The sequence below is a fragment of the Staurois parvus genome, unplaced genomic scaffold (genome assembly GCF_062004578.1).
Source record: "Staurois parvus isolate SC_StPar_1 unplaced genomic scaffold, SC_StPar_1.0 ptg001495l, whole genome shotgun sequence".
Taxonomy (NCBI): Eukaryota; Metazoa; Chordata; class Amphibia; order Anura; family Ranidae; genus Staurois; species Staurois parvus.
Genome location: NW_028319291.1, coordinates 516,970 through 631,380, shown reverse-complemented (window position 1 = coordinate 631,380; position 114,411 = coordinate 516,970). Strand labels below are relative to the sequence as shown.

Below are 114,411 nucleotides of genomic sequence, written 5' to 3'. Positions count from 1 at the left end.
TTCCAGGTACTTGAAAAGGTGTTACAAGTCTTAAGTTTCGAAAGCAACCAAAGCCAAGATAAAACCATATCCAAAGCAGAATAGCCCTGTCCCCTGCAGAGAAGGAACTTTGTCCTGTGTAAAGTAGGGGGTCTATGTAGTGTGACCTAAAGCTTAGACATCAAAGCTTGGGTTCCTTGCCGATTGGAGAACTCTAGTTCTGACTCAGTAAGAAACATGTCAGACCTCTGCAGAGTGGCCACTGCTTCCACAGTAAAATGCACACTACCCCTCGAACTGCTTAATACCTTTGCTCATCAGTAGTTAGAGCAGTCTTGTGACTCCTATCAGTTTCCAGCTGAGCACTGATTAAAGCTTGGAGTTTTCATTCTGCAATAGAATACAGGACACTCTGAACAGTACTGACGACATGCATTCAGCCATGAAAAACCTCTAGCAACACAAAACTGAGCATGCCCAGTGCAACTCCACACAATAGGAGTTATCAGGACAATAGGGGCACTGGAAGGGGAGGATCAGAGAAGTCAGGATCAAACAGTTTTCATAATGCAGAGGATTAACCCCTTAGGTTCCACAGTGAGTATAACCAGCATGCTTTACTGCATCTACAGACAGATTTTACTGGTGTGGGTTTAGTAACATGTGAATGCCTTTATACATTATAAAATAGGTGCTCTGTTGTACCTGCATTTTCAGGTTCCAAAGCTACAAATTTTCTCCATGTCTAGAGGAATGAGAATGGGCTGCCTAATGTAACATCAATATCTACTGTGCATAGGTGTGACTAGAGCATGACAGACCAAACAAAGGATGTTGGCCATTGGACAATTCCAATTTAATGATGGACAGATTAGAATTTTAAAAAAAGTGTGCCTTCTATGACCTTCACAAGTCCTAGGGACAATAGAAAATATCTGATGGTTATGGGTCAAGATATAAAATGGTTAATCAGGATAGCTTTCCTGAAGCATGATGGATGTATAAATCACAGGAGATGTGAGCAAGATGGATTACTCAAGAACGGAAGGTTTGGATTCAAAAGGTTGTTACATTTCCTTTAGTAACTAATCTAGATTAATTTATCCTCAAACCAGCCAACCCCAACCCTGTTACCTTGCTGATAAAAGCCAATAGCACTACACTTGTAAGCACAGGGTCATGCAACTACAGTTTTCTTTGTTGAAAAACCCCAGGTGTAAGACAAGTAAACCTAAAAAAAACTTCCCATTTTGGATAGGGCAGCCTTTCAAGTTTGAGAAACCAAAGATACAACTTTCCAGATATTGGGGAATCTATACTAATCACGGGATCTACAGCACATTAGCATTGAGCCTGGGTTCACCTATATGCAGTGCGGTACATTGCATGCGATTAGCACAGGAACCACACTGCATTCTTGTACAAATCATACATTTTGATTGGCTCAAAAATCGCCCTGCAGCAAAAAGTTGCAGGACCTTTTGAGTCCACACTAGAATCGTATTGCATGGGTATTCACACCTATGCGATCTGATTCTGCAAACTGATTTCGGGGCATTGTGAACCTAATATACACACCAGCAGCGGTTCACATGAAAGGGGTGAGATTCTGATGCGGTGCAGAATTCGCTGCAAATTCTGCACCGCATCAGTGTGCACCTAAGCCAAGTGTTATTGTTCATGGAAACCACCCTACATAGATGGTCAGTGGAGCCAGGAAGTTGGTGGCAATTGGGTAAAAGACCCCCCCTCCCATACATTTGGTAGAGGGAGTCCCTTACTCTGGTGGTCAGTGGAAAAATGCTCCTTACATCGATTATGGTGGAAATACTACTCCCTATAATGATAGCCAAGAGATTGCTTGGGTCAGTAGTTACCCATCTGAAAATCAAATTGCTCAAGTAACTCCCTGCAACACCTGGAGGAGCCCTGGTTAAGAAAGGCTGTGATGGGGGGGTCAAATCCTGCCAGTTTTACACCATCTGTGTCCCATTCAAGAGATTTCCCTTTACATCCTGTCCTATAGACAACAGGAAGAGCGTATTCTCCAGAGTGAGAAACAGTCATCACTGGAGCAGATCTGCTGAACTGGAAGGTTTCCCCCACTCTGACAGAAACACAATTTAACCTTTTCCCTCACTTTTGGGAACAATGGCATTGGTCACCAGGTTAGATTGATGAAACTGAAGCTACCCATATATTTTTTGTAAGAGGTGGACTTAGCCTTTAACCCCTTCAATAATGGGCACTTATATCCCCCTTCCTGCCCAGGCCAATTTTTTAGTGTTGTCGCACTTTGAATGACAATTGCATGGTCATGCAACACTGTATCCATATGATATGGAAAAAAATTTTTTCCCCCTCACAGAGCTTTTGGTGGTATTTAATCACCGAGTTTTTTTGTTAACAAAAAAACGAAAACTTCAAAAAGGCACTTTTTTTACGTCAAAATGTACTCTGCTACATTTCTCATGAAAAGTGAATGTGTATTTTCCAATTGATTCTATTGGAGCGGAGTTCCACCCATTTTTAAAAGTGGCTTTCATCTACATGCCCACCTGCAGTGTATTCCTTAATGGATATTAATATATAGTATTTTTATGTCTGAATACCTTATTTTTATCTGTGTATGCAGCACTTCCAGTCTGGCCGCCTAGGCGATGATGTCATAAGGTGCTTCACATGGAGTTCTGGGATATCAGTGTTCTCTATCCCAGGAGTCAAACAAATTTACAAAAAAAAAAAAAAAACCAGCATAATTTCCCAGACCGCATCTGACTTCTGGGTCTTCTGATTGACAAGTTGTCATAACTGTGTGGGAACTTCTACCAATGCCACCATTGCTATGGCAACCTTCAAACAAACAGCGCCGCCGTTACTGCCCAGGCAAAAGATCGGGAGGTGCATGCTGGGTAGCCAGCTGCACCGAATCTCAGAAGTGAACAGGAGCAGGCTTCAGATGCCCACATCTAATATGGCCCCTGCCTGCTGACAAGATTGTGTGATCGATTTACAGATGCAAGAATAACAGGTATGAATACAGTTATAACAAAAGCCAATTATTTCAGTACAAGTAATCATGGAGCTCTGCTTTAAGTTCTCTTTTTAACCAATAACTTTTCAGCACACTGACCAAAGCAATACAATGTTACCATAGGAACGTTGAACTACTCTGGGCAAGTGATCAGGATTGTTTTTTTTTTTAAACACATTGTGATTGCTAATACCAATGTACGTCATTGATATTTGCAATCATTGTTACTGAATGAAACAGATTCAGTCTTGTTGCGATTAGCTGTGATTGGACAAAGCTGATCACATGAGATGGGCTGTGATTGGCCCTGTCTGCATCATGTGACTGCCTTGACCAGTCACAGCTAACAATGGATGGCATGACAGGAAGCCATCCATTGTATAATCAACATGTGATCTGCTGTGATTGGTCACATGACACTGGGAACAGGCCAGTGTTGTGATAGGTCATCAGTTGTATCCTGTGGACAGAAGGGGAAAAAAAAAAAAAATAATAATTTGTTCAGACTAGAGCCAAAGTATCAAAGCCAATATAACTGTCAGGCAATTTTTTAACCCCCCCCCCCTTTTTTAAGCCAGCACTGGAAGATATCCCATAGCTCATACAAGTTAGTTTAAAACCCATAGAAGCATGCAACTGTTAGACTCCATGCACACAGTGTTTTAACGCTGATAACAGGGGTGGACTAACCATTTGGGCACTCCAAGGGCCCAGGGTCAGTAGGGGGCCCCACGAGATGCCCCTAGGCTTTTTTGGGTGTGGGTGAGAACACAGGGGCCCCATGATCCACTATTGTCCATGGGCCCCCCCATGAGTTGTCAGTCCACCTACATCCAAAAGTGCTGATTTGCCACATTTTACACAGAGTATGGGGACACATAGGATACCATTACTGGCTGTAGAAAACAAAAAGCCAAAAACAGCTGCTGTAAAAACATCCCATGTGCATGGGGACTAAAAAAAACAGAACTACAAATATCTGCAGCAAAAAAAAAGTTCCATCATGAGATCAGCAGTCTACCCATACATACCACAGCTACCAGCTCAGCAACTACTAAGAGGTGAAGGATCCTGTAGGAAGCTGGTCAGATGATATATATACCCAATGATTACTTCCCCTTGTATCATGTCTATAGCTTACACCTGATTCTGGTTTCTGTTAAAGCTACACGGTGGATCTGGTTAAAGCTACACTGCAGAATTTTAGCAGCTCAACCGTTATACTAAAATGCCTTGTAAGTAATAATGAAAAGCGGCAACTGATTGCCGAACAAATAGAATAAATGGCTCCCAATGGGGTAAGCCAAACACATAAAGATTTGTGTGTAACTTGTGAGCCACTATTAAAGTTCTCTCTGGATCGCTGACATAAATCACATACTCAAACTGTGTGTATAGAAAATATAAATACCACCTATATGTCGCGCTCCCAATATACAACAAAAATAAAATATATATCATATGGTAATAACTGCAAAATATATCCAAAAACAAAACAAATGATAATATGCCACCTTTTGAATTCTAATCATAAAAAATGTGAATCTCATAATAGTCCCAAAAAAATATAAATAAAATAAATCAAAACAAAAACGTCCCGTTGATCAAATAATAAGGAGATACCCAACATCTATTCCATGCTGCAGCAAACTATAGCAGGTTCCATTTATGTGAACAAAAAGCGCATTAAGCCTATCTGTTAGGTTTGCAAGGAGGTGAGCGTACAACTTTACTATTATGAGGATTTACAAAAAGTCACTATTGTTACTTTTGGATCACGCAATCATTTCAATTTTTGGACTATTATTTATTTATTTATTTAATATTTATTATTTGATCAACGGGACGTTTTTGTTTTGTTTTATTATTTATTTATTTTTTTTGGGACTATTATGAGATTAAACTTTTTTATGATTATAATTCAAAAGGTGGCATAATATCATTTGTTTTGTTTTTGGATATATTTTGCAGTTATTACCATATGATATATATTGTATTTTTGTTGTATATTGGGAGCGCGACATATAGGTGGTATTAATAAGCCAATCACGACCCTAAACTCAGGCAATCTCTATGCTACTGAGGATCGCTAAGGCCTCTCTTACAAATGTGGTGCCTTCTCAAGAGCAATTCGCATTGGATTTCTCATCAGAAGGCATTTGACAGTTGATGAAGAGGCGTTGTATCTAAGGCTGCCACCTCATCCCTTTAAAACCTGAACACATATTAATTGCACAGATTCAGAAGCAAATTTAATGCATATAAGGCACTAGGTGTGTTTACTTAACACCTTAATCAGCCCCAGAATCTGTGTCCTTAATATGTGTTCGGTTTTAATCCCTGGTTCCCATATCTGCAGCCATGCGGGCTGCGTTTTGCGCGGACATGAGAGCCCACAGCATTCCTGTGCAAATCACATGCGATTTGTGTGCGGTACGATGGAAGCTATATATTATGTATGGCTCAAATCGCACCGCTCCCGCACCAGAAAGGTGCAGGACCCTTTTTTTGGTCCGCAATAGAATCGGATCGAATAGGTATTCACACCTATGCCATCCGATTCTGCACATCGCACCGCATTTTGTGGACTGATTTCGGGGTGTTGTTAACATACATCGCATGAACGGGTTGCGATTCTGATGCGGTGCGGAATTCTCACAGAAAACGCTGCAAATTTCTGCACCGCATCAGTGTGAACCGGGGCTTAATGTACATTGTGTTCATGCAAGTGAAAACGCCTTTTACTCTGTATTACTGCAATGCCTAAGGCTAGGTTCACACTAATGCGGTGCGGTACATCACGTGTGATTCGCACAAGAACCACACCACATTCCTGTGCAAATCACATGCGAATTCTACGCGGTGCGATTTGAGCCATACATTATGTATGGCTCAAATCGCACCCCATCCGTACCAAAAAGGTGCAGTACCCTTTTTTGGGTCCGCACTAGAATCGGATCACTTAGGTATTCATACCCATGCGATCCGATTCTGCACATCGCACCGCATTTTGTGGACTGATTTCGGGGTGTTGTTAACTTCTCATACACACCCGCAGCGGTTCGCATGAACGGGGTGCGATTCTGATGCGGTGCAGAATTGGCACAGAAAATGCTGCGAATTCTGGGCCACATCAGTGTGAACCTGGGCTTAGTGTCAATTGACCATCAGATAGGTCTTTGCTGAGTTCATGTATCATCAGTTCAGCATAGTGAATGTCCACTGGAATTCTCAATTTTGTGAGAGAAATATGGGGCTGCCATTGCTGGTCACTTTTTGTAGAGCTTGTTGACTGAACATTGTCAGATTGGTGATTAGGAATGTACAGATCCTAGTCCGAACCCATGTGAGCAAGCCTGCCCAGGTTCAGCCTCTCCTGTGGGTAGAATACCCCTCTGTTGTCAGTCCCTTTCACACTGCAGTTGGACTGTACCACTGATGTAGAGCAGTGTACTCGCAGGATTGATGCAGGTTAGCTGTGCTTTCCCATAGAGTTCCATTATGTGCCACGGTTTTGGTGTGCTTTCTGAAAGCGCACCAAAAGTCCTGCATGCTGAAGTTTTGGCACACTTTCTGAAAGCACACCAAGACAACAGGGCATAGTAGAACTCTATGGGAAACCCACACCAAACCTACACCAAACCCGTGGATCAGGGGCGGACTGACCATTCGAGAACTTGGCCACTGCCCGAGGGCCCGGGGTCAGTAGGGGGCCCCATGAAATGCCCCTGGTACCTTTTATAGGCTTTTTTTGAGTGTGGGCAAGGACACAGAGGCCCCATGATCCCCTATTTCCTGGGGGCTCCATGAGTTATCAGTCTGCCCCTGCCATGGAAGCAACTGTGCTACACCCACAGTCACACCGCTTGGCATCAATGTAGAAGGGGTCGTAATCTAACTGAAGTGAGGTGTCTTCCAGTGCCAAGGTGAGATCGGTAACTAAAATAGCTCATTCATGGGACTAGGACAGGTGTTCTTTATTGTCCTCGGTTCTCTCTGTCACTTACCTGTTTCTCTCATTTCTGATAGGATGGGACTTCTGGCTGAGGCAAGGAGCCCACCCCAGCTTTGCCGTGACTGTGTCCTCTCTCACTAGGTAACTGGAGGTAGCACTTTTCTACTTATCATCTGGGAGGAGGCTCCAGAAGAAGATGCTGTGCTCCATATGTTGGGTAGGTGCATCGTGGTGTGGTGGGTAGTAATTATACAGAATCTCAATTTGCCAATATGATGTATAGCAGAAATAATAAAATGGTACAAACAGGCCCGGTGGGGAGGCTCAACCGACTGGGGCATTTACAACAGTTCACTGCAGAGACAGTGGTGTGTAGATTCTGAGCTGCCAACAGCATCTGCCATGTGGAGCAGAGTATGGCCTAGCCAATCCAACCCAAAGAGGAAGCTTCCCAAGAAGGTAGACGTAGTCCCTGCTCTTTCCTACTCCACCTAACCTTTCCCTACCGCTAGTGCTGTCCCTGTCAGATGGATGACCTGTCCCTACACCATCCACTCACCAAACCATGGGGACAAGATCTTAAAAAGGCTTTGCTTGACCCAAGATGGCCACCAGGGTCACGTCGGTCCAGCGCATCCAATTGGATCTTTGCTCCAGGTGACTGAGAAAACCATAGAGAAACCCAACTTCTCTTTACTTCCTTCCCAGCTGCATTGGAGAATGGAGATTGCACTTGCCTACACATGTCCATCTGGATGCCTGCCCATCTGCATCTCTTCCCTCTCCATGTCAGGTCACAATGAGCAGAAAACAAAATTTTCAGGCACTTACACAAAATGGGTGATTCTGTTGACTGACCTGATAGCAACTATCACATCCTGCTTCAAATGCTCTCGCTACGGTTAAGGATGCATTTATGGTAATGTAGGATTTTCCACGGGCTTGTGTCTTTCCTCTAACCCAGGGGTGGGCAAACTTTTTGACTTGAGGGCCGCAATGGGTTCATATATTGGACCCGGGGGCCGGACCAAGAGTAGATGAATGATGTGTATGTGTCATCCATAGTAAGTATAGTAATATTCCCCCATAGTAAGCATAGTAATTAATCCCCCATAGTAATTAATCCCCCATATAGTAATTCATCCCCCATAGTAATTCATCCCCCATATAGTAATTCATCCCCCATATAGTAATTCATCCCCCATATAGTAATTCATCCCCCATAGTAATTCATCCCCCATATAGTAATTCATCCCCCATATAGTAATTCATCCCCCATAGTAATTCATCCCCCATATAGTAATTCATCCCCCATAGTAATTCATCCCCCATAGTAATTAATCCCCCATATAGTAATTCATCCCCCATAGTAATTAATCCCCCATATAATAATTCATCCCCCATAGTAATTCATCCCCCATAATAATTAATCCCCCATATAGTAATTAATCCCCCATAGTAATTAACCCCCCATAGTAATTCATCCCCCCTATAGTAATTCATCCCTCATATAGTATTTCATCCCCCATAGTACTATTCCCCCCCAAGTAGTAAGCCAAGTCCCCCCTGTTTCAATTCACTTACCTTTGCTCCGCGCGTTCCTATCGCCGTGTTCCCGCGCCGTTCCGGTCTTCAGGGCGGACTGTGAGAGGAGCCTAGCTCCCCTCCCCTCACGTTCGTCACGCTGCCCCACCTACACACATCCTGACAGCCATCCTGACAGTATCACGCCGGATTAAAAGGTCCGCCGGGCCGTATACGGCCCGCGGGCCGTAGTTTGCCCATTGCTGCTCTAACCCATTGATATTAAGAGTTCTGTGTAAGATCCTGAAAGAAACAGTTCAGGCCATAGTCATCGGGCCCTATTGACCAAGAAGGCCCTGGTTCCCTCTCCTTCTGAAGATGACATTGTTACCACCAGCTTCTTGCCCAACAGACGAGATGCATCAGACCTTCTGATGCAAGAGATCAGAAACATCCCAATTCCCCGAGACTACGCTTGGCAGCATGACTCTTGAAGACAAGAGTTTGATTGATTGTCACATACCTGGTCGGGGAGCATGACGTGGAGATGAGGGCGTCCTCTAACACCTCCTGCTCGGTGCCACTAATAGAGCAAACAGAAGGCACGAGAGCCACTCCTGGCTCTCGTGCCTGGCAAGTCTGTGATGGCAGCCGACAGGTGGGTAGTCCAGATGAGGAAAGAAAAAACAGAGGGCGCACAGGCCTAGTGCATTACCATAAAAAATGTTTAATAAAACATAAAGTAGGTGTTGTACTCACAAACAACAGTGTAGTCAAGGCACATCATAAAGAACAGCTGGGTCAACACCGCGCTGAGTAACAGTCCGCAATAGGGAGTGTAGACATCCAATAGACTGACGCGTTTCGAGGACTTGCCTCTTCCTCAGAGCCAACTGACCAAATGTCTGCTCCCTCTTTTATATGCTCGCTACTAGTTGAACCAAAGGTCACATGGGCCGTCATGGACACTCCCCTATGCAGGTGGAGGAGTCACAGCGGCAATTGACATAGTATAAGTAAACACAAAAGATCTGTAAAAATATATAAATATATATGTATAAATAAAACCATTGAAACTAGTGACAATCATAAAATCATATGAACCATAAGAAGTGTGCAAATGAAAAATAAATAAGTAGAAAGTTACACATATATATATATTATTATAATATATTATATTCCTCATTCAGTATATTTGGATTTCCCCGGTCTATTTGAGGGCAGCAAGGTGTTCCAGGACATTCTTAATGTGGTTGTAGCCTGCATCGAGTTCATCCCCAAGCGCAGGAGCATTTGTGTTTGCGGGTAGTCCAGATGACCAGGATGCAGGTCAGTTGCGGATGCAGGTGAGCAGAGGGTGCAGGTGCAGGAGCAGCAGCTGGAAGGTTCTAGCAGGAACTTGGCAACTGCAGGCAGTTGGTAGCAAGTGGCAGTCACAGGTTGGAGAAGTAGCACAGTCAGACAAGCCGGGTCGGGATCAATCATGTGGATCAGGTACGGGGAGCAGGCAAGCGGATAGTCAAAGTTCAGGGCAGAAATCAGCAACCAAAGGCAGCTAGCAGGGGGACTGGCAAAGGCGTAGTCAAAGGGTAAGCTGGGTCAGTGCAGGTAGAGTTCAAGCGAAGTCAAGACAGGTCAGGTCGGCAAAAGGATCAGGATACAACAGACAGCAGATAATGGAACATGGGAGACCAGAAGGCAAGGAATCCCTAGTGTGGTAGCAGTTTAAACAGCTCTTCTGGTGCCAGTCTGGTGGCAGGTGTGCACGCCGCATGCTCATGGGCACGGCTGTTAGGTAATTGGCTTTGGTGCATAAATGTGCGTCTGGGCATTCTCTGTTTTCCCTGAGAATGATGTTCCTGATTCCTGTGTTTTACAGAAGAGAAACATGTTCCTTCTTTATCCCCATCAGTATCTAATATTGTAGGCTTCCTTTATTCGCCTTTTGATTAGTGATGCACCAATACCATTTTTTGATCGGCGAGTACGAGTATCGATACTTTCGGTCAAGTGCTTGCCGATACCGAGTACCAATAGTTTGTGGAGTGATTGCATCAATACAGAATGTCTGAACACAAATTGCACTGCAAAGAATACTATGCAATTTGAACAGGAATGCGATTTCTGTCCAAATCGCATGTGAGTTCCCCACTACTCCCGTGTGAACCCGGGCTTGTCATAGCCTGAGATCACACAGGAGTGGTAATAAAAAGTTTAAACTTTTTATTAAAGGCGCATAATGCAAGTAACCCACACTTCTTACACCTGGTTTACAATTTTGGGTCACTGGACACATTGGTGTATGAAGAGACAGCACTAAGAATCATCATGGTGCAGTACAGCAAGCAGGTTACCATGGGTAATAGAAATCTACAGTAAGTAATACAGCCTGTCGGTAGCGTGTACCTATTATAGGTGGAGCGGCCTACAGCAGTGATGGAGATGTTGTCGGCAATCCTTCTGCCAGTGGTCTGTCTGCCATAGTAAGGGAGCAGACTTGCACCACAATGGTCCCCATCCTGTACAGAGGTATGGAAGTTCAAGAGTCAAGTCAAGTGCATGTATGGAGCCCATTCTAAGTGCACAGTGGGGCCCCTTTCTGCTACCAGGAGAGGTAGTAGAAAACGCTTGACAGGTGGTTGTGGACAATGCTCAGTGTGTCCATCCTAATTGCAAGTCTACAGTGAGAGTGTACATTGTCACAGGGACCTGAAGGTTAACTGGAGAACAGTTATGGCACAAGTGTACATGGTGTACGTTCCTCTCTAATAGTGAAGACCCACCTTAAGGTTGAGTATTCTCCTACAGTGGCCTTGGCTTGTCACAGGGCATTGAAGAAGACGGTACAGAGTAAAGGTACCCCATGTGTAAAGTAGCATGACCCTGTTTAAGGTGCCTAGCATAGCCCAGAAGAACCCACCCAAGAGTAGGCCTCTAGAGTTGCCCAGACTTGGCACCCAATGAATTCATGAGGAACATGGAGGAAGTACCACCCTTCTACCCTTACATGCTTCTGGGAAGATGTGTGGCGTCACCCAGAAACGTTTCTGCATGGATCTTTAAGGTATTACATTCACTAAAAATAGCAGAGGGCTTATTGCCACTGACTGAGGTGCAAATGTCAACCTCTTGGGCTGCTTAGGGTTCCACAAACGACACATAAAGCAGCCAGCTGGAGTTCTAGGAATACATTAATTTGACACTATAGACAGGACATGGCTAACATAAATCATAGTAGTTTTGGTTCTTTGGTGCTTACGGCTACTTTACTAGTGTACTATATTCATTTTGCATTCAGGGATGTTGTTTCTTTTCATTCCCTTGTCTTGGGGCTAGTTATGTTGCATATTATGCGGATATGTGGTGAGCCAGGAATATAGAAAATTGTTATCCATACTTACTGTAATTTTCCTTTCCTGGCTTATTCTTATATAAACATAGGTTTCTCTTCCAAATTTCTGCCATAGTCATGGAACATTGAGGGAGGACCGTCTCTCTTTTAAAGATTAGGAAGATGGTCTTTTGGGGTCGGATGGGTGGAGTTGACCTAGAGTATTCAGCACAGTACTCTATTCAGCACAGGTGTGCTGAACAGTTCAAATCCCAACCATTGCATCACCTGCCTGGAGTTTGCATGTTCTCCCTGTGCCTGCGTGGGTTTCCTCTGGGTACTTTGGTTTCCTCCCACACTCCAAAGACATGCTGGTAGGTTAACTGGATCCTGTCTAAATTGCCCCTAGTATGTGTATGTATGATTGTGAGTTAGGGACCTTAGATTGTACGCCCCTTGAGGGTTAGGGACTGATGTGAATGTACAATATATATGTAAAGCGCTGCGTAATTTGACGGCGCTATATAAGTACCTGAAATAAATAAATAATAGAGTAATCAGACATAAGGATAAGGCAGGAAAGGGTAATGATGGTAAGTATGGATAACAATTCCTGGCTTATTCTTATATTATAATAGGTTTCTCTTCCAGATTTCTGCCTTAGGTCTAGTCATGGAACGTTGAGGGAGGACTTTCTCTCTTTTAAAGATTAGGCAGATGGTCTTTTGGGGTCGGATGGGTGGAGTTGACCTAGAGTAATCAGACATAAGGATAAGCCAGGAAAGGGTAATGATGGTAAGTATAGATAACAATTCTCCATAACAGTAGAGGATCTTCTCTGAAAATAATCTGAATGTATGACAAGACCAGGGCTTTATCTTCCATACTAAAGATTGGAGACGATCACAAATATAGAGCTAGGATTGCAGTATACTGAGGAGCTTTGGCATAGGCACTGCGGCTTATACATATATTTGCAAATGTGTGCAACTAAACCCCCGTAAGGGATTTCCGGCAAGACGAATCGCGCTTAGAAATGCGCAGACGCATAGGAACTCCCGGAGAAGAGTTGTCGGTTGTGCGCATGCGCACAGAAATGCATGATCTCGCACGTGCACACGCACGGTGAAGATTGGTGCCAGAAGGGCTATTTAAAGAGTGTCTCTGCCCATGTTAGGTGCTGACTGGTCTTCAGCTCCCCTGTGTCCTGCTTGTTGCCATGGGATTCCTTTGTTGCTGACCCAGCTTGTTCCTGACCCGTCTCTGATTGCTCCCCTGATTGATACTGGTTCCTGACTTCGGCTCTGCTCCTGACCTTGGCTTTCCTTCTGATTCTGTACCGTGCTGCCCGACTGTTGATGACCTTGGTTATTCCATGACACTGCTCCTGTTACCCTCACTACCTGCCTTGCTCTGGTGCACGCCTGGCAATCTACAAGACCGGCTCTGCTTGTTACTACTGTGCCTGGATCAGAAGATCATCGGCCTTCCAAGGTCATCATCTGCAAGAGCTGCAAGCAACAACTACTGGCGCTCTTGTTCCCCTGGGTCCTAGACTTCCCCTGTTCCAACTCCAGTGGGGTCAGGGCTAGTGACACAAGTGAGGCCGACCTCGTCATTTCAGTCTCCCATCAGGTACATGACACCCCCTGTTTTTAATTTGAATTTGTTAGACAGGGTCAATTTGTTTTTTTTTTGCAGGCTAGCTGGTAAGCATGCTGGGAAATGTTTGTCTGTTTTTGAAGTGTATTGCCCTTCCATGTGCACTTTACTTCAAAGGCTAGCAATAAATTGGGGTGGTTGACATTTTTTTGTATATCGTGTGCTGGATATGTCGTGGGCATGGGCAGACTGACAACTCATGGGGCCCCCGGGCAATAGGGGATCATGGGGCCCCTGTGTCCTTGCCCAAACTCAAAAAAGCCTATGAAAAAGGTACCAGGGGCATCTCATGGGGCCCCCTACTGACCCCAGGCCCTCGGGCAGTGCCCGAGTTTCCAAATGGTCAGTCCGCCCCTGGTCGTGGGGACACGTTGGATGCCTTCAGCTGCCACTGTGCTCTTGCTAAACGTCCAGTATGTCCCCGTGACTTTTTAGGAGGAGAGGGCTTCCTCCAGGCAAACCTGTCTTTCATTTATCCATTGCTATATGTGTTCCAACGTGGAGGGTTAGGGTTATATATAGGGTTAGGACAGCACTATACAGAGGAGCCTTGGCATAGGCACTGCGGCCGCCATATATATTTGTAAATGTGTGCTGGGAAAATGTTGTTTGCTTGTGGCATACCTCCTACCAAACACAGCCCCAATGGAATGTTTTCCAGTACTGCAAATTTGGCCTGAAAATTCAACAACCCCATAATTAGTAAAAATAGAGGAGCTTTATGCACCTTTATCCTGATCCTTTGTGTGTTTTGCACAGTGAAGCTGCAATTCTGTAGATGGAGATGGGTTGCAGGTCCTCTCATATAACAGCTGTCTGTCATTGTGGCTACCGTGGCTTCCTGTTGAGTTTCTTTACTAGAAGTAGATAACTGGTTCCCATGGACACTTTTAACACCTTTTGTTGGATGCTGTTATATGATAAAAGAAGTGTTGTGTTGCTTGTATATCATGTCAAAACATTAGACAATATAAATCTCATCTGTAAAATTTGCTGAACCACCATGATAGTCCATTGGGTGGTAGCCAAGGAAAAATACACTGATATGAAGGGCAGAAAACTCAACCATTGGGTGAGTCCATTGGACGGTAGCCAAGGAAAAACACACTGATACGAAGGGCAGAAAACTCTTTTGAGCTTTCATTCATATTCTATTCATGTACACCAAGCTCCAGTTCACATGGATTTTGTCTTGTATATGGTGAGGCTCCTTGCACAGGACAATTGCACTTTTGGGACTGTTGATCAAATGTCATTGGTGCCTTTATGGGAGTATTGCAGGTTAAGGTATTTTTCTCCTCTCAGCAGAAAGTGAAGCTTTTCCCATTCCCATTTTGTGCCAGTTCCCCTAGAAGGCGAGACATGGTTTTCATCGTTTCAACCACCACTTACCATTAGTTTGTCACAACTGAAAGCTGAATAAAAAGGAGCACATCGCATGGCCAGACCCCAGTGTGCCTTCTAATAGTAGCAACTGCCCAAAACTAATATTTACATTTACATTTGCAGAGCCTGGAATGTTAAACCAGCAGACAAGTTCTCATGGGGACTCCCACTTCTCAAGTGAGATCCCAGGTTTGTACACCTGCAGTGCCCATTATGGAGGGTTCACAATATCCCTGTGCTGAGTTCCCAGGTCTGTACACCTGCTGTGCCCATTATGAGGGGTTCCTACCATCCTCTTGCTGAGTTCCCGGGTCTGTACACCTACTGTGCCCATTATGAGGGGTTCCTACCATCCTCGTGCTGAGTTCCCAGGTCTGTACACCTGCAGTGCCCATTATGGAGGGTTCACACTATCATTGTGCTGAGTTCCCAGGTCTGTACACCTGCTGTGCAAATTGTGATGGTTTCCTACCATCCCTGTGCTGAGTTCCCAGGTCTGTACACACGCTGTGCCCATTATGAGAGGTTGTTACCATCCCTGTGCTGAGTTCCCAGGTCTGTACACCCGCTGTGCCCATTATGAGGGGGTCCTACCATCCCAGTGCTGAGTTCCCAGGTCTGTACACCCACTGTGCCCATTATGAGAGGTTGTTACCATCCCTGTGCTGAGTTCCCAGGTCTGTACACCCGCTGTGCCCATTATGAGGGGGTCCTACCATCCCAGTGCTGAGTTCCCAGGTCTGTACATCCGCTGTGCCCATTATGGAGGGTTCACACTATCCCTGTGCTGAGTTCCCAGGTCTGTACACCTGCTGTGCCCATTATGAGGGGTTCCTACCAACCCTACGCTGAGTTTCCAGGTCTACAAACCTGCGTTGCCCATTATGAAGGGCTCCCACCATCCCTGTGTTAAGCTCCTAGGTCTGAACACCTGATGTTCCCATTATGAGGGGTTTTTTGGCCACTAATCTATCAGTGTAATTTAAAATTAAAGGTCAAGATAATTGTTGGCTTTCTGGTGGAGGTGATCAAAGTCCACCTGATCACTTCTGCAACCCCCTGAAAGTACTGCCCCCTACCCCTCCCCATCAGACTACTCCCCCATTAACCCCTAGCACCGTTGTCCTTCCTGTTGTCCCAGGACCGGCATGGCCCGGCCATGTTGGCAGGTAAATTAGAGGGAGAACATTCTTTCGCTGATCTCCCCTTTGAACTGAGAAGTGACAAATATTTTGTAGTGTCCTAAGCAGGATACTAGATAGGTTAGGCATCTTTAGTTTGTTTTTGTCTCCATGTAGTCAGTGGAACAGTTTGTGATTGCTTTGGGCTGTTCTGGGCTCTGCAGGCTGCAGGTTTGATTGCTTCCCCCTGTCTTCTGAATCTAGAGGATTCCAGAATATAGTGGGTTGGGGGGAGGTAAATCAACAGCTTGAATATTTATGTTGTCTCAGCCAATCCATGGGGAAGAGTGCCCAGTAGGTGACTGGGGAGAGCATAAACAGTCTGGGTCTGAGGCAGGGGCGGACTGACAACTCATGGGGCCCCTGGGCAATAGGGGATCATGGGGCCCCTGTGTCCTTGCCCAAACTCAAAAAAGCCTATGAAAAAGGTACCAGGGGCATCTCATGGGGCCCCCTACTGACCCCGGGCCCTCGGGCAGTTCCCGAGTTTCCAAATGGTCAGTCCACCCCTGGTCTGACGTAGTCCTGTTCTTGTCCTGGAGGAGAAGTTACTAACCTGAAGGGCTTCTGCCCAGCTAAAATTCTGCCTGTGCTCATCAATGTCCCAGCTGTGGCAGAGTTGGGGGGTCTATTTTCCTAAAATAAATCTCTGGAGCTAAATGAGGGATTTCACTGAGGATCTAGTCTGGAGGATTCACTAGGGAGATGTATGTCTGATATTGGAAGACCTGAGTGAAGGATTCCATTGGTATTGCTACCATCCCTTTTGTATCAGTGCTAGTGTTTGCACTGGCCTGGGGTATTTCTGATGTTGTCTCAATGTTGTCCACTTTCTGAGTCATTACTAGAGGGACCGCCCCTTGAAGTAGTAACAAAGTGAAGAGCGTCCTCAGATTCCTTCTAAGTGTTCATGGAGTATCCCACAGCTCCCTACGCCCTATCCAAGGTATTCAGTAATACATTTAATCCCTTCAATACCGGGCACTTATACCCCCTTCCTGCCCAGGCCAATTTTCAGCTTTTTGCACAATTGTCTGACAATTGCGCTGTCATGCAACATTGTACCCGTATAAAATTTTTATCTTTTTTTTCACACAAATATTTTGGTGGTATTTATCACCACTGAGTTTTTAAAATTTTTTGCTAAATAAAACAAAAAACACCTGAAACCTTTGAAACAAACCACACTTTTCTTCATTTCTGTTATACAATTTTGCAAATAAATAACATTTCTTCATAACTTTAGGTCAAAATGTATTCTGCTACATTTCTTTGGTGAAAATAATAATAATAAAAATAATTGAATTTGGATTTTGTTTTCTAATGTTTCTATTGTTTTTTTTTATTTTTTATTACATTTTTTCTTTTTTTTTTACTATTTTTTTTTTTCAGCACACTGTGACCAAAGCAATACAATGTTACCATAGTAACATTGAACTACTCTGGGCAATTGATCAGGATTTTTTTTTTATAACACATGATTGCTAATACCGATGTATTTCATTGATATTTGCAATCATTGTTACTGAATGAAACTGATTCTTTCAGTCTTTTGTTGTGATTAGCTGTGATTGGGCAAAGCTGATCACATGATACAGATGGGCTGTGATTGGAACTGTCTGTATCATGTGACTGCCTTGACCAGTCACAGCTAACAACATAATTGTGTACAATAGATGGCATGGCAGGAGGCCATCCATTGTATACAATCGACATGTGATCTGCTGTGATTGGTCACAGCGGTCACATGACACTGGCAACGAGCCGATGTAGTGACAGATTGCGCCGCGGAAGCGTGAGCGGCTCATTTTGACAGGACTTCATATGACACCCAGTCCTAACGGCCAGTGTTCTATAGCAGATTGACGGCCCGGGCGGGAAGGTGTTAAAAAAAGGCAACCCCTAGACCATCACTAAATGGTGGACCACGGTCCAGATCTGGACCCAAACACTGTCCCACCTGGACCACAGTGATCCCGCCATATAGGAGCCTGCTCTTCTCCCAGCCATCACCACTGTCATCCACGCGGGAGGTAGGACTGTTGCGGAGGGAGGGTGGGAGCTTCCCGAGGTAATCAAACAGATGATTGATTGCTAGGAGGCAGAGCAGTCCTAGCAACCAATCACCAGCTTGCAGCTTCTGCCCTTAATCCAGACCTGCTGTGCCTCCCACCCTCATGTCTGTGTAAGGTAGGACAGTACGGGGGGGGGGGGGGGAAGAACCTGACCTCTGTGAATTTTGATTCAATACCCCTGGTCTAGACTGTCCATTGAGCCAGAAGAGTGACTGTTGCTGTGCGACTGGCTGCTGTCGCACCAATCTGGAAAAGGATCCAGGAGTAAGTCAGCGAGCCTTTTCAGGGGTGAGCGTCGCATAGAGGTTGGGTAAAAGTTTTGGTACCCATTTGGTGGTCAACACATTTTTATGGAGGTCTATACCTCTGAACCAAAAGAGGGAGGAAAGACGGACAGAGGGATTTGGATCCAAAAACGGGACAACTTGGAGGTATATAAAGAATCGGACTGATGAGAATGTACAATATATATATAAAGCGTTACCCAAATTGATGGCGCCATATAAGTACCTGAAATAAATACATAAATTGTAAACTGCTGGTGGATTCGTATTTCCTCCACCTTCCTCTCTTTCTACAGATCTCTACCATCCGGAATGATCTCAGTTGTAGCTTTCAGTTTCATCTGCTTCAGCATTGAATGGGGCTGGGTGCCGGAATAATTATTACACTGAAAGGGGAAGTACAGTGCCGAAAATGCACTGAGCTCGCAGCAGCAGTCTCACAAAGGGAAATTCCTCCACACCGAAAGGGACAAGACTTGGCAGAAGGCAGCACAGATTACCATTCTACCGCCTGCTCGCTGACCTGCCCGGTTGACACAGAGGATGGATCAGGAAGGTGCAGGTGGGGGCGTCATTCTTCTCAATGTCCGTGGATGCTGATGCATACAGTGTAACTATAGGCAGAATAAAAAATGACAGATATGATGCAGTCTGTCACTAGCATTAGTTTTTGTTTTTCTAAGCAGTTTTAATATCTGTTGATCCTGCTGCTGCGTTTGTTATGTTTCAACTTCCAGACCAAGCTGTACAGTAAAAATGGCAGTTAGAGGATTGAGATTAACAATTTAACACTGGCAGGGGTGCTTACAATGATCAGCTTTTATTCATTTATGTAAAACTTTTATTCCATAAAGGAAAAATAAACCTGTTGCTGCAACTGCTTAATGCTTCATGTACATGAGCCTACCCTGATTGCCGGCCGTGGGAAAAAGCAAATTGCGGCAAAAATGCGGTACCGCGGCTGCATTTTCCCACGGTTGGCGGTCAAAACGTTCCTATCCTGAACGTGATTCTTCCGCGTTCAGGAAAGCAGGGTTTAACCTCACCTACAAGCGGCAGCTCCTAAACTCTGTGTACCTGGACACAAGGGTGGACTGACCATTTGGAAACTCAGACACTGCCCGAGGGCCCGGGGTCAGTAGGGGGCCCCATGAGATGCCCCTGGTACCTTTTTCATAGGCTTTTTTGAGTTTGGGGAAGGACACAGGGGCCCCATGATCCCCTATTGCCTGGGGGCCCCATGAGTTGTCAGTCCGCCCCTGCTTGGACACATAGGAGTTGATTTACTAAAGGCAATTAGACTGTGCACTTTGCAAAGTGCAGTTGCTCCGGAGCTTAGTAAATGGGTAGAAGCTCTGCTGACTTCCATCATCCAATCATCCCACATGGAAGAAAAATATATTTGAAATATATTTTAAAAATATTCTTCACAAATATGTTGAAATACATTTGAAATGCTAAAATTTTAGCCATATTCAATATATTTCAATGAATATATATATATATATTCATTGAAATATATTTTGAAATATATTGAATATGGCTAAAATTGTAGCATTTCAAATATATTTCAATGTATTTTTGAAGAATATATATATCACAGTGGCTTAGTGGCTAGCACCTATTGGGTCATGGGTTCAATTCCCGACCATGGCACCTCCTGCATGGAGTTTGCATGTTCTTCCTGTGCTTGGGGTTTCCTCCAGGTGCTCCGGTTTCCTCCCACACGCCAAAGACATGCTGGTAGGTTAATTGGCTCCTTTTTAAATTGTCCTAGTTTCATCCCTGGCCATGTGGGATCTCCTGCATGGTGGGGGTTGGGGAAAGACCTGGCAACCTACCCTGTAAAATAATTGCTAAGAGAATTCATGGAAAAAGTCGCTTACAAGTAATGGTCTGTGCAATCGCCAAGGGTCAGATACGACTGAATGGATATATATATATATATATATATATATATATATATATACAGTATGTATGTTGAAATCAGGGGCGGACTGACCATTTGGAAACTCAGACACTGCCCAAGGGCCCGGGGTCAGTAGGGGGCCCCATGAGATTCCCCTGGTACCTTTTTCATAGACTTTTCTGAATTTGGGCAAGGACACAGGGGCCCCATAATCCCCTATTGCCCGGGGGCCCCATGAGTTGTCAGTCCGCCCCTGGTTGAAATGCATTTTTATTACAAAATATATCAAAAATATTTTAAAAAAATACATTTCAAATATACTGCATGTCTTTAAAAATAAAAATCTAAATTTCTGGCATGTATTTACAAATATATGTAAAAATATATGTTAAAATTACTTTTTTATATGTTAAAAAAATCTAAAGAATATATTTAAAAAATATATATTTTTTAAAAATCTCAAGAAAATTGTATAATGTATGGGCAGCCTAAGACTCCACCATGAAGGTGTGATGGGGCACACGTTTCTGAGTGTCCCGTGTAGGGCAGCCCATTCGTTTCAACAGGTGGCCCTGTGTGGGAGAAACGCACAAAAGAAGTCCCTGAACCTTCTGAGAAATCACATTGTACCAAAATCTATCGTTCTGCTGCACCATGAATCTTGATGCGCACTAAAACATGCATTAGCAAATACTTGGGGGTGTCATTAAGATTTAACGGCACATACCTACAAAGAACATAGCCTTACACTGGGCATACACTGTACAATCTGATTGTACAATCTCTCTACATGCTTTGTTCTGATTGCTGTGTATGCTTTGATAAATGATTCATTTATTTTTTGATCAATCCTTTACAATAGAAATAATCAATATATAATCAACAACCCATTCAATCGATATGCCATACAGGGAAGTGGATTTTGGTTGATAGTTAAGATAGGATCACAACTTACCATCGTAGGTTATCGGTCGCTCCTCTGTTTCCTCCATGAAATCTCATACTCAGATTGATAAAAAAAATTTAATTGTATTCATGAACAAAGTGTTTAAGTTCAGTCAACTGATACAAAATTTAATGCAAAATTCATCAGGGATGGTGGGAACCTCATAATGGGCACAATGGGTGTACAGACCTAGGAACTCAGCACAGGGATGGTGGGAACCCCTCGTATTGGGGACAGCAGGTGTACAGACCCAGGAACTCAGCACAGGGATGGTGGGAACCCCTCATAATGGGCACAGAAGGTGTACAGACCCAGGAACTCAGCACAGGGATGGTGGGAACCCCTCATAATGGGCACAGAAGGTGTACAGACCCAGGAACTCAGCACAGGAATGGTTGGAACCCCTCATAATGGGCACAGCAGGTGTACAGACCCTGGAACTCAGCACATTGATGGTGGGAACCCCTCATAATAGGCACAGCAGGTGTACAGACCTGAGAACGCAGCACAGGGATGGTGGGAACCCCTCATAATGGGCACAGCATGTGTACAGACCTTGGAACTCAGCACAGGGATGGTGGGAACCACTCATAATGGAGACAGCAGGTGTACAGACCTGGGAACTCAGCACAGGGATGGTTGGAACCCCTCATAATGGGCACAGCAGGTGTACAGACCCAGGAACTCAGCACATTGATGGTGGGAACCCCTCATAATGGGCACTGCAGGTGTACAGACCTGAGAACTCAGCACAGGGATGGTGGGAATCCCTCATAATGGAGACAGCAGGTGTACAGACCCAGGAACTCAGCGCAGAGATTGTGGGAACCCCTCATAATTGCCACAGCAGGTGTACAGACCCAGGAACTCAGCACAGGGGTGGTGGGAACCCCTTATAATGGGGGCAGCAGGTGTACAGACCTGGGTGCTCAGCACAGGGATGGTGGGAACCCCCATAATGGGAAGAGCAGGTGTACAGACCCAGGAACTTAGCCCGCAATGGAATCTCAGTTCCAGGTATGGTTGCGATCTCCAATGCAGGCGGCGTGCCACAGGGATCGTCAGGTTGTCATCCGGCCATAATGAATCAGCCTTGCTATCCCTCCTCAGGACGGTCATGCTGCATGTAACAAGTCTGTAATTATATGAAATGATCCCAAACACGCCCGCAGACTACGGTCATTAGGAGGGTCACCTGACGGGTCGATGTTATATGCTGACCCCGCTTCAGGCATTGTGACAAGTCATTATCTATATTAGAAATGCGCTCCTTATTTCATTTTGTTTTCCTATACGCCATTAGGTGATATCTGCAAACATTGAATACGTCCGGAGCTGCGCTGCAGCGCGCTGCGATAAAAACGTGGACATGCTGCATTTTATCTCAGAGCACGGTACAGAATCGCATGGCACTGTGCCGCCCACTAGTTCTGCCCACCTGTGCCCAGCGGTGCCACCCACCAGTGCCCAGCAGTGCCACCAAACAGTGCACCCATCTGTGCCCAGAAGTGCCATCTACCTGTGCCCATCAGTGCCACCCTCCTATGCCCACCAGTGCCACCCACCAGTGCCCACCCACCTGTGCCCATCAGTGACACCCACCTGTGCCCACCAGTGCCCATCAATGCAGTGCTGCCAGTCAGTGCCACCAGTCAGTGCCCAGCGGTTGTGCTAGTCAGTGCCCAGCAGTTGCGCCAGTCAATACCTAGCAGTGCCGCCAGTCAGTGCCCAGCAGTGATGCCAGTCAGTGCCACCTATCAGTGCTGTCTATCAGTGCCGCCTATCAGTGCCACCTATCCGTGACACCTCATTAGTGCTGCCTATCAGTGCTGCCTATCAGTGCCCTTCAGTGCTGCCTATCAGTGCCCATCAGTGCTGCCTCATCAACGCACATCAGTGAAGGAGAAAAATTACCTGTTTGAAAAATGTTATAATAGAAACAAAGAAAAATATTTTTTTTTCAAATTTTGTAAAAAAATTTTTGTTTATCGCGCAAAAAGTAAAGTGCCCAGCGGCGATTAAATACCACCAAAAGATAGCACTATTTGTGAGAAAAAAATGATAAAAATTTCATATGGGTACAATCTTGCATGACCGCACAATTGTCAATCAAAATGCAACAGCGCTGAAAATTGGCCTGGTAAAGAAGGGGGTATAAGTGCCCAGTAGGCAGTTGGTTAAAGTAGAACTATTTATTTATTACATGTACTGATATAGTGTCGTCAATTTACGCAGCGCTTTACATATATATTGTACATTCACATCAGTCCCTAACCCTCAAGGGGCGTACAATCTAAGGTCCCTAACTCACATTCATACATACACATACTAGGGACAATTTAGACAGGAGCCAATTCACCTACCAGCATGTCTTTGGAGTGTGGGATGAAACCAGAGTACCCGGAGGAAACCAATGCAGGCACAGGGAGAACATGCAAACTCCATGCTGGGAATGCCGTGGTTGGGATTCAAACCAATAACCCCAGTGTTGTCAGGCAGAAATGCTAACCATTTAGCCACTCAAGGTAAAATGTTTTCATTTTGGATAGAGTAATGCAGGCCATACACAGGTCAAATTCTGAATGAACTGCCAGTCACCGCTCGCTGCTCGGCTCCCGTGCTGGGCTGTGGAGGGGGGAGAAAGCGGCTGGCTCAGACACCCAGAAGATCGCCGCTGTGAGAAGAGAGCGGTGACTGTCATTTGCCGCTCTCTGCTCAGCTCCCCCAGCACTCACTGGAACACTGGACTGTGGAGGGGGGAGAAAACGGCTGGCTCAGAGTCCCAGAAGATCCCCGCTGTGAGCAGAGAGCGGTGACTGCTAGTCACCTCTCTCTGCTCGGCTCCCCCAGCACTCACTGGAGCACTGGGCTGTGGAGGAAGGAGAGTGCGGCTGGCTCAGACTCCCAGAAGATCGCCGCTGTGAGCAGAGAGCGGTAATTGCCAGTCACTGCTCTCTGCTCGTCTCCCCCAGCACTCACTGAAGCGCTGGGCTGTGGGGGGGGGGGGGAGTGGCTGGATCAGACTCCCAGAAGATCGCCGCTGTGAGCAGAGAGCGGTGACTGCCAGTTACCGCTCTCTGCTCGGCTCCCCCAGCACTCACTGGAGCGCTGGGCTGTGGAGGAAGGAAAGAGCGACTGGCTCAGACTCCCAGAAGATTGCCGCTGTGAGCAGAGAGCGGTGACTGCTAGTCACCGCTCTCTGCTCGGCTCCCCCAGCACTCACTGGAGCACTGGACTGTGGAGAGGGGAGAAAGGTGCTGGCTCAGAGTTCCAGAAGATTGCTGCTGTGAGCAGAGAGTGGTGACTGCCAGTCACCGCTCTCTGCTCGGCTCCCCCAGCACTCACTGGAGCGCTGGGCTGTGGAGGAAGGCAAGAGCGACTGGCTCAGACTCCCAGAAGATCGCCGCTGTGAGCAGAGAGCGGTGACTGCTAGTCACCGCTCTCTGCTCGGCACCCCCAGCATTCACTGGAGCATTGGACTGTGGAGGGGGGAGAAAGCGACTGGCTCAGACTCCCAGAATTTCGCTGAGAGGCTGAGCCAGGTGCCGCTCCAGACTCTGGGGTGGATCCTGACTTCAAAGTCGGGATCCTTCCCCATCCTGTTGCCCACTGTCAGCTGAAAACGGGTCACAGGAATGCAGAACAAACTGCACTCCTATGATCCACAGGAGTACAGCCTGTACTTCACCTTTAAACCTACCAATAGGATGATGTTTCTTTCACTTGTATGGTATTCTGATTACAAGACTTTCCAGATATTCCTCCTTCCCCAACCCCCCTTCAGCTGCTTCTGCCAGAGGACTACACCGAACATGAGGTCAAATTAAAGGCATTTCCTTCAAGACGATTTTCCTGTCGGATAAGATATGTTTTATCCTCTATATGTGTGAATGTATAGCAGAGCTACTGAACTATATTATTAAAGGATACGTTCACCTTTGAGAACATGTTATATGTTCCATCCATTTTTAGGGCCTATTGTCAGATGATGGCCGAGCGAACACTTCGTCCCTCCGGGAGGGTGTCATATGAAGTCCTTCCCGGATTGCGCAGTGCGATACACGCAGGGCTGCGCTGCGGCGCGATCTGTCGCTGGCCATGTACCTCGGACGCAGCCAATGACAGATCTGTGTACTGGCCCCGTTGCTAGTACCATGTGACCTGCTGTGACCAATCACAGCAGGTCACATGACAGTTGTATACAATCGATGGCTTCCTTTAATGACATCCATTGTATACAAGTGTGTCTAGCTGTGAATGGCGATCAACTGTACAGGCTGGGCCAACTACAGCCCATTGTGTCATGTGATTAGCCGTGGCCAATCACAGCTAATCACAACAAAAAAATCTGAATTAATCGATTTCATTCAGTTAAATGCTTGCTTATAGGAAATAAATTCTTTGCTATAAGCAATCAAATTGTGTAAAAAAAAAAAAATACTGATCACTTCCCCAAAGTAGTTCAGTGTTACTATGGTAACATTATACTACGTTGGTCATAGCGTAATATGAAAAACAAAAACTTTAAAAAAGAGAAAAAAATTTAATAAAAAATAAAATATAATAATAAAAAAATAAAAACAATTGAAAAAAATTATCAATTTTTTTTTTCGTACTGTCACCAGTCAGTGTCCCTGATCACCACCACACCAGTTATCTGCTGACAAAAAAATTACAACTTCAAAAAACTCGCCATGCCAAAACATCAGACTGTCTACTTTGCAAAAAGCCAGGTCTTCTTGGAGAAGTTGGTTGAGAAGACCTGGCTCATTCCAGTTCATCTAAAAGGGTTATGTAGGGCTAAGGTTAGAGCTTTGTGTAGGACATTTGAGTTCCTCCACATAAAACTCATCAAACTATGCCTTCATGGAGATGTTGGTAGAGAAGATCTGGCTCATTCCAGGTCATCCCATATGTGATCAGTAGGGTTGAGGTCAGGGTTCTGAAGGCCACTCGAGTTCCACCACACCAAAACTCATCAAACCATGTCTTCATGGAGATGTTGGTTGAGAAGAACTGGTTCTACTAGGACCTGGTTCTACTAAGTGTTGCTTGCATTCTGGAACTATTTTTACTCTGCATCTGAATAAAATTTTCTACAATTCATCTTCACCTTGTTGCCGATCCTATGTGATTTGACTTACTGGTTCAGTGGATGGAAACTGCAGGAGACGCACAGTGAGATATATACTCCTTACGGAAAACATGCTATGAGGGTTGCAGCACCTATTCCTTGTATGTGTGATTTGGGACACTCCAAAATTATTGGAAATCCTCCTCAAAAGAGTGGAGTCTGTTGCCGCTAAGAAGGGCTAATTTCATATTAACCTCCTCGGCGGTATGATTCTTTCCGATTTTTTGTGCTGAAAGCGGTACCATTTTTTTGCATGGAAATATGTAGTTTTTTATTGTAGGCTGTAATTTTTAGGAATAACTCACTGAAATCTGTCCGAACAAGAGTCTAGTAAACATCCCGGGGAGGATAAAACTTGAAACACGAAATCATAAATTATAATTTAATAAATAATCATAAAAAATAATAATATAATAATAATTAATTTAATTCAATAATATAATCAAACCAAAAACACTGAAATGTGAAATAGAGCGCCAAGTTCGCACATCGCTGAGCAAAGTCGCAACATCGTTTTCAGTGTCTGATGATGAATTTCCTCCACGAATCATTATCACTCAATTCTGCAAGTGGTTCTGATTTACTATCGCTGTTCTCTAGCCGGTCTAAAACCGCTTTTGACGTAAAGGGACGCTTTTTGGACGCCATGGACTTTTCTAAGTTTCCAGGCAGAAAGAACAGTCAAAATGCAGGCAGGGCGCCGGACAAAGCACTCGGGACAAAATATATGTGAAATGCATTGAAACAGCAATGACAGCAAAAATGAAATTTTTTTAAAATTTCAAATTTCCCGCCGGTTCCAGCGCCCGTACGTCACGACGTCACAGGGACCGGAACACGGAAGCCGGATGCCGGCATCGGCCGAAGGAGATGGCCGGGGACGCTGCAGGGGACACATCGCGGGAGCGAAGGACAAGGTAAGTGCTGCAGGGACCCCCTGAGCAACGCCGCATGGTAAGCCCGAGTGTAGCTCGGGGTTACCGCTCTTGGTATTGAAATTTTACCCCGAACTACACTCGGGAATACCGCTAAGGAGGTTAATGCCCATGGTTTTGAAATAGGGTGTTCACCAAGCTCAAATGTGATGGTCAGGTGTCCACAGACTGTTGGCCATAAAGTGCATCTCTTTTGTAATAATAATAACATAATAATAAATGCCAACTGATAACACAGATTCAGTTGCAGAAATCCTATGCACTTCTTGTGGAGATGGTGTAAACCATGTGCTTGTGGTCATTGTGGCACCACATATTTGTATTAGTTGGCTGTTTTTCTGACTCGCCGATGTTGTAAGTGTCACCTGATACAGAGTTTTGTATGGTTGAAAATGTGACATGTATTTCCTTGTTTGCTTAAATGCCAACAGGAACCTATTGTTCATCTTACATACATGTTCAGGCCATTCTTGGGTAATATGTAGGTTAATGGTCGTACAGAACAGAAAGGAAAGCTTTTATGTGTCCATGCTTTCAGGAATACAATCTGCTTGATGTACATGACCTTTTCAGTATATATCAAGGTATTTATTTATTACAGGTACTTATATAGCACTGTCAGTTTTACACAGTGCTTTTTCATATATACAGTATATATACATATATTGTACATTCCCATCAGTTCCTAACCCTCAAGGAGTGTACAATCTAAGGTCCCTAACTCACATTCATACACATACTAGGGCCAATTTAGACAGGAGCCAATTAACCTGCTAGCATATCTTTGGAGTGTGGGAGGAAACCAGAGTACCCGGAGGAAACCCACGCAGGCACAGGGAGAACATGCAAACTCCAGGGAGGTGATGCTGTGGCTGAGATTTGAACCAATAACCCTAGTACTGCCAGGCAGAAGTGCTAACCATTTAGTCACTGTGCTGCCCAAGGTATGAGCCCTCACGCACACGGGGCGTTTTTACAGCGGCTGTTTTTGGCTTTGACGTTTTGTTCTACAGCCAGTAAACCCCCCAACATGTTATCCTATGTGTCCATACACACATAGACTGTAATCAACATTTTTTGGTTGGAAAAGAAACAAAACCGGTGGGTTTCTGGAGTTTTTCAGCAGTAAAAACTCTAACACTGAAAAACGCGGCAAAACATGGTGGAACACCGCAAACTGCTGTTTTTTTTTGTCAAAGAATCGCTTTAAAATGCTAAAAAAATAAAAACCGCAATCGCGGAAAAGAGATTCTAATCGCGGCAAAATGCCGCTAATCGCTAATGCAAAAATGCTAAAAAAAGCTGAAAAACTCACGTTTTTAACATGACTTTACACAGCTAACATTACCAGCGTTATCAAAATGTCCCGTGTGCGTGAGGGCGAAGTCCTCCTAGCATGTTATCCTATGTGTCCATACACACACAGACTGTAATCAACATTTTTTCACAGGGATGTTTTATGGCTGGAAAAAAACCTGGGACTCGTGAGTTTCTAGAGGAGTGTTTTAGCTGTAAAAACACTCTAACGCTGAAAAAAGCAACAAAACGGTGTTTTTTTACTTTTTTTGACCCAAAAAAGCTAAAACTGCAAACGTGGGAAAACACCGCTAATCGTGGCAAAACGCCACTAGACGCTAATCCAAAAACGCACGTTTTTAACATGACTTTACACAGCTAATGTTACCAGCGTTATCAAAACGTCCATGAGGGGCAAAGATCCTGACAGAGTTTTCAGATTGTCTATATCTGCTGCACAGTAACTGTGCTTTACCGTTTCCTTAGCTGGTCAAAGATTGTAATAACAAGCATTAAAGCTTTTTGACCATCCGGTCCTGAGGTCTCAACAGCTCCGCCTGACAGCAAAGCCCTGTGTGGTGGGACGGGAGACCTGATTTTTCTTTGCTGCAGTTCAGTAACACTTACATATCTATACCCTTCCCTAGCCTGTGACTGAACAGTGAAATGAGAAGCAGCCGACTAGTGAGCTCATCATTCTGTCACTCTCCTCCTATCAGCTTGTTCCTTGTAAGCAGTACAGCAGATTGGCTCCTTATGTTGCTTCTCCCTCTCCTATTCTGAGCCCTGCTGTATAGGGATGGGAAGAGACTGATATCAAGTCAAATCCAGATACTTACACTGCTTGCATTATCTATCTATCTATCTATCTATCTATCTATCTATCTATCTATCTATTCAGTCATATCTGACCCTTAGCAATTGCATGGACTGTCACTCGCAAGCGACTTTTTCTATGAATTCTCTTAGCAATTATTTTTACAGGGTAGGTTGCCAGGTCTTTCCCCAACCCCTACCATGCAGGAGATCCCGCTTGGCCAGGGACAATTTAGACAGGAGCCAATTAATCTACCAGCATGTCTTTGGTGTGTGGGAGGAAACCAGAGTACCCAAGGGAAACCCATGCAGGCACAGGGAAAACATGCAAACTCCATGTAGGAGGCACCATGGTCAGAAATCAAACCCATGACCCATTTACTGCAAGGCAGACATGCTAACCACTAAGCCACTGTGCCGCCCGCTTGCATTATATTAAAGTATAATTACTAATGAATACAGAGATGCAATAATTTGTTCCGATTTTATTTTATTAACCTCCCTGGCGGTATTCCCGAGTGTAGCTCGGGGTAAAGTTTCAGTATCAAAAGCGGTAACCCCAAGCTACACTCGGGAATACACTGCAGCGTTGCTCCGGGATCTCTTCTGCACTTACCTTGTCCTGCGCTCCTGCGATGTCCCCCCTGCAGTGTCCCCGGCCATCTCCTCCTCCCGATGCCGGCATCCGGCTTCCGTGTTCTAGTCCCTGCGAGCGTCGGGACATACGTGACGTACGGGGGCCGAAACCGGCGGCAAATTTGAACATTTTAAAAACTGATATTTTCTAATAAACTAAAATCACATAGTATAACATTCCTGTATCCAACCATTTCACATACATTTTGTCCCGAGTGCTTTGTGCGGCGCCCTGCCTGCATTTTTACTGTTCTTTCTGCCTGGAAACTGAGAAACGTCCATGGCGTCCAAAAAGCGTCCCTTTAGGTCAAAAGCGGTTTTAGACCGGCTAGAGAACAGCGATAGTAAATCAAAACCACTTGCAGAATTGAGTGATAATGATTCGTGGGGGAAATTCCTCATCAGACACTAAAAACGATTCTGCGACTTTGCTCAGCGATGTGCGAACTTGGTGCTCTATTTCACATTTCAGTGTTTTTGGTTTGATTATATTATTGAATTAAATTTATTATTATTATATTATTATTTTTTATGATTATTTATTATATTATAATTTATGATTTCGTGTTTCAAATTTTATCATCCCCGGGATGTTTACTAGACTCTTGTTCGGACAGATTTCAGTGAGTTATTCCTAAGAATTACAGGCCTACAATAAAAAAACTACATATTTCCATGCAAAACAATGTACCGCTTTGAGCACAGAAATACTGACATAATCAGACCACTAGGGAGGTTAAAGGTACAGTTGCACTTTAAAGCTCTGTGCAAATATCAACCTAAAGTAAGGCAGTTCTTTGGTCAGTAATACATCATTCAGTACCAGTTCACACTCCATGCATTTCAGGTGCGTATTTTTCTGCATCCAAAACGCACAGAAAGTAGGTGATAGGGTTGTCAATGTCATAGTTCACATCAGTGCTTGCAGTTCCAGTGTGTTCCAGGTGCAGAAAGAAAAGTAGAACAGGCTGCATTTTTTCTGCTCAGAACTGTACTGCATCAAAAACACACCAGAACCTATTTAAATTGAAGAAAAAGAGAGAGGAAAAAATGAACTGGAATGCATAAAAACCGCACTGGAATGCATCAAAAACGCATCAAAAACATGCATGCAAAAACGTATCCGGAATGCATCTGGACTGCATTTCTATAGTGTGAACCGGCCCTAAAGGTATTTTTTTAATGCATGCAGTGTAAAGTCGGCCATACACGGATCGAAATCCATCGGTTCAGCAGGGCCTGGCCAAATTTCAATCCATCTATGGGCAAGGAGGTTGTACAGAAGTCAATCTACCGATCAGCATCTGTACAAACACACCGCTTGATAAGCGCTGTAGGCTATAGCCTGCGATTCTGATCAGTGTATTCTGACAGCAGGGAAATCTCCCCCCTGTCAGAATACAAAAGCTCAGTGGGGAGGATTCCCCAATCCACATTAATGCAGGCCATACACGGGTCAAATCCTGAATGAATTTTCTTTATAAAATTGGAAATTTTGTGCGTTTTGTAACCTGATGGCGCCACCATTGATTTCGAAATTCAACCATGTTGCTACAGAAAAGAGTTTTCCAAGAAATTTTTTTTCTTTCCAGGTCACAGCTCACGCTCGTTTCTTTTTCGATTACATTTCTCGCACGATTCTCCCATTATTGATTTTGAAATTTGACCAACCAAGCCTTCAATTCCCCCTCATATTGCTACAGAAAATAATTTTCCTGGCCAAGAATTTTCTCCCATCGTTGATTAGAAATTCGTTCATTTTTCAAAAAAATTCCAACATGCCCGATCACTCAAATTCGATGGTCGCACGAAAATCAGCCGTTTCTGTGGCCCCACTAATGGTGCGAAATTCAAACGAAAATTCTTAGAAAAGATTTTCTAAAGAAAATTATTTCGGAATTCAACCAGTGTATGGCCGGCATAAGTGTGGATAGGGAAATTGAGTCAGTTTTATTTTCATTTGAACGAAAAAAGTTTTTTTTTAGTTTGCTGTTTGAATGAAAAAACGGTATCACCTATGGGTTGTTTCATGCAGGCCATAGACGGGTTGAAAACCGGCCGTTTTAAAAAAAAACAAAAATCGGTCGTTCAATAGGCCGACATTACCACCAACGGTAAAAAAATCGGCCAATTTTCGTCCCGTCTATGTCCGGCGTTTAATTACTTCTGTCCCTTGCAGAGAGCTCCGCTATTAGATTTGAGATGAAAAAGTATTGCGGTTGCAACAATGTATCTATTTGTATCCAGTTCAGATACAGATGTTTTTATTCGGATACAAATAGATACATTGTTGCAACCGCAATACTTTTTCATGTCAAATATAATAGCGGACTGGAATTCTTTTTCTTCTTCTTTTTCTTCCTCTTGCAGGTCACAGCTCACACGCAGATGTTTTATCGGTAAAAAAATCGGCCGATTTGCCCATCATTGCCAGGAAAATTGGCCGATCTGCAAAATTGGCCAATTTTTTTCCAACTTCACCGATAAAGAAAAGTGCCAAAATCCCAAAAAATGGCCAACCAATTAACCCACTAATGGTGCGAAAATCGGCCGATTTGTTTTTCGGCTGAAAAATCGGCCAATTTTTGAGCCGTCTATGGCCTGCATTAGTATCTGAATTTGACCTGGCATCCCTCTACGGCAGTACTGGAGCTTGAGAGGAGGAAGCAGCACAATGAGTCAATCGATTCACCTGCTAACAAAAAACAGTATCATCTATGGGCTGCTTTAGTAACTGAATTTGACCTGCCATCCCTGTACAGCAGGACTGGAGGGTGAGAGCAAGAAGCAGCACAAGGTGTTAATCAGTTTATGTGCTGACAAGCATGCTGATAGGAGGTGAGAACAGAGTAACAGAGAGATGAGCTCATCACTGTGCAGCTTCTTTTTTCACTGTCCAGTCCCAGGCTGGGGGTTGGGTCCAGTAGGATTTGGGTTCAGAAGAAGTGGGTTGAATGATTTTGGCCATCAGACAGAGGACATCTAGTAGCAGAAAAAAATAAATCTCAACTAAAACTTTAAAAGAGAAGTATGGTCAATTTTTTTTCTTCAAATCATACCTACCTAGGTGGATGCAGCATCGGTCTGAGGCTCTAAGGGTGAGAACACAGCGATCACATGACCACTGATCGCTGAGTTCCCACAGCAGAGATAGGGTCTGTCAGTCACCACTCTCTGTTTAGCCCCTCCCCAGTGGCGTCCCTAGGCAGGTTCGGGGGTGCGCGCCACACCGGGTGACACCTACCACACAGGGTGACACTGGACCCGCTCTACCAAAAGCTAAGTTGTATAGAAAGCTGACGATCCACACAGGATGGATCGGATCTGCGGATTGAGCATAATGGATCGGAGTCCTAGCCATTATGCTCCCCAATCCTCAGATCCAATCCATCCTGCGGGGATCGTTGGCTTGCTTTACAACTTACCTTTTCGTGGAGCGGGTCCGGTGTCACCCCGTATAGGTTGCATGCTGACGATCCCCGCAGGATGGATAAGATCTGCGGATTGGGGAGCATAATGAATCGGACTCCGATCCATTATGCTCAAACCACAGATCCGATCCATCCTGTGGGGATTGTCGGAGGGGGTGTCACCAAGTGTTATCGCACCGGGTGACACCAACCCTAGGGACGCCTCTGCCCCTCCCCCAGTGCTCATTGGAGCACTGGACTGTGGAGGGGGAGGGAGCGGTTGGCTCAGGCTCTCAGTGGATTGCTGAGAGGCTGAGCCAGGTGCCGCTCCAGACTCTGGGGTGGATCCCAACTTTGAAGTCGGGATCTTTCCCAGCCTGGACCGGCGGAATGACGTCACAGGAGTGCAGAACAAACTACACTCCTGTGATCCGCAGGAGAAGTACAGCCAAAAGAGCTTTGCCTATACTGCTCCTTTAATATTGCAGCAAAAGCTGTTATTTTATCTTTTAATGAGCTATTCATTTTCCTCTTGTTATTTTTGGCTGGAGTTCGGCTTTAAACCAATTGTAAAGTTAATTTTTTTTTAAATAAAATAACAGACATGTTATACTTACTTGCTGTATGGAATGGTATTGCACAGAGAGGCCCTGAACCTTTTGGGGTCCCCCACTGGCGATGATGGCAGCGCAAGCCACTTGCTATGGGGGCAGACATATAGGCCTGTTGCTGAGCTGGGCTATGTGCATCCATAGACACATACAGCGCTGTTCAGCCCCACCCCCTGCTCCCTTGTCACAGGATTTGATTGGCAGCAGCAGGAGCTCTGTCTCTGAACCTGTGAGGAGAAAGAGAGACCACCACCGCTGCAGATGGACAGAGTGCTGGATTGAGATCAGACCCAGGAGAGTATATAGGAAGGAGAGGGGGCGATACAATTACTGGGACATATTTTATCTTAAAGTGGTTGTAAACCCTTCCATATACCCAGTGAAGTGACTGGCCTCAGGTGATACACAAATTAAACAAATCCTCCTACACAAGTTGTACCTGTTTATCTGCAGTCTTCTCTTCTTTACATCAGTTCAAAGTGCTGGATTTATAAGTCATCATGCACATTGGATGTTTTTACAGCGGCTGTTTTTGGCTTTTGATGGGTTTTTTTTCTACAGCCAGTAAACCCTCCAGCATGTTATCCTATGTGTCCATACATACATAGCCTGGAATCAACGTTCTTTGGCTGGAAAAAAAACCCAGGACTATTTTTAGCTGTAAAAATGCTCTAACGCTGAAAAATGTGGTAAAACGCTGCAAACCGGTGTTTTTGAACTTTTTGGCCAAAAAAACGCCAAAAGATGCAAATGTGGAAAAACGCAGGAAAACACTGCTAAACACATAAAAACCCCACTAAACGCTAATGCAAAAATGCTAAAAAAAAAAGCTAAAAAACTTTACACAGCTAAAGTTACCAGCGTTATCAAAACACCCCGTGTGCATGGAACCGCTTGTCAAAGTTCAGAAAAAAGGGGCGGAGAGCTGAAATTACACCCTGCAGGGCTCAGTGAGGGGAGTTCTGAGAGCTGATTGGAGGGAAGAGACACCCCCCCCCCCCTCCACACAGCTCACAGGAGCAGAGCTGAGGCTGTCAATCTGCTGGAGCTCCTCCCCGTCACCATTTTTCTCATGGTGTCAGGAAAACTTGTAAGAAATGATTCATGCTGATAGCAGAGGAAAGAGGTAGCAGACAGAAATGACACTTAGTGCTTTGGATTGAGACAAGTACACACTATAGAGGGCTCTGCTTTGTTCGTATTCCATGTCTGAGGAGTACAACCATTTTATACAGAAAGTACAGTAAGGTAAAAAAAAATGTCCTGGCTTTAGAACCACATTAAGGCCAATGTGAAAATAGTAACATTTTTTTTTCTGGTTTTAGACTCACCAAGGAACCAGGGATATGGAACTATTGCAAAGGCCAATGATGACAGTGAGAGAACCTACCTGGATGAAAAGATTTCTGTTCCCACCACAGACACAGTAAGCCCATTCATCATATCTGTAATATTGTGAACAACCTGACCGCAAACAAGTAAATCCAAGATTTGTTTTATTTGTAAAACACAGTATATGCTCAAACATATGTTAAAATCCTGTACAGACAGGGGCGTCCCTAGGCGGGTGCGCGGGGGAATGCGCCGCACCGGGTGACACCTATCGCACGGGGTGACACTGGACCCTCTCCATGAAAAGGAAAGTTTTAAGCAAGCCGACGATCCCCGCAGGATGGATCGGATCTGCGGATTGAGCATAATGGATCGGAGTCCGATCCAGTATGCTCCCCAATCCGCAGATCCGATCCATCTCGCGGGGATCATCAGCTTGCAACCTATACGGGGTTATCTGATCCAGGTAAGGCTGTGCGAGATCTGGGACTTGTCTGTAACCAAGAAATGCGGCGATAGCAGGAACCTCCTCCATCTGACATCACTTCTTGAGCATGTGCAGACCGGACCGGTGCTGAAAGATCGGACCTGGGCAGGAAGGGGGTAAAAGTGCCTGGTACTAAAGTGGTTGATACCAGAAAGATCAAACTGGAGAGCTCCCCAGGGGGCCCCTATTTCGGAGAGCGTCTAGCTCTGGGGAAATCAGCTACATTTTACACAATTTAATTCTGCTTGGGTGCAATAACTTGCTGCCATTTATAAATTATTAGGTTTCAGCACCTGAAGCACCGAACCCCCCCCCAGCCCCCGACACATTAACCCACCCTGTAACTTTTCGTGTACACTAAACCTCACACTAACCTTCCTTGTAATCCTCATACTTTCCTTCCCTGTGACCCTAACACTAACCTTTGCTTTCACCCTAACACTAGGGTCACCATACAGTCTACAACCTGAGCATACCACCTCCATGTAGGCAGGTGTATTTTGACCTCCCTGCAAGGGTGGCGCTGTGCGGCGGCCACCATGCAGAGAGGGTAGAGGACAAGGGGGAACCCAGGTTCCTCTGAGAGCTCCATAGGTGTCATCAGCGGAGCAACTGCCTAATTGGATGCTGCTGCCCTAACTGACCTCTGCGGCCATTTTTGGTGTTGGCAGTGCTAATAAAAAGCACAGTTCCCCTTGGGTTGGTGCTAATTCTGCGTAGTGGGTAGACCCCCAACTGGTTAGGAACAGCTGGGATAGGTTCCTGTGGAGTAAGGACTGTCGCTGTGTCTTGAGCAATCGCCTTCCTCATTCTGGGGCACAGGGTTTTTTTTCAGCGGGAAAATGCAGTTACGGCACCTCCAGCTCTGAATGTATGTAATGGCAAGGGGTGCTGGGGTATGCTGGAAGGTCTTTCGATGCTGTCTGCAGGAGAATCTATTGTCACTAGAGAAGATCTACTGTTAAGGGAGGGCTCTATTGTTGCTGGATGCTGGGAGATCTGTTGTTGCTGCTGTGGGTTTATTGTTGTAGGGTTCCGTTGCTGCTGGAGGGTCTACTGCTGCTGGATGGGGGGATCTACTTTACTGCTTTTTTTTTGTTATCATTAACAAATTCCATACACATTACATAGCACCACAAAATGATCCTTGGTCCTGTATTCTCTAAAAGGGGTGGTACTGGGAGGTGGGTAAGGGGTGGAACCAATGGATGGTGTTTGGAGGTGGGTAAGGGGTGGAACCGATGGATGGTGTTTGGAGGTGGGCAAGGGGTGGAACCGATGGATGGAGTTTGGAGGTGGGTAAGGGGTGGAACCGATGGATGGTGTTTGGAGGTGGGCAAGGGGTGGAACCGATGGATGGAGTTTGGAGGTGGGTAAGGGGTGGAACTGATGGATGGTGTTTGGAGGTGGGTAAGGGGTGGAACCGATGGATGGTGTTTGGAGGTGGGTAAGGGGTGGAACCGATGGATGGTGTTTGGAGGTGGGTAAGGGGTGGAACCGATGGATGGAGTTTGCAGGTGGGTAAGGGGTGGAACCGATGGATGGTGTTTGGAGGTGGGCAAGGGGTGGAACCGATGGATGGAGTTTGGAGGTGGGTAAGGGGTGGAACCGATGGATGGTGTTTGGAGGTGGGCAAGGGGTGGAACCGATGGATGGTGTTTGGAGGTGGGTAAGGGGTGGAACCAATGGATGGTGTTTGGAGGTGGGTAAGGGGTGAAACCATTGGATGGTGCTTGGAGGTGGGTAAGGGGTGGAACCAATGGATGGTGTTTGGAGGTGGGTAAGGGGTGAAACCATTGGATGGTGCTTGGAGGTGGGTAAGGGGTGGAACCAATGGATGGTGTTTGGAGGTGGGTAAGGGGTGGAACCAATGGATGATGTTTGGAGGTGGGTAAGGGGTGGAACTGTTGGATGGTGTTTGAAGGTGGGTAGGAGTTGGAGAGAAAAAGTGACTCACAAGGGGGAGTTTATGCAACTAATCTCTGAGAAAAAAAGCCCTGCTGGGACCCCATTGCCGGTCTGCCTTCCAGCCGCCCCCTCCGTCATTTGCTGTCAGGAACCAATGGATGGTGTTTGGAGGTGGGTAAGGGGTGGAACCAATGGATGGTGTTTGGAGGTGGGTAAGGGGTGGAACCAATGGATGGTGTTTGGAGGTGGGTAAATGGTGGAACCAATGGATGGTGTTTGAAGGTGGGTAGGAATTGGAGAGAAAAAGTGACTCACAAGGGGGAGTTTATGCAACTAATCTCTGAGAAAAAAAGCCCTGCTGGGGCCTCATTGCCGGTCTGCCTTCCAGCCGCCCCCTCTGTCATTTGCTGTCAGGTGACTACAGTGTGCACAGATATCCCTTGCCTGGGACATTGTAAGTTCTTGGTTTGGTGTGGCCGTGTCTTCAGAGTTGTTGTACTTTCTCAGCATTATCATATTACTACATATTACTGCATCAACCGGTCTCTGTGAGAGTTCTCTTCCCAGCGTGCAGTGAATCTGGGCCACACCAACACTCGTACAATGAACCTTAGACCTTTCAAAGCTATGTAATATAAGGACGTACCTAAACTATCCAATCCATTTGTAAGCAGTCAGGCAGGCCATTGCACTACATACTTGTTGGTGGATCTAAAGGAGATTGTACAATCAGATTGTAATGTGTATAGTAAGTTTAACACTAATTCTTCATGTAAACCCAAAACCAACCCTTACACTAATCCTAAACGTAACCTTTAAGCTATCCTTCCCTGTGACCATAATGCTAACCCTCCCCCGAAACCCCGACCCTCCCTGTAACACTAACACTAAATAAATAGACTATATCGCGCTTGGGTCTGTTTAAATTCGGGAAGTATACCCCACACAAGCAGCTAGCACAATATTGCAGGTTACAATACATAAACATATATAGCGGGTGCAGCGCCTCTGATGACGTCATTGAGGACAAAACGCGTTGGTTGGAGCTAGATCGTATGGCGTCATTGCGAACTGAAACGTGGCGGTCATCTTAATGGTTGGAAACAAGTCGGTTTATGGATATGGTGACATGCTGTTTTAAGATCTTTTTTTTTATTATGTACATATAATACTGTTTTGGTCATGAAAAGTCTATTATTTACTATACTTTTCGTTCCACCTTGGATTATCCTCTATGAGGTCATACTTATCTAGGTGTATCCGTTATGAGCTTCATATTGAAGATCCTTATGGAATACATTTAGTCCAGCGGACTTCCCACACTGCATTGAAAAACACTGGGATTTGCTGCGGGTGTCAGTGCATTCCTAACAACATCCCGAACACAGATTGCAAACACAGCGCAGTTACCTGCACCGGATCGCACGGTGTCACAGTACCATGCGATCGGGTTGCAGTGTGTTTTTAAAAGTAGTCAATGCACTACTTTTGGTGCGATCCAGTACCATTTCAGCCCAAAAATCATACCACGCTGAATTGCACGGGAATGCAGAGAGCATTCCTATGGAATTCAGGTGTGACCTGACCCTAATTCTTCCTATAACCCTAACACTAACCCTCCTGGTTACCCTAACACTAACCCTCTTGGTGACCCTAACGCTAACCCTCCTGGTGACCCTAACACTAACCCTCTTGGTGACCCTAACGCTAACCCTCCTGGTGACCCTAACACTAACCCTCCTGGTGACCCTAACATTAACCCTCTTGGTGACCCTAACGCTAACCCTCCTGGTGACCCTAACACTAACCCTCCCGGTGACCCTAACATTAACCCTCTTGGTGACCCTAACGCTAACCCTCCTGTTGACCCTAACGCTAACCCTCCTGGTGACCCTAACACTAACCCTCTTGGTGACCCTAACGCTAACCCTCCTGGTGACCCTAACACTAACCCTCCTGGTGACCCTAATACTAACCCTCTTGGTGACCCTAACGCTAACCCTCCTGGTGACCCTAACACTAACCCTCCTGGTGACCCTAACACTAACCCTCTTGGTGACCAATGAATGCAAATCATTCTCTGATTGGACAATCATTGCATCCATTGAGAAAATGCAAAGCATTCTGTAAATGGTGTCCATGCCAAACGGGTGACTTGGAATGCAGGAAAACAGCCGCTCGGCACAGGAATCAGAAGCTAGTGGAGATCACTGGAGTAGTGATGTCTATGCAGTGATTTCCTGCTTCTAGAGCAGTGTTTCTCAACCTTTTTTCAGTCAAGGCATCCTTAAAAAAATATGGACAATCCCGAGGCACCCTTTAAAACTATGGACAGTCTTCAGGCACCCCATTCTAAAATGTGAAAAACTATTCTAATAGTTTTATATAACGCAGCAACATCCACACATGTAGGACACCCAACATTAGAGGGGATTTATTCTTCCAAAGCAAATACACTTTTGCACACTGGTACTGACTAGTGTTCCCATGTTTCTCTTCTCCCTCAGTTTTTCTCCATCACTGAGCTAATGTGACCCCAGCACTGATGGAGAGGGGTGGGGGAGGGTCAAACTAGGATGCTGTGCAGGCAGCTGACATCCTCCTTATCAACTGATGATGTCATTGGTTGTCAAGACGCCGGCGGCTAGAAGGTCGTAACGGTGCGCAATGAATACCTGTGGCTTTATGTAACTAAAAGACCAGCTTGTTCCACCCGCTGGCTTGGATACTAGTTTTGTTCAATTTTTAGATATTTTGCCAAGGCACCCCTGAAGAAACCTCAAGGCACCCCAGGGTGCCTGGGCACGCTGGTTGAGAGAGGTTGTTCTATAGGGAGTCCACAGGTATGGTATATACATAGTTATATTGATGCAAGCAGAAACAATGTAACTATGTAGAGTATATTATTTGCGCCCTGGTTCACACTGTGCAGGATGGTTGCTGTATGGGGTTCCTGAACCCGGGTCCACCTGCAGCCAAATCGCGCTGATCTTATGAGACGCACAGGGCTGCTATTCATTCTTAATGGCACCCCGACGCATCTCAACAGGCAGCGTGTTTGCAGGTGCAGAAACCGCAGGGAAATCGCACGATCTTTTTGACCATGCAATTTCCCTGCGGCCGCATTTTTAAAAAAGACTCATGCAGTTTTTTTTTTTTTTTTAAACGCAGGCATGGCATCCCATTCGAAGGAATGGGCTGCCATGCCTGTGAAAACGCGGAACACACGGCCTGCACAAGTGTGAACCAGGGAATTATAAATCCCTCCTTGCAGTGAGGCTACCCTAGCCTGACAAGGGTTGCCTGCTCATTTCATTTACCTGATTCTCCAGTCCTGCAGGCTTCTCCATGCTGAAAGTCCCCACAGCCTCGTCTATCCTATGACACGGAGGTCAAATCAACTATGACATCATCACACCTGATGCAGGGCCCATAGCCTTGCAGTGGATGTGAGGACGCCAAGGGACATTTCACTGCTGGAACATTCAGGAAGCCTGTCTGCAAGGGGGAAACTGAAGTTTCGGTAAATCCTCTTGGCCTAAATGGGCAGTTAACCCTTGCAGTACAGGGGCAGCGCATTTTTACTTTTCCTGGAGTTGGGCTTTAACTTTAACTGCTGGGAGCAGCATCTTTGTCCCAACTGACATCAGTGGGAACACGGAACACCTGTGCGTCCCCATGCGGGTGGACGCAGCCCTCACGTGAGGTATTGATATTGATATACCGTCTGTAGATGCAGTCAAACATGCTTGTTATACTCACTGTGGAACCTAAGGGGTTAATCCTCTGCATTGTGTAAAAAGGCTGTTTGATCCCGTCTTCTCTGCTCCTCCTCTTGTTCAGATGTCCACCTGATAAGACAGACTGAACCCGTAGCCACATGCACATGCTCAGTTTAGTGTGTATTGCTAGAGAGGGTTTTTTTTTTTCTTGGGAGGGTGCATGTGATCAGCACATTGCCAGTCAACGCTGTCCAGACAGAGGGTCAGGAGTTCTGTATCCTCCCAGAGCAGAAAGAAAACTCTCATGTGAACAAGAGGAAGGAGTGATGTGAAAGTGGGAAGTGTTGATTCGTTATGTACCAGTACCAGGTATAATTTAGGAACATGGCTAGGAAACTAGAAGTCGGTTACCAATAGCAGATTAATAAGAAGAACTAAGGCCTGAGTCTTATCGCTGCACAGTGCCCCAAATGCTGGAAATAAATACACAAATATGGAAACTTATCAGGCAGAAGATTCTTAATTTGAGTTCAATTTTAAAGCTGAACTCCAGACATAATACCTTTAATTTAATTATTATTATTATTTTCTCCAATAGCCACAAAGGATATAAATCCACTTTGTGTGCACTAAATGCTTTTGCAAACCCAGATATTATCTTATCAAGTTAGCAGTGACATCATCGCTGTGCTGTACATAGCTTGTGCAGAGAGCAGAGCTGTGGGAGGGGCCCAGCAGGCTCCACCCACTGCATGTTGCCTGCAGAAAACTTCAGGAGGGGGCGGAGACAAGACCAGTCACCTCTCAGTCACCTGAGAGAGAGAGCAGCAGTGAGTGGCCTGTATTACAGGAAGCCTCACACTGGATTACTGCACAGATCTGGAAGAGATTCAAAAAGAATTCACATTCAGCTTTAAAGTGTTACTAAACCCACAACAGTCCAATCAGTCTGTAGATGCAGTCAAGCATGCTTGTTATACTCACTGTGGAACCTAAGGGGTTAATCCTCTGCATTGTGTAAAAAAGGCTGTTTGATCCCGTCTTCTCTGCTCCTCCTCTTGTTCAGATGTCCACCTGATAAGACAGGCTGAACCCGTAGCCACATGCACTTGCTCAGTATAGTGTGTATTGCTAGAGAGGGCTTTTTTTTCTTCTTGGGAGGGTACATGTGATCAGCACAGGGCCAATCAGCACTGTCCAGACAGAGAAAACTCCTCCTACAAGCTTTAACCAGCGCTTTGCTGGACACTGATAGAAGTCACAAGACTGCTATATACTGCTGATGAGAAAAGGTATTTAGCAGGTTAGAGTAGATATAGTGAATGCGGGGTCCGGGAGAGCAGATATAGTGAATGCAGGGTCCGGGGAGACCAGATATAGTGAATGCAGGGTCCGGGGAGACCGGATATAGTGAATGCAGGGTCTGGGGAGACCGGATATAGTGAATGCAGGGTCCGGGGAGACCGGATATAGTGAATGCAGGGTCCGGGGAGACCGGATATAGTGAATGCAGGGTCCGGGGAGACCAGATATAGTGAATGCAGGGTCCGGGGAGACCAGATATAGTGAATGCAGGGTCCGGGGAGACCAGATATAGTGAATGCAGGGTCTGGGGAGACCGGATATAGTGAATGCAGGGTCCGGGGAGACCGGATATAGGGAATGTAGGGTCCGGGGAGACCAGATATAGTGAATGCAGGGTCCGGGGAGACCGGATATAGTGAATGCAGGGTCCGGGAGAGCAGATATAGTGAATGCAGAGTCCAGGGAGACCGGATATAGTAAATGCAGGGTCCAGGGAGACCGGATATAGTGAATGCAGAGTCCAGGGTGATCGGTTATAGTGAATGCAGGGTCCGAGAAGAGCAGGTATAGTGAATGCAGGGTCCGGGGAGATAAGATATAGTGAATGCAGGGTCCGGGGAGAGCGGATATAGTGAATGTAGGGTCCAGGGTGACCAGATATAGTGAATGCAGGGTTCGTGGAGACCAGATTTAGTGAATGCAGGGTTCGTGGAGACCAGATTTAGTGAATGCAGGGTCAGGGGAGACCAGATATAGTGAATGCAGGGTCTGGGGAGACCAGATATAGTAAATGTAGGGTACGGGAAGACCAGATATAGTGAATGCAGGGTCCGGGGAGACCGGATATAGTGAATGCAGGGTCCAGGGAGAGTGGATATAGTGAATGCAGGGTCCGGGGAGAGCGGATATAGTGAATGCAGGGTCCGGGGAGAGCGCATATAGTGAATGCAGGGTCCGGGGAGACCAGATATAGTGAATGCAGGGTCTGGGGAGACCAGATATAGTGAATGCAGGGTCCAGGGAGAGTGGATATAGTGAATGCAGGGTCCGGGGAGAGCGGATATAGTGAATGCAGGGTCCGGGGAGAGCACATATAGTGAATGCAGGGTCCGGGGAGACCAGATATAGTGAATGCAGGGTCTGGGGAGACCAGATATAGTGAATGCAGGGTCCAGGGAGACCAGATATAGTGAATGCAGGGCCCTGGGAGACCAGATATAGTGAATGCAGGGTCTGGGGAGACCAGATATAGTGAATGCAGGGTCCAGGGAGACCGGATATAGTGAATGCAGGGTCTGGGGAGACCAGATATAGTGAATGCAGGGTCCAGGGAGACCAGATATAGTGAATGCAGGGTCCAGGGAGAGCTGATATAGTGAATGCAGGGTCTGGGGAGACCAGATATAGTGAATGCAGGGACCGGGGAGACCGGATATAGTGAATGCAGGGTCCGGGGTTTAGTAACACTTTAAGGTTGCCCCTCCCCTGTTACTTTTATCTGTGCCTATGTGATCATTTTTATATTACATAAAACAGGTCCCTCCTATCCCTCTTGTATTGAACTGTATTGTCTCCCGTTATATTGTAAAGTGCTGAGCAAACTGTTGGTGCGATATAAATCCTGTATAATAATAATAATATAATAATATAATGTACAATTTATCAATAATATAATACTGTATATATTTATTCATATATTGTATATTTTCATATTTATATTTTTATTTTATTTGCATTTAATTCACTTATTCTATTTCCACCTAGCCTGGCTTCAGCTTTAGGAAGCTCTGGGCATTTACTGGGCCTGGGTTCTTGATGAGTATCGCCTATCTGGATCCTGGAAATATTGAATCGGACCTGCAGTGCGGGGCAATCGCTGGATTCAAGGTACATAGAACAGATATAGTTGACGTCCTGCCTTTTTACACAAGTGGAAGTGGGAAGGCTTTATTATCTAACATAAACAAGTACACACACCCAACTCACGGGTACTATCAGGGGTCTGTCTATAAAAAATATGTTGTATGACTGTGAAAAACATTTGCACAGCCGAAAAAAAAAAACAATTAATGTATTTTGTGTAAGATGATTATATCCTGTGATTGTATCCACCATCTAGTAGCCATATTGTGGCATTTTTCCTGAAATACCTCAATCAGGAAAATACCACATTATGGCCACTAGATGGTGCTTCTAATCATATTACACAAAATACAGCGATTTTTCATTGCAGTTTCAATGTAACATTCACATTTTTTTAAAATATAGACAAATTTATATGGCATTTTTTTAGGCCCTTTAGTGATACAATTTACAGCAATATTAGATTTGGAGAAAACTCTTTTCAAAGCTGGCCGCAGATTTTAGTTTGATCTAAGTTGTCTCTTGAAACCAGTTCTCCATCATTTTTATGTTTTTCAGTATTTTTTAGACATTTTTTTAGACAGCTCTTTTTCCTCATTATTGGGTTGACAAATGTAGAATGAAAGGGACGTCTTACACCTGGCACAACTTAAATGTATGGAAAAAAACTTTTAGGACCAGTGCACAATATAGAAACGCAGTCCACATGGGTTCCAGGAATGTTTCAACATGAGCGTTTTTGACGCGTTCTGGTGCATTTGTTATGCATTTTTTATGTGTTCTGATGTGTTTTTTATGCATTCCAGTTCATTTTTTCCCTCTCTTTTTCTTCAATTTAAATAGGGACATGTGTGTTCCAGTGCATTTTTGGTGCGTTTTCCCGCGTTCCAGTACAGTTCTGTGCAGAAAAAATGCAGCCTGTTCTACTTTCTTTTCTGCACCCGGAATGCACAGGAACTGCAAGCCCTGATGTGAACTATGACATTGACAGCCATATCACCTACTTTCTGTGCGTTTTGGATGCAGAAAAAAAGCAACTGAAATGCATGTCATGTGAACTGGCCTTTAATGTGGAACTGTTGAAATGCAACCTGGAAAACACTGTTCAGCCTAGTCACCCAAGAGGTGTTCTTCACTTTGTACAGCACAATCATCTCTTTCTTCTGTGTTTGCAGCTCCTGTGGGTTCTGCTTGGTGCTACTTTCCTCGGACTGGTGTGCCAGAGGCTAGCGCTGCGGTTGGGTGTGGTGACGGGCAGAGATCTGGGAGAAATCTGCCGGGCTTACTATCCAAAGGTAAGTTCACAGCCAATAAAGGAGGCCAAATATTACTTAAAGGATTCATGTACAAAACCATTAAACCAGATTTTGTACATGTACTCATCGCTCCTGTGTTCATACATGTACTCATCGCTCCTGTGTTCATACATGTACTCATCGCTCCTGTGTTCATACATGTACTCATCGCTCTTGTGTTCATACATGTACTCACCGCTCCTGTGTTCATACATGTACTCATCGCTCCTCTGTTCATACATGTACTGTACATGTAGCAAACTGTGTTATGCTTTAGTATCTGCATGAATAGGAGCCTCTGTCCAGAGACTTCTATTCATTCATCTGCAATGCAGCTGAGGCTGCCGAGAAGGGGACTGAGGACTCTGTGTACTCAGTCCCTTGCTCTGTCCAAAAAAGATATCAAGGGTCTGTTTAGATCTCTGATGTTCCCCCAAAGCGCCCCCCCAGGACAAAATAAAAATGAAAATATCACTGTTAAAAAAAAAAAGAACAAAAAATGGTAATAAACATAGTAAGGCCTCATTCACACAGGGCATACTACAGTTCTTCCATGTATCCCCATGCAGGCAGTCCCATCCATGTCAATTGGGATGCAGCAGCCAGAATGGACACAGTCGCAGCTCTCGAGTTGGCATCGTAGTGATTGCAGGTGCATGTTCATGAACTCACACTGTCTGTGTACCCGCACCCACATGGATGTCAGATTGGGATCAGTGGCTGTGTCCGTGTACCTGCACCCACGCGGATGTCAGATTGGGATCAGTGGCTGTGTCCCTGTACCCGCACCCACGCGGATGTCAGATTGGGATCAGTGGCTGTGTCTGTGTACCCGCACCCACACAGATGTCAGATTGGGATCAGTGGCTGTGTCTGTGCAGCCGCACCCACATGGATATCAGATTGGGATCAGTGGCTGTGTCCGTGCAGCTGCATCCACACGGATGTCAGATTGGGATGAGTGGCTGTGTCCGTGCACCTACACGGATGTCAGATTGGTATCAATGGCTGTGTTCGTGCATCCGCACGGATGTCAGATTGGGATCAGTGGCTGTGTCCGTGCACCCACATGGATGTCAGATTGGGATCAGTGGCCGTGTCTGTGCACCCACATGGATGTCAGATTGGGATCAGTGGCTGTGTCCGTGCACCCACATGGATGTCAGATTGGGATCAGTGGCTGTGTTCGTGCATCCACACGGATGTCAGATTGGGATCAGTGGCTGTGTCCGTGCACCCACATGAATGTCAGATTAGGATCAGTGGCTGTGTTCGTGCACCCACATGGATGTCAGATTGGGATCAGTGGCCGTGTCCGTTCACCCGCACCCACATGGATGTCAGATTGGGATCAGTGGCCGTGTCCGTTCACCCGCATCCACACGGATGTCAGATTGGGATCAGTGGCTGTGTCTGTGCACCCGCGCCCACACGGATGTCAGATTGGGATCAGTGGCTGTGTCCGTGCACCAGCGCCCACATGGATGTCAGATTGGGATGAGTGGCTGTGTCCGTGCACCAGCGCCCACATGAATGTCAGATTGGGATCAGTGGCTGTGTTCGTGCACCCACATGGATGTCAGATTGGGATCAGTGGCCGTGTCCGTTCACCCGCACCCACATGGATGTCAGATTGGGATCAGTGGCCGTGTCCGTTCACCCGCATCCACACGGATGTCAGATTGGGATCAGTGGCTGTGTCTGTGCACCCGCGCCCACACGGATGTCAGATTGGGATCAGTGGCTGTGTCCATGCACCCACGCCCACACGTATGTCAGATTGGGATCAGTGGCTGTGTCCGTGCACCAGCGCCCACATGGATGTCAGATTGGGATCAGTGGCGGTGTCCGTGCAGCCAGTGCTTCCCAATTGACATGAATGGGTTCTGCCTGCATGGGAGTGCACATAAGCATGGCCCTCACATGGGCATACACTTTAGTACATCCCATGTGAATGAGGCCATCATAGGAATTTAACAGGAATTTTGTAAATTATCTTGTATTTATGTGTGTTAATAATGATTTGAATATATTGTTAGTGAAAACAGAGGGGGGTGATTTATTAAAGGCAAATAGACTGTGCACTTTGCAAAGGGCAGTTGCATTCAGCAAGTGCAGTTGCTCCAGGGATTAGTAAATGAAATAATGCTTCACTTTGCAAAAAAGACCCATTCACATGCAAGAGAAAATAAAAAACAGCATTTCTGCCTGCACATGATTGGATGATGGAAGTCAACAGAGCTTCCCCTCATTTCCTAAGCTCTGGAGCAACTGCACTTGCAGAGTGCACCGTCTATTTGCCTTTAGTAAATCAACCCCTGTGATTTGATAAGCATTTGGTCACTGTTGCAGGAATTGTACTGGGGTAGTTGCTAGTTTATTTTTTTTTTATTTTTTTTTTAAAGGGTGCTTCACCCCAGTGATCTTTGATCTCTTCCATGTTGTTTAAGTAGATCCCCACCTCTCAAAGGTTGCCTACCCCTGCCTTAATGTATCTTGATTCAGAATATTCAACAGTGTTTTGAAGTGACTTTGGGTCCTGAAAAGACTGATGATGACGTCTCTTCTGAATTCATATACACACATACAAATACAAAGGGACAGTTTGGTTGGATGGCAATAGTTGTGGTTGGGTTGTGGTCAGAAGCTGAAAAACCTGGAGGAACTCTATCAAAAATAAGGAGAACCTACAAAATAAGCAGACAAGTGATGCTAACCACTGATCCACCACATTTTCTCTGGTTTTCTTGAACAAATATTGTGCTTCCTTTTTCTTTACCTCAGGTCCCTCGCTGGATATTATGGATTTTAGTGGAAATTGCCATCATTGGTTCAGATATGCAGGAAGTCATTGGGACCGCCATTGCATTCAGCCTCTTGTCATCTGGGCGGTAAGATATATGTTAATCATTGTAGAAAAATAGTTTATGTATTTAAAAGTGAATGATATAAGAGAAAATCATAGACTAGATCAGCCTATCTCAACCTTTTAATATGGAGAAACTCTTGCAATATTTTTTAGGTATATTATGGTGTATTAACATGATCAGTAAGTGGTTGAAAGTTTTAAATAAAAATATAGAATGTGGTGTACTTAGCATTTCTGACACCCAGAGCGGATCATTTTATTAACACCTACTGTTCTTTACGACAATATTATTATCAGCAATAATAATAATAGATGGCCAGAAGAGAACAGACATTAGTCAGTAAGGAAATATGGTGGTCAGACAGTGGTCAGTAGGGAAATGTCCACTTACATTGGTGGTGAAACAGTGATCAGTAAAGGAAACATCCCCTTACATTGGTGGTGTCTGGCTGTATTCATAGCCAGAAGAGAACAGACAGTGGTCTGTGGGGAAAAGTCCCCTTACATTGGTGGTGTCCCCTTACATGGATGGCCAGAGAATAACAGACATTGGTTAGAAGAGTAATGCTCCTCTACATTGCTGGCCAGATAGTGGTCTTTAGGGACGTATCCCCATTTATTGGTGGTGTCTCTTACATGGATGGCTAGAAGATAACAGAGCGAGGTTAGAGAAGAAATGTTCCTCTACATTGGTGGCCAGATAGTGGTCTTTAGGGACGTATCCCCATTAATTGGTGGTGTCCCTTACATGGACGGCCAGAAGATAACAGAGAGTGGTTAGAGAAGAAATGCTCCTCTAAATTGCTGGTTAGATAGCAGTCTTTAGAGAAATAGTGGTGTCCCCTTACCTGGATGGACACAAGAAAACAGGCATTGATCAGTAGAAAAATGTTCCCTTACTTTGGTGGTGTCTTCCTACATGGATGGCCAGAAGATAACAGACAGTGCTTAAAAGAGAAATGCCCCCCCCCCCCTACATTGTTGACCAGAGAGTGGTCAGTAGAGAAGTGCCCCCTTATATTGATGGTGTCTCCTTACAAAAATGGCCAGGAGAGAGCAGACAGTGGTTGGAAGAAATATGTATCCTTACAATGGTGGTCAGACAGTAGTCAGTAGGGAAATTCCCCCCTTACATTGGTGGCCAAACTGTGGTCAGTGAAGAAATATCCCCTTACAGTGGTGGTCAGACAGTGGTCAGTAGGAAAATGTCCTCTTACATTGGTGGTGTCTTATTACATTCATGGCCAGAAGAGAGCAGACAGTTGTTGGAAGAGAAATTTAGTGGACAGTGAAGAAATATCTCCTTACATTGGTGGTCAGACAGTAGTCAGCAGGGAAATGTCCAGCCTACATTGGTGGTAAGATAGTGTTCAGTAGGAAAATGTACTTTTACATTGGTGATATGCCCCTACATTGATAGCCAGAAGAAATCAACAGTGGTCAGAAGAGAAATGTCCCCTTAGGTGGTTGGATAGCGGTCATTAGATAAATGTCCCCTTATATTGGTAGTGTCCCTCTACATTTATGGCCAAACAGACAGTGGTTAGTAGAAGAATGTATCCTTTCATTCCTTTCATTGGTGGTCACACAGTGGTCAGTAGGGAAATGTCCCCTTGCATTGGCAGTCAGACAGTAGTCAGTAGGGAAATGTCTCCATACATTGTTGGTGTCCCCTTACATTTATGCCCAGAAGAGAACATACATTGGTCCTTAGGGAAATGTCCCCTTACATTGGTGGTCAGATAGTGGTCAGTAGGGCCATTAGGTCATTGGAGGTGTTTCCTTACATTTATGGCCAAAAGAGGACACTTGTTAGTGAACAAATATACCCTGGGTAGGACAGTGTCCCCTTACTTTGGTAATCAGACAGTAGTCAGTAAGTGTACCCTTACACTGGTGGTGTACTCTTACATTGATGGTTAGAAGAGAACAGGCAGTGGTTGGTGAGGAAATGTATCCTTACACTGGTAGTCAGACAGTGGTCAACGAAGAAATGTCCACCTAACATTGGTGGTGTCCCCTTACAATATTGGCCAGAAGAGAAAAGATAGTTGTCAGTAGAGGAATGTTCCCTTACATTGGTAGTGTTGCCTTACTATGATGACCATAAGAAAACAGTCAGTGGTCAGTAGGGGCATGTCCCCTTACATTGGTGGTGTCCCCTTACAATATTGGCCAGAAGAGAAAAGATAGTTGTCAGTAGAGGAATGTTCCCTTACATTGGTAATTTTGCCTTACTACGATGACCAGAAGAGAACAGTGGTCAGTAGGGGCATGTCCCCTTACATTGGTGCTGTCCCCTTACAATATTGGCCAGAAGAGAAAAGATAGTTGTCAGTAGAGGAATGTTCCCTTACATTGGTAATTTTGCCTTACTACGATGACCAGAAGAGAACAGACAGTGGTCAGTAGGGGCATGTCCCCTTACATTGGTGGGCAGTATATGCGGGAGATCAATCAACCATTTCTCACTACTCAAGGAACCTAGTAAACTTTGGAGCAACCCTAGTGTTCCACAGAACCCTGATTGAGAAAACCTGGAGTAGATGCTACACAAAAGGGATTTTGGATCATGTAAATATGTTTTTAGGTGAAATGTTTCTTTGAAAGAGGGTTTCTATCAATGTAGTATGACCTTCACTCATATTTTTATTGCCAATTCATGTTCTTCTGTGCAGGATTCCATTATGGGGCGGAGTCCTAATAACCATCATTGATACACTATTCTTTTTGTTTCTTGATAAATACGGTAAGTTCACATTTCCGGCATTTCCCCAAATACGACAACATTGTAGTTTTTGTAAAAAAAAATGTTTATTATTAAGAAGCCGTCCTTGAACTCCAGTCTTGTGACTGTATCTAGGCACTTTGTCCTCTTTCTGGATTTACTACATAGTGAGTCACTGATATTTGCTGATTTGTGCGATGTATACATTGTAATGACAGCACTGCTTTCAAGCAGTAAAAAGTATGCAGAATTGTTCATATTATCTGCACTTTGATTAGATAAGTCCAGTCTTGGCACGAGGAAATAGTCAGGTAGGCTAAGGCCCCATGTACTCGGGACGTTTCTGAACGATGGAAACTGACTGCTGGAAAACGTAGGTTAAAAAACGTCTGTTTAGCCATGTTTGCATACCACGTTTATGTGCATTTGCGTTTAGAAGCATTTTTTAAAGATAAGCACAGGAGAACCTCCAAAATGTCCAGAATGCACTGAAAAGTGTTAAATTATGAACTATTTAAGACTGTTTCAAAGAAATACAGAGAGTAGAAGCAGAGACAGCAGTATTATTATTATTATTATTATACAGTATTTATATAGCGCCAACAGTTCGCTCAGCGCTGTACATTACAATGGGGGACAATACATGAGACAGTACAAAAACAATACAATGCGATACACGAGGGGTTCGAGGGCCCTGCTCCTTGGAGCTTACAATCTAGGAGGGAGGGGATAGTGGTACGGGAGGAAAAGCTGCGGGGGATGGAGTGGTAGGAAGAGTGGAGGAGATCGGCAGTTAGCAGAGGGAGGGGGTAGGCTTCTCTGAAGAGGTGGGTTTTCAGGGTGGTCCTAAAGGAGAGGAGAGTGGGTGATAGTCTGATAGATTGGGGTAGGGAGTTTCAGAGGATGGGTGATGCCCTGGAGAAGTCCTGAAGGCGGGCATGGGAGGGGGAGATCAGGGAACTAGAGAGAAGGAGGTCTTGTGAAGAGTGGAGAGTGCGTTTTAGGTGGTATTTGGATATCAGGTCGGTGATGTTGTTTGGGAAAGAGTTATGGACAGCTTTGTACGTCAGTGTTAGCATTCTGAATTTGATGCGTTGGGCAATCGGAAGCCAGTGGAGGGATTGGCAGAGGGGGGTGGCGGAAACGGAGCGGTTAGTAAGGTGGATGAGTCTGGCGGCCATATTCAGGATCGACTGAAGTATGGATAGCCTGTTGTGAGGCAGGCCAGTGAGGAGGGAGTTGCAGTAGTCGAGTCGTGATACAATGAGGGAGTGGATGAGCTGCTTAGTGGTTTCTGGGGTTAGGAACGTGCGGATTTTGGCGATGTTGCAGAGGTGGAGTCTGCATGAGTTTGGTAGCGATTGGACGGATAGATTGGAGTCCAGAATGACACCAAGTACTCTGGCTTGTGGGGTGGGCTTGATGGTGGCATGGTTGGACGTGATGGAGAAGTCAGTGGGGGGGGGGTGCGCGGGCTGGGGGGAAGACTAGGAGCTCGGTTTTGGAGAGGTTCAGTTTAAGGAAATGGAGCAACATCCAATCTGATATGTCGTTTAATAGGCTGGTGATTCGGGCGGAGACTGAAGGGGTGAGGTGAGGGGTCGAGAGATAGATTTGCGTGTCGTCAGCATAGAGGTGGTAGTTGAAGCTGTGAGAGTGTATCAGTTGGCCAAGGGAGGAGGTGGAGATGGAGAAAAGAAGGGGCCGGAGGACAGAGCATTGAGAGACCCCAACAGAGAGGGGCAGTGGGGGGGAGATGGTAGTGTTATAGGTAACGCTGAATGAGCGTTGTGATAGGTAGGATGAGAGCCAGGAGAGAGCGGAGTCTCTGAGGCCAAGTGAGTGTAGTTTCTTGAGGAGGAGGGGGTGGTCGACTGTGTCGAAGGCCGTGGAGAGGTCAAGGAGTAGGAGCACTGAATAGTGGCCATTAGCTTTGTTGGTTAGCAGATCGTTTGTGAGTTTGAGTAAGGCGGTTTCGGTGGAGTGTAGGGGACGGAAGCCAGACTGTAGGGGGTCGAGGAAGTTGTTGTCGTTTAGGTGGGAGCTTAGGCGAGTATAGACTAAGCGCTCAAGGAATTTGGATGTAAATGGCAGCAGAGAGATAGGTCAAAGGTTGTTCGGGTCGGTGGGGTCCAGGGAGGGCTTTTTAAGTATGGGTAAGTATGTGTTGAGATTAGCTTAGGTGTGAGTTGCTCATTAACATTTCTTTTGTTTCCAAGGGTGGGAAAGGTGTCTGGTGGGGGGAGTCATTAAGGCCACCTGGCAGGGGGTCTTCATGAGGACTTTGAGTTGTGAATGGTCATTAACATATCTTTGGTTTCCAAGGGGGGAGAGGTCTGAGGTGTGAATTGGTCATTACAATGTGTGACAAGCTTGGTAGGAACATCCTGTGTTCAGGGTTTTGTCCATCCGAGTACCTTGAAAACTCTTTGCATGCATTTTTCATGATGAAAAAAGGCTCTGGCCAGCATTGGGAACTGGAAGAGTTAAAAAAAATTTCAAATGCAAATGCTTATAAATGCAATTTACCGCGTTTAGACGCGTTTACAAGCGTTTTGCATTTGAAACACTGATAACATTGACGTCTGAACGCAAGTTTGTTGCATTCAAAACAACGACTGTAAACTCGACTGCCTGTAAATGACTGTAAACGACGATGTGTACATGGACACCTAGGAAAACATTGGGGGGAGTTCAGGGGCTGCTGAAAAAAAGGCAGAATGGCTCCTAAACGTGAGCTTATCAGCTGCAGTGTACATGAGTCCTAAGGTTTGTCTCAATGAAAAACTACGCAAACAAAAGAAGTTGATTTACTAAAACCTTAGAGTGCAAAATCAGGTGCAGCTCTGCATAGAAACCAATCAGCTTCCAGGTTTTATTGTCAAAGCTTAATTTAACAACCTGAAGTCAGAAGCTGATTGGCTCCCATGTATAACTGCACCAGACTTTGCATTCTCCAGTTTTCGTAAATCAACCCTAATGAGTCTGGTTGCTACAAAGGACATGGATACCTTTCCTCCCCTCAGTTGCAAAGGTGCAGTGACCCCAGGAACACTAAACACTTGACAGTGGTTCTAACCTTTATCTAGCATTAAAAAGAAAAAAAACAAAAAACAGGAAAAAAGTAGTACGTGGAGGTCCACTTTAACCCTATAAGACATCGAAAGATCTGCGTGGACTCCTTGCTAAACATTTTCAGCTGTTGCCAGGTAAATGTAAAGGATATCTAAACCCAAAAACAAAAAAAGTAACATATTATTATTATTATACAGGATTTATATTGTGCCAACAGTTTGTTCAGCGCTTTACAAATTGGAGGTAGACAATACAATTTGGTACAAGAGGAAACAGAGGGCCCAGCTCCTGGGAGCTTACAATCTAGGAGGAAGGGATGTGTGATACAATATATTGCACCTTGCTAGTCCTTAAGTGTGGTGGCTGCATTAGTTTTATTTTGTTCTTACTTTTTTCCTTGTATTTTCACCTGGTGATTCTGTCAGTCACACATTTCCTGTCCTAGAGTGACAACGCTCATTGCCTGGGGTATATTTATGGTGGCGCAGACTTGTCAACCTAAGCCAGGATGTGTTTTAGGACTCCAGATCATCTCCCTCTCATTTTTTCTCCATAGCATGGGGGTAGGGGTTCTGTAGTCTCTGGGAACAATGTAAGTAATAGGAGTTCGGCACAGGAAGTTTATTTATTACAGGTACTTATATAGCGCCATCAATTTATGCAGTGCGTTATTTATTTATTTCAGGTACATACATAGTGACGTCAATTTAAGCAGCACTTTACATGTGTGTGTGTGTATATGTATATATATATTATACATTCACATCAGTCCCTAACCCTCAAGGGGTGTACAATCTAAGGTCCCTAACTCACATTCATACATACACATACTAGGGGCAATTTAGACAGGAGCTAATTCACCTACCAGCATGTGGGTTTCCTCCAAGTACCTGGAAGAAACTCACACAGGCACAGGAAGAACATGCAAACTCCAGGCAGGTGGTGCCGTGGTTAGGATACGAACCAACGACCCGAGTACTGCCAGGCAGAAGTGCTAACCATTTAGCCACTGTGCTGCCCATATATACAGTATTGTACATTCACATCAGTCCCTAACCCTCAAGGGGTGTACAATCTAAGGTCCCTAACCTACATTCATACATAGAATCAAAAACCACTCTCTTAATAAATAAATTCAATTCCCCACAGCACCACCAACACCTTTACCCCAAAAGATGTACAAAAATCAGCAGACAGAAAATGCTGTACAATAAACCCTCAAACACTATGTGCAGTCCAAACCCTATAAGTCCAATCTTTAACTCAAATTCTTCTCGTGTTCAAAAAAATTCTTCCGATAATATACCTCAAAAAGAAAAAAATATATACACATAGTGCATTATCTTTTTTTATATCCAAATTATTTGGATATAAAAAAAGATAAAGCACTATGTGTATATATTTTTTTCTTTTTCAGGTATATTATCGGAAGAATTTTTTTGAACACGAGAAGAATTTGATTTAAAGATTGGATTATAGGGTTTGGACTGCACATAGTGTTTGAGGGTTTATTGTACAGCATTTTCTGTCTGTACATTCATACATACACATACTAGGGCCACTGTAGACAGGAGCCACTTAACCTACCAGCATGTCTTTGGAGTGTGGGAGGAAACCGGAGTACCCAGAGGATACCCACGCAGGCACAGGGAGCACATGCAAACTCCAGGCAGGTAGTGCCGTGGTTGGAAATTGAACCAACGACCCGAGTACTGCCAGGCGAAAGTGCTAACCAGTTAGCCACTGTTATCAACTCACATGACTTCTGGCAGGATCAACAGGCATTTTTTGGCACCTATAGAATAGATATAATAAAATGCTTTCAATTATATACACTGCTCAAAACAAAATGAAAGGAACACTTTTTATTTAGAGTCTAGCATCAAGTCAGTGACACTCCTGGGATATTGATCTGGTCAGGTAAGTAGCAGAGGGGGTTGTTCATCAGTTTCAGCTGCTTTGGTGTTAATGAAATTGACAACAGGTGCACTAGATGGGCAACAATGAAACAACCCCCAAAACAGGAATGGTTTTACAGATGGAAGCCACTGACATTTTTTTCCCTACTCTGAATGTTTTTCACTAGTTTTGCATTTGGCTAGGGTCAGTGTCACTACTGGTAGCATGAGGCCATACCTGGACCCTACAGAGGTTGCACAGGCAGTCCAACTCCTCCAGGATGGCACATCAATATGTGTCATTGCCAGAAGGTTTGCTGTGTCTCCCAGCACAGTCTCAAGACCATGGAGGAGATTCCAGGAGACAGGCAGTTACTCTAGGAGAGCAGGACAGGGCTGTAGAAGGTCCTTAACCCATTAGCAGGACCGGTATCTGCTCCTTTGTGCAAGGAGGAACAGGATGAGCACTGCCAGAGCCCTACAAAATGACCTCCAGCAGGCCACTGGTGTGAATGTCTCTGACCAAACAATCAGAAACAGACTTCATGAGGGTGGCCTGAGGGCCCAATGTCCAATTTTGGACTCTGTGCTCACTGTCTGGCACCATAGAGCTCAAATGGCATTTGCTATTGAACACCAGAATTGGCAGGTCCACCACTGGCACCCTGTGCTTTTCACAGATGAGGGCAGGTTCACCCTGATCACATGTGACAGACGTGAAAGGGTCTGGAGAAGCCGTGGAGAACGTTCTGCTGCCTGTAACATGGTTCAGAATGACCGTTTTGGTGGTGGGTCAGTGATGGTCTAGAGAGGCATATCCATGGAGGGACACACAGACCTCTACAGACTAGACAATGGCACCCTGACTGCCATTAGGTATTGGGATGAAATCCTTGGACCCTTTGTCAGACCCTACGCTGGTGCAGGGGGTCCTGGGTTCCTCCTGGTGCACAACAATGTCCGGCCTCATGTGGGGAGAGTAGGCAGGCAATTCCTGGAGGATGAAGGAATTGATACCATTGAATGGCCCCCCCCCCATCGCTCATCTGTTCTAAATCCAATAGAACCCCTCTGGGATATCATGTTTCGGTCCAACCGACACCGCAAGATTGCACCTCAGACTGTCTAGGAGCTCAGTGATGCCCTAGTACAGATCTGTGAAGAAATCCCCCAGGACACCACCCGTGGTCTCATTAGGAGCCTCCCCCGACGTTGTCAGGCATGCATACAAGCACGTGGGGGCCATACAAACTACTGAGGACCATTCTGAGTTGCTGCAATGACATTTTAGCCAAATGAACTCGCCTGCTGCATCATTTTTTCACTTTGATTTTCGGGTGTCTTTGAATTCAGTCCTCTGAGGTCGATCATTTCCATCAAATGATGGGGCGTCCTTACATTCCTAACACATTACCCCGTCCATATCAGTATAGAGATCCAACAGGAGATTCTTCCCCATTGAGATTTGATGTGTTTTCAAAGTGTTCCTTTCATGTTTTTTGAGCAGTGCATTTAGCAAAAAAATAAGTTCACTTTTAGAGTTTAGCAGAACTACACGGCATCTGAGCACCACAAATCTAAAATGCTATTTGATTTGTTTTTTAACCCCTTCACGCCTAAGGGTAAAACAAATCTAAATGCCTAAGCACAATTCTGCAATGTTGACATTTGTTAGTAAAACCGTACATATCATCACAACTACTTTGTACATCCAGGTGAATTATACTTTGATTTTTTCAGGACAAATTGGGCTTTCATTTGGTGGTAAATGGTAATGGATAGCTTCTGAAAGGAAAAGTGGCCCAAAATAGTAAAAAAAAAATAATTTTATTTTATTTAGCTGTGTGTTTCTTGTAACTACCATAACCTACAACCAAAGAACAACCCAAAATAAATTCTCCAGCTCTTGACGATCACAGCGATACCATATATGTGTATGTTATTTGATGTTTGTACCCGTAGTACAGCCCAGAAACAATAGTGCGCATTTTGTTTTTGTCTTTTTTTTTTCCTAAAACACACTGACACTGATACCAATTTTTTTTTTTTTTAAATCCAGACCTTTGACCCAAACACTAACCCTGGCACCAGGGGTGGACTGACAACTCATGGGGCTCCCGGGCAATAAAGGATCACGGGGCCCCTGTGTCCTTGCCCACACTCAAACAACACCCAAAAAAGCCTATGAAAGGTTCCAGGGGCATCTCATGGGGCTCCCTACTGACCCCGGGCCCTCGGGCACTGCCCGAGTTTCCAAATGGTCAGTCCGCCCCTGCCTGGCACTAAACTAGATCAAACCTTGATCTAGGTATTTTTCTTTATTTTTACTTTTATTTTTTAATATTTATTTATCTTTTTTTTTTTAACAAACATTCTCTATGCCAGGAGTTAGAGAGATACAATGTATAATAGGATGTATATAACGATACAACGTATAATAGGATGTATATAACGATACAATGTATAATAGGATGTATATAATGATACAATGTATAATAGGATGTATATAACGATACAATGTATAATAGGATGTATATAACGATACAATGTATAATAGGATGTATATAGTGATACAACGTATAATAGGATGTATATAATGATACAATGTATAATAGGATGTATAAAATGATACAACGTATAATAGAATGTATATAATGATACAATGTATAATAGGATGTATATAATGATACAATGCATAATGGAATTTATATAATGATACAATGTATAATAGGATGTATATAATGATACAATGTATAATAGGATGTATATGATGATACAATGTATAATAGGATGTATATGATGATACAATGTATAATAGGATGTATATGATGATACAATGTATAATAGGATGTATATAATCATACAATGTATAATAGGATGTATATAATGATACAATGCATAATGGAATTTATATAATGATACAATGTATAATAGGATGTATATGATGATACAATGTATAATAGAATGTATATAACGATACAATGTATAATAGGATGTATAAAATGATACAATGTATAATAGGATGTATATAGTGATACAACGTATAATGGGATGTATATAATGATACAATGTATAATAGGATGTATAAAATGATACAATGTATAATAGGATGTATATAATGATACAATGTATCTCTCTCCTTCATTCATAGAGAGAGAGAAAAAAGCAAGGGGGCCGGGCTGTACAGTGACTGATCACTGTGATACCCAATCAGAGGCTATTACAGCGATCATGTGATCTGGAATCGGGAGTCCCGGGTCCCGATTGTTAAAACGGGACCTGGGGCTCTCAGTGACACCGCGGTCTTTGTGCTGGGAGTGTGCTGTGCGGCACACTCCCAGCAGAAAGACAGGTACGCAAATATGCAGCCCCATGGGGAAAAGCTCAATTCCGTGAGGCCGCATAGTTGTGTGAGGGGTTAATATTCAAAGCAAAACTCTCCCATCCCTCCATGTCTCCTGGCTTTATTTTGCCGAGAAATCACTTTGAACCCCCCCCCCCCCCCAGCATTTCTAGCTGTAACCATCTTGAGCTAAGAAAACCCCTCCTCAGCTTCTGAAGACTCCTGGGATGTAGGACATCATTTGCCTAGGCCAGAAACCAGGAAGTAACTAAAGAAATGTAGGAAAAAAATACCCTGGAACTGATTGGCCACCATGCACAGCTACAACAGATTCCGTGTGCATTGCGTTTGTGTGCAGCAAAATTCATTCCAGTGTATTTTCTATCGAAAAATTTGTATTTGATAATGGCTTGCGCAAATATTATGTGGCATAAAAGATTGCAACAGCCACCATTTTATTCTCTGGGGCCTCTAGCTTCAGAAAAAAAAAATCATGTTTCACCAAAAGTAATTTTGTTGTAAAGAAGTAATTTTCTTGTACAAAAAACACTGATTTCAATGTGTGTGAAAAATTGGAAGCGAATGATTAAAGACGGATATTTTTCCTATTGACAGGTCTGCGGAAACTGGAAGCTTTCTTTGGCCTTCTCATCACTATAATGGCGGTCACTTTTGGCTATGAGGTGAGGCATAGATGACGGGAGAATCCAAATCATTTCAAGCACAAATATCGAACACAAGGCCCGCAGGCCGAATCCGGCCCTCCAGGCCATTCCATGTGGTTCTTGCACCTCTCCTGCAGGTACCCCCTTGTCTCCACCCCCACCTTGTCTCAGCAGTCAGCAGCAGAGAGGAGAATAGAACTCCTCTGCCAAATCCTGCACCTCTCAGTGCAGCTGCAGCACCCCCTCATCTCTGCCTCCCCTGGTCTCAGCATTTAGCAGACTCTGATAACTGACTCCACTCCTCCTCTGGTCCTCCTCCAGACCCTGCACTTTCTGCTTTCCAAAGGGGGGTGCACGGTGGTGTTAGGGAGGGTGTGGACATCTGATGAAATGGTGCAATGGGGGGGGGGGGGGGGGTGCTCTAGACATCTAGTCTTACAGATACAACCGGCCCTTTGAGGGCAACCATAATGCTGATTAGAATAGATTTCTTTTAATATATTCTTCAGATTTTTTTTTAGATATTTAAAATATATTTTAAAAATATTCTTCCCAAATATATTGCCACATATATTAAATGCTACAATTTTGGCCATATTCAATATATTTCAAAATATATCTCAATAAATAAATAAATATATATATATATATATATATATATATATATATATATATACATTGCATGTTGACATGCGTTTTTATTACAAAATATATGAAAAATATTTTTAAAAATACATTTCAAATATACTGTATGTCTTTAAAAATAAAAATCTACATTTTGGAAAATGACTTTAAAAAAAATCTGAAGCATATATTTTAAAAAAATTATATTTTTAAAAATATATATATTTTTAAAAAATATTCTTCAGTTTTTTTATATATTTGAAATATTAAATATATTTGGCCATATTCAATAATTATATTTTTAAAAATATATATTTTTTAAATATATTCTTCAGATTTTTTTTATATATTTAAAATATATTTTAAAAATATTCTTCCCAAATATATTGGCACATATATTAAATGCTACAATTTTGGCCATATTCAATATATTTCAAAATATATTTCGATAAAAAATAAATAAATAAATATATATATATATATATATATATATATATATACTGCATGTTGAAATGCATTTTTACAACATAGATGAAAAATATTTTTCAAAATACATTTCAAATATACTGTATGTCTTTAAAAATACAAATCTACATTTTTGGAATGCATTTACAAATATATGTAAAAACATATGTTTAAAATGACTTAAAAAAAAAATCTGAAGCATATATTTTAAAACAATTATATTTTTAAAAATATATATTTTTTAAATATATTCTTCAGATTTTTTTTTAACATATAAGAAAAGTCATTTTAACATATATTTTTACATATATTTGTAAATGCATTCCAAAAATGTAGATTTGTATTTTTAAATATATGTAAAAATATATGTTAAAATGACTTTTTTACATGTTAAAAAAAATCTGAAGAATATATTTAAAAATACAAATCTACATTTTTGGAATGCATTTACAAATATATGTAAAAATATATGTTAAAATGACTTTTCTTATATGTTAAAAAAAAATCTGAAGAATATATTTAAAAAATATATATTTTTAAAAATATAATTGTTTTAAAATATATGCTTCAGATTTTTTTTAACATATAAAAGTCATTTTAAACATATATTTTTACATATATTTGTAAATGCATTCCAAAAATGTAGATTTGTATTTTTAAAGACATACAGTAGATTTGAAATGTATTTCTAAAAATATTTTTCATATATTTTGTAATAAAAACGCATTTCAACATGCAGTGTATATATAAAATAAAAATTTAAAAAATATATTGAATAAGGCCAAAATTGTAGCATTTCAAATACATGGCAATATATTTGGGAAGAATATTTTTAAAATATATTTCAAATATATTTTTCTTCCATGTGGGATTGTGAAGTGTTTGGATATGATATGTGACATCATTGCGATACATTGTAGCCCCGCCCAGTCTGGCGTATTGTATTCTTTTGTGATCAAATATCTATAGATTCCTTTTAAGAAAACAAGAATGAATTTGGTTTAGTAAATACGCCGGGAAGCTGGTCCTGGAAGGAGCTCAGATGTGTTGTTCTATCACCATGGTGTCCCCAATTGATTTTCACATTGTTGTGTCCCCGCAGTATGTGGTGGTTCACCCTGACCAGAGAGAGGTGATAAAAGGCATGTTCTTCCCATACTGTTCTGGCTGTGGATCCCCGGAATTACTGCAAGCTGTTGGAATTATTGGAGCCATTATCATGCCGCACAACATATACCTGCACTCCTCGCTGGTCAAGGTAATGTATACATTAAGGGCCAGTTCACACTCCATGCATTTCAGTTGCTTTTTTCTGCATCCAAAACACACAGAAAGTAGGTGATATGGTTGTCAATGTCATAGTTCACATCAGTGCTTGCAGTTCTAGTGCGTTCCGGGTGCAGAAAAAAAAAGTAGAACAGGCTGCATCTGGACTGCGTTTCAAGATATAATATAAAACATTTACAAATTCCTGCGCTAAAAATGTTGTTTTTTAATATAAAAATATAATATACAAATGTTACCATTTCCTATGCTAAAAGTTTTGTTTTTTAATATAAAAATATAATTAAAAAAGATAAAGATATAATCTAAAAAATGTTACCGTTTCTTATGCTAAACATTTTTTTTAATATAAATATATAATACAAAAATATAAAACTATAATATAAAAGTTTTAGCAATTCCAATGCTAAAAGTTTTGTTTTTCAATATAATATATAAAAAAAATATTAAGACATAATATAAAAATGTTACTGTTTCTTATTTATTTCAGGTACTTATATAGCGCCGTCAATGTACTCCGTGCTTTACATATATATTGTACATTCACATCAGTCCCTAACCCTCAAGGGGCGTACAATCTAAGGTCCCTAACTCACATTCATACATACACATACTAGGGACAATTTAGACAGGATTCAATTAACCATTTAATTCAGCATGGAGTTTGGAAGGAAACCGGAGTACCCGGAGGAAACCCATGCAGGCACAGGGAGAACATGCAAACTCCAGGCAGGTGGTGCTGTGGTTGGGATTTGAACCAACGACCCGAGTACTGCCAGGAGGAAGTGCTAACCATATGCTAAAAATGTTTTTTTTTAAATATAAAAATATAATATTATATTGTAAATCGCTGTGTAAACTGTTGCCGCTAAATAAATCCTGTATAATAAAAATAATAATACAAAAATATAATATAAATTTTTTAAATTCTTAAGCTAAACATTTTGCTTTTTAATATAATTAAAAAAAAAATCAACTCTGCTTATAATACAAAAAAATCTCATCCTGCATTGTAAATAAAGCTAAGTTCGCAGTCCTGCGTGTTGGGAACGCTCGCAAAATCACATACGTTCCTTAAATGCAGACAAACGCACTTCCCTTTAGCAGCCGTGCGGCGTTGCCACTAATTGTCTACTAAAGGTAAGTGCGTTTTTCTGCGTGCGATTTTGACCCCCCCCCCCCGTATCTGGAAATGCTGCATATTTGCATGCGTCCAAACCGCGTTTCTCCTGTGTAGGGCGGCCCATTGAAATGAATGGGCCGCCCTTCACCTGACGCACAAAAATCGTGCAGAAATGCGCCTGCGCTCGGTGTGAACCTATCCTGGCTGGCCGTATTGTATATTTTTGTTTCATTTGTTTCGACTTTAATTTTTGTCTCAGTTAATGACAACCAGGGGCGGACTGACCATTCATGTACTCGGGCACTGCCCGAGGTCCCGGGGTCAGTAGGGGGCCCCATGAGATGCCCCTGGTACCTTTTATAGGCTTTTTTTGGGTGTGCTCTGACTACGGGCAAGGACACAGGGGCCCCATGATCCCCTATTGCCCGGGGACCCCATGATGCCCTATTGCCTGGGGGCCCCATGATCCTCTATTGCCCGGGGGCCCCATGAGTTGTCAGTCCGCCCCTGACAACAACTGTTATTTATGGAGAGCCCTGCTTGATAATACCGACATAAAAATCATCAGACTAATGCAGGCCATACACGGGTCGAATTCCGAACGATTTTCCGTCCGAAAATCGAAAATGACATTCGCTCATCAATCCGATGGTGCCATCAATGATTTCGAAAATCGGCTGACCGAATCATAAAGTGCACCCCGTATAACAGGCGAAACTTCTGTTCCTTCCAGGTCACGGCTCATGCGCATATTCTTTTCAGAAAAACAATTGTACGATTTGACCATCATTGAGTCGAAAATCGGTCATTTTTTCACAAATTTTCCAACATACCCGATCACCGAAAAGGGGAGGAACCACGAAAATCGGCCGGTGCCATTGACCCACTAACAGAGCGAAAATCGCCCGATTATTCTTAGGTCCGATTTTTGTATGATAAAAATCGGTCAATTTTCCACCCATGTATTAAATTCGATGGTCACATGAAAATCATCCGTTTCTGTGACCCACTAATGGTGCAAAATTCTAACGAAAATTCTTAGAAAGAAATTTATTTCGGAATTCGACCCATGTATGGCCGGCTTTAGTAGTGAAGGAATATATAAGGATAATAGTGAATCAATATAATGATTTTCGGATGAAAGAATTGGTCGAATTTTGACCCATATGTGGCTGGCCTTATAAATGTATCAACAAAACATATTCAGTGTCAGTTCAGAGCCTTCCCCCGCAGTACTTTTATTCTGCCACTAGATGCCCTCAGTCTGTTGGCCAGCACCAGTCAATCTACTTCCAGCCTGGGACTAGGTGGTGAAAGGAGAAGCAGCACAGGGATGAGGTCATCTCCTTGTCACTCTGCTCTCTCCTCCTATCAGCATGCTTCAGTTCAGCCTGTTTTCTTCCTCTCACACTCCAGCTATGCTATGCAGGGACTGTAAGAGGCTGATACCAGGTCACATTGAGGCACTGACACCGCTTGTATGTAAAAGATGCATTTAATGATCACAGAGCTGCGTTTGTTTGTTTTTCTTTCATCTGCCTGGAGTTCGGTCTTTAACATTCCGTGATATCTTCAGTCTAGAGAAGTGGATCGCAGGAACAAGAAGGAGGTGAGCGAAGCTAACAAGTATTTCCTGATCGAGTCCACCATCGCTCTGTTCGTGTCCTTTCTCATCAACCTCTTTGTCATGGCTGTGTTCGCAGAAGCTTTTTATAAGAAGACCAACATGGATGCCGTGAGTACCCTTCCCATATACCTGTCACATAGAAATGATGGCGGTACACAAGGTGCCGCGCTACCTTCCCTGCAATTATATTTCTGGTAGAGACGTCATATACAAGTGTTCCTCTAAACGGTGAAAATGTTCAAATCATCCTGAATGGATCTCCCTGCCTGACACATTCCCAACGTGAGGATATCACAACTCACCAACATGTCAGGAGAATTTCAGTTCTGTTCTTGGCAGTGTTCACAAATGTCTGACACAGATCAGCCCCTGCTGCAGACTCTCATCTCAAAATCTCCACCAGAGTCCCCTCTTATTTCAGAATCCCCTCTTACTTGAGAGCCCCCATCAGTCTCCCCTTACATCAAACCTCATACATCAGAGACCACATCAGAGTCCTCTATTACAGGAGAATCCCCGTCAGAGTACCCACTTGCATCAAACCTCATATATGAGAGTCCCCCTCAGAGACCCCCCTCCTTATATGAAAGTCCCCATCAGAGTCTTCTCTTACATGAGAGTCCCCATCAGAGACCCTCCTTATTTGAAAGTCCTCATCAGAGACCCCCCTTATATGAAAGTCCTGATCAGAGTCTTCTCTTACATGAGAGTCCCCATCAGAGACCCCCCTTATACAAAAGTCCCCATCAGAGACCCCCCCTTATACAAAAGTCCCCATCAGAGACCCTCCTTATATGAAAGTCCTCATCAGAGACCCCCCTTATATGAAAGTCCTCATCAGAGACCCCCCCCTTACACAAAAGTCCCCATCAGAGACCCCCCTTACACGAAAGTCCCCATCAGAGACCCCCCTTATACGAAGGTCCCCATCAGAGACCCCCCCCTTATACGAAAGTCCCCATCAGAGACCCCCCTTATACGAAAGTCCCCATCAGAGACCCCCCTTATATGAAATTCCCCATCAGAGACCCCCCCTTATACAAAAGTCCCCATTAGAGTCCCCCCTTAGAAAACACTTCCAATCAGCATCCCCCTCTTACATGAGAGTCCCTATCAGAGTCCCCCCCTTACATGAGAGTTAACATCAGAGTCCCCCTATACATTAGAGTTCCCCCTTACATCAAAGAGCTCGATAAAATTATGCTTGCAAGCTGTACTTTACCAGCATCCCCTCCCTCTTAGATTGTCAGCTCCCAGGATCAGGCCCTCCTATCCCTCTTGTATTGAACTGTATTGTTGCTGTATTGTCTCCCTTTATATTGTAAAGCGCTGAGCAAACTGTTGGCGCCATAAATCCTGTATAATAATAATAATATAAATCCTGTATAATAATAATATAAATCCTGTATAATAATAATAATATAAATCCTGTATAATAATAATAATAATAATAATATAAATCCTGTATTATAATAATAATAATAATAATAATATAAATCCTGTATGAAAATAATAATATTAATAATCCTGTATAATAATAATATAAATCCTGTATAATAATAATAATATAAATCCTGTATTATAATAATATAAATCCTGTATTATAATAATAATAATAATATAGATTCTGTATAATAATAATAATAATAATATATAAATCCTGTATTATAATAATAATAATAATAATATAAATCCTGAATTATAATAATAATATAAATCCTGAATCATAATAATAATACTTTAGGAACCTCTGCCCTATGACGTTTGCCATTCTTCACTTTTGGTCTCAGTGCAGTCCCTGCGTGTCGCCGTACAGAACAGACCTCTTCTTACATTCACAGTCTGGCTGCATATCGGCCGCAATTACTTACAGTTCTTCTCTGATAATATCTCTTTTATTGTTGCTCTAAGAATGATGGGAAATTCAATGTATTAGAAAATATTCACTTGGAGAATCAAACACCTGTCATGGAACCGTACATGGCTGCATTGCTGCTGTCATCTTCTACAATGAAGATGATAAGGAGACCTATTGTTAGACTGCCAGATGATGTGTGAGGATGTGATGTGAAAGCATGCGTACAGTGAAGTATTTTCCTTCCATCTCTGATCATTGACTGTATCCATTGAATGATTTATTCTGCTCCTGTCTGTGTTTCAGTTCAATGAATGTCAGAATAGCAGCAGTCCCCACAAAGATGTCTTCCCTCCCAACAACGAGTCCTTGACGGTGGACATCTACAGCGGGGTAAGAGGAACGTATTACTTGTCCGGTCCCTCTACAGGGGGCGATCGTCCAGCAGTATGTAACATCGAATATCGTGGGACATATTTCTGTTCATGTGTCTTCAGAACAGGGCTGCTGTTAGGAACCACAGGCCCCGTACAGCCAACTTGACAAGCCCCCCCCCCCCCAATTCCTACTATGCTTCAGTTATGAATGAACACAGTGATTGATGCCAATCACTCATTGTGTTCATTCAGGAAAGGAAGGGGCTGGGTAAATGCGACGTATTTACCAGACCCTTCCCCCACTCTCCATCCTGAAGGATCCTATTGTGAGCTTGCAGCTGCCGATGGGAATGAGAGGAGGAAAGCCGGAAAGATTACAGGGGTGGGGGCAGCAGGGGGAAATGTATGGTGTACAGGCAGGGTGATGAATGCTCCGGGGGGGGGGGGGTAGGTACTGGAACCGATCCCCTATGTCTCTTTCTGCACAGCAGCTGAAAGCCAGCGGGAGGGAGAGAGAAGAAGCCGGCTTTCAACTGCACAACAGGCGCGGGGGGTGCGTGCCACACCGGGTGACACCTACCGCACAGGGTGCCGCTGAACCGCTCCACGAAAAGGTAAGTTGTAAAGCAAGCCGACGATCCCCACAGGATGGACCGGATCTGCGGATTGAGCATAATGGATCAGAGTCCGATTCATTATGCTCCCCAATCCGCAATTGCTGGAACAGATCCCCTGTATGCAGGGGCTTCCCTAGGGTTGGTGTCATACCGTGCGATAACACTTGGTGACACCCCCTCCGACGACCCCCGCAGAATGGATTGGATCTGCAGATTGAGCATAATGGATCGGAGTCCGATCCATTATGCTCCCCAATCCGCAGATTCGATCCATCCTGCGGGGATCGTCGGCTTGCTTTACAACTTACCTTTTCGTGGAGCGGGTCCGCTGTCACCCCATATAGGTTGCATGCCGACGATCCCCAACGATCCAATCCATTTTTTTGGGATCGTCGGAGGGGGTGTCACCAAGTGTTATTGCACCGGGTGACACCAACCCTAGGGACGCCCCTGCATACAGGGGATTGGTTCCAGTAATTGCTCCTCGGCCCTCCCAATCACTCTCCCTGCCCACATCCGATTCACCCAGCTGCCTGGGCCCCTCTGCTGGCCTGGGCCCCATACAGGAGGACTGGTGGTACCCCCTTATCCATGACCCTGCTTCAGAATGTCGACAACAACTAATGTCCTCACCTACATCATCTCCACTGTCGTCCACCTCCCGTGGTCCACCCCACTCGCTCAAAGGGCAACGCTACGAAGTGTGACTGCCGCCATCTCGTCAACTGGCCAGCCTGGATCCAGGGAACCTGGCTGGACAGGGACAGCTAAAGGGCTGGATGTGGCCCCGGGGGGCCTAAAATGCCCACGTCTGTTTTTTTTGCCTCCCTTCAAAACTATTTTTGTCATTTGGATGCACTTGAAGGACGTTTCCCTTTTTTCAACCATAATAACATGTCACTCTGTAACAGAATGTCTGGGTGTGTTCAGATGAGGCCCTACAAGGATTGTTGTTGACACCAACAATGGGACACAGTTCTTCTCATTGACACCAACAATGGGGCACAATTCTTCCCATTGACACCAACAAGGGGGCACAGTGCTTCCCATTGACACCAACAATGGGACACAGTTCTTCCCATTGACACCAACAAGGGGGCACAGTTCTTCCCATTGACACCAACAATGGGGCACAGTTCTTCCCATTGACACCAACAATGGGGCACAGTCTTCCCATTGACACCAACAATGGGGCACAGTTCTTCCCATTGACACCAACAATGGGGCACAGTTCTGCCCATTGACACCAAAAATGGGGCACAGTTCTTCCCATTGACACCAACAATGGGGCACAGTTCTTCCCATTGACACCAACAACGGGGCACAGTTCTTCCCATTGACACCAACAACAGGGCACAGTTCTTCCCATTGACACCAACAATGGGGCACAGTTCTTCCCATTGACACCAACAACGGGGCACAGTTCTTCCCATTGACACCAAGAATGGGGCACAGTGCTTCCCATTGACACCAACAATGGGGCACAGTTCTTCCCATTGACACCAATAATGCGGCACAGTTCTTCCCATTGACACCAAAAATTGGGCACAGTTCTTCCCATTGACACCAACAATGTGGCACAGTTCTTTCCATTGACACCAATAATGGGGTACAGTTCTTCCCATTGACACCAACAATGGGGCACAGTTCTTCCCATTGACACCAACAATGGGGCACAGTTCTTCCCACTGACACCAGCAATTGGGTATATGCCCTCCCTTTGACACCAGTGAAGGGGCAAAATTGCTCCTAATGACACGAACGATGGGGCATGGATCCTCCCACTGACACCAACAATGAGAGATCTGTTACCAAGCCCCAGTGGGCAGGCCAAAGCACGTCAAAGTGTGTGGCTGGAGCAGCGCTGGCACATACCACCATTAACATTTCTAGAGCATCGGGTTGGCTTGATCGGCATCTGATTTCTATACAACAATGAGACAAAGGGATTGATTTACTAAAGGCAACTAGGCTGTGCACTTTGCAAAGTGCAGTTGCTCCAATGCTTAGTAAATGAGGTAAAGCTTCCCTTTCCCAAAAATACCCAATCACATGCAGGGGAAAATAAAAAAAAAAAAAATAGAATTTTTACTTGCACACGATTGGATGATGGAAGTCAGCAGAGCTTACCCTCATTTACTAAGCTCTGGAGCAACTGCTTTGCTTTGCAAAGTGCACCATCTATTTGCCTTTAGTAAATCAACCCCAATGTTTACTCCCACTGACACCAAGACATTTTCTTCTCCCATTGGCCTGAGTCCAGGCCCCCCCCCCCCACAGTCTGATGGACAGTATACTGGCCCTTTGTTTAGAAGGTTTGGAGACCCCCCCCCCCGATCTATACACACCTAAAAGAAGAAAAGTTTGTCTGGAGTTTTATGTAAACATTATTGGAAAGATTGAGTTTTCCTTTTAACCCCCCTGGAGGTATTCCCGAGTGTAGCTCGGGGTAAAGTTTCAGCACCACAAGCGGTAACCCCGAGCTACACTCAGGAATACACTGCAGCGCTGCTCCGGGATCTCTTCTGCACTTACCTTGTCCTGCGCTCCCGCAATGTCCCCCCTGCAGTGTCCCCTGTAATGTCCTCCGGCCGATGCCGGCATCTGTCTTCCGGGTTCCGTTCCCTGCGACGTCGGGACGTACGGGGATGGAACTGGCGGGAAATGGGCAGCACAGTGGCTAAATGGTTAGCACTTCCGCCTGGCAGTACTAGGGTCGCCGGTTGGAATCCCAGCCACGGCACCACCTGCCTGGAGTTTGCATGTGCCTGCGTGGGTTTCCTCCCACACTCCAAAGACATACTGGTAAGTTAATTGGCTCCTGTCTAAAATTGTCCCTAGTATGTGTATTTATGAATGTGAGTTAGGGACCTTAGATTGTACACCCCTTGAGGGTTAGGGACTGATGTGAATGTACAATATATATGTAAAGCGCTGTGTAAATTGACGGCACTATATAAGTACCTGAAATAAATAAATTACTTTTGTCCCGAGTGCTTTGTCCGGCGCCCTGCCTGCATTTTTACTGTTCTTTCTGCCTGGAAACTGAGAAACGTCCATGGCGTCCAAAAAGCGTCCCTTTAGGTCAAAATCGGTTTTAGACCGACTAGAGAACAGCGATAGTAAATCAGAACCACTTGCAGAATTGAGTGATAATGATTCGTGGGGGAAATTCCTCATCAGACACTGAAAACGATTTTGCGACTTTGCTCAGCGATATGCGAACTTAGCGCTATATTTCAAATTTCAGTGTTTTTGGTTTGATTACATTAAATTTATTATTATTATATTATTATTTATTATGATTATTTATTAAATTATAATTTATGATTTTGTGTTTCAAATTTTATCATACCCGGGATGTTTATTAGACTCTTGTTCGGACAGATTTCAGTGAGTTATTCCTAAAAATTACAGGCCTACAATAAAAAAAATACATATTTCCATGCAAAAAAATGTACCGCTTTGAGCACAGAAATATGGGCATAATCAGACCGCTAGGGAGGCTACTATAGTTCATGTACCAAAATGTCAATGCTTCTGCCTTCATTAGGGTGTTATCCTGGGCTGCTTCTTTGGACCCGTTGCCCTCTACATTTGGGCTATTGGCATCCTGGCTGCCGGGCAGAGCTCCACCATGACAGGAACGTATGCCGGACAGTTTGTGATGGAGGTGAGTGTTTGGGTTTAATCCTCCATTGTATATACAGATGTTAATGTCGCATACTATACATGGGTAGCATGGTGGCTTAGTGGATGGGGCCATGGCCTTACTAAGTTGGGGTCTTGAGATCAGCTTTCACCAGGACTCTATCTATGTCAGCCTTTATCAACCAGGGATTTGTGGAATAGGGTTCCTCCAGAGGTGGCTAGGGGTTCCTTTAAGTGTGAACAATGTCTGCCATTCAGATAATTAGCTATCAACCCCCATGATCTTTTCAGCTATCTGTAAGGGGCATTCTTCCCATTGACCACCGATGTAAAGGGAATTCTTCCAGCTGACAGTGCCTTCTACCACTGACCACCGATGTAAGGGAGGCTTTTTTCCATTGACTACCAATGTAGGGAACTCTTCTCCCAATGACCATCAATGTAAGGGGACCCTTCAACACTGACCAACACTGCAAGGGGGCTTTTTTCTACTGACCACCAACGTAAGGGGGGCTTTTTTCCATTGACTACCAATGTAGGGGACCCTTCTCCCAATGACCATCAATGTAGGGGACACTTCTCCCAATGAACATCAATGTAAGGGGGCCCTTCAACACTGACCACCACTGCAAGGGGGCTCTTTTCTACTGACCACCAATGTAGAGGTCCCTTCTTCTACTGACCACCAATGTAGGGGTCACTTCTCCTGATGACCACCGATGTAAGGGAGGCTTTCTCCACTGACCACCAGCATGAGGTGCTCCTTCTCCAATTGAATACCAATGTACGGGGGTCCTGCTCCCACTGGCTTCCAAAGTAAGGGGGTCTTTCTACCACTGACCCCCAATGTAGGGGTCCCTTCTCCTGGTGACCATCAATGTAAGGGAGGCTTTCTTCACTGACCACCAGCGTGAGGGGGTCCTTCAACTGAACACCTATGTAAGGGGGGGCCTGCTTCCACTGGCTTCCAATGTAAGTTGGTCTTTCTAACACTGACCACCAATGTAAGGGGGCCCTTGTTCATTGGCTACCAGTGCAGAGGGTCTTTCTACCACCGACCACCAATGTCAGGGGGTCTTTCTACCACTGACCACCAATGTAAGTGGGCCCTTCTTCATTTCCTACCAATGTAAGGGGGTCTTTCTACCACTGACCACCAATGTAAGCGGGGCCCTTCTTCATTGCCTACCAATGTAAGGGGGTCTTTCTACCACTGACCACCAATGTAAGGGAGCCCTTCTTCATTCTCTACCAATGTAAGGGGATCTACTGTATTCTGTAATGACCAACAATGTAAGGGGGTCCTTCTTCATTGGCTACCAATGCAGAGGGTCTTTGTACCACCTACCACCAATGTCAGGGGGTCTTTCTACCCATGACCACCAATGTTAGGGGGCCCTTCTTCATTGGCTACCAATGTAAGGGTATCTACTGTATGTTGTAGTGACCAAAAATGTAAAGGGGTCCTTCTTCATTGGCTACCAATGCAGAGGGTCTTTCTACCACCGACCACCAATGTCAGGGGGTCTTTCTACCCATGACCACCAATGTAAGGGGGCCCTTCTTCATTGGCTACCAATGTAAGGGGATCTACTGTATTCTGTAATGACCAACAATGTAAGGAGTTCTTCTTCATTGGCTACCAATTCAGAGGGTCTTTCTACCACCGACCACCAATGTCAGTGGGTCTTTCTACCCCTGACCACCAATGTAAGGGGGCCCTTCTTCATTGGCTACCAATGTAAGGGGATCTACTGTATTCTGTAGTGACCAACAATGTAAGGAGGTCCTTCTCTCACTGACCACCAACATGGGGGGGGAGCTCTTCTTTCCCATGACCACCAATGTAAGGGGGGCATTCTCCCAATGACTACCAATGTAAGGGGTCCTTCACTCACTGACCACCATGAGGAAGGGCTGCCATTTTCAAGGCCTGTGTTACTTTTCTGGCCAATTTTATTATTATTTGTGTCAAATCATTATTATTACCGAAAATAATACTTCTGCATAGAGCAGCCTTGTGTACTGTACATCCCTTATCCTTCGATTCCATCCACAACGTCCTGTTCACACTCATGTCCTGTGAGCTGTGCTCTGGTTGCTCAAAGTATCAAATGGTCATTACAACTAGCAAAAGAAAAAAAAAGTATTGTGGTTACCAGCCAGCCTGCAACAAACCAAATGATCCGTGTCCAACAGATGGTGGCTCACAGTAATAAAATGACATTATTATCGTCTATAGCAGGGGTCTCCAAACTATGGCCCTGGGGCCAGATGTGGCCCTTTGCTTGTCTTTATCTGGCCTTTGAGGCATTATTCCTGCAACTGACACCAGCAATGTGCATAATTCCTGCCACTGACACCAGCAATGGGCATAATTCCTGCCACTGACACCAACAATGGGCATAATTCCTGCCACTGACACCAACAATGGGCATAATTCCTGCTACTGACACCAGCAATGGGGCATAATTCCTGCCACTGACACCAACAATGGGCATAATTCCTGCTACTGACACCAGCAATGGGTATAATTCCTACCACTGACACCAGCAATAGGCATAGTTACTACCACTGACACCAGCAATGGGCATAATTCTTACCACTGACACTAAAAATGGGGCATAATTCCTGCCACTGACACCAACAGTGGGCATAATTCCTACCACTGAAATCAGAAATAGGCATAATTCCTACCACTGACACCAACAATGGAGCATAATTCCTGCCACTGACACCAACAATGGGGCATAATTCATGCCACTGACACCAACAATGGGACAAATTCCTGCCACTGACACCAACAATGGAGCATAATTCCTGCCACTGACACCAACAATGGGGCATAATTCCTGCCACTGACACCATAAATGGGGCATAATTCCTGCCACTGACACCAACAATGGGGCATAATTCCTACCACTGACACCAGCAATGGGCATAATTCATGCCACTGACACCAGCAATGGGCACAATTCCTGCCACTGACACCAGCAATGGGCACAATTCCTTTCACTCACACCAACGATGGGGCATAATTCCTTTCACTGACAACTACAATGTGACACTATTCCTCCCACTGACACCAACTATTTCTCCTCATAATACCAAACATCGGGCATTATTTACTCCCACTGAGCACAGCCATCCCCCCTAAAATCTGAAGGACAGTAAACTGGCCCTTTCTTTGGAGTTTGGAGACCCCTGGTCTATATCAAAGAGAAAAAAAACCCTATTATGGTTGCCCAGGGCAACAGAGAAAAAAATAAACATTGTGGTTGTTCATAGTAACAAAACAGTATGATCATGGTTGCCCATAGCAACGGAGGAAAAAAATTGTGGTGGATCATAGTAAGAAAAAGGTATTCTGATTGTCCACAGCAAGGGGAAAAAAACCCTCTTGAGGTTGCCCATAGCAACGGAGGAAAACTAAACAATAAACATTGTGGTTGCCCATATTAACAAAAGGACATTACGATTGTCCATAGCAGGGGTCTCCAAACTTTCTAAACAGAGTCAGTTTATTATCCTTCAGACTTTAGAGGGGCCGGATTGGGGCCACTAGGAGTAGAAAAAGTTCTGGTGTCAGTGACAATGCCTCATCATTGGTATCAGTGGGAGGAATAGTGCCCCATCATTGGTATCAGTGGGAGGAATAATGCCCCATCATTGGTGTCAGTGGGAGGAATAATGCCCCATCATTGGTGTCAGTGGGAGGAATAATGCCCCATCATTGATGTCAGTGGGAGGAATAGTGCCCCATCATTGGTGTCAGTGGGAGGAATAGTGCCCCATCATTGGTATCAGTGGGAGGAATAGTGCCCCATCATTGGTGTCAGTGGGAGGAATAGTGCCCCATCAATGGTGTCAGTGGGAGGAATAGTGCCCCATCACTGGTATCAGTGGGGGGAATAGTGCCCCATCATTGGTGTCAGTGGGGGGAATAGTGTCCCATCATTGGTGTCAGTGGGAGGAATAGTGCCCCATCATTGGTGTCAGTGGGAGGAATAGTGCCCCATCATTGGTATCAGTAGGAGGAATAGTGCCCCATCATTGGTGTCAGTAGGAGGAATAGTGCCCCATCATTGGTGTCAGTGGGAGGAATAGTGCCCCATCATTGATGTCAGTGGGAGGAATAGTGCCCCATCACTGGTATCAGTGGGAGGAATAATGCCCCATCATTGGTGTCAGTGGGAGGAATAATGCCCCATCATTGGTGTCAGTGGGAGGAATAATGCCCCATCATTGGTATTAGTGGGAGGAATAGTGCCCCATCATTGGTGTCAGTGCGAGGAATAGTGCCCCATCATTGGTATCAGTGGGAGGAATAGTGCCCCATCATTGGTGTCAGTGCGAGGAATAGTGCCCCATCGTTGGTGTCAGTGGGAGGAATAGTGCCCCATCATTGGTATCAGTGGGAGGAATAGTGCCCCATCATTGGTATCAGTGGGAGGAATAGTGCCCCATCATTGGTGTCAGTGGGAGGAATAGTGCCCCATCGTTGGTGTCAGTGGGAGGAATAGTGCCCCATCATTGGTGTCAGTGGGAGGAATAGTGCCCCATCATTGGTGTCAGTGGGAAGAATAGTGCCCCATCATTGGTATCAGTGGGAGGAATAGTGCCCCATCATTGGTGTCAGTGGGAGGAATAGTGCCCCATCATTGGTATCAGTGGGAGGAATAGTGCCCCATCATTGGTATCAGTGGGAGGAATAGTGCCCCATCATTGGTGTCAGTGGGAGGAATAGTGCCCCATCGTTGGTGTCAGTGGGAGGAATAGTGCCCCATCATTGGTGTCAGTGGGAGGAATAGTGCCCCATCATTGGTGTCAGTGGGAAGAATAGTGCCCCATCATTGGTATCAGTGGGAGGAATAGTGCCCCATCATTGGTATCAGTGGGAGGAATATTGCCCCATCATTGGTATCAGTGGGAGGAATAGTGCCCCATCATTGGTGTCAGTGAGAGAAATAGCGCCCCATCATTGGTGTCAGTGAGAGAAATAGCGCCCCATCATTGGTGTCAGTGGGAGGAATAGTGTCCCATCATTGGTGTCAGTGGGAGGAATAGCGCCCCATCATTGGTGTCAGTGGGAGGAATAGTGTCCCATCATTGGTGTCAGTGGGAGGAATAGTGCCCCATCGTTGGTGTCAGTGGGAGGAATAGTGCCCCATCGTTGGTGTCAGTGGGAGGAATAGTGCCCCATCGTTGGTGTCAGTGGGAGGAATAGCGCCCCATCATTGGTGTCAGTGGGAGGAATAGTGTCCCATCATTGGTGTCAGTGGGAGGAATAGCGCCCCATCATTGGTGTCAGTGGGAGGAATAATGCCCCATTGTTGGTGTCAGTGGGAGGAATAGTGCCCCATCATTGGTATCAGTGGGAGGAATAGTGCCCCATCGTTGGTGTCAGTGGGAGGAATAGTGCCCCATCATTGGTGTCAGTGGGAGGAATAGTGCCCCATCATTGGTATCAGTGGGAGGAATAGTGCCCCATCATTGGTATCAGTGGGAGGAATAGTGCCCCATCATTGGTGTCAGTGCGAGGAATAGTGCCCCATCATTGGTATCAGTGGGAGGAATAGTGCCCCATCATTGGTGTCAGTGGGAGGAATAGTGCCCCATCGTTGGTGTCAGTGGGAGGAATAGTGCCCCATCATTGGTGTCAGTGGGAGGAATAGTGCCCCATCATTGGTGTCAGTGGGAAGAATAGTGCCCCATCGTTGGTGTCAGTGGGAGGAATAGTGCCCCATCATTGGTGTCAGTGGGAGGAATAGTGCCCCATCATTGGTGTCAGTGGGAGGAATAGTGCCCCATCATTGGTGTCAGTGGGAGGAATAGTGCCCCATCGTTGGTGTCAGTGGGAGGAATAGTGCCCCATCATTGGTATCAGTGGGAGGAATAGTGCCCCATCATTGGTATCAGTGGGAGGAATAGTGCCCCATCATTGGTGTCAGTGAGAGAAATAGCACCCCATCATTGGTGTCAGTGGGAGGAATAGTGCCCCATCATTGGTGTCAGTGGGAGGAATAGCGCCCCATCATTGGTGTCAGTGGGAGGAATAGTGTCCCATCATTGGTGTCAGTGGGAGGAATAGTGCCCCATCGTTGGTGTCAGTGGGAGGAATAGCGCCCCATCATTGGTGTCAGTGGGAGGAATAGTGTCCCATCATTGGTGTCAGTGGGAGGAATAGCGCCCCATCATTGGTGTCAGTGGGAGGAATAGTGTCCCATCATTGGTGTCAGTGGGAGGAATAGTGCCCCATCGTTGGTGTCAGTGGGAGGAATAGCGCCCCATCATTGGTGTCAGTGGGAGGAATAGTGCCCCATCATTGGTGTCAGTGGGAGGAATAGTGCCCCATCGTTAGTGTCAGTGGGAGGAATAGTGCCCCATCGTTGCATTGGGTGGGCTTCACTGGCAGGATCATCAGATATTTGTGGGACTTTGCTGGGGGACTGAGAAGTAACAGTCAGCGCAGATGGACTGATATTAGGTGCTGCGGGACATATTTAATAATGAGGGTCCATAGAATATTGAAGGCGGGGGGTGAAGGCGGGGAGTAAAGGGGGGGGGATATACTGTTTCTGCCACAATTCATAACTTGGCCTTTCTCTTTTATCTCCTGTAGGGCTTCCTGAACCTGAAATGGTCTCGCTTCTACCGGGTCCTGTTCACCAGATCATTCGCCATCATACCTACCGTGTTTGTGGCGGCGTTTAAAGACGTCCAGAGCCTGTCAGGGATGAACGATCTGCTCAATGTCCTTCAGAGTATTCTGGTGGGTACCTGCGGAGAAGTGGATTCCTGGTGCATTGTGGTCATTTCACGTCATTAGAGACTGCTGAAAGTCTTTTGTTTTGAATCATATTGGCCGAACAGTTTTTACCTAGCAAGGAAAAGGTTCACATGTGTGAGGCAGTACATCGAACAACACAAATATTCACCAGCAGTCAGTCCAGCTAGTCTGCACATACATTTTAAAGCTGAGCTCTGGCCTCCCCTTCAGCCTTGCACAGGTGTAGCGGCTCTTCTTCTGGACTGAAATGGCTTTCTCTGATTGCACCGCACACTGTGAGCTTCTCACAATGTGCATTCGAAGCTGCAGCAAGTCAGATAGATCCCGTCTCATTTCCTGGCTGGAGGACACCCATCATCATCTAGCGCTTTCCTCCCCAGCCCACCCTTTACATTCATTGGATTGCAGTTATTTCAATCATGGAGGACTATCATCACATGTGGGCATTAACCGTGCAAATGCAGCCTGCCTAGGAATGCCCCCCTTCCAGGCTGACACCCGCCCATCAAGGCATTTTGATATTTGCATAAGGGCTGAGGGCTCTTACAAGAGTGCTGTGATGTTTTCATCGAGCTATGTACAGCCCCTCCCACCAGCCACAATCTGTCTGCATTGCACAGAGAAGCATAGAGACTCAGTGATGACATCACTGGATCTAAAATAAGGTACGTAATAAAAAAGGAAAGGTTTAACCACTCCCCGTTCAGCCGTTGTATATAAATGACCGAACAGTGGCAGTGCAGGGGCAGGTGGCAGTTTATAAACGGCCTCCCCGCCCCCTGCTTGTGCGCGTTCCTTGGGAGCGCGCAGCACCGCGATCCGTTGCCCGCTGTGTCCTCTGGACACAGTGGAACACCGATCATCGTACGGGACCTCTGTGTGAGGTCCCGATTGGACCAATCAGTGATCACATGCAGAGTAGTAAGCAAGATGTGACTTCTGACATCATTGCTTACTACGTGTGAAATCTGTGAATGATCACAGAGGTCACATGGTACAGGGCTATTCACAACAGCCTTGTACCATGTGACAAGCTGTGACCAATCACAGCTCACACAGTATTTCTCAATGGCTGCAAGAATCCAGCCAGAGAGAAGGATAAATGATTGCTTTTATATCCTATACGGGTGTAAAAGCAATCAGTGTTAAAAAAAAAAAAAAAAAAAAACCTTAATCACCCCCACAAGCATTACAGTATCACCATGGTGACACTTTACTGCTAGGGTGACAGTATGTAAAAAAAACAAAAACAAAACATAAATAATAATATAAAAAAAAATGTTTAAAATTATAATTTTTGGTTATAAACTAATTTGTTTTGTTTTTTTTAACTCAAAAGATAACTGAATACATTTTGGCCAAGATTTATGATGAAATATTATTTATTTGCAAAATTTTAGAAGAAAAACACTTTTTTTTCAAAATTTTTGGACTTTTTCATTTATATAGCAAAAAAATAAAAATCCCAGTGGGGAATAAATACCAGCAAAATAAAGCTTTATCTGTCTCAAAAAAATGCTAAAAAATTCATATGGGTACAGTGTTGCAGGACCGCGCAATTGTCATTCAAAGTGTGACAACGCTGAAAGCTGAAAATTAGCCTGGACAGGGAGGGGTGAAAGTGTCCGGACTTGAAGGGGTTAATTTAAAAATGTCATGAGCATGTTGATCAGTGGATTGGGGAGGAACCAGGGAAGGAAAAATCTAAGCAGATTAAACTTCAGCTGACTTTTGTTCCTGTATACTGTATGTCTTATATTTGTATATTTCCCATAAGATAATAATGTCCCATTAATAATCCATTTCTGCAGCTTCCCTTCGCCCTGCTCCCGATTCTGACCTTTACCAGCATGCGACCTTTGATGCACGATTTCACCAACGGCATGTATGTACAGTTGTGACCAAAATTATTCAACCCCCAATGCTGTAAAGGGGTTTAGGGACTATAGTGTACATTTGGAATTGTATTCAGAATCAAATCCTACAAGGACGTTGTAACTACCCAAATGCAACTAAAATGACATCAATTGTTTATGTAATACAGTAGTAAATGGTTCTTATGTGGTTTCTTCATTGCCACAATTATTCAACCCCTTAAAGACTACCACTCTGAAGAACAGAGGTTCATACAGGTGCTTTCCATCAGGTATTGAAAACACCTGTGGATGTCACCGAGCAGCAATCAAGCATAATAAGCACCAATTAGGCAGCTTTAAAATGACTGTGATACTCAGCTCCTTCTAGACATTTACTGGTGTGGTTACAAACATGGTGAAGGCAAGAGAATGGTCCAGGAAGACAAGAGAAGAGGTGATTTCTCTTCACAGGAAGGGCAATGGCTATAAGAAGATTGCAAAGATGTTAAACATACCAAGAGACACCTTAGGAAGCATCATTCGCAAATTCAAGGCAAAGGGCACTGTTGAAACGCTACCTGGTCGTGGCAGAAAGAAGATGCTGACTTCGACTGCTGTGCGCTACCTGAAGCGTAGAGTGGAGAGAAGTCCCCGTGTGACTGCTGAGGAACTGAGAAAAGATTTGTCAGATGTGGGTACAGAAGTTTCAGCCCAGACAATAAGACGCACACTGCGTAATGAAGGCCTCCGTGCCAGAACTCCCAGGCGTACCCCCTTGCTGTCTCCAAAGAATAAGAAGAGTATGCCAAAAGCCATGTGGACAAACCACAAAAGTTGTGGGATAGTGTTCTGTGGACTGATGAAACAAAATTAGAACTGTTTGGGCCCATGGATCAACGCTATGTTTGGAGGAGGAAGAACAAGGCCTTTGATGAAAAGAACACCTTGCCTACTGTGAAGCATGGTGGAGGGTCAATCATGCTTTGGGGCTGTTTTGCTTCTGCAGGTACAGGGAAGCTTCAGCGTGTGCAAGGTACCATGAATTCTCTTCAGTACCAGGAGATATTGGATGGAAACGTGATGCAGTCCGTCACACACCTGAGGCTTGGGAGACGTTGGACCTTTCAACAGGACAATGATCCCAAGCATACCTCCAAGTCCACTAGAGCATGGTTGCAGAGGAAAGGCTGGAACATTTTGGAGTGGCCATCGCAGTCACCAGACTTAAATCCGATTGAGAACCTCTGGTGGGACTTAAAGAAAGCAGTTGCAGTGCGCAAGCCTAAGAATGTGACTGAACTGGAGGCCTTTGCCCATGAAGAATGGGCGAAGATACCCGTAGATCGCTGCAAGACACTTGTGTCAAGCTATGCTTCACGTTTAAAAGCTGTTATAACTGTAAAAGGATGCTGTACTAAGTACTAAGATTGAATGTCACTTGGGGGTTGAATAAAACTGATAATGCTGTGAGCACAGAAAAGACATTTGTGGTTATTTCATTATAACTGTTATGTTATATTTGTCTGACCTACAAGTGCCTCTTTAATGTAAATGTAAGCAAGATGACTGAATGATCAAAAGCAATGTCAAACTGGCCAAAACACTCAATTTCAGTGGGGGTTGAATAATTTTGGTCACAACTGTATACAGAGGGAACTCAATCCAATAGCACAGGGGGGGGGGGGGGGGTTAACATCACAAAAGAGCTGCACATAAAATTCAGTGGAAATTCTGTGTCAGAGATAGCAGACACAACAAGATTTAATCAAAGACTATGGGCATAATACAATAGATGGTCAGGGACTGCAGACATAATACAAGAGAAGATCAGAGACTGCAGAAAAGATACAAGAGATGGTCAGAGACTGAGGTCATGATACCAGAGATAATCAGATCTGTGGACATAATACAGGAGATGGTCAAAGACTGTGGACATGATACAAGAGATGGTCAGAGACTGTGGACATGATACAAGAGATGGTCAGAGACTGCAGACATGATAAAAGAGAGGGTCAGAGACTGCATAAAGGATACAAGAAATGATCATAGACTGTGGACATAATACAAGAGATGGTCAGAGACTGTGGATATAATACAGGAAATGATCAGAGACTGCAGACATGATAAAAGAGAGGGTCAGAGACTGCATAAAGGATACAAGAAATGATCATAGACTGTGGACATAATACAAGAGATGGTCAGAGACTGTGGATATAATACAGGAAATGATCAGAGACTGTGGACATAATACAAGAGATGGCCAAAGACTGTGGACATGATAAAAGAGATGGTCAGAGACTGTGTGCATAATACAAGGGGTAATCAGAGACTGCAGATGTGATACGTACTATAAGAGGGTCAGAGACTGTGGAAAGGTTACAAGAATTGATCAGAGACTGTGGATATAATACAAGAGATGGTCAGAGACTGTGGACATAATACAAGAAATGATCAGAGACTGTGAACATAATACAAGAGATGGTCAGAGACTGCAGACATCATAAAAGAGATGGTCAGAGACTGTGTACATAATACAAGAGATAATCAGAGACTGCAGATGTGATAAATACTGTAAGAGGGTCAGAGACTGTGGAAAGGATACAAGAAATTATCAGAGACTGTGGACATAATACAAGAGATGGTCAGAGACTGTGGACATGATACAAGAGATGGTCAGAGACTGCAGACCTGATACAAGAGATGGTCAGAGACTGCAGACAAGATACAAGAGATGGTCAGAGACTGCAGACAAGATACAACAGATGGTCAGAGACTGCAGACAAGATACAAGAGATGGTCAGAGACTGCAGAAGTGATACATAAGAGGGTCATAGACTGCAGAAAGGATACCAGAGACGGTCAGACACTGTGAACATGCTATAGGAGTTCTTGTAGACTGGGGACATGCTTCAGAAGACAGTCATAGACTAGAGACACATTACATGAGGCCGCTAAAAATCACACCTGTGTCTGCAGGGACCCTGAGGGCCACTCAATAGTTGCCAAAGGGTCTCATGAGGCTCCTAGGCAACAGGCTGAACACCAAAGATATAATGGGTGTTGTTCTTCTTTGTTTGATGTGTGTTTAGAAAGAAAGCTAAACGCAGGTCAGCAGAACCCTCTCAGACTTTCTTAGAGCGGTACACATGGCAATTCGAAGGCTGTGTTTGACCTGAATTGTGCCATAATTCTTCAGACTCTGCATGTCCTATTACCAGGGGCGGACTGACAACTCATGAGGCCCCCATTGCAATAGGGGATCATGGGGCCCCTGTGTCCTTGCCCAAACTCAAAAAAGCCTATGAAAAAGGCACCAGGGGCATCTCATGGGGCCCCCTACTGACCCCGGGCCCTCAGGCAGTGCCCGAGTTTCCAAATGGTCAGTCCGCCCCTGCCTATTACCATACAGTTGAATTGTTGGCACAGCAGGTCAAATGCAGCCTATTCTTACCAAATCATACAAAATAAATAGGTGCAGCGCTAAAATCATAAATATATTAATAATGTCCCTAAACATATAAACAGGTTAAAATTATATGCCAAGAACCAATCAAATTAAAAGGTGACAGTCTGTGCAGATCTGGGTGCGAATTAGCAGTAGAATCCAGTATTGGTGCTCCAAATAGTGTGGTAAAATTGCGCACTCACCAGATGCGTAATGTATAATATGCATTAAATTAATCTGTAGAGGTCCCCTTTAGGAGTTGGATATGATCCTAATCCAGGATAGTCCTTCCTCTAGGTAAGGTGGTGCTGTCAGGAGCTCACAGGAAGATACAGGATCCAGCTGGCCAGAGATCCCTTTAAGGGATGGACGGGTGTAGATGCCTGCTTTAAGGAACTCCCTTCTCTGGATACTTATGGATGGCTGGATCAGATGGGCTCTACAAATAAATAGCTCCGCACAGGAGACCATGAAGAATGCCCATAGTGTAGTAGGTAATACCAGTAATTTATTAATAAAAATGAATTTGCAAATACAGCAGTAGTAAAATCAGGTAACATCAGATGATAAGACATGGACTAACCGTCCAGAAAGTAAGATGGCTGCCGGGCCTCCACATTGCTCCGGCGGCGTGACATCACAGCGTTCTGGCCCCCTCTAACGCGTTTCGTGCGCACGCACTTCTTCAGAGGTTGGATACCAATTGGTAATTTTACCACACTATTTGGAGCACCAATATTGGATTCTACTGCTAATTCGCACCCAGATCTGCACAGACTGTCACCTTTTAATTTGATTGGTTCTTGACATATAAATTTAACCTGTTTATATGTTTAGGGACATTATTAATATATTTATGATTTTAGCTCTGCACCTATTTATTTAGTATGATTTTCTGAAGGTTTTTTATTGGTTGCCTTTGGTACTTTAGCTGCTGATTAGAGAGCGCTCACTTTTCCATTGTATTTTTATTCTTACCAAATGTTTCATTTTACATTCAAACAGAGCTGCAAGCATTGAGATGAAAAATGCCTCATTTAACCAGAATGCTTATCAATATGACCCTTAAAAATGTATTTTTGTGTGATTTATTCCTAAATATGTAACTACCATTGTTGATGTGGACAGGGTGTGTTGGATCTTGGCGAGCTTTGATAGTGTCCTATCCTGACCATTACTTTTTTTCCCCATCACTCATTTGCATTTTTGCTCCTTGCAGAATCAGTAAAGTGGTCGCCATCTTGCTCATCATATTAATCATCGCCATAAACTTGTATTTTGTGGTGGTTTACATCCCGACTCTGGACAACATTGCCCTGTATGTGGTGATTGGAGTTATTCTCCTATTTTATACAGTCTTCACGTTATACCTGGTAAGTACCAGAAGTAGAGACCTACCTGGGTGTGTTACCTACTAGTAGCATCGAATCTGCACATGTAACTTGTGTTTGAACCCAACTGTACCTGCAACCTGGCCCAAACCCACAGAGGTTATACCCACCACCCTACATCCAACCCAGTTTTGTTCCTTCAAAGTTAAAGGAGGCGGTCATGTTAAAGAAGAGAGCCGACTGGTCATAAGTAGCTGTCTTCTTATTGCAGCCTTTCTCAACCTTATTAACATGGAGGAACTCTTGAAATAACGTACAGTTCTAAGGAACCCCCTGATAATAATTATTATGTCTGCAACTCATGGCATGTTGGTGTGATAAAAGACATGCTGCCTTATATTGGTGGTCCATGGAACATCCTTTACATAGATGGTCAGTAGAAACAGTTACCCTTAGATTGGTAGGGTGTGGAAGAAGGAACCCTTTACATTGGTGGTAAGGGCCCCATTACTTTGGTGGTCAGTGGGAAAAATGCTTCTTACTTTGGTGGTCAGCAGGAAGAATGTCCCTTACATTGGTGGTTAACAGGAATAATGTCCATACATTGGTGGTCAGTAGAAAGAATGTCCCGGACATTGGTGGTCAGTGGGAAGATTGCCCCTAACTTTTGTGGTCAGTAGGAAGAATTCCCCTTACATTGGGGGTCAGTAGGAAGAATGCTCCTTACATTGGGGGTCAGTAGGAAGAATGCCCCTTACATTGGTGGTCATTGGGAAGATTGATCCTAACTTTTGTGGTCAGTGGGAAAAATTCTCCTTACATTGGGGGGTCAGTAGGAAGAATGCTCCTTACATTGGGGGTCAGTAAGAAGAATGCTCCCTACATTGGGGGTCAGTGGGAAGAATGCTCCTTACATTGGTGGTCAGTGGGAAGAATGCTCCTTACATTGGTGGTCAGTAGGAAGAATGCTCCTTACATTGGTGGTCAGTGGGAAGAATTCTCCTTACATTGGGGGTCAGTGGGAAGAATGTCCCTTACATTGGGGGTCAGTGGGAAGAATGTCCCTTACATTGGGGGTCAGTGGGAAGAATGCTCCTTACATTGGGGGTCTGTAGGAAGAATGTCCCTGACATTGGTGGTCAGTGGGAAGATTGCCCCTAACTTTTGTGGTCAGTAGGAAGAATTCCCCTTACATTGGGGGTCAGTAGGAAGAATGCTCCTTACATTGGGGGTCAGTAGGAAGAATGCCCCTTACATTGGTGGTCATTGGGAAGATTGATCCTAACTTTTGTGGTCAGTGGGAAAAATTCTCCTTACATTGGGGGGTCAGTAGGAAGAATTCTCCTTACATTGGGGGTCAGTGGGAAGAATGTCCCTTACATTGGGGGTCAGTGGGAAGAATGCTCCTTACATTGGGGGTCTGTAGGAAGAATTCTCCTTACATTGGGGGTCAGTGGGAAGAATGCTCCTTACATTGGTGATCAGTGGGAAGAATGCCCCTTACATTAGGGGTCAGTGGGAAGAATGCTCCTTACATTGGGGGTCTGTAGGAAGAATGCTCCTTACATTTATGGTTAGTGGAAAGAATGCTCCTTACATTGGGGGTCAGTGAGAAGAATTCTCCTTACATTGGGGGGTCAGTGGGAAGAATGCTCCTTACATTGGTGGTCAGTGGGAAGAATGCTCCTTACATTGGTGGTCAGTAGGAAGAATGCTCCTTACATTGGTGGTCAGTGGGAAGAATTCTCCTTACATTGGGGGTCAGTAGGAAGAATTCTCCTTACATTGGGGGTCAGTGGGAAGAATGTCCCTTACATTGGGGGTCAGTGGGAAGAATGCTCCTTACATTGGGGGTCTGTAGGAAGAATTCTCCTTACATTGGGGGTCAGTGGGAAGAATGCTCCTTACATTAGGGGTCAGTGGGAAGAATGCTCTTTACATTGGGGGTCTGTAGGAAGAATGCTCCTTACATTTATGGTTAGTGGAAAGAATGCTCCTTACATTGGGGGTCAGTGGGAAGAATTCTCCTTACATTGGTGGTCAGTGGGAAGAATGCCCCTTATATTGGTGGTCAATGGGACGAATGCCCCTTACAGCAGTCATGCAATGCTGCATCCAAATTAAATTTACGGCCTTGTTTTCCCACAAATGGAGCTTTCTTTCAGTGGTATTTGATCGCCTGTGCATTTTTTATTTTTTGCGCTATTAAAAAAAAAGTTTGACAATTTTGAGAAAAAAGCAATATTTTTTACTTTTTGCTAATAAACATGTCCAGTCAAAATATTTTAACAATCAAATTTTGTCATAAATTTAGACCAAAATGTTTTCTGCTCCGTGTCTTTGCTAAAAAAAATCCCAATAGGTGTAAATGAATTGGTTTACATGAAAGTTATAGCGTTTACAAATGGCGGTATAGATACCGGGATTTTCTTTTTAATATATATTTTTACTAGTAAAAGTAATGATCCTTCTTTGTTGCAGTTATGGACATGCTGCCTTGCCCATGGAGCCCAGTTCCTGTCCGGTGGACTACATATGCAATTCTCCTACGGACAGCCAGAAGACTACAACAACCAACCGGGGTCACCGCAGTGAGACGTGTGTACAGGAGACCTTCATTCATTGGACACTTTGCATATCGAAATGTGGATGTGACAGATGCACACAAAGCTTTACTCCTGAGAAGTTCAGTGAATTTGACTTATAACTGACGTTACGATACTAACGTTACATTAGATGTTACGCCATTACTGAATGTGGCGTCACCTACGCTATATGACTGCACCAATAACTAAATCTGGGGCGCCCTCTTGTGTCAGGAGGCTTTTCTGCAGGTCAGAATGGGCCCATGATGCATTTCTGGGGGTGGCCATGTCTGATGTACATACCTGTGAACTTTCAAGTGTTGATGATCCTGAGATTTTAATCTTAAAATTCAGGCCAAAATGTATTCTGCTCAATGTCTTTGCTAAAAAAAATCCCAATACATGTAAATTAATTGGTTTACGTGAAAGTTATAGCGTTTACAAATGGCAGTATATATACTGGAATTTTTTTTTCACTATGGCAGCGATCAGCGACTTATAGCTGGACTGCGGCGGGCATTCTGACACTGGGGGGAACTGACTTGGTGTTAACCCCTTCCTGTCCAGTGACACCAATACAGTGATCAGTGCTAATAAAAAGCACTGACACTGTACTAATGGCACTGGACAGGAAGGGGTTAACATGTGGGGTGATCAAAGGGTTAACTGTGTGCTGTGTGTGTGTTTCACTGTAAGCACACTGCTTTGTAAGCAGGAGCTGGCAGGGGAGAGATCTGTGTTGTGTTGTTTATACACAGGTCTCTCCCCCGTCGGTAACACTCGCCGATCACCGGGTGCCGGCGGGGAATCACCGGCCGGGACCCAGTGATTGACAGTCGAGGTCGCGAATGGCGGCGCACTCGTGCCCCCCTACCCGGATATGCAAATATATATACGTGACCTTATATTGTACACCCCTTGAGGGTTAGGGACTGATGTGAATGTACAATATATATGTGTAAAGCGCTGCGTAAATTGACGGCGCTATATAAGTACCTGAAATAAATACATTTTGCGCACCCGTGCCACCCTGTAGTGTTTTTCCTATAGGGTGGTGCAGAAGCGGTCAACTTGGAGGAGAATTGTAGAGATGTAAAACAAAATCATTATTGCTGATGATGTATATGGAAATATGAAGGAATAGTAAGATTATTTTGCCTAAAAAGAGTCCATATTCTTTGGTAAGAGTCCATTCTATCTATGGTGATGGTGCGCTTCGATTTTTAGAAGACGTGTGGATGTACAAAGATCTTCTCAGCATATTCCACAGCAACACTGGGACTCTTTCTATCACTTTTTTATGTTTTTCACTTTTATGTATGTTCAATTTTGTGTTTTGTTCTAGTGTAGGACTTTACACTTAGGATTATATTCATGTCACTTTGTTGGTATTTTTTTTATCGCGGCAATATATTTGCACCGTTAAAGAGAACCCATCACTTTAATTCCCCCCCACTCAAAAAAAATTTGAGCCCCCATGAATTGCACATACTTAAGTAAATGCACGCATCAGAGGCACCTAAACACGTCAATTGCGAAGGGAGAGCAATAAGTCTAGGCCAGTTATTCACAGGTAAGTCTGAAATGATGACCTGTAAAATTATTTCAAGTGTCACCTATGGAAAATTTTGAGTACTGAAGTTTTTCACCATTTCACAGCCATGCCCAATTTCAAGGCTTGACATGATGAGTATTTATTTACTCGGCACAACCACATATTTTATACTGCCTTTTCTACCTCCATCTTTCCCTTCTCTGTCCTGTGTTCTGGTTCAGCTCACCCAGGTATGTTGACATTCCAGGAGCGCCCTACCATGCTGCTGGTTAGAAATCCAGGGGATATGGTCAGAGGCTCTCCTCTTCTTAGCTGAATACCTATGTTAGGTGGTAAATGTGACCAGAGAAAAGAGCTGGAGGAGAAGAGAATACAACCCCACACCTCCTCCTCATTCCCTCCATTCTGAAGTGAGAGAGAGAGAGAGAAAGGGGGGGGGGGAGAGGGGGGAGGAGAGAGAAAGGGGAGAGAGAGAGAGGAGAGAGAGAGAGGAGAGAGAGAGAGGGGGGGGGGAGAGAGAAAGGGGGAGAGAGAGAGGAGAGGGGAGAGAGAGGGAAGGAGAGAGGGAAGAGAGAGTGAGAAGAGAGAGAGGGAGAGAAGAGAGAGGGAAGAGAGGGAGGGAAGAGAGAGAGAGGAAAGGAGAGAGGGAAGAGAGAGAAGAGGGGGGGGAGGGGGGAGAGAAGAGAGAGAGGGGGAGGAAGAGTGAGAGGGAAGAGAGAGAGAAGAGTGAAGGAAGAGAGGGGGAAGAGAGATAGAGAGAAGAGCGAGGGAAGAGAGAGTGAAGGAAGAGGAAGAGAGATAAAGAGGGGGAAGATAGAGGGGGAGAGAGAAGAGAGAGAGGGAACAGAGAGAGAGGGAAGAGAGAAGAGTGAAGGAAAAGAGAGAGAGGGAAGAGAGATAGAAGAGAGAGAAGAGCAAGGGAAGAGAGAAAGAGAGGGAAGAAAGAGAGAGAGAAGAGCGAGGGAAGAGAGAGAGAGAAGAGCAAGGGAAGAGAAAGAGAGGGAAGAGAGAGAGAGAAGATTGAGGGAAGAGGAAGCGAGAGAGAGAGAGAGAGAGAGAGAAAGGGAAGAGCGGTAAGAGGGAGAGGGAAGAGAGAGAGAGGGAAGAGAGAGAGAGAAGAGCAAGGGAAGAGAGAAAGAGAGGGAAGAAAGAGAGAGAGAAGAGCGAGGGAAGAGAGAGAGAGAAGAGCAAGGGAAGAGAAAGAGAGGGAAGAGAGAGAGGGGGGAGAGAGAGAGAAGATTGAGGGAAGAGGAAGCGAGAGAGAGAGAGAAAGGGAAGAGCGGTAAGAGGGAGAGGTAAGAGAGAGAGAGGGAAGAGAGAGAGAAGAGCGAGGGAAGAGAGGGAGGGAAGCAAGAGGGAAGAGGAAGAGAGAGAGAGGGAGAGAGGGGGGGGAAGAGAGGGGGGTAAGAGAGAGATAATCATATATACAGTACATACAAACACTCATTGAATTCTCTCGCTCTCTCATTGGGGGAGGGGGGGGTGCACAATTTTTATGTTGCCTAGGGCAGCACAAAACCTAAATACACCACTGCAGTCAGGCAAGTACCATTCTCCTGGCCACCGCCAAACCCAGACACGTGCATCAGATTGCCAGACAGAGAAGCGTGATTGGTCACTCCAGAGAACACGTCTCCACTGCTCTAGAGTCCAGTGGCGGCATTCTTTACACCACAGCACAGCAATGCTTTGCATTGCACTTGGTGATGTAAGGCTTGGATGCAGCTGCTCGGCCATGGAAACCCATTCCATGAAGCTCTCCACGCACTGTTGTTGGGCTCATCTGAAGGCCACACCAAGTTTGGAGGTCTTTAGCTATTGACTCTGCAGACAGTTGGCGACTTCTGCGCACTGTGCGCTTCAGCATTCGCTGACCCCACTCTGTCCCACTTTGAATGACAATTGCGCTGTCATGCAACACTACCCATATGACATTTTTATCATTTTGTTCACAGAAGCTTTTTTTGATGGTATTTATTCACCACTGGATTTTTTATTATTTGCTAAATACACTACAGAAGATCGGAAATTTTGAAAAAAAGCCCAACATGTTTATTTTACAAATAAATAATTGTTCTTCATAGATTCAGGCCAAAATGTATTCTGCACCATTTCTTTGGTGAATATAACCCAAATCAGTGTTTATTATTTAGTCTGTAGGAAAGTTAGGGTCCATGAACTATGGTATATACAGGGCTCAGAATTTCACCCAACCCTGCCCCGCCTCTAATTCCACCCCCGCCCATAATTCCACCCCCAAACATTCCCTCATAAATTATCTCAAATTATTCTGTTAAATGTTTTATGCAGAATAAAGTTACAAACATAAATATTAACAACAACAACTTAAACAATATTAAAAACCTCAGCTTGAGAAAAAAAAAATCCCCTGCAAGGTAATGTCATAATGTGCTAATATACATAGCAGACTAGCACAATATGCAGGGCTTACCTTAAAACAAAGCCCTCCAGCGGTGCGTTGTCCCCTCCAGTCCCATCTCCTTCATCCCATGACCTCCTCCAGTCTCATCTCCTCCATCCCACATCCTCCTCCAGTCCCATCTCCTCCATCCCATGTCCTCCTCCAGTCCCATCTCCTCCATCCCATGACCTCCTTCAGTCCTATCTCTCCATCCCATGTCCTCCTCCAGTCCTATCTCCTCCATCCCATCCATGACCTCCTCCAGTCCCATCTCCTCCATCCCACATCCTCCTCCAGTCCCATCTCCTCCATCCCACATCCTCCTCCAGTCCCATCTCCTCCATCCCACATCCTCCTCCAGTCCCATCTCCTCCATTCCACATTCTCCTCCATCCCACGTCCTCCTCCACTCCCATCTCCTCCATCCCACATCCTCCTCCAGTCCCATCTCCTCCATCCGACATCATCCTCCAGTCCCCTCTCCTCCATCCCACGTCCTCCTTTAGTCCTATGTCCTCCATCCCATGTCCTCCTTCATCCCACGTCCTCTTCCAGTCCCATCTCCTCCATCCCACATCCTCCTCCAGTCCCATCTCCTACATCCCGCGTCCTCCTCCAGTCTCTTCTCCTCCATCCCATATAACTGTCCTCCAGTCCCATCTCCTCTATCCCACACCCTCCAGGCCCATCTCCTCCATCCCATGTCCTCCTCCAGTCTCATCTCCTCCATCCCATGACCTCCTCCAGTCTCATCTCCTCCATCCCATATCCTCCTCCAGTCCCATCTCCTCCATCCCAAGTCCCCCTCCAGTCCCATCTCCTCCATCCCACGTCCTCCTCCAGTCCCATCTCCTCCATCCCACATCCTCCTCCAGTCCTATGTCCTCCATCCCATAGCCTTCTCCATTCCACGTCCTCCTTCAGTCCCATATCCTGCATCCCACGTCCTCCTTCAGTCCCATCTCCTCCATCCCACATCCTCCTCCAGTCCTATGTCCTCCATCCCATAGCCTTCTCCATCCCACGTCCTCCTTCAGTCCCATCTCCTCCATCCCACGTCCTCCTCCTGTTTCATCTCCTCCATCCCATGTAACCGTCTTCCAGTCCTATCCCCTCCATCCCACGTCCTCCAGTCCCATCTCCTCCATCCCATGACGTCCTCCAGTCCCATCTCCTCCATCCCACGTCCTCCAATCCCATCTCCTCCATCCCACGTCCTCTAGTCCCATCTCCTCCATCCTACGTCCTTCTCCAGTTTCATCTCCTCCATCCCATGTCCTCCTCCAGTCCCCCACTGACAGACTCCCTCCCCCCCAATTACTGATCCCCACTGACAGACCCCTCACAGCCTCACTGATAATGGTACAGGGCACACAGCAGGATACACAAGCTATACGTTTTCTGTATTTACCAACAGCAGCTGGAATATGAGTGACATCAGCAGGGGGCAGAGCTGTAACCTCAGGATTTCCTTGGCAGGGATGCAGAGGGGGAATGGATTTGGCTCCACATTCTCCTATCAGGAGAGAGGGGCCATCCTGGCAGCAGGCTGCCCAATGACAACTCACCACAACCAGTGCTCAGATCAGCCCCCCCCATCCTGCCCGCCCTCTAGCCCACCCACCAGCCCACCCACAGAGAGAACCAGCCCGCCCGCCCGCAGAGAGAACCATCTAGCACACCTGCCCACAGAGAGAGCAGGTCGGCCCACCTGCCCGAAGAGACAGAGCCCAGTAACTCGCTCCTGTGTTATTTCCGCTCGCCAAATGTGAGCAGGCAAGTGGAAATTTTGAGGGCTGATATATATATATTGTGGGGATAGCTCAGGTGGGGGATCTCCTTCCCTGGGACAAAGGTAGACCGCACAGCAGGCTTTCATCAAAATCTGACTGGTTGTCAGCTTTATTTAAAAGGTTTGCAGAAAATAAACAAAACATGAAAATAAACCCTTGCCATCCAGGCACTAACTAAACAAAAGGCGTTTCCTCTCTCAGAGGTGAAGGGCTTCTCCCTGTCACCGAAATAAAACAAAAGCAAACCTTTTCTTGTAGGTATCATACACACACAGCTCTCTCAGAACACCTCTCTGAGTCCCAGGCCACGAGCGACTCCTTGCTCCAGCCCTGCCCTTTTTATACCACCTTTTGGTGGTCATCAGTGGAGCCCAAACTCTGGTCCGGACCCACCTGCTTAACTGTGGCCCCGAAAACCCGGAGTGGACTCCACCTAAACGGTCAGGTATGAGCATATGCGAGGTGACACATAGCGTCCCTCTATCACCTCGCCGTTCATCCTGTCACATATCCCCCCCCCCTCTGCTCAAGCCCCTGCGGCTGAGCAACTGTCCCAACCAGACAATGGACCCGGGAGAGGGCATCTACATTACTTTGCAGTTTCCCTGCTCTGTGTTCCACTGTGAATTTGAACACTTGTAGCGCGAGAAACCACCTTGTCACTCGACTGTTTTTCTCCTTATTATCACACATCCATTTGAGCGGGGCATGATCAGTAACCAACTTGAACGGTCTTCCTAACAGGTAATATTTCAGGGCCTCCAAGGCCCATTTGATGGCCAAACATTCCTTCTCCACAATGGCATAGTTTCTCTCATGTTTGTTGAGCTTTCTACTTAGGAAGACCACAGGGTGCTCCTCCCCATCTCTGATTTGGGACAGTACCGCACCTAGTCCCACGTCAGAGGCATCAGTCTGTACCACAAACTCTGTTGTGAAATCTGGAGTCACAAGCACAGGTTGAGCACAGAGAGCTTGTTTCAGCCTTTGAAATGCTGTCTCCGCCTCAGGATTCCACTTAATCATGACTGACCCCCTACCTTTTGTCAGATCTGTCAGTGGGGCTGCAATGGTGGCAAAATTAGGGATAAACCGCCTGTAGTACCCCGTGATTCCAAGAAATGCCCGGACTTGTTTTTTATTTACAGGTTGGGGCCACTTTTGAATTGCCTCAATTTTATTGATCTGAGGCCTAATGAGACCTCGACCAATGATGTAGCCAAGATATTTGGCCTCCTCTAAGCCTATGGCACACTTTCTGGGGTTGGCGGTAAGACCTGCTTCCCTCAGCAAATCTACTACCGCTTGCAGGCAGGACAAATGAGACTCCCAGTCTGGACTGTGGATGACGACATCGTCCAAATAGGCAGCTGCATATTGGCGATGTGGTCTTAACGTTTTGTCCATCATTCGTTGGAATGATGCCGGAGCACCATGTAGACCAAACGGCATCCGCTTATACTGAAAGGACCCCTCGGGGGTAGAGAATGCCGTCTTTTCTTTTGCAGCTTCCGTTAAAGGAATCTGCCAATAGCCTTTGGTCAGATCTAAGGTGGTTATGTATCGAGCCGTTCCCAACCTGTCAATGAGCTCATCCACCCGAGGCATCGGGTATGCATCAAACTTAGACACACTGTTCAGTTTCCTGAAATCATTACAGAAACGAATTGTTCCATCTGGTTTTGGGACCAACACTATGGGACTCGACCACTCACTGTGAGATTCCTCAATCACTCCCAACTCTAACATGTCCTTTATTTCCTTTGCCACCGCTTCCCGCCTGGCCTCAGGTATTCTATAGGGCTTGACATTTACGCGGACCCCGGGCTGGGTAACTATGTCATGTTGTATGACCGTCGTCAGTCCAGGTAGGTGGGAGAAGAAATCTCCATTTTTCCTCACAAACTCCTTAACATCATTTTGTTGGGCTACTGACAAGGTTTCCGTTATAGGTACCTGAGGGGCCACGGGGACCACGTCCTTTTGGGGGCTTGGTACTGCCAACAAACTTTCCCTGTCTTTCCAAGGTTTTAAGAGATTAACATGATAGATCTGTTCGGGTTTCCTTTTTCCTGGCTGGTAAACTTTATAATTTACTTCCCCCACTTTCTCCCTAATTTCAAAGGGACCTTGCCACTTTGCGAGGAATTTACTTTCCACGGTGGGGACTAGCACCAGCACTCTATCCCCAGGGTTGAAGGTACGGATCCTGGCACCCCGGTTATAAACCCTTCTCTGGACCTCCTGGGCTTGCTCCATGTGTTCCCGAACAAGTGGCATGACAGCTGCGATTCTATCCTGCATCTGTGAGATATGCTCGATGACACTTCTATAGGGCGTGGTCTCTCCCTCCCAGGTTTCTTTTGCAACATCTAGCAATCCCCTGGGATGTCTACCATTGTCAGGGCCTGGACTTGAACCTGGGACTTCTACTGTGTCAGGCAGTAACTCTACTCACTGAGCTACCTAGGATGCTGGACAACACTTTGCCTCATCTATTGGATAATCCTGCCTTGTGCCTTGTTTGCTCTTGAACCTTGAACTCCTTGCTCCTCCCATGAACTTCCTATATAAGCCATGTCCTTGGACTTCCTCCTTGCCAGATTATTGTGCCTTTCCAGCCAATATCCTGCTACTGTTCCTGCTGCTGTCTACACCTCCGCTACTGACCTTTGGCTTGTTCCTGACCACGATTGATCTGCTACCATTTGTGACCGACCCTTGGCTTGTGACCAACTCTGCTTTCGTCTGATCCCTAACCTGTTGATCCGCTATTGGTTCCCAGTCTGCTCATTCCCTGGTGGGGTGATCCTGAGATCTGCGACCTGGTATTAACAGGCAGCCCAATCCATCTCCACCATTAGGAGCTCTGGTGAATACCGGTTAATACTTAGACCCCGCACCTCAGGTGAGCCTGCGTCATTCCCAGGGGCATCCACTGGTGTACCTATCCTGCTGGTTCCAGGTAAGCCTTTTACTGCTATAGCAACTGGTCTCTGAACCTGACCTTACACCGTGACAGAATAATCTGGCCCACAGATGGAGGCCGCTATAGCAAATGCCATGGCTCCTGTCAGGCAGCAAATTTCAGAGCTACCTTTTATTGTGGAAGTGGATGCCTCAGACTCCGCCGTGGGAGCTATCATTTCTCAGCGACGAGGAGAAAAAATGCAGCTTCATCCCTGTGCTTATTTTTCTCGTTTGATGTCATCTGCTGAAAGGAATTATGACATTGGGAATAAGGAGTTGCTGGCAATTAGGGAAGCCTTTTCCGAATGGAGGCATCTGTTGGAAGGGGCTAAGCATCCTGTGACTGTCTTCACGGATCATAAAAATCTAGAATTCATCCGTTCTGCCAAGAGATTGTCTTCTAGACAAGCACGTTGGTCACTGTTCTTTTCCAGGTTCAATTTTATTATCTCATATCGACCTGGGTCAAGAAACGGAAAGGCTGATGCCTTATCACGAATGTCGTCTGGGCCTCTCCAGGAGAACACTTCTGAATGCACAATCCTGCCTCAAAAGAACTTTCTAGGGGCCACAAGTTCTAAGGCATTCTTGAATCTTCTTAAAGAGGGGTATGAGAATGACCCACTTCTCAATCATCCACCTACGGACATTAACCTGACTTATAAGAATGGCTTTTGGATTCAAGGACATCATCTTTATGTACCTGAATCTGTTCGGGTGGAAGCTCTCAAGTTGGTTCATGATTCCAAACTTGCTGGGCATTTTGGAGTCGCTAAGACCGAAGAACTATTATCACGTTCCTTTTGGTGGCCGGGGTACAAGAAAGATGTCAAACGCTATGTGACCTCATGCTTGACCTGTGCACGCAATAAGATTCCCCGAGCCTCCCCTTTGGGGTTGCTTCAGCCACTCCCTGTTCCATCAAGACCATGGGGGTCTATTTCTATGGATTTTGTGGTGGATTTACCTCCCTCAAAAGGAATGACCACCATTTTGGTAGTGGTTGACCGTCTCACTAAAATGGCCCATTTTGTTCCAGTTAAGGGGGTGCCCACTGCTGAACAGACTGCTGAACTGATGGTTCGAGAAATCTTTAAACTGCATGGAATCCCTGATGATGTGGTGTCTGACAGAGGTGTGCAGTTTACTTCGAAATTCTGGAGAAGTTTTTGCTCAGCCTTAGGTGTTACAATTAATCTGTCCTCTGCTTTTCATCCCCAGTCTAATGGTCAGACTGAGAGAACTAATCAAACAATGGAACAGTATCTTCGATGCTTTGTCACTTATCTTCAGGATGACTGGGTGGACTGTCTTCCCACTGCAGAGTTTGCATACAACAATTCTAAACATAGTTCCACCTCTCAAAGTCCTTTTTACTTAAACGCCGGTTACCATCCAATTTTTATTCCTGATCTCCCTATCACAACTCCAATCCCTGCTGTTACCAATAGACTAACTACATTGCAGGAGATTCAAGAGAAATTGATTGAGACTTTGAGGGAAGCTCAGGAGTATTACAAAAAGTCTGCAGACAGACACCGGAGAACACTTCCTACTTTTCATGTGGGTGAAAAAGTTTGGTTATCAACAAAGAATTTGAAGGTCCAGGTGCCATCTGCTAAGTTGGGTCAAAAGTTTGTGGGTCCTTTTCAGATTTCTGCCCAAATCAACCCAGTCACCTTTCGCTTACAGCTTCCGGATAGTATGAGGATTCACCCTGTTTTTCATATATCACTACTCAAACTGTTTCAGGAAAATCCTTTCCCTGGAAGAATTTTTCCACCTCCTCCACCTGTTGAGGTACAGGGTGAAGAAGAATTTGTGGTGGAGAAAATCCTTGATTCCAGGATCTTTAGGAATAAGTTACAGTATCTGGTTCAATGGGAAGGATATGGACCAGAAGAAAATTCTTGGGAGCCTGAGGAGAATGTTCATGCTCCTAGACTAACAAGAGAATTCCACCAGAGGTTTCCACACAAGCCTAGTCCTAAGACGTCCAGAGGACGTCCTGGGAGGAGGGGAGTACTGTCAGGGCCTGGACTTGAACCTGGGACTTCTACTGTGTCAGGCAGTAACTCTACTCACTGAGCTACCTAGGATGCTGGACAACACTTTGCCTCATCTATTGGATAATCCTGCCTTGTGCCTTGTTTGCTCTTGAACCTTGAACTCCTTGCTCCTCCCATGAACTTCCTATATAAGCCATGTCCTTGGACTTCCTCCTTGCCAGATTATTGTGCCTTTCCAGCCAATATCCTGCTACTGTTCCTGCTGCTGTCTACACCTCCGCTACTGACCTTTGGCTTGTTCTTGACCACGATTGATCTGCTACCATTTGTGACCGACCCTTGGCTTGTGACCGACTCTGCTTTCGTCTGATCCCTAACCTGTTGATCCGCTATTGGTTCCCAGTCTGCTCATTCCCTGGTGGGGTGATCCTGAGATCTGCGACCTGGTATTAACACGCAGCCCAATCCATCTCCACCATTAGGAGCTCTGGTGAATACCGGTTAATACTTAGACCCCGCACCTCAGGTGAGCCTGCGTCATTCCCAGGGGGATCCGCTGGTGTACCTATCCTGCTGGTTCCAGGTAAGCCTTTTACTGCTATAGCAACTGGTCTCTGAACCTGACCTTACACCGTGACAACCATACAGTAATTCAAAAGGTGAATATCCTGTAGATGCCTGAGGTACTTCTCGTATAGCAAACATGAGATATGGTAGCAAAAAATCCCAATTTCTCCCATCTTTGTCCACCACCTTTTTTAACATATTCTTAAGGGTCTTGTTAAACCTTTCCACAAGCCCATCGGTTTGGGGGTGGTAGACCGAGGTACGGAGATGGGAGATTTTGAACAATTTGCATAACTCTTTCATAACTCTAGACATAAATGGCGTGCCCTGATCCGTTAATATCTCCTTTGGAATACCTACACGACTAAACACCCAGACAAGCTCTTTGGCGATATTTTTAGCTGAGGTATTACGCAAGGGGATGGCTTCAGGATACCGGGTGGCATAGTCAAGTATAACCAGTATGTGCCGATGGCCCTGGGCAGGCTTTACTACTGGACCCACTAGGTCCATGCCCACTCTTTCAAACGATACTTCAATTATGGGTAGAGGTACTAGCGGACTGCGAAAATGGGGTGAGGGCGCAGAATATTGACATTCCGGAGATGACTCACAATGCGCTTTGACGTCTCCATGTAAGCCTGGCCAAAAGAATCTCTGGGTTATTCTCTCCTTTGTTTTCTCTACACCCAGGTGTCCACCCATTATATGCCCATGGGCTAAATCCAGTACCATCCGGCGTAAGGGTTTGGGGACCACTAACTGTTCTACCACCTCCTCCCCTTGCTTTACCACTTGATACAGCAAGTTATTGTTAAGAGCCATGTAGGGAGAAGACACCGCTACATCATTTTCCACTGGTTCCCCATCAATCATTTTAATGTTTTCACGGCCTCTATTAAGTGTGGAATCTTTCAGTTGTTCCGTACAAAAATCCTCTTTTCTGACCTCTAGGTCAGGCACCACATTCTGTCCACTCTCACTAGAGCCAGCGATCATCTCTTGTTCTATATCCTCAGTGTCTGGGTTTGTATCCAACTCCTCCTGCTCCCCAGCCATTACAGAGAAAGGAAAAAGGTCTAAACCTTCCTTGGACACACCAACAGTTTCCCCTTCCACCTTGCCGTCAAAGGGGTCAGGGGTGAGTTCAGGAGTTTTCAGTGTTTCCCCAGCAGGGGGAGCTCGGTCCTCCTGACTCCCCTCCTTATCCCATAACTTCCAGAAATGGGGAAAATCTCTCCCCACTATGGCTTCATGAAGCAGAGAGGGCACCACCCCCACAGAATGGGTCACAGGGCCCCAGGGAGTACCAATCTCCACCAGAGCAGTCTGGTAATTACGTGTATCACCATGAATACAAATAACTCCAATAGTGCTAGGGTGTAAGCTGGCAGGGTTGACCAAATCACTCTTAACTAAGATCACAACACTACCCGAGTCTAGCAGAGCAGTTACTGGCTTTCCATCAATGGCAATCGCACACATTTGCTTTTCCATGCGTTTCTGACATGCTGCAGTACATACCACCTGTGCAAAAAGAGACATGCGTTTTCCTAGATAAGCATTTTCACATTGCATAGGTTCATCATTTAACGGACAGTTTGCAGCAATATGACCTAATGCATGACAACGATAACATATTATATGTTCAGTGCTTAGACCACTAAACGGCTTTGGGGACCTTCCTAACCTATTTGGCCAGTCTCTAGGTCCTAAGCCTACAGTCTCATTATCTGACACAATAGTCTTATCATTTTTTTTCTGAGCCTTTGGCCCATGGAACAGTCTTACCGGATCTTCCGGATAGTTTTCCACCCCTAGTGACATTGGGGTACGGCCCAGGTGAATGAAAAAAGTCCTCAGCGGCTGCATATCTCTCCACCAGGTCCACTAGCTCGTTTGCAGATTTAGGGTCTCCACGGCCGACCCACTTCCTCAAAGTGGCAGGGAGTGCATGCAAATATTGGTCCATGACCACACGCTCCACAATCTGAGGGCCTGACAATACCTCTGGCTGGAGCCACTTTTTGGAGAGATGTATCAAATCAAACATCTGAGATCTGGGTGGTTTGTCAGCCCTGTAATGCCATTGATGCACCCGCTGAGCCCGGACTGCAATGGTGACGCCCAGGCGTGCAAGGACCTCAGCCTTCAGTTTCTCATAGTCCTGGGCATCCCCTGGTTCCAGGTCATAATAGGCTTTTTGGGATTCACCTGTCAAAAATGGTGCAAGCAGTCCTGCCCATTGCTCCTTTTTCCATCCTTCCCGAACAGCAACCCTTTCAAAAGTTGTGAGGTAGGCCTCCACATCATCAGCAGGTGTCATCTTCTGCAAAACATAGCTGGCCCGCGCCATTTTCTGCTCTACTGGCAGCGGATCTGCAGATTCCTTCTTTAATTCTAATAGGTGTTGGGCCACCTGCTTAAGGAGCTCTCGGTCTGCTTCTTGGGCCTCCGCAAACTGGCGATTTGTCTCCCGTTGTGCTGCATTGGCCTGCAGCAAGGCTCTTATTATTTCCTCCATCTTCCCACTTGCTCAGGAAGTTGCCCGCATCCTCCACCATATGTGGGGATAGCTCAGGTGGGGGATCTCCTTCCCTGGGACAAAGGTAGACCGCACAGCAGGCTTTCATCAAAATCTGACTGGTTGTCAGCTTTATTTAAAAGGTTTGCAGAAAATAAACAAAACATGAAAATAAACCCTTGCCATCCAGGCACTAACTAAACAAAAGGCGTTTCCTCTCTCAGAGGTGAAGGGCTTCTCTCTGTCACCGAAATAAAACAAAAGCAAACCTTTTCTTGTAGGTATCGTACACACACAGCTCTCTCAGAACACCTCTCTGAGTCCCAGGCCACGAGCGACTCCTTGCTCCAGCCCTGCCCTTTTTATACCACCTGTTGGTGGTCATCAGTGGAGCCCAAACTCTGGTCCGGACCCACCTGCTTAACTGTGGCCCCGAAAACCCGGAGTGGACTCCACCTAAACGGTCAGGTATGAGCATATGCGAGGTGACACATAGCGTCCCTCTATCACCTCGCCGTTCATCCTGTCACAATAAATATATATATATATATATATATATATATATATATATATATATATATATATATATATATATATATATATATGAAAATTGATCAATCCTGATGTACTTTGGCCAATCTCATTTCTTCAGGCACGAAAATGCCAGAACAGTACAGATACCCCCCAAATTACCTTTTTGGAAAGTAGACAGTCCAAGGTATTTAGTAAGAGGCATGGCGAGTTTCTTGAAGTTTTAATTTTTTTGTCACAATTTTTGGGAAAATGAAGAAATAAAAAAAATGTTTTTTTTACAATTAAATTTTTTTTTACATACTGTCCCCAGCACAGTACAGCACCATCATATAATGTGTGTGGAGGTGATCAGGGACACTGGTCACCGTAAGTATAAAAAATGTTTAAAAAATATGTTTTCAATACTTTTAATTTTTTTTACAGACAGTGACCAGAGCAATACAATGTTACCATAGTAACACTGTACTACTCTGGGGAGGTGATCAAGATTTTTTTTTACACACTATGATTGCTAATAACTGAATTTTACAGTTATAAGTAACCATTTTTATTGATCCTGTCTGTACTGTGTGATTATTGTGACCAATCAAAGAGCTCGTCACAATAGTACACATTAAAAGGCATGAATCAAAGCCATTCATTGTGTACAATTGTCATATCATCTGCTGTGATTGGCCACAGTGATCACTTGGTACCAGCAGTGGTCTGATACAGTGGTCTGTCAATGGCTGTGTCCGGTGTAGCCGGCTGTGTCCGGTACATTATAGATCAGTTGCTTCTAAAGCAGGGGCGGACTGACAATTTGGAAACTCGGCCACCGCCAGAGGGCCCGGGGTCAGTAGGGGGCCCCATGAGATGCCCCTGTTACCTTTTTCATAGGCTTTTTTGAGTTTGGGCAAGGACACAGGGGCCCCATGATCCTCTATTGCCCGGGGGCCCCATGAGTTGTCAGTCCACCCCTAACATTACATTATAGATCCCCAAACCAGCATTGACTACTTCAACTTTCCCCCCCCCCCTTAGACTCAAAGACTCTAAGCAGATGTTAATATAATCAGCTCAAAACATCCCAACGCTGAGGTTTCCTGCTGTAATGTTAGTAAGGTGCGATGCGTTTACCATTGTGGATTTGTACCTTTGGTAATTGAGTTATTTGAGTCACTTATTGTTTCTGTCTGTTGGCTAGTCCTCCTGGAGGTTTCTACATGATGGGATTAGTCTTGTGTCAGCTTGACCTCGTTATCTGATCAGTGTGGGATGTTTATCTCAATTTGTAATGTTTGTTTTTATTGTTCATGTGGGGCCTGCCCCTATTTCTGAAGGCTTACAGCTGCCTTGTTGAAATCCATGCAGGGAGATCGGTGCTGTCACTGTCCCTCCCCTGCAATGATCATCCCTGACTGTGCATGGGATTTCCCTCATGGGACCCCCCTCTGTGCTCCTCAGTCCCTCCAGGTCTCTGATACCTCGTCTTCTCTGACAGTGTCCAGCCCCTCCCCCCATCCAACATGGCAGAGCAGAGAAGAGAGGATCTGCACTGCCTCCCCTGTCCAGATCAGCCGGCAGTTCTGTGATGCTTCTGAATATACCAGGTCAGTACTCTCTCTTTCCCTCTCTCTCCTCCCCCCTCTCTCTCTCCTCTCTCTCTTCCCTCTCTCCCCCTCCCTCTCTCCCCCTCTCTCTCCCACCTCCCTCTCTTCCCTCTCTCTCTCCCACCTCCCTCTCTTCCCTCTCTCTCCCCCTCCCTCTCTTCCCTCTCTCTCTCCCCCCTCCCTCTCTTCCCTCTCTCTCTCCCCCCTCCCTCTCTTCCCTCTCTCTCCCCCCCTCCCTCTCTTCCCTCTCTCTCCCCCCCTCCCTTTCTTCCCTCTCCCTCCTCCCTTTCTTCCCTCTCCCTCCCCCCCTTCCTCTCTTCCCTCTCCCTCCCCTCCCTCTCTTCCCTCTCCCTCCCCTCCCTCTCTTCCCTCTCCCTCCCCTCTCTCCCTCCCCTCCCTCTCTTCCCTCTCTCTCTTCCCTCTCTCCCCCCTCCCCTCTCTCTCTTCCCTCTCTCTCCCCCCTCCCTCTCTTTCCTCCTTATTCTCTTCCCTCTCCCACCCTCCCTCTCTTCCCTCTCTCCACCCCCTCTCTCTCTCTTCCCTCTCTCTCCCCCCTCCCTCTCTTCACCCCTCCCTCTCTTACCCCCCTCTTCCCTCTCTCTCCCCCCTCCCCCTCTTTCCTCTCTCTTCCCCCCTCCCCCTCTTTCCTCTCTCTTCCCCCCTCCCCCTCTTTCCTCTTTCTTCCCCCCTCCCCCTCTTTCCTCTCTCTTCCCCCCTCCCTCTCTTCCCCCTCTCTCCCCCCTCCCTCTCTTCCCTCTCTCTCCCTCTCCCCCCTCCCTCTCTTCCCTCTCTCTCCCTCTCCCCCCTCCCTCTCTCTTCCCTCTTTCTCCACCCCTCCCTCTCTTCCCTCTCTCTCTCCCCCCTCCCTCTCTTCCCTCTCTCTCCCCCTCCCTCTCTTCCCTCCCTCTCCCCCCCTCTCTTCCCCCTCCCTCTCTTCCCTCTTTCTTCCCCCCTCCCTCTCTTCCCTCTTTCTTCCCCCCTCCCTCTCTTCCCTCTTTCTTCCCCCCTCCCTCTCTTCCCTCTTTCTTCCCCCCTCCCTCTCTTCCCTCTTTCTTCCCCCCTCCCTCTCTTCCCTCTCTCTCCCCCCTCCCTCTCTTCCCCTCTCCCTCTCTTCCCCCCTGCCCCTCTTCCCTCTCTCCCCCCCATCCCTCTCTTCCCTCTCTCTCTTCCCCCCCTCTCTCTTCCCTCTCTCCCCCTCTCTTCCCTCTCTCCCCCCCCCCTCTTCCCTCTCTCCCCTCTCTCTCTCCCCCCTCTCTTCCCTCTCTCTCTCCCCTCCCTCTCTTCCATCTCTCTCTCCCCCCTTCCATCTCTCTCCCCCTACTCCCTCTCTTCCCTCTCTCTCTCCCCTCCCCTCTCTCTCTTTCAGTCTTCCCTCTCTCTCCCCCCTCCCTCTCTCCCCCCCCCCCCACTATAGAAACGCATATGGATTGCGTTTCTATAGTGTGAACCGGTCCTCCAAGTGTAACTTCACTTTCTCAATCAACACGGACTATTTTCTAATCCTTATGCTGCCAGCCTTAGTAAATAGATAGGAAGGTATATTATATTTGCTTGTTTTAACCTTTTTTTTTTTTTTTTTTTGCATACCTTTGGTTACTTCCTGCTTTCTGGCCTAGGCAAGTGATGTCACACATCCCAGGAGTCTTCAAGAGGCGAGGGCTCTCAGCTCAGCCAATGCCTGACCTAAGGACAGATGGATTTCAGAGAGGTAACTGCTTCATGAATCATTTGCCCTTACTAAAGATGGCCACTGCCAGAAATGCTAGGAGGTGTTTTTCAAAATGATTTTTCAGCAAAATAAATCATGAAGACGCGGAGCTTACAATCTAGGAGGAAGGGTTGAGTGATACAAAAGGTAATAGCTGTGGGGGGGATGGGCTGACGGAGGAAATAAATGGCAGTTTACTAGGTAGAAGCAGGATAGACTTCTTTAAAGAGAGAGGTTTTCAGGGATCGTCTAAAGGTGGATAGATTAGGAGACAGCCGGACAGATTGGGGTAGGGAGTTCCATAGGATGGGAGAAGCTCGGGAGAAGTCCTGGAGGCAAGCTTGGGAGGAGCTGACACGGGAACTAGAGAGCAAAAGGTCTTGATAGGATCGGAGAGAGCGGTTTGGTTGATATTTTGAGACCAGGTTGGTGATGTAGCTGGGGGCAGAGCTGTGGATGGCTTTGTAAGTTGTTGTTAGTATTTTGAATTTTCTTCTTTTTTTTTGCTGTGTTTTTATTGCGTTTTATGTTTTGCATTTCTTTCAGAGTTTTCTTTTGAATTTTTTTTGTTAAAGGATAAATGTGTTTGTTGCTGGGCAGAAGAAAAACATAAAACGCGGCAAAAACGCACTGTCTCCATTGAACTCTATGGTAGCAAAAACGCTGCGAAGTCGCTGACCCTTTACCCAAAACGCAGGGAATCAACAAACAAAGCATAGATGTGAATGTGTCCCATAGGAAGCCTTGTTAAAAGGACTGTAGTGCATTTATGCAAAAAGCACTAAAAAAAAAAAACGCACCAGGCCTAACTCCAGCGAGGGGCTATTTGCAGGTACGGTGCGGGCTTCAGCAACCTCGAAAATATTCTGCCGGTCCGCATCGGATTAATCGCAGCAGCAAGCACCAGCAGCACAGCTTGCACTGCTCAGAACGCTCGGCGTGGCCCTATATATATAGCCTGGAGGACGGGGCCTCACAGAGCGACACTTGGCAGACGCTCCCTAACTTGTGAGCTTTGCTCTCCGCCAGGCCGGCTGGCGCCAGGGTGCTGTCAGTGCAGAGGCCGCAGGAGGGGCCCAGAGCTCGCATGTTGTCGCTTCTCCCGCCCTCCGCCTGCGACTCTGCATGGCTCTTTGCAGACGCTCCCTGGGCGGTTTCCAGGCTCCCCACTGCAAACCTCTGCTCACTGAGCAAAGGAAAAGCCTTTTTTTTTTTTTTTCTTTCCCTCCCCTGGAGGATGCAAAGGGCCCCTGGGGCCCCTCCTGCCTCCTTCAGACTTATCCATGACAGGGGAAGCAGGAGGGCCCTGTGGAAGGAGGCCCCAGAGGATTCCAGCAGCTCTTTCCCTTACAACTTGTTTTTATGAAGAATGTCAGGGCTCTTAAAAGGGCGACGCACACCTAGGACGCCTCCTGGCGGGATCTCGCGACTTTATTACATGGCGCGCCGCGTGCTGTCCACGGAGCAAACCGCCTGTGTGAGAAGGCTGCGATGGAAGCAAGCTTTCCTTGACTGCTAATCCCCGGGGCAGCCGCTCAGTTAAAAGGTTTAAGAGCCGGTTCACACCATAGAAATGCAGTCCAGACGCATTCCGGGTGCGTTTCTACATGTGCGGTTTTGATGCATTTTTGGTGCGTTTTTGATGCACTTTACCGCGTTCCAGTACAGTTTCCTGTGCAGGAAAAATGCAGCCTGTTCTACTTTTTTTTTTTTTTTTGCAACCGGAACGCACTGGAACCGCAAGCACTGATGTGAACTGTGACATTGACCACCATGTGACTTACTTTCTGTGCGTTTTGGATGCAGAAAAAAAGCAACTGAAACGCATGGAGTGTGAACCGGCCCTGAAACTGCAGAGCTAGGGTCCTCTCACATGGTATTGTGTCTTTTTCGTCACTTCAAATCCAGTTTTTGTCCCTTCACATCCTTTAACATACATTTTTTGCCAGTTTACATCCCATTTTTTATCCATTTACATTCATTCACATCCATTTTTTGTCTGTTTTCATCCCTTTACATCTGTTTAGATCCAATTTTTGTCCATTTACATCCGTTTACATCCATTTTTTATCCATTTACATCCGTTTTTTTCCCGTTTATCCATTTACATCCCTTTACATCCATTTTTGTCCATTTACATTCGTGTATATCCGTTTATTTCCATTTACATCTGTTTTTTCCCCATTTACATCAATTTTTTGTCCATTTACATCCATTTTCATCCATTTACATCCCTTTATATCAGTTTACATCCATTTTTTTGTGCATTTACATCCGTTTACATCCTTTGTTTCTGTTTACATCCTTTTTTCCCCACTTACATCCATTTTTTTGTCCATTTAAATCTGTTTACATCCATTTACATCCGTTTACATCAGTTTTTTTCTGGTTGCATCCATTTTTTTAAATCAATTTACATCAGTTTACATCCTTTTTTTTTTTATCCATTTACATCCGTTCACATCCATTTTTTGTCTGTTTTCACACATTTACATCCCTTTACATCAGTTTAGATCAAATTTTTGTCCATTTACATCCGTTTACATCCTTTGTTTTCCGTTTACATCCATTTTCATCCATTGCTTGTCCATTTACATCCATTTACATCTGTTTTTTTCTGGTTGCATCTATTTTTTTTATCAGTTTACATCCGTTTTTTATCCATTTACATCCGTTCACATCCATTTTATTTGTCTGTTTATCCACTTGCATCCCTTTACTTCCGCATTTTACCCGTTTACATCCATTTTCATCCTTTACATCCGTTTAGATCAAATTTTTGTCCATTTACATCCGTTTATGTCCCTTTTTATCCATTTACACCCATTTTTTTACCCGTTTATCCATTTACATCCCTTTACATCCATTTTTTGTCCATTTACATCCGTGTATATCCGTTTTTTTCCAATAACATCTGTTTTTTCCTCATTTACATAATTTTTTGTCCATTTACATCCGTTTACATCCATTTTCATCCATTTACATCCCTCTATATCAGTTTACATCCTTTTTTTGTCCATTTACATCCGTTTACATCCTTCGTTTCCATTTACATCCGTTTTTTTCCCATTTACATCCTTTTTTTTTGTCCATTTACATTTGTTTACATCCGTTTACATCCATTTACATCATTTTGCATTAGTTTTTTGCCAGTTTACATCCATTGTCATCCATTTACATCCATTTTTTGTCCATTTACATACATTTACATCTGTTTTTTTCTGGTTGCATCCATTTTTTTCTCAATTTACATCAGTTTACATCTGTTTTTTATCCATTTACATCCATTCACATCCATTTTTTTTGTCTGTTTTCATCCATTTACATCCCTTTACTTCCGGTTTTTGCCCGTTTACATCCATTTTCATCCCTTTACATCCGTTTAGATCCAGTTTTTGTCCATTTACATCCGTTTTTTTCCCGTTTATCTATTTACATCCCTTTACATCCATTTTTTGTCCATTCACATCCGCATATATCCGTTTTTTTCCGTTTACATTTGTTTTTCCCATTTACATTCATTTTTTGTCCATTTACATCCTTTTTTCCGTTTACATCCGTTTTTCCCATTTACATCCATTTTTTTGTCCAATTACATCTGTTTACATCCATTTACATCCATTTATATCCTTTTACATTCGTTTTTTGCCTGTTTACATACATTTTCATCCACTTACATCTCTTTACATCCGTTTACATACATTTTTTGTTCATTTACATCCATTTACATCTGTTTTTTTCTGGTTGCATCCATTTTTTTAAATCAATTTACATCAGTTTACATCTGTTTCTTATCCATTTACATCCGTTCACATCCATTTTTCTGTCTGTTTTCATCCATTTACATCCCTTTACTTCCGTTTTTTGCCCGTTTACATCCATTTTCATCCCTTTACATCCATTTAGATCCAATTTTTGTCCATTTGCATCTGTTTTTTATCCATTTTCATCCGTTTTTTCCTGTTTATCCATTTACATCTCTTTACATCCATTTTTTGTCCATTTACATCCGTGTATATCTGTTTTTGTTTTCGTTTACATCAATTTTTTGTCCATTTACATCAGTTTACATCCATTTTTTCCGTTTACAAACTTTTTTTCCCATTTACATCCATTTTGTGTCCATTTACATCCATTTACATCCTTTTACATTAGTTTTTGCCTGTTTACATCCATTTTCATCCATTTACATCTCTTTACATCCATTTTTTGTCCATTTACATCCATTTACATCTGTTGTTTTCTGGTTGCATCCATTTTTTTTATCAATTTACATCAGTTTACATCCGTTTTTCATCCATTTTTCATCTGTTTTTTTTGTCCGTTTACATCCATTTTTCATCTGTTTACATCCATTTTTTTGTTCGTTCTGTTTTTTTTAACTGAAGAAAAATATGGGTTTCTTCCAGTCAAAGAGACAGATATGAACACTAACAGATGTAAACGGATGACCATCCGTTTACATCTGCTAGTGACCAGCCCTCCAGTTGTTGTGAAACTACAAGTCCCATCATGCCTCTGCCTTTGGGAGTCATGCTTGTAACTGGCAATCTTGCAATGCCTCATGGGACTTGTAGTTTGGCAACAGTTGGAGGGCCACCAGTTTGACACTTGTGCGCTAGTCCATAGAAATACATGGGTGTTCGATTTTCATCCGGAAATGGACAGATGAAAAACAGACATATGGAACACCCGTGTGAAAGGGGCCTTAGTCTTCTGTTGCTTCCATCGGAGTCTTCTCACACAGGTGTTTAGCTTTCCAGGTTAGGCTCCATTCACAGTTATGCGACTTGCCATGCAACTTTTTTTATTTTTTAAATATATTCTTTAGATTTTTTTTTGGCATTTTTTTTCTACAGCCAGTAAACCCACCCCAGCATGTTATCCTATATGTCCATCCCCAGCATGTTATCCTATATGTCCATCCCCGGCGTGTTATCCTATGTGTCCATCCCCAGCATGTTATCCTATGTGTCCATCCCCAGCGTGTTATCCTATGTGTCCATCCCCGGAATGTTATCCTATGTGTCCATCCCCGGCATGTTATCCTATGTGTCCATCCCCAGCATGTTATCCTATGTGTCCATCCCCAGCATGTTATCCTATGTGTCCATCCCAGGCATGTTATCCTACGTGTCCATCCCAGGCATGTTATCCTATGTGTCCATCCCCGGCATGTTATCCTATGTGTCCATCCCCAGCATGTTATCCTATGTGTCCATCCCCGGCGTGTTATCCTATGTGTCCATCCCAGGCGTGTTATCCTATGTGTCCATCCCAGGCATGTTATCCTATGTGTCCATCCCAGGCATGTTATCCTATGTGTCCATCCCAGGCATGTTATCCTATGTGTCCATCCCCAGCATGTTATCCTATGTGTCCATCCCCAGCATGTTATCCTATGTGTCCATCCCAGGCATGTTATCGTATGTGTCCATGCACACACAGACTGGAATCAGCATTTTGTGGCTTGAGTGTTTATTGGCTGGGAAAAAGAACACAGAACTAGTGGGTTTCCAGAGGAGTTTTTTAGTTGTAAAAACGCTCTAGCATGGCAAAACGCGGTAAATCATGGCAAACCAGCGTTTTTGGATTTTTTGAGCAAAAAAAAGCAGCAAAGCACCGCTAAACGCTAATGCAAAACTGCAAAAAAAATGCTGAAAAATTCACATTTTTAACATGACTTTAGACAGCTACCAGTGTTCTTAGAACTCCCCCCCCCCCCAGTGTGCATGGAGCCTAAGACTCCTGGGATGTATGACATCATTTGCCTAGGCCAGAAACCAGGCAGTAACTGAAGAATTGGATAAAATAGTTTAACACAAGTAAGTATAATATACCTTCCTATCTATTTACTAATGCTGCAGCATGAGGATCAAAAATAGTCCATGCTAACTGAGAGAGTGAAGTTCCTCTTTAACCCCTAGACGCCGAGCGCACACAAATATGCCCCCTGTCAGCGTCTGGGCCTTGAAGCCGAGCAGCTGCATATCTGCGTACCATTTGAAACTACATATGTGCTGAGAGCGCGCTCCCAGCACATATGTCCGTGACTCATGGAAAGGTCCCAATCTCCCTTTGTGATCGGGACCTTTTCTGAACAGCGAATCAGGCGGTCACATGACCCTAAAGCCACGCCTCGCCTCCCGGCTTCTGAAAGGGTCCGAAGGCTCAGCACAAAGGGGTTAACAAAAAATACATAAATAATGATCAGTCCACTTTAAACACTTTTTTTATTCTGCCAGAACACTAAGGGGTCTAATCATCAAACATTTGCTCAACGAACGCCACTTGCATTTGTCCAGGCTGTACTGATATTTCCTGTTATTTTCTCTGATACTATGACTTCCTCTGATCCTCAGCTCCATCTATTGGCCAAAAAAGCAATATATTTTCTGATTGGGGCATGTCAGAAAATAATATCGCATTTTGGCCACTAGATGGTGCTGACGATCAGAGGAAGTAACAGTATTAGGAAAAATGGGGAAAATTTGTGCTGTCTGGATGAATGCTTGGAACGTTTGTACTACAAATGCTTTATAAATGGTTAGCACTTCCGCCTGGCAGCACTAGGGTTGTTGGTTCGAATCCCAACCATGACACCACCTGCCTGGAGTTTGCATGTTCTCCCTGTGCCTGCGTGGGTTTCCTCTGGGTACTCCGGTTTCCTCCCACACTCCAAAGACATGCTGGTAGGTTAATTTGTTCCTGTCTAAATTGGCCCTAGTATATGAATGTGAGTTAGGGACCTTAGATTGTACGCCCCTTGAGGGTCAGGGACTGATGTGAATGTACAATATATATGTAAAGCGCTGCGCTATGTAACGCTATATAAGTACCTGAAATAAATAAATAAATAGACAGGGGTGTCCCTAGGGTTGGTGTCACCCGGTGCGATAACACTTGGTGACACCCCCTCGACGATCCCCGCAGGATGGATCGGATCTGCAGATTGAGCATAATGGATCAGACTCCGATCCATTATGCTCAATCCGCAGATCCGATCCATCCTGCGGGGATCGTCTGCTTTCTTTACAACTTACCTTTTTGTGGAGCGGGTCTGGTGTCACCCCGTGTGGTAGGTGTCACCCGGTGTTGTAAAGCAAGTCGACGATCTCCGCAGGATGTCCGATCCACTATGCTCCCCAATCCGCAGATCTGATCCATCCTGTGGGGATCGTCGGCATGCAACCTGTACGGGGTGACACTGGAAGGAAAGGTAAGTTGTAAAAAAAAGCAGACGATCCCTGCAGGATAGATTGGATCTGCGGATTGGGGAGAATAATGGATCGAACTCCGATCTATTATGCTCAACCCACAGAGCCGATCCATCCTGCGGGAATCGTCAGCTTGCTTTACAATTGACCTTTTTGTGGAGCGGGTCCGGTGTCACCCTGTGCGGTAGGTGTCACCCGATGCGACGCGCACCTGCCTAGGGACGCCCCTATAAATAGACCCCTTATTATTGTCCCCTTTGCAAGCCCCCCCCCCCACACACACACTGCCTGCCTCTTATCCAACCATCACATTGGGCCATCAGATTGTCACAGATTGTATCTTTATCTATACAGATGTACAACCTCAGTTCCAGAAATGCAATAAAGATAAAACACTAACCCCAGGTTCACACCTAAGCGTTTTGCAGAAACGCAGTACAGTCCATTTAACATGATTTCCTATGGGACGGGTTCACATCTTCACGTTTTCACCCGGTGCGCTTTTTTGGGAAGGGTCAGGGACCTTTTTTTAACGCAAAACGTTCCATTTTTGGTTCTATAGACTTCAATGGAGACGCTGCAGAAAAGCATATAGTGCATTTTTGATGTGTTTTTATGCATTTTTGACTTTTTGCGTTTTGCACTTTTATTCTGCCCAGCAACAAGTTGCAAAAAGAAAAAAAAACCCGCAAAACACATCAAAAACTTGTCAAAATTGCAAAACGCACTGCAGAAATGGATCAAACGCAAACTGCATAGGTGTGAACCTAGCCTTTTTGCAAATGTTTTTACTGCGTTTAAAATCTGCCTAGCAAAAAGAAAAAAAAGAAAGAAAACCGCAAAATGCATCAAAAATGCAATGCAGAAATACCTCAAACGCAACCTGCGAAGGTGTACTAAAACTGGCGATACACGAGTCGAATTCTGAAAAAAATGTCTTTTTTCAAAGAATTTTTGCTCGAATTTCGCACCATTAGCAGGTCACAGAAACACGATTTTCGTGTGACCATCAAATTTGAGTGATCAGGAATGTTGGAAATATTTGAAATTTTTGAAAAAGGAACAAATTTCGAATCAACGATGGGAGAATCGTGCAAAAAATATAAAGCTGTGACCTGGAAAGAAAACAAAATTCTTGGCCGCGAAAATTCTTTTCTGTAGCAACATGAAGAGAAATTAAAGACTTGGTTGCTTCAATTTCGAAATCAATGGTGGTACCATCGTGTTACAAAACGCACTAAATTTCCGATTTTCTAAAGAAAATTTGTTTGGAATTCGACCCGTGTATGTCCTTCA

The 114,411-nt window shown here is 44.9% G+C and overlaps 2 protein-coding genes and 1 long non-coding RNA gene across 3 annotated transcripts; 2 read left to right on the top strand and 1 right to left on the bottom strand.

The window, feature by feature from the left end:
* The first annotated feature begins 18,810 nt into the window (after positions 1 to 18,810).
* On the top strand, positions 18,811 to 89,376 carry SLC11A1 (solute carrier family 11 member 1). The gene is made up of 15 exons (XM_089662596.1): positions 18,811 to 18,973; positions 35,430 to 35,530; positions 44,623 to 44,745; positions 45,897 to 46,016; positions 48,801 to 48,907; positions 51,564 to 51,634; positions 60,545 to 60,612; positions 62,786 to 62,941; positions 65,667 to 65,825; positions 67,879 to 67,965; positions 72,120 to 72,239; positions 78,840 to 78,989; positions 80,819 to 80,892; positions 85,528 to 85,681; positions 88,121 to 89,376. Exons 1-15 carry the CDS (start codon positions 18,955 to 18,957, stop codon positions 88,232 to 88,234), a joined length of 1,623 nt encoding a protein of 540 aa, XP_089518722.1. The 5' UTR covers positions 18,811 to 18,954; the 3' UTR covers positions 88,235 to 89,376.
* Positions 78,780 to 106,831, bottom strand: LOC149435504 (uncharacterized). The gene is made up of 3 exons (XR_016308466.1): positions 106,699 to 106,831; positions 105,778 to 105,873; positions 78,780 to 79,097 (listed from the first exon to the last, which is right to left on the bottom strand). It is a non-coding gene; the product is annotated as an uncharacterized LOC149435504 (long non-coding RNA).
* On the top strand, positions 89,357 to 99,114 carry LOC149435505 (uncharacterized). The gene is made up of 2 exons (XM_089662587.1): positions 89,357 to 89,367; positions 98,332 to 99,114. Exons 1-2 carry the CDS (start codon positions 89,357 to 89,359, stop codon positions 99,050 to 99,052), a joined length of 732 nt encoding a protein of 243 aa, XP_089518713.1. The 3' UTR covers positions 99,053 to 99,114.
* Positions 106,832 to 114,411: the final 7,580 nt, after the last annotated feature.

Coding starts and splice junctions, on each gene's coding strand:
- SLC11A1 (XM_089662596.1), top strand. Junction 48,908..51,563: donor AGCCTCTTGTCATCTGGGCG/GTAAGATATATG, acceptor TCTTCTGTGCAG/GATTCCATTATGGGGCGGAG. Junction 85,682..88,120: donor CAGTCTTCACGTTATACCTG/GTAAGTACCAGA, acceptor TCTTTGTTGCAG/TTATGGACATGCTGCCTTGC.